The sequence below is a fragment of the Lemur catta genome, chromosome 13 (assembly GCF_020740605.2).
Source record: "Lemur catta isolate mLemCat1 chromosome 13, mLemCat1.pri, whole genome shotgun sequence".
In the NCBI taxonomy this organism is placed as follows: domain Eukaryota; kingdom Metazoa; phylum Chordata; class Mammalia; order Primates; family Lemuridae; genus Lemur; species Lemur catta.
In genome coordinates, this window is record NC_059140.1 from 54,869,348 (window position 1) to 55,013,526 (window position 144,179).

The 144,179-nt window shown below is 33.2% G+C and overlaps 1 protein-coding gene across 1 annotated transcript; it reads right to left on the bottom strand.

The window, feature by feature from the left end:
- Positions 1 to 10,571: 10,571 nt before the first annotated feature.
- On the bottom strand, positions 10,572 to 105,540 carry PCDH17 (protocadherin 17). The gene is made up of 4 exons (XM_045566962.1): positions 102,178 to 105,540; positions 70,325 to 70,383; positions 70,019 to 70,191; positions 10,572 to 15,308 (listed from the first exon to the last, which is right to left on the bottom strand). The coding sequence occupies exons 1-4, from the start codon at positions 104,740 to 104,742 to the stop codon at positions 14,626 to 14,628; spliced, it is 3,480 nt and encodes a 1,159-aa protein (XP_045422918.1). The 5' UTR covers positions 104,743 to 105,540; the 3' UTR covers positions 10,572 to 14,625.
- Between the last annotated feature and the right edge of the window lie 38,639 nt (positions 105,541 to 144,179).

Sequence of the window (144,179 nt, forward strand, 5' to 3'; positions counted from 1 at the left end):
TTTTCAGCCCAGATTAAAAAAAAAACAGTGTGAATCAGATACAGCTGGCTCTGTGAGTTACAGCAAAGCATAAAATTCTCGTAAATCTTATTGTCTGAGTGCTGTACACAAGTCTTCTAGCTACACAAACAAATTTTTAAAAAAATCAACCAATGTATAAGAAACCCTGACCTTTTGTTCACAGAAAAAAAGTCCATTAGTTAAATGATTGATTTTGTGCTTAATTATTTTTTTTTTTTTCGTTTTTGTGTTCCTTTTTAGTGTGTTTTATGCAACTCTTGAGTATTTAGTCACCATTGGATACTAAAAGAGAAAAGAGAGGAAAAGGCAAGGACAAAATTAGAGACTCTTTTTGAATTGTTGGCTTTTATTCCAGCCAATCTTCTTCTGAGTCGGAAATAATGTTGCTTTTTTTGGAGTAAGGGGGAAGAAAGAATTCAGTGTAAATTATATCATTGTTTTATAACATGCTCGCATTAGCCTAAGGGAAACACAAATTGAAACAGAAGACACTTTTGAAGTAATAGTATGAAAAAATCATTTGGGTTGACTTCGTGTGGATCTGGTCTAAACTGTGGGTACCGTGGTCATACATAATGGAGATGAGATTGGGGTGGCCTGACATCTCTTAATTTATTTATTCTACCAGTGTAATGCTAGCCACCTCCTGTTTTTATTATACCAATTTAATGCCAGCCATTTCCTGTTTTCATTAGACCATTGTAATGCTAGCCTCCTACTGTTCTCATTAGTGCAGGACTGTGTAATGGCAGCCACCTCATGTTTTCATTATAACAGAGCTGTATGGTGCCAGCTGCCACTTGTTTAACTTTACTGAGAAGCATTTGACCATGGACTACATACTTCTACCAGCTAGTGGCAAACAGGGTAAAGGCCTCCAGGGTTCTGGTGAAATAGTGGTAAATGCTTAAGTGACTTACTGGCTATTAATGTGTAAGGAATATAGTTGCTTGTAACAGTTGGAAAATTACAATAAACTGAGTAAATCCTTGAACTGGTTCGTTATTGTTATTGTTTTGTTGTGTTTTGTTTTAGAATAATTTGACAAAGACTTGACAAAATTTTGAAATTATTTACAGTAGTTGTGTGTGGATAGATTTATATTATGGAGAAAAGTCCATTTGCAAGAATGAATACTATTTATTGAGAGCTTACTATACGTCGAAGTGGTTCTAAGTTTTTCATGTATTACCTCATTTAATCCTTCCAATGACCTCAGGAGTTAGTTATCATACACAATTTATAGATGAAGAAACTAAAGTACGTATTAGTTACATAACACAGAAACTAGCAAATTTTTTCTATAAGGGGCCGGATAGTACGTACAGCTTTGTGGGACATATAGTTGTGTCCTAGCAGCTCAACTCTTTAGCTGGAAAACAGCCAAAGACAATACATAAATAAATGGCGTGGCTGGCTTCCAATAAATCTTTATTTACAAAAATAGATTAGGGGCTGGATTTGGCCCAAAGGCTGTATTTTGCCCACTCTTGGTACAAGGTCACATAGCTGGAGAGTGGTAGATAAGAGTTATGATTCTAACTGAGGCAGTTAAGCTACAGAGCCTACGACTTTTACTACCATCCTCTACTTCCTCTCTGTAACGTTGTAATTGGAAATACCTTCAATTCCATTCATTTGGAAAACTTTAATTATGCAATGCTAAGTTTTCAAAGAGAAAAATATATGCTTTGCTTAAATATACGCTTGAAGATTTTTTGGTTTAATTCTTAATATTTTTGTAGCTGTGTCCCTAATGTTTTTATTTATGAAGCACCTAAGAATTACCATTCAATAATAAATATAAAATTTATTATTAAACATTCAAGGAGTTTTTGACTAAGAATTAAAAAATAAACTTTGAAATATGTTTTCACCTAGATTTCTTTTCTTTATGCAAAATTTTTATGGAATAATATTTTTTTTAAAAGTCCAACACTTTGTCACTTTCAGATTGCTGTATTATTAACTTTCCCAAATAGGGTATTTGACAGATGTGTATAAGTTTGTTGGAATGATTAAAAGCTGTTGAAAATCGTAACCTGTCATGTTCCCTGGGAAACAAAGTCCCATCCATCTGTTAGGGGACTCTCTAAATGACCGTAATGAGTCACCTTTAAAATGGCAGCTGTGTAACCCTAGAATTTGAACCTTGAAGCAGAAAGAAATGTGTGTGTGTGTGTATATATATATATATTTAAAATGATGCTTATGCTTTAACAAAAAAGGAACATATATCCCCAAATTCCATGCTCTTGATAACAGAAGAAGGTAAGAAAACAATGCTTTGTTATATTAGCTGTGAACTACAGTCTGGCCTCCTGTCTTTCTGAGGCCACTAAAAGTCAGGTAGGCAGGAGTGATGTTAAAGGTCGGTAAGTCATTCTATGTCTGCATGTAACTTCTCACTTATCTTTAATATTTCTCAAAATGAATAATGAATACACCCTCGCAGTGAACTTAGTATGGCTTCGCATCACCTGTGGAAATTACCTTTACTGAACTACAATAGTAAAGGCAGAAAGAGAGAGAGACAGAGAGAGAAGATGGAAACAGAAAGCTGGTACACTCATACGTGAGGGTAGGCATCAGGGTTTGACACGCCCTATCCTGGGTACCAAGTTCAGTGTTGCCAAGTGGGGACGAATGGATGAGATGTTTCTAATACTTATTCTAGTCTTCAATTGTTTCTCTATTCTCTCTTGGTTTTGGTGTTCTATCTAAAATAGGGCAGGTGGAATCATAACATTTGCTGTAAGATAAAATGCAAATTCTATTATGCAAATAAACCATTAGGAAGTAAATTAGCTTGAACAGTAGTGGTCTATCACAATCATAATGCTTTTTAGTATTAGAAGATACACCAAGCTTGCATAGGTGCTACGGAGTTACTGAGTCTCCACTGGAACACTGGAAGAACGCCTCCAAGGCCGAGGCTGTGGTTTCCTCTTCTTCCTTTCCCTGTGAACGCCTCTGCTTTTCAAAGTGTTCCTGGTCTGCTGGTAATGCTAGTATTCACTACAGTGTATAATAACTTTATTTTTAACATACTTAATGCATACTTAGCCAAATCAAATCCAGTCTCTAATGTGGATATTGGCTATGGTAATTACTATTTATATTAATTGGCCTGTCAGTGTGCAGACTTTCAACTTTGCCACTGGAGTTCTTGTCACCCTTTTAGCACATTACCATTATTATTTTTAAAACTAGAGTCATTTCAAGTTCAAATTCATAAAATGTGCACTGGAACCGCCTACCCTGCCTTACAGATGGGTAAAACAGAATATGTGTCAAGAGAAATAAAACTTTTAAGAAACCGTTGGCACTCACCTTCCCCTCACCTCTTTTAGAAAGTCAATCAGACATTTCTGGCATTCCATGTATTACTTTGAAAGAATTAAAATCAGTGTTTGTGCTTGGAAGATCCCTAAGAGACCAACAGAGATCTGTATTCATTACACAGCACCCAGGTATATATGTGGTTACCTAGCTCCTGCTTGAACATAGTCATTTCTTCATCTGCCACCTCTCTACCTTCATCACCTTCCTAGTATTTGGCCTCCACAAACTCCCGATGTCATGGGAGATTTCACATACACACTAAGGACAGGTGACTTCAGCCTGGGGGATAAATTGGTCATGCTGATTGGCGTATAAGGAAAGGGAAGCCTAGATCTTTGAGACAGTCCCAGAGGCAGATTATTTTCTTTTCCTTTACAGCTAGGGAATTCTGTTTTATTTGCCTTCCTTAGGGCATCCGCTTTAGATCTCTTCAATAAAGAAAATTCATCCCAAGAAATACCCTTCCCTTTCATTCCACGGATATTCTTCCAATATGTGTGCTATTGGTACTGAATGGAGCCTGAGATAACGTTTTCAGCTGCAGGAAGACACTAGTCCTGCCAAGCTCCAGAGACGAACACATCCACAAGAAGGTGGAGAGAGGTACTTATTGCTAGGGAATGTAGAAGAATTTCTAGGACTTCTCTCTAAGTTCTGGAAGAAAACATGTCAACCATTTAATATTCAATAACCAAAACCCAGTGTTGTTAACTCCTGTTTTCTTACCTACATCTTTTCTCTCTATAGCAGGATTTCTCAAGCCAGATATTATTTGGCATTTTGACAGGACTAATCTTTGTTGTGGGTGGCTGTCCTGTGCGTTAATAGCATCCCTTGCCTCTGCCCACTACATGCCAGTAGCAACAGTTTCTCTACCCCCACGTCTTAACAACCAAACTTGTCTCTAGACAACCTTTTTGGCATTGAGGACCAGTTTCATGGAAGATAATTTTTCCACAAACCAGGGCAGGGGGAAGGATGGTTTCAGAATGATCCAAGCATTTATTGTGCAGTTAAACCTCTCTGCTAATGATAATCTGTATTTGCAGCTTCCCCAGCACTAGCCTCACTACCTCAGCTGCACCTTAGATCATCAGGCATTAGATTCTCTTCAGGTGTGGGCAACCTAGAATCCTCGCATGCACAGTTAACAGGAGGGCTTGCACTCCTGTGAGAATCTAATGCTGCTGCTGATCTGACAGGAGGCAGGGTTTATGCAGTGACGCCAGTGATGGGGAGCAGCTGTAAATACAGACGAAGCTTCTGCTAGCTCACTCCCTGCTGTGTAGCCGGTTCCTAACAGGCCAAGGCCATGGACTGGTATCAGTCCACAGCCCCGGGGTTGGGGACTGCAGCTCTAGACATTGCCAAATATCCCTGGAAGGAAAACTTACCCCCACTTGGGAACTACTAATCTAAGGTCATTATTCTATATTTTAGTGCCTGAATAATCAATAATTATAAGCCCCTGTATGTATAGAATATTAATATAGGACACCTGTCAGCCTGGGGGGTCTTGGGACAGTGGACACAGACAAACAATTTTAAGAATAAAATTATTCTACCAAACACAATTTACACAGTAGATTTTAGGAGATGCTCAGAGAATCTGGGAATATTAAAAAGCCAATTTTCCAGGGATGAAAATCATTTCTGCCCTTGATCTTCACCTTTCTCTTCTCTTTGCCTCCCAAATCTTCAAACATGATTTCAGATTTCAAAGGAAGAATTATTTCTGGGAAGTTAGAAACATACACATAAATACTCTGCTGATGGCTTGAAGCTGAGAATTGCAAGATTCAGCAAAGTTGGCATTGCTTCTAGATAGTTGGACCTGACCCAAGAACAAGGTGCTATTAGGCAGCATCTTATAAAGAATGGATCACCAGGCAGCAGCAAGCTGTCCTAGTGTTATTTTCCTGAATTCACATTCAGCTTGGCAAGCCGTCTGCAGAGCTCTCCAAGCTAGTGAGCCTAATTCAGGTGTCCTCAAGTCTCTGCTTCCTTAGGACAGACATTCATGCAGCATCTCCTAAACCACACATTTGGAACAATCCCCAACCTGTTCTAACCCACCTTTCCAACCCTGTGTAACTTTCCAATCAGAGAATATCCCGACTTCATTTAAATGTCTTTGTACAAGCTGCCTCTCTTCTCCCTTCTTCCAGAATGCATTTCCTGTACATCTCTGCTGCCAAAATCCTGTCCTACCTTAAATGCTCAATTTAAATGCTGCTGTCTCCAAGAAGCTGTTACTAATTCCCGTCCCCACCTCTCATTTCCTCCACTGAAAATACCTGCTTTCTCTCTTTTTTTTTCTTTTTGCCCATTGCAACTTGCACTTCTCTTGTAGTACCAACCACAATGTGTATTTTGTAAATATCTTACTTCCCCAGTATATTGTAAATTCTATAGAGACTATATTTAGTTAATATCTGTATGTGTCATGGCATCAAAATATACAATACATGCTCCACAAATTAGTGTTGAATTGGGTTGGGATACCAGTCTCAGGAGGGAAAAGTACCAGAAAAGCCACATTTGACCAATTTTCTTTTCTTCTCTGGATTAGGAACAGAGAGTAAATTTTTAGTTGTGCAAAATGAAAGAAATGATGGAGTACATATCATATTTGAATTTTAGAGATGTTTTAGGAAGAAACACAGGCTAAGAAATCATAAGTGCATAATCTCAGAGGTTATCTTCTCTTATCGTCAATCAAAGGCAAACATTTCACACGATGAAATCTTAAGATGAGGATTTTTTAATATGTAGAAATTGGTGATAATAATACAGTAAAATGGGTTACTTTCTATCACTTTTTCAACCTTTCAGTGAAATAGCTGAGCAGTCTCGCATAAAGCTTTTATCTCAGCTCCCTCATCCTAAACTATTTCTCACTTTGTGTGCCTCTTGATAAAATTCATAATACATTTCATCAATTTTAGCACTCCATAGAGTTTATATGTTAAAACTATTGTTAGTTTTCTTATAGGTTTACAAAAGTAGTCTGAATATTTTCCACCTAATGTAATTATGGTGCAAATCATGGCTACCTCCATAATTGATTTATAACATGTAGACATATGGGGGTTATTTTAACAGAGAAATAAATAGATGAGAAAGACAACATAATATTTAGTTATTATTGAGAGAAAGTTATGAAATAAAGATGAAAACAAGAGAATAATCACATGGGGGATAATAGATAAACATTATAGGGTATTTAATTAATACTATGAACAAAGAGCTATAGGCAGAAATTTGATTTTGACAGGGAAAGGATAAAAGTTAAGAAGTCTTATCTCAAAGATTATTAGATTTAAGGCATAGTCTTTAAGCTGCAGTGCTAAGGGAGAATAATATCAAAATATGATTTAATATTGTTAAAGAGGTAACACTCAGATATTTAGCAGATCGATAAAACTAATGAATGAATATCACATCCCATCTATTTTAATTTAGGTTTCCAAAATATATAAGAATTAATTAGTGTTAAAGGGACATTGAAATGTAATACTGGACCTCTTGAGAGTTAGGTAGAATTCTGTGCACTGTAGGGAGAAATATTAAACAATTTTTTAGTAAGTTAAATTCAGGCATAGTCAGACCAACTTCACTTTTGATTAACCACCTTGAAAATGAGTTTGCTAGCAATTGCAATCTCTCTTTTTCATCTGATCATTGAAGAAGCCAATAATATAATATTTATTCAATATGAATGAGGCAAGTCAGAAATTTAAAATGCATTATTTATCCTTTAGCCGTATTACTGTTGCTCAAATTCCTCCTCCTCTTTATTTTTTGATAGTGGCTTTTGAAATCATTAGACACTCATGCCTCTATATGTGTATATTAATCCACATGTGTAGATGCAATATCTAAATATCTTTTTTAATATTACTACAATGTATGTAATCATTTCCAAGAAACCAATTGTTAATCCTGTTATTAATAGTTTAGCATATGCAAAACTTCATGATGTAAAAGAATTCGGTACAGTCTACATGATTGTTTTCAGTTGAAAATATATCAAGCTCACTGAAAAAACTCTAATGTTCTATAATATTTTTTAGAGACCACATCACCAATGTTGTGAAACATTTTCATGGATGGATGAAACACTGAGGGCAATCTTAAGAGAGACACAATTTTTATAACATCTTTTCATTATCTGGTGGTGGGCAAGCCCCATTCTCTGGTTCTCAAATTCTTTAATGCTAAATTATGAACCATTAACATAGAGATGATCTCTAAGGTATATTATGTGACTGTCAATTTAAAAGAGAAATCTTATTAGTGGCATAGTTTAAAAATTGTTTTTAGATGATAAATTAAAAATACTAGAGAGGGGCCGGGTGCAGTGGCTCACGCCTGTAATCCTAGCCCTCTGGGAGGCCGTGCGGGTAGATCACTCGAGGTCAGGAGTTCGAGACCAGCCTGAGCAAGAGCGAGATCCTGTCTCTACTAAAAATAGAAAAAAATTATCTGGACAACTAAAAACATATATAGAAAAAATTAGCCGGGCATGGTGGCGCATGCCTATAGTCCCAGCTACTCGGGAGGCTGAGGCAGGAGGATCGCTTGAGCCCAGGAGTTTGAGGTTGCTATGAGCGAGGCTGATGCCACGGCACTCTAGCCTGGGCAACAAAGTGAGACTTTGTCTCAAAAAAAAAAAAAAAAAAAAAAAATATATATATATATATATATATATATATATATATATACTAATACTAGAGAGGTAACATTATAACTACAGCACAATTGTGGAATTCACAAAGTCTAGAACTATCAGAGGAATTGAACTTTTAGTTCAAGTCTGGCTATAAGGCTTCCTAACTAGTTGTTCTTGAATAAGTCCAATTATTTCTTTGAGCTTCAGAGTTCTTAATTCTGTAATGTCTTGTAAATTTGTGAGAGTTCTCTACGAATTGGAAAGTTCTCTAAAAGCAGAAACTATTAGTATTAATTTAGGTTGTGACATTATTGTGTTAGTTGGCCAAAATGACACTGTAAACCCTTAAGGAAGTAAATACAAGTTTCATAGAAGCAACCCTGGATGTCAATTTTTTAAACAAAATACAATGATAATCTATACAAGGCAAATAAAAAAGCATTCAAAACTTGGTTCTTTTTTTCACAATCTTTGAATAATATTAGGAATAATTTGATCAAGTTATGTAACTTCAGGAAGCTAGATTTTTAAATATGTCATAATCAAAATTTAGTTTATTAGAATGCTATAAATAATTTTTGTGTGTATAAGAAAGAAGAATGGAGCAAATAACAAACTGTTTCTCTCAAAGTAAATGTTTCATTTGTAAGAGGAAAAATAAAGTATCTGTTTTGAACTAACGGGCCAAAAGTCAACCTGTGTGAAAGACAATTTGTAAAAGCTCACTGATATCGTCCCTCCCTTATTTAATTTTTGCATGTAAAGTACTTAATTGTCACTTAAAATAGTTTCGCAAAACTAAGTTAGCTTTTGATACTCTCTGAAATACTTAAGAGGAAGAAGATTAAAATAAGTTGCACCCTCCTTTAAGAATACTGAGTATTTAATGCCTAATGTAGAAGAGATTGTCCAGTATTATTAGTTTCTAAAATGAATAGAAAATATTTCCTTAGTGAACCACGTGCAACCATCTCCAAAAGCAAGTAATAAGGAGTTTGAAAATGATCCATTAACTGATCAATCTATTTCTACATGCCATATTGATGGTATAGTGACCTTTAATAACCAATTCTCTTTGTATTCTACAAAGAACTAAAATATTGTCCAAAAATTGTATATCATGGGTATACCTAGTTAAGAAAACATTATTTGGGGGACTGTAACATTTCATTGACATGGAGCTAGCCTGTAATTAAGGTATGTTCCATTCATGAATTCCTGCTGGCTGCAGTATAGCTAGATAAGGCTCTTCATTTGAATGACTCAGTGCTCCCTCAACTTTGGTTCAGGCAATTCAATTCAAAGTTTGGCCCAGCCTCACATGTGAGAGCAGTGAATGGCATGGTAGGCATATGTTTTTTGCCAATCTTAGAAGTGAAATTATTTTCATTTTGCAAAGATAATAGTGTTCAGGTAGGATGAGGTCAATTCCTATGTTAGTAGATATCAAGGCAAAAACTATAAGCATTCTTAGGGAAAAATACAGTTGGCTTAGCCCTTCTTTATACCCTAACATACTTATAAAGCTCCTGGTACCTAAGTGGTGTTAAATGAAAAAGCCAGAAAATAAATGAAGAAAAGAATAAATATATAAGTTATTTAGTCTATCCAGTAAGTCTAACCTATAAAGATCTTCTTAACTATGGAAAAGCAATGAACTCTTCTTGATAATGCTATGCTTTCAGAAGGAAAGTAAAATTTTAAAAAAATTAAACAGGCAGAATATTATGTTGGTTTGGAATTTAGAGGATGTCACCCACTGTTACCGAGATGGCAGAAATATGAGATGTGTGCATTAACTGAGGAAAAACGCAAGCAACCAAGCCCAAGTTATAAAGAATAATGTGTACTAGAATTATATAATTGTTTCTCCCACCAGATGGTAACCCAGGCACCATTCTTTGTTTAGTGTTTACTCCTGGGGCATAATAGTCCAAAGCAAAAACACACAGTAGGAATTCCATAGGTGCTTGTTGAATGAGTAGAGAGGCTTATTATTTTAAAATGTCATGATAAATATGTGTTTACTTTAAAATACCATTTATAAATATTGTATATATGGTTCAGTACTTTCTGAGGTTTTGGATATCCACTAAGGGTCTTGGAACACATCCCTGAAGGGTAAGGAGGGATTATTGCTTGTGATTTCATCCATCATGTAAGATTCTTAGAAGGCTTATAAACCAACTTTTTGGAAATCCTTTGGGATCTTGTACCAAATTGTCTTTAAACCAACTGTAAATATTAAAAACTATAAGTATCATTAGGGTGTCACCCACTGGTAATTATTTGATTAGCCATTTTTTAAGCTATCTGAAAGATTGTTAATCCACTCCTATTGAGAAACTAATGACATTATTGTTAAGTAAATCTGTTTCAAAATCTTATTTTACTGGCAAACAGATAACTAGCAAAATGAGTTGTGATGCCACAGTTCTTTTTCCAAAATAATTATGATCAGGGTCTCTGTGGAATGCAGTGTGTAACTCATCCCTTCTGTGTTAATGAATTCAAGGGAAGGCAATGCCACTATTAGTAATAGCTTTTTATTCGGAGTCCTCATTTTCCATATAGGTCACATTAAACACAGCCATTAAACAATAGCATTGAGATAAATCCATACAATGTATTCTGTTTTTGTTGCTGTTGTCCTTGTTCACCAATCACTTGGTGCAGCTAAGAACCTTATGGAGTGATGGGGCTGATAAATGGGAATAGCCAACCTGCAAACACTGGGGCCAGGAAAGTCAGACTTTAATCAGGTCTCATTCCATTACGTTTCAAATCAACACTTCTTGATAGCCAAAACTCTTATTTGAATTAATACTCTGATAAATGCTGTCTGTTGTCAAAAGAATATAATTAGATAATAATGAGTGGGCATATATTTTGCCACACTTGTCTGTTTGTTGACCTTAGTAACTTCTACTCCATTAGACAACAAACAGCTTTTAACCTGGTTTTAAAAAAGCATACTGCTCTATTACTACATGACTTTTTTTTAATGGTGTCATATTTTAAATTGAGCAGTGTCTAGATCCTTTAAAGGGAAGTCATGTTTTAGAAGATCTCAGCTAATTTTGGAAAATAAAACAAGTTAATTTCCCAAGCAGGAATTCAATTAATTTATGGAGTAGTGAGCCAATCTTTGTACATTTGCTGCAATAAGAATGTCAGGTTAAGAAATGACATGAAAGCATTCTTTGAAATTGCATGATATGTCTCTTTAATGTTTACTTTGGTATAGGTATAACTAACACTGATTCTCACTACTTTTAACTTTGATGAAAAGATTTTTCACCATTAACATCTGATGAAAAGATTATTTTGTTACTGATTTTTAATTTTTAGTTCATCAGTAAGCAAATTTTACAACTTTGGGTTTCTTACTAAAATTTCCATGAACTGATTTTTTTTTTCCTGTGCTTGATTCTGTTACTTAAGGACCTAAAAGACAATGTGGTATCACATTATTTATTTTGAATGTGTGGGACTTTTTCTAGGGGTTAGTATTGGAAAGATGTGAATTAAGACATTTTTTTCACATTCTAAATTATGCTGAAACCCCTTCAAATCTCACCATTTGATCATGCATCATCCATTAGAGCAAGTTGCTCCCTAAAGGTGCAATTTTGGCATCTCATAGGCTTCCTAGGAAGCCAAGCACCAGAGGTCTGTGATAAAGGCAGTTGCCAGCCAAATGAATAATAGTGAGATTCCCTCAATTCAACTATAAAAGCTTAGAGTCCTGACTGCTGAATTACCACCAACTTGTAAATAAATAATCACTACTAAATACAGATAATGTGTTAAACAGCTAACACTAGTAAATCACTGGTGACAGAGAGCCTAAAGGTAAATCCCTCACACGTTGGCACAACCAATTCTTAAAATCTTATGGTGTTTTAATGTCTTCAGACACATATAATAAATTGAACAGCTGGTTACTTAACGTTAATAATGTTTTAAAAATAAACCTTACTCTCTTTGTTGATTTCATTTACATACTGCTTTAGATTGTACTAAGTGGTTATCTGTCTAGTAAGAGAGAGGCAACGTTTGGTAAGACTAAATGGAAATCAGTTTTTTATCAAATTTCAGCTATCAAGCTAAATCAACCTGTAGTCTCCTGGCGAAAATAACATCATGTAACAGAGACAACACATTTCAGATACATAAATTGTCCAAAATATTAGGCTTCACATGTACAAGATCCCTTCTTTTCTAATTTAAACATTTACGAATAATAAAAACCAAGAGTAGAGCTTTGGAAAGGCTGTTACTAGGAACCAAAATATAGTTCTCAAGAGAATAAGGCTGATGGGAGTTGTCCACTCATCCCTCTCAAAGCAGTTTTGCAAATGAGGTACAGTCTAAAATCTTGACAGCGCTTGATGGAAATATTTTCAGTAGAATTTTTTGAGATTTAAAATTACAAAACTTAATTTAGTTTAATGTTTGCTTTTGTTTTTATTTTTAATATAAGGATTTTATGACATTTATGCTGTTTCTACACTGGCTTGGTGGCCAGAAAAGAAGGCACAGAATTCTCCACCAGTTTGCAAATAATGCATTTTTCTGCTCCAGTGCACAAACAGCCTTTATTTAACTCAGCACCACATTTTCTAAGGTATGGGCACAAAATTGTTTGTCATGAAGCTGTAAAATGCCAAAAATTTTAAATGCTGAAGGAAAATGTCAATCAAAGCATTTTCCCATCTGCTGCTACTTCTGCAAGTGCTAATTTTATTTTTCCCAATTCCTGAAATTTGAGGTTTCTTAGCCTCATATGGAAGTAAATTTGAAACTCGCTAAATGTCACAGGAAAAGGTGTAAGCAAACGAAGGAATAGAAGGTGTGTTGTTCTCAAAGGACGCCAATAAAAAGAGGCAGAGGAGCATTGAGACAAAGGAAAAACATTTTGTTAAGACTCAGACCTCTTGAAAAACACTACACAATGCAAGTAACCAGTGCTGGTACCATACATGCATTAAAGCATTTTTCATGTATTTGAAATATAATGGGAACACACATCTAGACCACTTAAAATACTTTTGAGAACCAACCAATGGTATGATATCTACATAGGCAGAAGCTGTATGTTATTGAAAAAATCATGAAGAAGTTTCAGGTATTGGTACAAATGTAACTCTTGTGATTTAGCATGACTTTAATAAAAGCTTCTACAAGGACTTGCACATAACCATGAGTGACGGATGTATTTTTTTTTTTTTCTTTTTTGACCTTTCAGTTAGCTCCATCAGCTCACTCAAACACATTTTGAACAGATTATGTACTGTAGTACTTGGTAGACTATACATTAAACAAGAGACTTTGCTCTGAGGCACTGCTTCCCACACTCCATGGGGAAAAGGAAGCAGGAAAAAACAAAACTCATAGAGTTCGACAGCTACCGAGGCAACACTTGCCATTTACAATATAAGCCCAAATATTTTTGCAACACAACTATATATTAATTTAATAAAATACACAATATAGCTCTTATACACTCAACAATTTGGCTCATATGCACTGAATCTGCAATAAATCAATAAAAATATGTCATTTGATGTAAACACATTGAATCTTCTTACATTTGCACATTTAAATGGTCATGTGATTTGTATATGTCTAAGACATTTTCACTTTTCCTGAGCTATTTTAGTGTCCACAGATGAATAAAACATATTAATCTTGTTAATTTTTTTTGAATATTACAATTCAATGGTAACTATTTTTCAGAACTTTTCTATGTCAAATTTAAAACATACTCATCATTTATTTATATCGTTTTGGACACTAAAATGCTAAGTAGGCATTTTAAATCTTTAAATTTTCTTCTCCCTTAATGAAGTGAATTAGTCTACGTGTGTGCTGGACAAAATGGACTATATCTTTTTACATTTAACTTTTATACGACATGAGGTGTCTTACAAATGACCAAGGTTTTTTTTTTGTTTGTTTTTTTCATTTTTGTCTTTGACTAATGATATGGAATGTTCTTTGTGTTTATATGTGTGTCAGGTAACTTTATACAGAAATGTTTACCACAAATACGTGTTAATGTTTGGTGTAGCTTGGACTACTGCAAGGTCTTTTCAGGATTTTCAGTAGAAGCCTGTGATGACTGCTAGAAATCCACCACAGATCACAAATTATGACCCTGCTTGGTATGGGGGTTTATAGGTAAACAGTTAAGTCAGCATAAATCACGGAGGACAGTCTTAGAGTGATCAGAAATACTTCAATTCTCACACTGCATACCTTCCTAACAGATTGTCAAAAGGTAACTCGCCTCCTCATTTTCCTTTTTCTTCTCTCCTTTTTCTTCTCCCTTTTTTTCTTTCCTCTTTAAGCATCAATAATTCTGTCCTAATGTAAGTTTGTTCAAAACAAAACCATTGTTATCTCTGAAAAAGAAACAGCAGTGAAAAGAACATACTTGTGGGCACTTCAGATGTTCACTAAAAGCCTTAAAGCAGCATTGGTCTTTCTTCATCCCTGTAAAATGGGTTGTCACCAGGAGGGATCATTTTTAAATCAACAGAAGAGACGAGAAAATGCCAATGCCTTTTTTTTTTTTTTCACTTTCTCACAGCCACAGGGTCGTTTCCCCTGCAGTCCTGCAAAAGCTTATCAATTTCTCTCACAACTTCCTCTGCATCCACGGACTCTCTGCCCAGATCCCTGTTGGGGTGGTCAAGCTGCTCCAGAACAGCTCCCATCTCACTGGAATCCCGGCTGCCTCTGGAATGCACATCCGCGAAGACCCTTGCCATCTGGTCGGACGCCATGAAGGGAGGGTCTCTCGGTTGCTTACTGGGCGACAGATACTGACTGTCAGTGGGCAAGTACTGATTGCTTGCTTCAGCCATGGCTCCTGGTTTTGCTTCACAGCCATCCAGGGAACCTTTTGTTGAGGTGCAAGGCTCGACGCACGCCTTGGTTGGGCTGCTCGATGCTGAGGGGACCTCTTGGAGGAGAGGGCTCAGGGCACGTTTGGCTTTTAAATAAGGTTTAACATTGGCAATGAGGATAGTGTGCTCTCGCTTGTCTTTTCCAAATGTACAAAAAGTCTTTTTCCCAGTAGGATTCACAGTTTCGTAAGTCTCAGTCTCAACATTAGCTTCAACTGTGGGTACAAAGAGATTTGTGCGGTAATCTGCGTTTTCAGCCTGATTGGCTGCAGGGAACTGTGGCATCCAACACCTGTCAGAATGACCAAGCACTCGGCATTCCTCTGTGCAATTAACACACTCTTCTGGTTCTGCAAAACAAAAGAGAAAACAGCAAATCCAATCGTTAGGGTTTTCTTTAAATTTCTACAGAGGCTATGATCAGCTCTCAGTGGGCTTGCTTGACCTCTGGTCTCTTAATTAAAAAGGAAAAGAAAATAATAATTAAAACATTTCAGAATGGTTGCATAAACCTGCTGGTTGAGACAATAGTCTAATTTAAGTCTATTCTCTAGATATTAACGAATTCCCATAGCCTGGGAAGAAGTAAGACATGGCCATGGGAGAATCATTCTCAGTAGACCAGAGCATCACTGTAAACTAAACTCCTGGGGATATCAGTTAGTCTTTGTTCTGTATAACCCAACCTGGAGACAGTGAACTTCAAAAAAGATTATTGGGACTAATTTTTCAAATCCAATAACAGGACAAAAACTGGATTGCAAACTTCCATAACAAGTTCTAAGCTGCTTTTTAAAAAAAATGTCTTATCCCTATTTTGCTTGTAATTGTTATGATGGTGACAGTCATGAAATAAAAGGTTTCCTTTAAAAGCTTACTTTTCCTACCGAGAGTGGCAAATGGAATTTTCTATCAGAATGTATTATGAATAAGGTTGTCAAAAGTGCATATTCCTATTTTATTAGCTATGTGTATGGATCATGTAATCAGTTTTCTTCACTTCAGCTTTTTGTTTTTGGTGTAAGTATGTGAAAATGGCTTTACTCAACAGATATAGTTCAGGATGAATGACAAATCATGATTTCCTATTTTAAATAATAGTGCTTTCTGTGAGAAATTTTACTTTTCTACTTTGCCAATAGACATATAGAGAATCTAAGTAAAGCATTCTTTAATAATCCCTATTTCAACATGAACATGAAAATATAAAAGAAAATTCCTTCATTATGACAATAGCTGCATAATTCCATTGACCTCAATATTTTAAACCATAACTTTGAATTGCATCTTCCGAGTTGTTCTTTTCCTCTTCAAGTGGTTGTTCCCCTCATGCTTAATGATCCTTCGTAAATTAGGAACTTTTACTTTCAGAAGTGGATATTTACAGTTTACCTCTATGTGATGGGAATAGAATTCCCTACACATTTAGGAGCCCCAGGGATTGCCTTTTAATTGATGCTAGATTATCCCTATTTCTAGTGTCATGTGCAAGGAAAAGAAGTCCACATGAAAGATATTCAAAATAAAACGCAGCAAATTTAATGGCATTGATAAATTAGTATAGTTACTTTGTAAAGTCATATATAAAACTGCATTTATATTTACAATATGTAAATAATTCTTTATTAAAAACCCCACAACCTGTTTTATCTTAAAAGTTTTTAGGATAAAATAATTTCCTATGGGACTAAAATTTTTTTAAGGAGGGATCAAAATGGTGTCTTGAGGTGGGGGCTGGGGGGAGGGGATGGGTGTATACCTACTTGATGAGTGCGATGCGCACTGTCTGGGGAATGGACATGCTTGAAGCTCAGACTCAGGGGGATGGGGAGGTATGGGCAATATATATAACCTGAACGTTTGTACTCCCATAATGAGCTGAAATTAAAAAAAAAATTTAAAAAAATGTTGTCTTGATGGAACAAAAATACTGTGGAATTTCATAGCATGTATCATTCACGCTGATGAAAAGTTAAAAAAATATTTAAATATCTTGCTTCTATTTTAATTTTGTCATTTTTTAAAGAAATATTTTCTTATGAGTGAATTCAATAGTCACTGTTAAGTTTATTATGTAATGCGGGGAAGAATGCTGTAAAGTAGTCTCAAACTGAACTATGCACCCACAGACTCAAATACTATCTACAAATTGAAAAATTGGCACAAACATCAGCAGCAGAAGCTAGGTACATTGCATCTTCTAGGAAGTCTTTATTTATGTATTTAAATTAGAGCCAAAATTTAAAAAACAAAAGGAAGTCAGAAAAGTTCATTGTCAGGTTTTTATTTTCTTTACCTACTCTAAATGGGAATCATAAATGTTACCTCTATCCATACCTGTCAGTAAGTGTTAGAAAATATAACATCATTTCACTCAACAAGTTTTATCTTTCAAAAAAGTAGAAAACTTTACAATCTATCTTACTTGGTAACACTCTTGCATCTTTTAGAGCTATGATTTTTTTAAAAAAATTCATTTATAACTCATGCACTCTCTTTGAAATATGCTAACATAGTTTTATATTCTGATATTGACTGGCCTTCCATTTAAGCTATTTGGATAGCCAACATTGAATGAATTCAATATGAATTTGAGAGCGAGAAAGAGACAGAATAATGCAGATGTATGAAAGTGTAAATCGACCTTGAATCTGAAACCACCAACATAAAATGATTGTTTGCACTTCACTGCTCAAAATCTGCAGCATTTTACTTGACTCTTTTATGTCACATCCTGGGGAGCAAATTTTCAGTATTGATTATGATACATTATAAGCAGTTCACCTTGTGATTAGACTGTAATTTTGACAGCAGCAGTTCACAGACAGTGAAGAAAATCGAATGGACACTCTTGTATAAACAGCAGAAACCATGAGCACAAGGGGAACCACCATCGCCAAGGGTCAAGTTAGAATGTATAAGAGAGGGGAATCATTTCTAAAGAAACATAAATAGATGAATAGGTAGGTATCAAAAAGAGCTATAAGTAATATACAACAAATGACTAGCTAGTCACAAAGAATTAGACAAAAACGTTGGTGGGTGGAGGAAGAAAGAAGAGAGGGAAGGAGAAAAGCAAAGTGAAGGGAGGGAGGAAAGAGGGAGGGAGGGAGTAGAGATGAAGAGGGAATGGAATAGGAATGGACAGTGAAGGAAGTCTGCCTCGGAAACAGGGGTTTAAGACAAGAGGAGTTGTACTGGGAGGATTTCTGCCATCTATACCTTCTATTACATATTTTAAAATACCCTCAATAAGCTAAATGTGTATAATAAAGAATAAGAGTGTGGAGTGTTTTCTGAGGCCCCACAGCTGTAAAGGTAGATAATCAAACAGCTCTGTCTGTACCTTAGGGAGAATGGATCCCAGAATAGATATGCTGAATTATAAACTAGAGAAATGAAAAAAGAAGCAAATTACCTAGACAGCCACTATGTGGATAGATTCAATATTTATATGAGAAAACAGGGTTAGAGATCCTGGACAGGAGAAATCAAAACAAAAATAATTGATCCAACATTCATTTTTTTCTTCAGGTCCAATCTGGGATTTCCAAGAGATTATTTACTTTTATTTTCATCCTTTCCCTCAATACAACATGATCACCCTTTCCAAGAAATACGGCATAATCTAAATAGTATGCAAATCAGAGAAACTGAGAGACAAACTTGTTTGTATTGCAGAAATAAAACGATTCTGAAGTCCAACAGATGGAACTCCGGGCAGTTCTGCCTAGAGGGAAAGTTTACAGTGTCTAATCTTTTAAATGTATGATTCCCTGAAGTATCATGTGACAATCAAATAGCGTTAAACACTTGTTTAGTATTAAAAATCATTTTCTATACTTCCATAGCTACATCTATAAATATTACACAAGCTCTCAAAGGGAAGTATCTAATGCAGTAAGCTTAATTAGTTCAATTTTGCATCTTAATTTATGATACTTTTGCAAAACATATAAAGTAACTCAAATGACTACAGTACTTGCAGTTTATGGTGCACATAAACCACACGCGTACACACATGCACACACACATTGCGTATAGACCTTTATTTGTATGTTTGTATTAAAACTGAGCCTTCTCCAGGACACTATCTAAAAATTTATTTTAAAAAAATCTCAAATTCATAACCAAAGCATTCCTGAACATTATTAGCAATTGCCATAAGGAAAATACAGGTGAAACACATGAAAGTTCAGTCTTCATAAATTAAGGGATAATATATATGACAACTTTTATTATTGTTAATAAAATGATGATAGTTTATATAGTTTATATATATATCATATATATTATATAGTTTATATATTGACAAAATTTGTATGTAAATGTAAATATATGTATAAATATTTTGAATAAAGAGCACCAACATAAAGATACCTGAAATCTGTATATTCATATTGCTTGATATATCCGAAATCTCTCTTTTCTCTCCTCTCTCTCTCTCTCTAACCTGGAGTAATCAGTTTAATAACTTAATCTTAAGGATATCAGGCAAGCAATCATTTTGTGCCAAAATATACCTTCAAGGGAATTATGTCATTGTGAAATTATACTAAGTTATATCTATGTGAGGACAAATATATTTAGATAAAACACAAAATTATCTGCTTTTAAATCATTGAGTTTTAGCAGTTTTCCACAAAAGGTCGCCATAATTTAATTTTTATAGTGATATTTTAACTTTGTAATGTCACTTTATCATCAAGACTGCATAGCCACCGGGCGCAGTGGCTCACGCCTGTAATCCTAGCACTCTGGGAGGCCGAGGCGGGAGGATCGTTTGAGCTCAGGAGTTCGAGACCAGCCTGAGCAAGAGCAAGACCCTGTCTTTACTAAAAATAGAAAGAAATTATCTGGACAGCTAAAAATACATATAGAAAAAATTAGCTGGGCATGGTGGCGCATGTCTGTAATCCCAGCTACTAGGGAGGCTGAGGCAGGAGGATCGCTTGAGCCCAGGAGTTTGAGGTTGCTGTGAGCTAGGGTGATCCCACAGCACTCACTCTAGCCCGGGCAACAGAGTGAGACTCCGCCTCAAACAAACAAACAAACAAACAAACAAAAAGACTGCATAGCCATTTCAATGATAGGTGAAAGGTGCCAACAATTGCCATGTATAAGATTAAAATTTGAAACCAAAATGTTATTTAAATCAGCAAGGATTAAAAAAGAGTAAGTGGGCCTCTGTCAAACATAGTTACTTAGGGGAAATGCTTGTGTGTTATGATTTGTAGTGAACACTGAAAAAAACATATCTAAGAACCAGTCAAACATTTCTTACTTAGAATTTACCTCTTTATTCCATTCTGTCTTGCTCTCAATCAGAGATTTATCAAAAAATCAGAATTTTCAACTTATTTTCCCTGTCTTCAAAGCTCTATACAACTAATTTGTGCCCACACAGGGAAATTTTTGAGAACATAAAAGGATTTCATCCCTCCAGTTTCAAACTTACCTGCTACCTTGAGAGGTCACATATTTGTACATCTGAAAACATGCTTAAGTTTCCAGCATGAGGGCTTCATATATGAATGCAATATCGACCTCTGATTTATGTTTTTATAATGACAAAATAAATGTCCATGTCATAGATGTTTGGAAATCACACTCTATAAATCAGGGCATCAGTGAGGAAGTTTTAAATTGCTGTGGCCATGGGAGTAGTATATTTAAGAGAGAGGTATCTATGCTTTATGACTGTCTACAAAATGGTGTTATTTCTGTTTTGTAAACAGATTTAAATCGGAATAGTGCTCTTCCATTACTGTGGTGCTCGGTACTGTTTCTAACAGCTTCTTAAAATTAGAGTTGTTTCCAAGTAGACAACTCTATAAATGGAAGTCCATTTTTTATTTGTTCTCATTATTCTTTTTTATTTCTAATTTACCTTCTTTCACCAACGGAGGCTTTCATAACACAAAATTAGCTGTCTGGAAAAGCAGGGAGCAGGCACCCATCTCTATTTATGTCCTGCACAAGTGTTCTGTAGATTAATTCTACAGAATCTAAGGTAAGCACTCATCACACATTATTTATCTACCGGCAAACCATGACAAGCCAAGACCTTTGACTGGCAGTTGATATGTAGTAGCAGTTTTCTACTGAGAGGTTTTAATGGTGGAATAGCAGCTTGTCTTTACTGTCTTTTTCTTTCTTAAGCATACACACACTATTACACACATGCATGTGTACATGCTTCCCTACGATCCTAACAAATTATACTTTATTCAAATATATTCGAACATATCAGAGAGAAACATCAATACTAAAACAGAAATCACATCAGAATACAGTCCAACAAACCTCTAATAAAATGGATTTTTCTTTCAGTAAGTTGACATAATTTGCAACATCCTGTGAACTGATACTTCTCTAACATAAACAGTTCTTCCTTTTTTTGGCTATTTGGCTATTTGATTATTATTTACCTATTTTCCTTTACCATCCTGTAAAATCCTTACACTTGTTATGATGATAAGGTGAATCATTCCATATAAATGGTACCATAACCATCTATATTCATACATGTTAATTCCACTTATGACTTCTGTGTCCCATTTACTATTGTATTAGTTAAAAATAAACTTTCTGCTTTCATTTCATCTCACTATGAAAGGAGCAAAAATTTCATTTTCAATAATATTTCTTAAGACAGTTCTGGAAAGTTAAATTGTCTCAGAATATTTTTTTTCCTGTGTCAGCATATAAAAAAGTAAACTAATGTTATAATTTTTCATATTTTTTCTACTTATAAGCTTTATTTTAGCACCAGTTTAGTAGGAATGTCTTGTCCCTTGTTCAGGGAAGAACAGAGATGGGTTAAAAAAACATAAATAGGAGAATCAATGACTTTATGTAGCTAAATGATCTTTGTTCTATTGTATTGTATATCCTGTGTTTCTCACTTATGAACACCGATCTATGTTGTTTTACTAATCAAGTAACTAATATACAGATACACAGATGTGGAATGTCCTTTTGGTTCTTTTTTATTAAGAGGAAAATGTGTCTTGTTACAATATGCTCATTTCATGAAGATGCCTGTTTATATGTTGTCAATGATATAACAAAGAAACACTAGACTTCGGACTCCAGGAACTTAAATTTTTTCCTAATAATTGCCCATAAAGAATAGAAATTTTTAAAATATAACTCATATGATAATATGAATTTGTATATAATTCAAATATAACTCATATAATAAAAATACTATGAAAAAATGTATACATTTTTAGGTGGATGGACGGCCAAACCGACTTCCAGATTTTACTTTAGTTGTGAAATGTCATTCTATCTGCTTTTGATAGGCAGAGGGCACATTTTGAAGAGGAAGTTATTATAATACTATCAAATAGTCAAACCGTGGCAGCTTTGAAGTACCAATCCTCTAGCGTGCACCTGCATCACACAATGCTTCTGAATACATTGCTGTGACTGCATTCAGACACCAGAAACCACTGTCCTATATCACATTCAAGTGAATCCAGTCACAGCTGGGTATTTGGAGCTGCTTGGAGCATTTGCACTTACTATTCAATGCACCTGCACACCTTCAGGGATGGTTTTAAGTGTTTGTGACCCTTTGGACATAGTAAAATGTCTCCCAGAGTGGAATTTTCTGGCATAAATATTGACAACACATAGATAGTGTCCTGAGGTAAAGATAACTTAAAGCAAATTGAAATAAAATTTATGCTAAGGAATAAATGCAAAACAGTATAAGGAAATTTGATATGGAAGCACTAGTAACGCAAAACAATGAGGATCTAAACCATGCATTGGAAATTTACAGCACAAATATAATTTGTGTCCCATGGCACACTGCTCTGAGACGAACATGTAAAATTCAGTTGCCGCCTCCCCCAGTCTCATTCTGTAGGCATAGCCATCACCTGGGGCAGCGGCAGATGCTTGGACGCGAAGGCCGGGCTAAATGGCGGCATCTCTTTCCCAACAGGTACCCTGAAGAGAATTGGCTTGGAATTTCAATACTATGTACTACTGGAACAAGGTTTGTATTTTCTTTGAGGAAAGGACTCTGACAGAACCTCTCAAGGAAAAACAATACAACTCAAATGTCCCACCAGAATAAAGACAGCTCAAATTCTGTGGGAGCATTAGATGTGTGTAGTTTAGCAGTTAAAAACATTGTACTCAATAATTTATAAGGTAAAAATGCATTAAACACCTACTTTGTGCCCAAAGATTTCAAGCAGAAGCATCTTGAATAAAATGTTGCAAAACAGGTGTTGTGTCAGGTAGAGATTATTTGTAAAGGAACCTAGGTCTATCCACCTTTTAAAATTCTCAAGTTTGTAAAATGATATCTTCACGAACGAGTTTAAACTTTGATTGGAAACTAGGACGTAGATTTGAAACCAGCATAGGGGAAATAATTCATGATCAATTACATTTTGAACTATGTCATATGAATGTCAGGCATTAGAAATACAGAGAAATGTGTAGGTTGTAATGTTGTGAAAGGCTTTTTGCAATTGGTGCTTGATCTGTGATTCACAGGCTGATCAGGGTTTCAACAGATAGTGGAGAGCAGAGAGAGGGCGCTCCAGGTAAAGGGATCAGAAAGAGAAACAATCCCCACATAGGAATGTGCACTTCACAGGGCAGAAAAACTAGCTTTGTAGGTCAAAGAACTTACACTGCAATGCCAAAAATTGACATAATAATGTAGGGAAAATTGGCTATCATCTGAAAGAAGAATGGAAATGTTCTGAGTAAAAGACCAAATTTAATGCAGCAGGCAATGGAGCACTGATACAGGTATTTGAGCAGTTGATCACATTTCAAAAGATTCTTGAATTATTTGGGTGCTTTATTGGAAAGATAATGGACAACATTTATGAAACTACAGAACTGGGATGAGCTATAGGGTAAATAGTATCTAAATCAGCATTATTTCTGGAAAGAGATATCTAGAGCTTGGGCACCAGCCAGAATGTCTTCAACAAATATAGTAGGACCCAGCATGATCCATTGGCATAGTAATGCCAGCCCCCAATTTGCCTTTCAGCTTGCATCTCATCCCACTCAGGGGTGGGGAACCTGTGGCCCTCCAGATCCCCAAGTGTAGCCCTTCAACAGAATCCAAACTTCACAGAACAAATACCTTTATTCTGTAAAATTTGGATTCAGCCAAAAGACTGCACTCAAGGATGTGTGTTGATTAAACTAGTATTTCATATCACCAGTATAAATCCTGAATTTTATAATTCTGCATTAGAAAAATATTTCTTCTTCCTGCACCTACTTTATCTTTCTTCTCTTTTTCTCTAATTTTCTACTATTATTTTTAACCAACCATAAAATTCCATATGATCACGTATTTGAAATATTAGAGGATCCTTTTAGAAGATCAGAAGAGAAAGAGTCTGGAACAAAAGAGATCCTTTAGGTATTTAGGAGAGAGGTAAAAAATAATTCAACAAAGTAAAGAGAATAACAAAAAATGTTGAATCTCAGCAACCTTTTAAATTTGATACTCCACATCAAGAAGAATGAATAATTAAAGGAAATTTCTGAAAATTTTTTCTCAAATAAGCATTTCTGTTTTGGATGAAGATAATGTTATAATTTCCCATTCAATTATGTATTACAGCATTGTCCCCCAATCTTATTATTTTTTTATTAGTTTGTCTCATTGAAGCCCTAATGTCCCTTGAAAATCAAGGTACTATAGTATACTCTTTGGTGTTCCATTCCTTGAATACACAGGACACACTCAATATATACTTCCAAATTTGAAAAAAAGGCTATAATTGATGTAAAAGAAGATTAAATGTGAAAGTTTCAAATACTATGGATAATCTGCAATAGGAATAACTATATTCCTTGCAAATTACTCATTTCAGTTCCATTTATTTGTGAGCCTGTAATGTTAGCTTTTAGAATCATCACAGGACTCAAATGAAGTTGTGCATAATAGCTCTCTATTGCTATGAGATACACATTGTTTACAGTAACATCAGATATGTCTGTTACATACAATATTTATATAAAAAATCCCCAATTCTTTATTTACTATTGAGGATATCGCTTTAAATTATGATATAAATAAATACTGCCTCACATACATTCCACTCAAACATGGAAGTCAGAATATTTTTCCCTTAAGGAATCTTTTCTTCAAACCAATGACACTGTTATTGAAATCAAAGCCAATATTTAAATAATTTCTCCTTATAATTTTAAATTATGGAAAACAGTGAGTATCCTGAAAACCTACATCTCAGCATCTATAGGTTTCTTTCTTCTCTAGGTTTCTCCTTTTGTCCTTTTCTTTTCTTCTACTGTATTGTTGTGTCAAATGAGCTAGTTTTTCACTTTTGCTTTAAGTCGGCTGTTCTCTGTATCTTACATTCTGACAGCTATCATCAACATTTGCATTAATTAATAAGTCCTTGTCATTTTAGAGCCTTGGAAGGGTTAATGCAGCTTTCAAAAGAACCTGATTTATATGCAGTGAGAAACCTATGCTCTGGCATGCAATAGTTAGCAAAAGCTGTTTGATTTACGGAGAACAAATTTAAAATTCTAGCAACTTAAATAATACTGTGAATTTCAGACCCAACAGTATTTAAGTATGCTACTATTCTTCATTTTTTTAGAGAGGATGTTTTCCTTATGCTTTTATTGCCTCTGTAAGCTAACTCCATCTCTGATAATGACACCATTTTTGATGACATGGATGAATACATCTAAGATTCAAGTCATCCTCCTCGCAAAGTGGTAATTCTTTAAGGAACGTCAATGAAAACATGCCTATTAAGCCAAACTCTTTGTAAAAAGCAAGGAAGATAGTCTTATTAGTGTTATTCTCTGCCTGCTATCTGATTTCTATTGGGATATATATCTATTTACCAGTTTAAATCCCATTGTTCATCTTGTTTCTAGCACTTCTTGTTTTTCAATTGCTAGAAACAAACAATCAGGTGTCATTTGCAGCATTCTCAGAAAATAGAGTTAATTCAGATGCAGCTAATCTTCTCCTACCTATTATTTAGTAATCAATGCCTGCCAGTAGAATGTGGAAGTCCCAGAAGATGGATTTCTTAAGAAAGATTTTAATGTTTTAATGCTTTAATGACATCCTAAGCTCCAAAAGCTGTTTATTAAACTCACAGAACTCTACTCTAGAGATAAATCTAAAGTTTCAATTGTTACCTTAAATTAGATGGAAACATGCAAGTGAACACATGGGTGCCTTGTTCAGGTCAGGAATTTTAAAAGTATTTTTAGAGAAAGAGGTAATACAAAAGATTTTAAAAATTTTAAACAAGTGGTAAATATATATGAAACTATACTTCTCCATAAATGATTCCTGCAAAACTCACTTATATTAGAACAATTCAAAAATAAACCAAAGCCAAATGTCTTCTATGCATATGTGTACAGGCGTGCATCGGTGTGCATACATATTCACAAGCACAAATGATAATAAATATGTACTTTTAATAAAAATGCTTCTTATGAAATCAAATCTGAGAGAACTGTTAAAATTGATAGTGTTCAAAGGTAACCTTATAATAAAGTACAGATTGCGTGAACCTAAACAGTTTGGTCTTGACCTTATTAAAACAAGAACCCCTACCAACAAGCTTCTGAAATCACCACTATTACTACTACTACTATTATAAATAGTCAAAAAATATGTACAAAGAATAGGAAAAGAAAGATAACTAGCATTTCAAATAAAGGCTGTTCTTGGAATTACCTCCCTAAAACTACGCTGTTCTTATAACCTGTAAGTATGCTATAAGTTTATTGGAAGCTGATGTTTTTATCCTGTATCATTGGGTCATCCCAAGAATGAAAATTCAAACAAAATCAATACACTCAATATCCATGTTTTAGAGTAAATACACAGAAATGTCTCTTGTAATGGGTTTTACTGGCACTGACAAGCCATTTTTCTAGTAACAGCTTTGAGATTTTTATAATCATTAAAATACATTGAAGCAATGAAGAAATAAATTGGTAAAAGAGGTCAAGAAACTTACATATTAAAAGATAGGAGATGTGGCCCTCTAGATTGTCCTGCTATGTAATGACACTGAGGATCAAAAAAGCTACTAGAGAACACCTTCTCTGAATAACAGTAAAGATAAAAATGTGTTTTTAAAGAAAATGGTTCCATACATAGGCAGTCAAAAGTCGTCTATAGTAGTCTTTTAAATACTTTATCTTGGAGAATATTTTATGTGATTCAATTGATAATCAACCATAGCTGGAGCAAGGAACAGATGATAAAATTGAAGTGTATTCCCTAAGAGTAACAGTAACAGGGAAACACAAAAAAATATATACACAATTATTTTATTTTCAGGCTATTATCAGAATCTAATCTAAAAAGAAATTCTTATTGATATCATAGGGAGAATTCATTAAGATAATCTCTCTTAATTCAAACATGCTATATTTGAGTTTTTCCCTTTAAAAATATTTATGCTCAAGCTTAGTGAGAAGTGATTCCTTGTTGCTGCCAAAGCTATTTTCAATTAGCTGTTTAACAATTTTCATGGTCATTGCTGAAAAAAGGATGTAATATGAACTATTCAGATTGGTGTTCAAAGCCCTTCATAATCTGGCCCAAATAAATTCTTTGGGCAATTTTATCAATAAAGAAAAAAAAATAAACTTAAATTCTAACAAGTCAAATTTTTGTATTTGCTTTCACAGAAATTTCTCTATAATGTTTAGGAAAATGTTAGCAATATTCTAACTGAACCCTGAAATTCCTTTAATAATTAATAAGTCAATAGGAGAATGTGGACACTTCTATTGGACACATAATTGGGATCACAAAGTCTCTGCTCAAAGGAGAGAGCAACTCGAATTTGAGTAACACTCTAACCTTGAATTTGTAGGAGAATTAATTTTTCAGGTCCAGACGAATTTATTCCCTGACCTAAAATTATCTATCTGGTTTTAAAATGCAAGGTCTACATAGAAATGGAATAAAATTTAACTGTTTGATTTGGTAAATTTCCAGGAAAATATTTATTTTATTTTAATGTTCATTTATTGAATGATAAAAATACTTATGATCACAAAAGAGACTTATTCAGCTATTTCTGGTTAAGGACCATTGCAAAATGGAAAATGATTAGATTAGCAGTCCTTGGCAAATAGAAATTTCCTATCTAAGCTTCTTATTTATTATAGTTGTTTAATAGTAAAAATAAATATATCTGTGCATAATTTTGTATTAAATCCCAACTATAAATGATGATTGTTAGAATAAGCATTTATTCTAAGATATCTAACTCATTGATCTATTTATTATTCATAAAACACAAGACTTGTATCTACACGAACCATCTATTTGGGAGATAATAGTGATTTAAACAAAAATTTAAAAATATAGTTTTTCTGATTACTTTATAACATACACACAAAATGATTATATTATATATGATAATTCTGTCATAATAAAAGAAATACATATATGTAAAAATAGAAGAAGATTACATTCATTAGGCCTCAATACTTGCATTCTAAATTGAAGAGTTTTATTATAGCATATATGTTAATAGAAAATATTTGTAAGCTTAACTATCTTGATACTTTAAGTGAGAAAATGTAAATTTTGAAATGACAAGATAATTTCAGATATGTCACATAAATATCACCAAAAAAAAGCAACTAAAAAGTAATTATGCATATACTTATGCATGCACCCTTTGTATACATGATGAAGAAAATACATTCCTGTACCAGATGGAAATGAATAGAAGGGGCCTTGACTAAGGGCAAAATTGTCTGAGAACCATTTAGTGAATATGAGGCTTAATCTACCTAACAACAGCTTCTGGTTTTCCTGCTAGCTCAGTGTTTCACGTGGATAAATGGCCACGGGTATGCACAGGTGTGTATGTGTGTACATGCACCAGTGAGCATTCACATACATTTGAGCAGAAAATGGATGTCAGATCAAGGCAGAAATATATTTCAGAGCACATGAAATAATGTGTAGAAATTTACTTTCTAAAATCTAAAATGACTTAGGGTATAAATTCTACCCTTGAATTTAATTTTTACAGAATAAAAAATAAAACTCGTCTTCTCACCTAATTAAGATTTAATCAATGTGAAATCATAGCTATTTAAGGGTAACAAGGAAGATTTTATATATATTGTGTGTGCACACACTTGTCTGTTTTCAGATTACTCACTTTATCACCCCAAAATCAGAGACAAGTATAATTTTCCTAACTATTTAATATAACACTATCTGTTTAAGGCCTCTACATATATTTACTGTCCAATTTCCATTCATTTCCATATAAGAAATAAGGCAATCTTTTTCTGACATGAGTAAAGCAACGCAAATAAATATAACAGTCATTCTTAGATTGCTGTAATACACGTTTATTTTTCAAGCACAGTAACAACCTGATATAATCATTTTGTCCAATAGCTTGTGCTTCTCTTATGCAGTGATTAAACTACTCAGAAACCAACCAAATCTCTCAAAAGCATTCAAGTGATTCAGAAACCTGGACTATATACAATCCAGACATAGATCAATATGGTATGGTAAGCTAAAATTTCACCTGAGATAGATATACTCTTTCCTGTTTTTCACTTAATCGTCCAGTTATTGCAAACATTAATGTGTTTTACCAGATTGTCTGAGTCACATCTAGAGCATACCGAAACATTTGAATATATTGGCATAATTTATTGAGTTCAGGGGATTTTTATATTGAGCTTCATCAGTTATTGTAATTTATATGAATTTAGTTCTGCCTTATCCTTAGAGAACTATATGGGGGTAATATGTAAAGATTTTAAAAAGTAATGTATAAAGAAGCCTTTAATATATTTTCACAAAATAAAACTTAGCTGATGTGACGCATAACTGACTATCCAAAAGGAAAGAAGAATTTGGGCAACCAGTTTCTCAGGTGAAACACAGTTCTTCAGATCTTAACAGTGAAACAGCTTGCTCTCTCTACACCCACAACTTAAAGGAAAATAGTCAAGTCCCACTTTCCTGTAACAGCCCAGTTTCCATTCCATCATTTTCTCGTTTAGCATTGCCTACACTATCTCCAAAATGAAATTAGTAAAAGTAGTAGACATTTTTATATGAAATAATTAAGAACTGACCCACTTAAACTCAACAATAATAAATATGAAAACCCCAATATAAATGAATAGATTCTCATTTCATCCCTTAACACAACACAGCTTTTCCTGAAATACTAATAACATCAATGCAGAAATAATAACTTACTATGCTATTTTCCTTTAAAGAAATAAAGTCTACAAGGCCTGCCTGGAAAATGTATAATTTTATGAGTGCTATCATCTAACAAGTCAAATTTGGATCACAGAGAAGAAAGCTAGCAGATGAAGAAATTGCTCACCTGGAGGAAGCAGATCAACAGACTGAAGTCTACTTGTGATGGTGTGTAGGGTGAGGATAGCAAAGGAAAGCAAAGTCGGGAATGCTTGAAAAATAAAATATTTTTAGTTAACAAGTAGAAAAACCAAGTGGGAAAAAGGGCCAATTGAATTATGAATCCTCTCTATTGCTTTCAAGGTTTATATTAAAATTCTTAAGGTTGAGCAATCCCTAAAAGATATGGTCATTAGTATTTCCAGAGACATAAGACATAGTCATACTGGAAGAAAATTACTTTGGGGAGGGGGCTATTTAAGTTTGGATGAGATGAAAACAGTACAATGTAACTATATGAATCTCGAGGTCAATGGGAAAAATGCTCTCATGATGGTGATACATTAATTTAAACAAAATAAATAATTTTTCTGTAATAATGCATAGATGTAAACAAGCAAGCCACCAAAATCAAAGTCCCAAACTATTTATTCTATAATATCCCTAGATACTATGGTTTTAATAAAAATGTTTACTGCTTCTTAATATTAGTTACACAATATATATTATCTGGAACTCAAAACAACAGACTGTTTATAATTTAGCTCCTTATTCAGTCATCTAATTTTTAAGAGTACATTTTAGTAATTATTTTTATATATGTATATATTTCTGTAGTAACTTTTATTTTTTTTTTACCTGACATGAAACATTTATGTAATATAAAATTAAGGAAATGCTGTGGTATATTTTCTTTTTGGTTTGCTTTTTATGAGCCTCTAACTTAGGTATATTATAGACATGTATAATTGATCTACTTCTTAGACTACAAAAAAAGAGCATTTTGTTTTGCAATAATGTTATTGAAATGCACAGTAAACATGAGAAATCAATTGCTGCCTAAATGTCCTGCCAAAAATATGCCTGTTGGTGAGCAAGAGTAACTTTATTTTTAATATAGTCTCATTTTCTGAGTTTCAATTTTTATTCAACATCTGTTGTTTGCCCCTCCCCTGAAATGTAATTATGCAGGATTCCAATGTAAAACAGGTTGAGTAGTTAATAACAGGTAGCTCAAACATTTTTTCTCACTGTTGCCCTGGGAATATTTCTTTCATTTTTTCCCCCTGGCTTTGTGTTTAATTTGTGTATGTTTCTCTCCTATTCTTAAAGTATACTCCCACAACAGATGGAAACACCTGGAAATAAGTCTGCTTCATGCACATGTTTAAATTAGCCTATTGTAATATTTAACACAGTAAAGAGAATACAGAATATACAGAATCTTTGTTTAGGGGAAGAAAAAATAAGCTATAAATTACCTTGTTACTGCCTTCAGCTTAAAATTTTGGACGGACATCAGTTCTTGCCAAAAACATTGAGAGGAAAAGTTTATAGCCTGTCACCTACATTTATTCTCATTTTGTTACCAGACTCCTTTGTCTTTTCTGTATATGACCCAATTCTCTTAAATTTTCAATCCTACCAGCAACTGGACTTTTTTATATCCATTGACCATTTTACTATGTAAAAGGCACTTTACATTCACTTGATAAGAATCCAAACTCATTAGTCAATATCTAATGTATTTTAGACATATTGAAAATGTCTTATATTTTTATATAATATAGTCACATAGAAGTTAGAACTTCTTTAAATGAGAAAAATGTATCTCCTCCAAGTCGGAGAAAAAATAGCGATAGGCTGTGCACTTGATTGGATATTGTGCTCCCCAAATTTATGTCAACACAGAACGTCAGACTATGACCTTATTTGGAAATAGGGTCTTTGCAGATGTAATTACATAAAATGAGATCATACTGGATTAGAGTTGGGCCTAATCCAAACACTAATGTCCTTGTAAGAAGAGAAAACAGAGACACAGAGATAGTTATGCATGGAGAACACCATGGGGCCATAGACACAGAGACTGGAGTCTATGTCTAGTATTGCTGGCAACCATCAAAAGACAAGAAAGGCAAGAAAAAGGGTATTCCCCTATCGCCATCAGAGAGAACGTGACACTGCTGATACCTTGATTTTGGACTTCTAGCCTCCAGAACTCTGAGAAAATAAATTTCTGTTATTTTAAGTCACACAATCTGTAGTACTTCGTTATAGCAATCCTAGAAAACCAGTTTTAATTTTGGTACTGTGAAGTGAGGTGTTACTGTAACAAATTTCTAAAAATGTGGAAGTGGCTTTGGAATTGTGTAAGGGGTAGAAGCTGGAAGAGCTTTGAGGTGCTTGATAGAAACAGTTCTTCTTGAAGATACTATTGGAAGAAATGTGGACATTAAAGGTGATTCTTCTGAGGGCTCAGAAATAAAGAAAGCTGTAGAGAAAGATTTATCATTTTAGAGCATATATATATGGTCATATCATCATGAATAGACTGTGGGTAAAAATCTGAACATTCTGATGAGGACTCAGGTGAAAATGTTATGGGACACTAGAAGAAAGGCAATCCTTATTATAATGTGGCAGAAAATGTGGCCAAATTGTGTTCTACTTACTGGGTAGAAAGTAGAACACATAAAGATGTACTTGGATATTTATCTGAAATTCACAAGTAAAGTGAGATATGTGTGGTGTGGTTTCTCCTTGCTGCTTATAGTAAAATGAGCAAAGGATATTAATTGAGAAAATTAATTAAAAGGAAAAAGACTAATTGAAAGAGACTAAGCAAAAAGGAACCACCAATGTATTTGGAAAATTCTCAGCCACCAATCCAGAGAGCCTGCTCTGGAAACAGAGCCAAGGGTGTGGCTAAACAACCATTTGCTAAAGAGATTAAGAGTGTGACTTATGGATCCAATTCATCATCTCAACAAAAGTCATGGTTAGAGATGGAGTTATCTAGGAAGGATCTGTAGAGAAGAACTATGTTGACTAATGGTGTGGATTCTCTTGACACCGAAGACCAACAAGGGTTTTGAGGATTTTATACTAGCAGAAGAACTGCCAACTTGGACTGAAAGGGACAGAAATGTGACAAAATGGAGGAAGAGCCATCAGAGCAAGCATGATCATGCTAAAGCCTTGATTTTGGATTTCTTATCAACTGTGAGAAAATAAATTTCTGTTGTTTTAAGCCACCCAGTTAGCAGTATTTTGTTACAGTAGCCCTAGGAAACTAACACAAGGTGTTGAAAAAGAAACTTCAAAATACAAAATATCTAGATCGAACAAAAATAAAAATGCTGTTGAAAATGTCAGTGGGGCAAATTAAAAAGTAGAGTCTGGAAAGGTGAAACAAGATTAAAATGGCAAAATTAAAATGTCTTTTATAGTATGATTCATAAATAAACAATTGGCAAAAGAAATAAATACATATGCCAGTAAAACTGATGCTCCTGACTATAAGACTCAACTGAAATCACCCAAGAAATACATATGTAATTGCTCCAAATCAAACCAAATACTTTGCAGTAAAATATTTCCATAATATGCTTGCAAATATTGCTCATTTTTCTTATTTTCTAAGACTGCTGAGGCTTCTCTTTTCAGTTTGTACTCTGGTTTGATTTTTATGTATGGTATATCACATTTTTGGTACTATATTCAGGGGCAAATTTCCATAAAATTTCTGTATAGGATAGTGGATTATTAAACAAAATGTGTACCAGAACAAGTGAGAAAAACGTGCATATATGTGCATAGGTATTTGAATTAACAATCAAAAGAGTCTCATGTAAGGAGAATATATAACTTTATATTTGTGAATATAGATTTACCCATATGCATATTCTCAGTCATAAACTGAATATAGTATAGACAGATGATGCCAATAGATGATAGTATTATCTCAAAGCATATATGAATAACTTTCCTACATTTTGGAAAATGAAAACTTAAACATTAAAAATATTTCATATTTATACATTTATTGAGAGGCATTTGATTACGTATTTCATTTAGATGGAAAAAACAAGGTAGAAATATATTTCCCTTAAGAAACATGATGCTAAATTTCACCAAAATATAATACATATTAGCAATAGTTATATGCATTATTGTGAAAGACATTTATTAAATTAATTTAGTACACATATACTGTATTTCTTTTGGGTTTTACATCTAAATATTAAATAAAATATCTATATATTAAGTTATATTTTTTCTCTAAGACATTCTACTTCATGAAATAAAATAAATGTAGTGGGAAGGGAGAAGACTAAATATCAAATAGCTTTAAAAACAAATTGAGTCAAATCCCACAACTGATCTGCTGTGGACTGATTTTAAAAACTCTACATTATTTTATTTATATATGTATCACAAACACACACACATACACACACACACACAAAGTATTCACAAGTCCTTAACAAGTACAGAGCCTAAGAATCAATCCATCCATGTTATATAATATACCTCAAAGTGATAAAACCTAATGGTGTATAAAATCTGACAACAGTATCTTACACACAAATGGAAGAAAATATCTCTTATTGTTTTTTGATATTGTTCACAGTAGAATGTTTCCGCAATGTTATTTCAGTTTCTTTAAATGAAAAATCAATGCATGTTTTATTGTAGCATAGCAAATTACCCCCTGTCACTTTGTTTCAAATAATGACTTCCAATTACTGTTCCCACATCTTAGGTTTCAGTGGTTTTTTGGATAGAGATTTCAGTCACCAAGCTAGGCTTTACAATAGGGAATAGCTATTAAATTAAAATTATTCCTAATATTAATCTATCAATCATTATGATGACCCAGAAATATAATGCAAAATTAGATTTTAAAAAAACAGTTTATATTGTCAGAACTACAATCAAAGGGAAACATGCTCGATAGATTTTTGGTTTTCTAAAAAATTTCTGCTATCTACTAGACTGCCTCAGCAAGCAAATTTTGTTATCTGTAATGCCTACCAAAAAGTCATGAAGACATAATAAGCCATGTAATCATCATTATCCTTGACAATGGCTACAAAGAAGAGAGAAATCATTTAAACCATTTCACTTTGATGTCAAAACAAAATGGCACACTGACAGGTACAGGCTGGGTTGTGATTAAATTTCAGAGACTACAAACCTATATAGCTGAATTCTCATTCATTTTAGTCTTGAAATCAGAAGACAGGTATCTAAGAGTATAAAAATACCCAACCAAGTCAGAAATAAATCTGATCTGAAAATTTCTCTGTAACTTTCTCTAACTCAACAATAATAGCAATGACAGTAAAAAGAAAAGGATAAGTCAAAATCGCTATTATGACAAAAAGCAAACATCACTCGTGGGTTATGCAATCAAAAATACTGAGCTTACATGTTTTTCCGCAAGTACAAATGAGTTACTTTCTAAAAGTTTATTCATTATTCTGACTTCTGAAATTCAAATTGAAATTTTACTACATTAGGGTCACAGTTAAATAGAACCTTAGTTTAGTTTAAAAAATGCTGAATTTATAGGGTGGCTGAACTATAGTACTAAGTACAGTTCTAAGAATACCAGTTCTAAGCATTAGAAATTCACTCGCTTAGTGATATTGACATGTATAGTACTCAATTATTAGCTATATTCAGCACACTGTGCAATCGATCTCAAAAAAAAAAAAAAGAAAAGAAAAAAGAAAAAGGAATACTAGCTCAGGCTACTGAATTTGAAGTTCTAGCAATTAATTTGAAGCCTTTGAAGAGAAGAATAAAACATAATAGAAAGTGCAGGAGGAAAAGAGCTAGTTCCCCAATTCCCAGATGTAGATGTGATTTTATGAAAATGCATGAAATAAGAGTTTGTTTTACTACAGTTTCCTTTGTTATCCCTTCTTTATCTTTCCTTCACTTACCACTTTCTCTCAACCCTAAATTTATTAGACTTTATTTATTATTCCAAGTAAGAAATATCACTTTGGCTTATTTACTGCCCCATAGAAGTTCCCTGTGGCCCCCAAATTGCTTACAGACTTTTCCTACTTCCAGAAAAATATTTTTAATGCCAAGCAGTTCATACTTGGTATATGCTGGACTCAAAGGAAGCTGATTAAATTATATCCAAAGTCCTGTGACTTAAAAAATCTGTAACCCTCTCGAATTTTAGAGAAAAAGAAGGTAGGTACCCTTTGTGCACTTTTTAACTCACTTGTTGACAAAAAGAGAATATGTCTTTTTAAAAAAAGAAGAAGCATTTTCAAAAACCAGGAAATTCTCTCACTTGTAAAAACAATCTGGTGGTATAAAAATGAAAACAAGGCAGAATACACCTGCACATGTGCACATGCAAACACACCCCAAATCCCCTCCCCATACACACTCTCTTATACTGTTGCAGAGAGAGAGGCAGAAAGGCCAGAGTACATGGGAGCCTGCCAACATCCCTAACTGTGCCTGCTTCTAATAACTATTTTCTTCTTCCCACTTTTTGAACTCACCATCAGCAGCAAGAGTTCAGAATGCAGCAAAAACAACAAGAGCAGAGAAGTGCTCTTCTCCTGTGGGTCCATGTGGATCATTTATAAGACAGTCTACGTGGGTCATTTATAGGTCAGAGAATGCCTGTCTTGCCACATGCGGCTGTGTATTATACCACTGAGCTCTTCAGTACTTGGAAAGCACAAGGGAGGCAATGAGAGAGTATATTATCCCTTGACTCTAACTACCTGCTCTGTTTGAGCGGCTGAAAATTTCAACCTAGAGATCTGGATTATTACAAATATAAATAATATTTGGCAGTTAGAACATTTGGGAAGAGCAGGGGTTGAATTTGGCAAACACTCACAGCTACATCTGATGTTTCACTACATGTGTTCTACATCAAATCTCTTACGTTTTATATTCTTTCACTTCCTCTTCTGTAAAATGGGGATACATTCATAGGGTTGTGGGGATGAAGTAAATACATGCCTGCAGAGCACTCAGACGTGTCCATAAAAAGCACTCAGTGAATGCTACTGTTAGGTTATAATGTTAGAGCAGGATTGGCAAGTCAAAGAAAGTATGATATAATTTGGGCACAAACTCCATTTGAACGTGGAGCTTTTTGCAAGTAGCATCTATTTCAAAACTATGTTTTAGGATCACAGAGCAAAACATATAGTTATTATTGTTGGTAGTATTTTTAATACATTTAATATAAAGATTTCCACTCAAAATTTAAGTATATAATGAGCAGTATACATAATCTTTTGGGGGTAGTGTTAATTTGCAATTGAAGTGAGAAGGTCATAAATATACTATTTTTTACCTTTATGTCGTTTTCATATGAATGGAATCAGAATTTCAGAGCCATCGATCATCAGAGCCATCTTCTCTAAAAGAGGACTGTGTTCACAATACACAAACCCAAAAATAAACATGGCACATTTTCCTGATGAATAAAATTACTAGATGGAAAATAATTTAAAATACTACTACTCTATTAAAACAAATATTAAAATTATAAAACAGAAAGCAAAATCATGGTTGTTTTAAATTTAAAACATGAGAATCGAATACCTCTGGCAGTTGTTGGAAGGCCTAGAATTATGCTTTGCCTTTAAGGATCCTTTAGTTGAAAATCTGAGAAATACCAGAAAGGTAAAGGGATTTGACTGGGGCCACACACAAATTAGAAGCAGAGAGGAGTTTAGAATGAATGACTGACGTCTACCATATGGGTTCTTTTTCCACCACCCTCCATTTCTACAATTTATGTATCAAAAAACAGGGAGGGAGGAAGACATAAAGCAACACCATGACAAGGTAGTTTGATAAACTGAAAGGTGATACTAAATTTTGTCTGTCTTTGATTTTTTTTAGTAAACTAAATTTCATTTTAAAAAGTTCTTTACAAGATCTTAATACTGGAAGAAAATAATAAGGGAGGTTTATTTTTAGTCCAACTTTCCAGTCATTATTTATATATTATTTATTGGCACTCAAGGATGATAACACAAAAATATTAAATTACATCATTATTTAAAATTAATCATTAATTAAGCAAATTGATTAGCTAAATATTAATTTTAATATTAAAATATTAAAATATATATTATTGTTGTTATTTTCTGTTTTTTGAGATGGGGTCATTACATCACCCAAGCTGGTCTAGAACTCCTGTGCCTCTCCAATAGCCAGGATTACAAGCATGCACCACCACATCCAGTGTAAAGCACATCTTATTTGCCTCTCAACTGAACATTGTTGAACCCTATTTCAGAATTGCTTGTTCTGAATTGTTGTACTGTAGTCTAGTTCAGGTTTCCACGTGAATGCATGACTGCTCAACTATAGAATGACAGTCATTTTAATAGATTTAGTTTATATTTTTGCAAAGACATTTATTTGGACAATATCAACATAACTCCAAATAAAAGAAAGAAAATATTCAGCCCCACAATTTGACTCCTTTAATCCCTTTAAACAAACATATCCTCTAAGCTTCTTCCCTTGAAGCTATTGTTCTTATGTATACACAATCTTTGTGTAGTTTAAATCTCAAAGGAGATGTAATTATGTGTGATATTAATAGTTTACATTTCAGGCATGAGAGAAATTTTAGGTATCATGCAGTAAAATATCTTTATTTCTTAGATAAGAAAATCAAGTCCAGAACAGTTAGTGGCAAAATAAAAATTATTCTCCTGATGCCAAGTCTAATCTTTTTCTACATTTTATATATCTATATATTTTTACTTTTTATGTTGCTTTGTTGTGGTCACCCATAACAGATTGACCACAGAATGCATTGTCCAAACCATGACAATTTTGAAAGTGATAGGCGCTACTATTAATAATTACTCCTGAACAACAGGTATAAACACAGATTTTTCTGAGTAAACCTTGACATAAGATAACCCTACTCATAAAGCAAAGAAAGATCAAGTTTAGTATCTTTTGTTTTATTCTCAAAAAGTCATTTTAAGAAGTGAAACAAATAAAATCTTCATTTGAGTTCAATAATATTATCATTTTTATTCCTGGAAAATAATATAAATTTTTAGTCTTTTAAAATTGAAAAACAATTGTATATTTTTTGGCTGACTAAATAGCAGTTTCCATCTATGTACATACAAAAATATGGTAGAAAATCTTTACCATTTTTGTGAGAAACAATAGGTACCACCATGAACAAAAATAGGGAAATAATACGGAAAACCATATAAAATATTAAGCCAATCAAAAATCTTTAAACCAGATTAAGAATTATAAAAAGCAGTAATATAAAAGTAGAAATATAAAAAGCAATAAAAACACATCTTGTAAAAAAATCTAATAGATAAATTAGCTATAATAGTAAAGAACATTATGTAAAAATAAAAGAATAAAAAGACAGAGATGCAGATGAAAATGCAAGTATGCAAAGAGATTGTGCAAATTAATCATACAAAACAGAAGGGAGAATTGTAATGTGAGAATTTGATGAAGCGATTCTGTTGGCACTCACTTGGGTAATCAAAGAATGACTGATCAATAATTAAAATTATAAAGATATCTGAGAGAATAGTTTCTTAAGAATCCAGGAAATTAAAAGAAAATTTCACCTTTTTTTTTTAATTTGGGGAAGAAAAAACAGAGATGTAAATTATGTCACATACACATAAAGTGTAAAGACACAAATCTATGAAACAGGACTAACTGCAAACTTTATAATATCTCTTTTGACAAAATAGCAATGCCTACAAGGGAATGCATACACATTACAATAATACAAGCTGAAACCACTCACATGTATCATGGCTAGTAATTATCTAGGACACTAAAAGATCCTGGCAAAAGTTAATCTAATAAATCTGCCATTATCTCTAATACTTCAAATCAGTGCCTTGAGCTAAACAGTTGTCAAAATTGAGCTCTATTTACATATAACTGAATCAGAGTGGGGGAAAAAAAAAGATGTCAAGGCTCTTCTAATTCCTTTCTTATTTCTTTTCAATCTTTGACATGGAATAATTAGCTGGCACTTTATTCTGATCTTCTACAAGGTGCCAAAGATCACTTTCTTTCTTTTTTTCCATTAATATGCTACATAATGTGAAGGTGACTGCTCATTTGAGCTGTTTAGCTGTGAAAGCCTGTCTTTGGCAGTGTTGAAGGCCATAGATAGTATCCCCTCAGATCATTATATTAATGTCTATATGAGCTGAATGAATGAACTTCAGAGTGAGAGACAACATGTTGGAATATTTTTTGAGTGGGTCACATTATTCAATGATTGCTATGTAACAGGTAAATTCATTTCATTGTATATATTGCCCAAAATTAGTAATGGGAATAGTGAAAAACACAACATGTTATTTGTTGTTTTTCAGTAACATGAGCAGGAATAACAAGGAAAGTTTTTTCCCATGAATATCTTCCAGAAATGGAATCAATTCATTGAATTCAGAAATTTTAGAAGTCCATGACACCACAAAATACAGCAGATCAAAGTAAAAATCTTATTTCGTGAAATGTCTGTATGCAATGTTACACAGACATTCCACTGTTTTATCAGGGCTATGAATGTTCACTGTCATTGAATTCAGATGCTCCACTACTGTGACGTGATTGTCTATGGAAGCAACTGAAGAATATTAGGGATACAAAAATACATTTTAATCCAAAGTAAAATTACGATCATTTAATTTCATACAATGAAGATAATTTAAATTTATTTAATGTAAAGTACCCCTGGACTAGGAGTTTTGGCAAGAAATAGGAACATATGGTTGATCTTTATGTTTTACTTATAACTACTACCTTGTGTTTTGTTTCCGACCCCCTTTTCCAATTTTCTTTCTATTCTAAAAAAATCAGTTTTGTTTCAAGCTGTAAGATGAGCATGTTAAATATATAAACTGTGTTTTATGTCATCATTCATATAGAAATAAATGATCATTTTAATTTTAAACATATCCTGGAATATTTGATTTTTGATTCTATATACAGAGTATAAAAAGATAGTCATTTTTATCAGGCAGTATTTTCTGATAATGGTGGCTCACAGTTAACTTTTGGTGGAAAAGTGTTATTATAAGCCTAAATAATAGATAACATGGTAACATAGCTATTCACGCTGGGTCTAACAGCTTCTTAACATCATTCAGCCTATTTGGCAAGATCATTGCCTTTTTTCCATGTGAGTTGTATATATTAGATATTAAACATATTAACACAATCTAAAAGGATAATGTTTTAAAAACCCTAATATTTCTTCAGGGAAAAAAGAAAGTCATCTTGGATTTCTAACAGAGAACACACATAAAAAATTTTGCTAAATCACTGGTCTGCGACATGGCTAATCTGCCTAAAAACTATTTATTTAATGAATAAATAAGAACTACTCTGTATAGTCATGAAATATTAGCAAGAATAGAAAACCAGTCTGAATCCATGGGGTTTCATTTAATGAAAGAGAGGGGCACCTGAAAACTTAAGCAGGTGCTCAACTGTATAGAAGATTGCCCCATAAAAGATGGACTCCTTACCTTAATGAAAGCAAATGATCACACTTGATGCAAATATTTCCTAATGATTTCTTTAAGTCCACTCAAAAATAAAAAAAAAAAAACCTAAGAATTATTTAAAACAAACCAAGTGGGCAATTATCAGTTTGTTGAGACTATCAATCAACTGTGGATGTGGAAGGAATTTAAATAGATGAAAGCACTGCCAATCTTTATATTCTATTTCTTCCTTCTACTAACACAGACAAAAATTTTAGCAATTTCACTGCCATTTAAAAACAAGGCTTTTCCTCATTGTGAATTTCAATTTATAACTCTTTTCTGATTTCTATTGTTAATACTCAAAATGTGTAAAATCTTGTATCTCTCCTAAGAAAATCACTAACTTCCTTTATCTAGTGTAAATGATAAAAATAAATTTTAATCTCATTATTAATGCTTTCAAATATGTAATATAGTTCACTGGATACTGTTTAAGATATGCTTCAAAGATTTAATTCTAAGGCATTTAAAAACAGTCCAGTTATTTTCTTCAATTTTTTTGTTTGTAAAATGTATGTAACTGTATTTTCCTTTGTTTAAATAATCTATTTGAAGTAAGATTGAAATTTTGTCATTGTTGTATTTCATTATGTTTCTCTACTCTTTTAATATGGTTTTCTTAAAATATTAGGGATAAAGTACAAGTAATTTTCATGAAATTGTAAATCCACTTTTTTGAACTTTTATAGAATAAGAATTTGCCTGTCTTATAGTAAAGATTTAAATAATTTTATACCAGCTGCAGTTTTGCTCTGTATTCTAGAATCAAGAATAGTATTTTCATCAAATATTGTCTGTTGAAAGTTAAAAGTAACTGGTTTTAAAACCAAGGTAGTAGTTATAAATAAAACATAAAGATCAACCATTTATTCCTATTTCTTGCCAACAACTGTTACAATAATATCAGTTGTATAGAGTTATAGAGTTTACACATTGTATTCACATGTATTAATATACTGGAAATTCACCTCTAAAGAAGAGGGAGCAGTTGCTATTAGTTCTGGATTTCAAATGAGGATCCTGAATCCAAAGAGTTAAAGGGACTCCTAAATCAGCGACTGACAAAACTAAACCACAACCCAGGTTTTCTGCTTCCTTGTGTACTTCTACATGAACCAACAAGATACTGTTTAAAGCAGAGACTTTAAATTACAAGAATTCTTGCTGAGCCACAATTTCTTTTTTAGTTACCCGAGAATAACATCAAAATTACAATGATTTTTATCTGTGAGGACAGAAGTGACATACATAAAGAGTTGGATAAAAAGGACAGACATAGTAAATGGTAGATATGCAGTCCAATACATTGGTCCATAACACTTAAATTTGGCCCAATTTTTCATTCCAAAATTAATGTTTTTTTTTCAGAAAATCTTAGTTTTTTAGGGGAAAATGATAATTGCCAGAATATAAGCTAAAAATTAGTTGATTTGCATTTAAATAGTTGGAGCAAATACATTTATTTCCCCTGAAGCAATAATTTACCTTTAGAAACCAATCCTTTTTCTCCTTCCCTCTCTCTTCCCCTCTCTTCTTTTCCTTTCCTCCATTCCTTCCTTTTCTCTCTCTTTCTTTCTCTCATTTTATGTGCAATCTCAAATTTACCTTGTGTGTCTACATGAAAACATCGATTTGGCAGCATCTCAAAAGCAAGGAGTTAAGCTAGAATTGCTAAATGAGAGACAAGAATTTACAAACAGACTAAACATGATCATGTCCCTCCTTTCTGACAATTACTTAATTGTTGAAAAATGTAAATTATCAATATACTTTAATCTATTGTTTTATACTAGATACTCTAAAATAGAGAGAAGGTAATTCAATCTTCCCTTTTTCTTTATACGCTGACTTTAAATTATTTAGAAAAGAAAAACATAATTGATTTCATTTCTTTCAAGCAGTGGGAAACTTTTCTAAAAATTCTATTTGATTGGATAATTGTGATTTTCACTTACTGGAACAAAAGTGTGTCCTATTTAGCAGGTACTCTGAACAGCAATCAAGTGGTTAATAAAATACAAAACACTAAAGTCTATATAGCACAAAAGGCCAATATCTTTCTACTCCTCATCAGGGAATTACAGAAACATCCTGACCCAGCTCTTTGGACACACAGGAGTTGCTATCCCGATTCAGATCCTTGATTAATATACTCTAGAATGATACATCTGGCAATGGCCTACATAGGATCTCTCTGAGGACTGGGGGAAAAATAGACTATTAAAATGGAACAATTACACTACCATATAGTATAACAAGTTTTTCTTTTTGGATTTGCAGCAAAATTTTTTTAAAAATGGTTAAAATTTTTAAAATAATCAAATGCTGACCTTAAGAGAAGGGACTTCACTTTAGGAAAGTGGGAAGAAAAAAAAAAAAAAAAACAGAAAAAAATTACCATTTTATCACTTTTTTTTAGAAAATAAAACTAGTGTGTCAAGTGTGTTTATTGAACAATAAATGAATTTTCACAGAATATGTTTTGAAAGTTAAATTTTCTTTTTAATTTCTGAATTAAGTAATGTTTTCTAAAACTTTCTAGACATGTATTTTTCACAGGAGGAACTCCTGTATACAAGAATGCACAGAGATAGGAGTGGAAGAAAGGAAAAAAGATAGTCCTTCATTCTCATCAAAATATTTCCATATTCATTGCTCATTGGATTCTAATGATTGCTCTCTAAAGTAAGTAGGGAAAGTATTGCTGACATAATTTTAAAAGCAAGAAGGTAGCTAATATAACGTAGCAATTATATTGTGCTCCAGAATTATTGTGGAGAGAACCTATCTCAATCAGGCATTTTTATTAATAACAACAAGCACTGTTAAGTGAGAAAATGTAGCATAAGACTCATACAGTTGGACTGATTTACCTATTTCTAGCTTTCACATCTTGACAACTGAGTCAATACTCAACTTTTGCACATTAAGGTAGGATTGATTTCATTTTGCATCTAACTTGATCTAGATAGAGATATAAAATTTGGCAAGTAAATATCCAAGACTTGTTGCCTATACCTTTCTTGTATGCCATTCTTTATGTAGTTTGCCTAAAAAAAGAAAAACTGCTTCACTGAATGATGCAGTATGGTCTCTAAGATTTATGTATCTGCAATTTATAAGTTGGAAGTATTCTTGCAACTTATGACTTTAATCTGTCTTTGAAGACATAACTTGAATTGTTATATAGAAAAAATGAAACTTTAAACACTTAATAGTTTGCGAAACTTAAGAAAATCAGGGGTTTATAAAATTGTGGGGTTTTTTTAAACAATACATACACTTCAAGAGATAGCAAGAGATTATAAATGCGAAAAAATAACATAAAAGTCCATATAATTAGGAAAATAAGTATTTGACTGGAGTAAAATGCTATGTAATAATTTAATACCTATTATAAAAGATATTTCTGTGTAATTGAGTGTTAAAAAACAGCACAATCACCATTGTTGAATTATTGTGTCCCTCTCATCATACTATTAATATTTGAAATAATAAGATACAAATGATTTTAAGCAATTTGATTTCATTTATCATTGCCAAATGAAATATATAGGATTCACATCCACTGTGACCTATCTGCAATTCTCCTAATATGTTGAAACCTTAAAATATAAAATATGAAAGAGTGATGTAAAATTTTTAAAATGGATCTGAATCTCAATATTTAAGTATTATTTTAGTGAAGATATTGTGTGTCCTAACTCTTTCATATACCTATGAATGTAAGTGAACATATCAAGTTTCTTTTTAAAACAAAAAAGAAAACTTTTTTCTTTAAATACTATTTAAATTCACAATGAGTTATCATATTGACTTATTATTTTTTATTATTATTTCAGCATATTGTGGGGGTACAAAAGTTTAGGTTATGTATATTGCCCTTGCCCCCTCACCCCCCTGAGTCAGAGCTTCAAATGTGTCCATCCCCTAGACAGTGCACATCGCACTCACAATGAGTTATCATACTGAAATGGAAAAAAAATGTTGGTTTTCATTCAGGTGTTCACCTTTATTTCTTCCATGAACACTAGCTTTATTGGTATTTGAAAATCATGGAAATAAATGAAAGAAGAAGTATTGGCAATAGGCACATCCCTTGAGATTAGTAGTCATGAACTGTAACTGCCAGTCCAGGCTGTGTCATGGATTTCTTTTTGATTATGGGAAAGCATAGAAATTCCAGTGTCTCTATTTCTTCAATTGAAGAAATTTTTTAGCCTCTTTCAAGTATATCTGTGTATTTATGAGAGATATGGACATAAAATAATTTGATTACAAGATAATTTCAAATAAAAATTCAAAGATTTTACTATATAGCTCACCTGACTGCTGAATATATGCATATAATATATAAAATGTACAATTTGGTTTTTATTAATACTTGAAATGGTAATTTTCAAAATGAGATTTACTTTTTTATGCTGAGAAGGAAAACTAACCAGTTTTATCTCCTCTGTGAATGGGAAGGCTTGAAAAGGAGACTAAAAATGAAAAGAGTGTGGAGGAAAGAAAAGTAATACTTAATCTAAAATAAGTGAATGTTAAATTACAAGTTAATTTGTATTCTTTCCTTCTGTTCTAGATTCTATTACTTCACCTGATATTGCTTCTTTTCATATTGCCACTTTTAGAGATGTGTTCCAATGAAAGGATATGAAATACACATAGCATTTAAAAATCCCCAGATGTAGCTCTTATATATTGAATAAAACATTTAAATTACTATAAAAGTAGCTGAATTAGTTTATGGCACATCTTAACTCATTTTAATACAAAGGCTTTAAAAGTCTTATTTCAATGTGAATAAGATCACTAAATGTCAGCCTAGTTAACCTCAAACATATTACAATATTAAAATAAGCAAAAATTTAAAATAAATTAATACAGATATAATTACCTGTTGATAAACCAAGAGAGTAGTAAGTTAAAATAACATTCAGTTGATGTATGAAAATAAAAACTGCCAGAATGCTTCCTGGGCTTCGCTAAGAAATTGAGAATCTCTCATTTATTTATCTATAAAATTGCAGATAATTTAATAATGAGCATAGAACTGTTATTCAAGGCATGAAAATGCTAAATATCAATGTCTGGATACCAGAAAATAGAGGATGAAAAGCAATAGTAAGAGAATATGTTATCAGCCTGCACCATGAAACATTATCGAGTTGAAATTATCTTCCTGAATTTTATAAGCCTTTTAACTTCCTGTTCTCGCTGGCATTTATTAAAACATAAGTCACCTTAAATTGTTTTACTTGTATTAAAATTTAATAAGCTCTAGTATACTTTCAAAATAGTAACATATAATCTGATATGCATTCAAATATAGGTTTGCTTTCAATTAAAAAATAAAGTACCTTTATCAGTTGGCATAACAATATGTTTATTAATTAGGCAAAGGCAAAATATGTAGGGACAATGTAGTTTCATATTGGTAGCAAGTAAAATTATTCCAGACAGTCTGATTTATCTATGAATTAAAATTTAAGTAATTTTCTTTCTCATGGATTCCCTTTCAACTTACCTATTTCTACTTCTAAATACACAAGGGAGATATGTAAAGCTATTTGTAAAGCTTTTAAACTTTTAAATGATGAGTACACATACTACATCTATGAGTAATAAAAATAGCTTACATTCTTTTTAAAAAACACCACATGTACTCACTATTACATTGGAACTAACCGATCAGCACTCATGTGCGCAGATGGAAATAAAACTCAATGGAAATCATGCAGGTGGGAGGAGGGAGCAGGGGATGAGTGAAATCATAACTAACAGGTACAATGTACACTATCTGGGTGATGGGCACACTTACAACTTTGACTCAGGCAATACAAAAACAATCCATTTTACCAAAACATTTGTACCCCTATTATATTCTGAAATAAAAAAATATAAATAAGATGTAAATGTTAAAAGTTTTAGCATTCAAAAATAATCACAAGAGAGAAAAATAGAATAATAGTTTACTTCTCATTTTTTATGTCTCCATACTTATAGTTTGATTTTACTGCATAATCACTTTTTATCCCATTATCTAAAAAAAAAAAAAAAAACTCTTCATATTAGGCTAACCTTAAGTTCAGATTTGCCCTGAAAAATCTGTCCCAGTGAAAGAATTAAGTATCTGTCTCACCTTCAAAAATTAGCCGTTTTGAATAATAAATTACATGATCACCCTACCTAATACTCTCACTAACCGATATAAAAATAGTCATGAATTAATGAGTGAATGAAGTTCATTTTAAATGAACAAAAAGTTGGCTTTATTATCACTCTCTATTTTTCCCACTTACTAATAGAATTTTGGCTGAAATAGTTAAATATTTGTCTATAATTACTTCATATTTAACTTTGGGAAACATTTTTAACTAATGATTTGGTAAATAGTCACCAAAGAATTATTAATTTATTATACTTCCAATGAGCAAGAGTAAAAGAAAAACAAATATATAGAGAGCAGAAATTTTGTGTGAGGATGTAATTTTTAAGTTAAATACATGTAACTTAAATGTCTTCAAAATGATTCAGCCAAAATGTTGATACTGCATTTATAAACCACGAGGGATACCATTTTCAAAGGTTATCCAGTTATATTGTCAAATGAAGGGCATAAAATATAGCTAATTAGAGTAATGCAATTAGTGAACATGCTGTGGTTAGATTATTGTGAAAATTATACCTGGCACAATGTAAAGACTCCGTGATTTACATCACACATAAATGATACTATAAAGGACTTGCATTTATGGATTATGTATTGTATCATTTTTTCTACCCTTGAAAATTTTCAGTTTTATTCAGAAGTCATATTCTCTGACAATAGATACACATTAAATATATTATTACACCTACTAAAATTTAATGATTTTGCTCATTTTCACCTTCCCCTTTAGTTTCAGTTGCATAATTTGATAAAACAAGGTATATTCATTTGTGACTATTACGCTTATAATTTTAGGTTTTCTAAACTGCTCTGTCTAAAAACTGAACACCCTTACACATCATTAAATAATCTCTTTATGTTCTAATTAGATAAAGAACGTTTGAACACAATCTCCTGCACTCTTTATTACATTAAAATTATATTACAGTTACTCTTAAAACTAATTCGTGAAAACACTTTTGCCCAAATAATGCCAACAATATAATAAAAACTCAGCATGAATATAGTTAGGATGCTGCTCTAAAAATTAAAATAATTATTTTTCATCCATGATTTCTGAAATCTAATTAAATATGAAATATGAAAATCTAATTATATTTCCTTTCTAAGAATATTTCCTTTTTGGAAACTGGCCTGGTTTTGTATGTAAAAATTTTGAGCACTCTATAGCCTATTAATTTTATTGTAATTTCTTAGTTTTCATCAAGAACCTTTAAAAATATTCATATTCTTTGAAACAGTAATTTTGCTCCTAGTATCCTTTCTTAAGAAAATAATTAGAGATATTATTGTAAGAGATATTTTTAACAATATCTCTGCAAGTGTAATTAGAATAACCCATTATTTATAAAAGTAATTATAAAATGTGTGTATATATATTATTTTTTCCCAAACTAGAGGCATACTTTAATAAAGAATTGTTCAACTACAGTTTTGAATACTGAATTGAAAAAGACTAATGATTTTTAAAAAATTTAGGGATCAGGGATTTGCTCAAAATATAATATTAATTGTTAAGAGAAAGGCACAAATTATATATTTGGAATAAATCCAATTGCATTATGCATATATATATAAATACATTCAAAGACACATATTGAGAGAATATGCAAATATATTTACAAATGTGTGGGCAAATTTGATTATAATTCCCATGAAAATTTGGTATATTACCATAAAAGAAACTCATCAAGATGATTCTTTTTAAAAACAGATTACAAACATCATCAGTAAGATAGTTAACCAGGAATTGCGTCCTTCCCATTTTTTAATAGTGTCTGATACAATCTATCTTCCACCTTCTCCCTTCCCTATCTCTAAGCTCCTCTGACATCCGACTTGTCCCCTCTGCCCCAATCATGCTGGACTTCATGCTTTTGATTCAATATGCCAGACAAGTGAGAAATACACTGGTCATTCTCTCTGTTTGGAATTCTCATCTCCCTGAAGCTACTGCTTATACTTCCTCATTATCTTCATGGCTGTCATCCCTTACTACCTTCATGTGTTGACTAGAATGACATTCTCCATAAGGACTCTCATTTACCCTTTCCACAATGTATCTGACTTGTTGCAGATCCTCAGTAAAAAAAAATTGTTAAATGAATGAACTTTATTGTTCAGAAATATTTTTAATTATTAACACATCATCATCATCTTTTCATCAGCAACAGCAGGTTTACTAAAAATTTGGGAAAGCACAAGTGAATTTGCTCTCTAATGAATTCTTTGTTATTAACAGTATCCATGTGGAATTAATCATGGCCTTTTCTATATCAAGAAAATGGTGGAATCCAATTACAGTTTGCCAGTGCTACAATGGTGGCATTTGAGTAGAGGCTGGTACAATAGCAAAACTTTTCCATTTTCATATATCTGTATATATGCTGCATTAAGAGGTGGTAAGACAAATTATATATAATCTAGTTTGGTCCTCTCATTTATGATAAGGCATTTAAGACATAGCCAAGTTAAGGCAGGTCTTAGCCAAAGATATAGATCTGCAGGGATATTACTCCTGAGTTAATACTGGAACTGAATCTAATTCCTGATCCAGCATTCATTATAATGATGTGGAATGTTTCAAGGCTTGTGCTGTGCCTTTGATGATATATTAAAGTACTTTGATACAATATATAGCATTTCTGCAAATACTCATGCAACCCTAATTGACACTTTAATGTGGACATTTGAAACACACACATAAACACAAAACAAAACAAAATTTAAATTAAAGAGAAAAATCATTCTTAATGAAAATAGCCACTAACCTTGCTTTTTTTCTGATAATAAAAATTTGAATTGCATTAGTATGTGTTGATTAGTACCAAAAGGGAAATTTTGATATACTTGATACATACAAACACAATTTTCCCCAAAGTTTTTTTTTTTTTTTTCTTTTTTGAAGACAGGGTCTTGCTATGTTGCCTAGGATGGAGTGCAGTGGTACCGTCATAGCTCACTGTAACCTCTAACTCCTGAGCTCAAGGGATCCTCCTGCCTCAGCCTCTAGAGTAGCTGGGACACCTGCCACCACATCCGGCTACCAAAGATTCTTTAAACGTCTTAACTACCTAAACTATTCAAAGAGAAGCCCATGCATGACCTCTAAAGACTTGAGAAAATAAGGTGGAGGTGGAGAAATGATTAGATTAAGCTTTTTCCCTGGAGGAAAAATTTCCAAAGATGTTTTTATTTCGTTGCACTGTAAGTGACATAAATTAACAGTCTCTATCTACACAGTTTATCTTGACTAAATACTCTCACAGGATTCCAGCCATCCTGAAAATGTTTGCACCTGACAGCCATGGGGGCTAATCTGTCATGTGTGATGACTTAGCTCCACTGAGGGATCTTCCTCCACAGCTTCAGCCTTGGACAAGAATGATAGTGTGAAAGGAGAGGACACTTCATCACAGGAGAGTTTGTGATATTCATCCTCTTGTATGGACAAAAATTTCATTATTCTTTTCAGGTACTCATGGTTAAATTGGGGGTCTGATAAATACCTCTTTTGTCTATTTTAATCATAATATTATAAATTATACTTTACTGAAAGGCATCATATAGTTCAATGATGAATGTAAGTCCTCCTTTTAAAAAAAAATTCCTTCATAGCTACACTCTAGATAACACAATTTTAGATTTTTTTAAAATTCAGAGCTGGCTTCTTTAATAAGAATGGTCCTGAAGAGTCAAGTCAGGTTTACAAAATGTAAATTTAAATATAATTGGGATTGTGTTTAATTTAATAGCCAGTTCTAATTTGAACACTTCAAATCACCTACAAAAATATCCTGGAGCCTCCATTGACATCAGGAGGATTGTTCCACACATTTGGGAATAGGTTTTAGCACTTTCACTCTCAAGTCATTACTGGTGTTTTGTGGGTTACTTTCAAATTCGATAATTCCAACCATTTACTATTCTTTTAAACTTTCAGAAGTAATTTATTTTGCACCTGTGAAATAAGGAACATAAAGTTGTTTTCAATAATGAAAAGTAGAAATGTAAATGAGAATAAAATAGTAAACTACCTAAAATTTCATTTTATCAAATGAAGTTGAAATTGCAACAAATTGCCATTTTTAGACTTGTATGATAGCCATTATTTACTATCCCAAATACATATTAGAGATTACTGATTAAATGAAAGCCTGGCAGCTGGAAAATTTTCTGTTTTACTCCTAACCCTTAGTTTATGCATTAAAAGGATGTGGCTCACTATGTGCTTATGAGAAAAAGTTAATATTTCAAATAAAAACAAAATTATCATAACAAAACAATTTGTGAAATAGACTACAATGACATTCTTGGCTCAAAAACTTCAAGCATTCCTTCTTCACTGTTCAAGAGGTTTTAAATTTTTTAATCATAGAATATTCTTGGAGGAAATGATTAGACTTATTTAACCTTGGGAATTAAAATATATTTTCTTTTACCCTGTCTACTTTTATACCATCAGCAACTGTAGCTAGTTCTGAACTTTATGGTATTTTCCCACTCCAAATCCAGTTCATTATATTATAAATATAAATCTCTTTTGTAAATTACCCAGACTTTGTTTCTCCTGTAGACTTCATCTAATTGCCAATTGTTATTCATTTGCAAGCTATCAAATCTTTATCTTTCCATTCACACTAATTACATAAATTCTGGTCCTTATTACTTTATATAGGGATTAGATTCAGATTGGCCTCTTTAATATCAATTTTCCCTCCTACAAATGGCCTGTGGAGTCACTGAAAAAGTTTTCTTAAATGACTGTATTAATTGTGTTATGCTCCTTCTCGCATATTTTCTGTTGAAAATATTTTGTTAAAAATGCCCAAATTCTCAGGTTAACAGCCGAGGTTCTAACAATTTGGTCTTAACGTTTTTCTGCTAAAGTTAGTAATGTCTTAAGTAAACTTTTGATTTTAGAATAGTTTTAGAGGTACAGAAAAATTGAGAAGCTACTACAGAAAGTCCCAGCTACCTCACACCTAGTTTGTCACACATATGAACGAATATTGATTCATTATTATTAACTAAAGTGCATACTTTATTCAGATTTCCTTAGTTATTAGCTTATGTCCTTTTTGTGTTCATGAATCCCATCCAGGATCTCATTCCTCAATTTTTCAGTCTATACGAAAGGGATAAACATTCCATCCTACAACCACACACACCTACAGACAAGATAAATTTTCACCGCACCCAATTTTTGTAGTAAACTCTCAAGCATTCATTGGTCGTCACATCATAGATCTAAAGTGTTTTTTATGCTGGTGGGTCACTAGCACAATATCAAACCAGATATTTTTCCAAAAGCTTTGTATAACGTAAACATCTGCTGGGGTAAAGTAAGCTATAGGAATCAGATTTGCTTTGTGCATAATTTCATCCCTTAGTACCTTATACAGTGCCTGGTACAAATAATTGTTGAATCACTTAGTATAAACTATATTTGAGAAAATAGAAAAGAACATATATCACTTTGAAGAATCAGTAATGCTTTATACATCAGCATAATTAATACTAGATTTTTACTTCATCCAATATTTTTAATAGATATTGTATATTAAGAGAATAAATGTAATTGTAAGGGGATGCTTATTGTATTAAGGGACAAAATTAATTTTTGTTTTCCTTAAATAAATTAGAAGCAATTATAGATAATATACTAATTACTACTCATCATATCTATTAATCTTTCAAGATTTTAATAAGGACTTATTTGGCAACACACTATTGACTGTAAGGATTTGTAGGGCAGCACACTATTGACTCAACTTGAATTTCAGTGAGATGTGGAATCAAAGCAAACAAAAATCTGACTTCTTTTTAAAATAGTTCATAATGCAGATGAATACTCCCCCAAGGTAGAATTAATGACTATGCTGTTTTATCAAAGTGAATTTGAGTAGTTTGACATTATTGAACTAATCTCAGAGAAAAACTAGTTACATCTGAAGAAACTGACAGCATATCACTCAACATTAAATGGTACTAACAAATGTACCAAGAGTGTTCAAAGTGATATGTAAATAATAAATATAATGAAATGAATGTACATATTTATATTCACGCCTTAGTTCTAAAACCATTTAAGCAAAATACTTATCCTCTATTCATAAAAGCATAATGCTCATAACATAAAACCAATAACTTGCCCTATGGCTTTTAAAAAGTTGTTTTTTTCCCACTCTTTTAAACATTCAAACTTTTTAAAATGATGGTTAATGAAATATTGTCATTGAACACAGAAATAATTAGGTTGATAAGTCTTGAATACTTGTGTGCTAATAGGTCTATGTGAAAATGCTTTATTATCTATTTTTTCTTTTTTTAATTTTTAATTATTATGGGTTTATACATTTTGGAATTTCAAGGACAAGTCCCTAGCAACCTGGTATAATTTCCAGGCACAATTGCAGTACATTTGAGAAGTCGTGATATTCTAGTGGATGTAGGCTAAGTGTAATTTAAAATCTTTTAAAAACCTTTTGCCATTTCAGCTTTGAATATAAATATATGTGTAGACATAAAATCATGTATATTTCCATATATATGTGTGTATGTGGTTATAAAGCAGAAAATATATTTAGTAATCAAACATAGAAAGTCAAAGTTACATCTCAAAAGAACAAATCTAGAAGGACATTTATTTCCTAACCTCTGGGGTTCTATGTAGCCTAGTTTTTAAAAATCTCAATGTATTACAGAAGGAAAGAGTGAGTAGAAATGTAATGCTGTTTTCCTCAGTAAAAATGCCAGGAAGAAACCTGGAAAACTCTGGGCTCTGGAGAGTTGTTCCTTTAACCTTTATTATTTGAAGTGTTAATATATGTTCTCCTTAAAGTTTAAACTCAAGGGGATCTCACATCATACTCTAAAGAGGGACACTTATCCCCTCTTTAGAAACTATTCAGTAAGTGAGTACATTCCTGCTATTTCTTTTCTTAATGATGTCTTATTATTGCTTTTAGTAAACCTTTTATTTCTACCACTATTTTCACCACATCTCAATTGCTCTAGACGGACTTACTTAAATTGATGGTTTTTAAAATCAGTACACTTATATGGCTATTGTCAAAAACTCATGGAAATTCTTAATACTGAAAAATATGACAATCCTTTCTGATTCCTACTAAGATGTTAAGGTCCATGGGTCATACCCATGACTCCTTCCTATCTTAACCACCACCTACACTGGTTAGCACTTCGTTGTTTCTCACATGGGCTATTACTACTGTGAAATAATGAAAAGACTCATAAAACTGAATTAGATACCTTAAACTAAAATTTTGTCCCAGACACATAAAAGCTTAGTGACCTTAGATTGCTTATTTCCTCTATTCAAAATGGAAAAGGCAATGCCTATCTTATGAAACTATTGAAAACTGTGTATGTTAAGTGGGATAATTTAGATAAATAATTTATACATAGTTTAGTTCTTTTTTTTATAATTTGTACATAATTTAGTTCTTTGAAAAGTCCTTAAATATAGTATCTGCTTTTGACGGCAACAGAAATGCCCTAAAGCTTAAAAATCAATTATCATGTCACTTACCAGATCAAGATCCTTTAACATTTACCCAATGTCTTCAAGTTCTCTAAAATCTTCTTAACCCACTGTTTTAATCCTTGATACATTCTGATTTTTTCTTTTAAACTAAGCATTGAGAATACAATGGAGAGTAACGGAAGTATCTCCTTCCCCCATGGAGTGTGCAGACTACTGGGGGAGACAAATTGGTGTAAAAAAAGTCTCAGCAGTAGACGTCTCTTTATTAAGAAAGAAAAGAAATTGAAAGACTTCCAGAATGGCATAGAGTGAGCTAGCAGGTTTGACACAAAGGGTTTGTAGGCCAAGGTTAAAAGTTCAGACTTTTTCCCCAAGTGTTGTATGTTTTAATTGGAGGAGTGAAATGACCTAATTTACATCTCAAGGAGATCACCTTTGTGGAAATTGTTGGTGATTAAATAATGGGGCAACAATGGAAACAGGTGACCTGAGAAGGTACTGTGAGAAAGAGAGGTAGCCTAGGTGGAAAGATACAGTGGAGGTAAGTGAACTAAAGACAGTTTAAGTCAAATTGGGTGGTGGTAAGAATAGGACTTAATGACAGACGTTACCATGAGAAAGAAAAAGGACAAAAGAGAAGTTTCTTTGTTTCTCACTGGAGTGACTACGTAAATCCTAGGACTATAAGAAGGAAGCTGGCTGGAGAGTGTTTGGGAGTGAAGTGCAGATATAGTGTTGGCAGGTTTGAGATACAGAAAAAATCAGTTAAATGGAATTTAACTAAGGGGTGTTTTTGCTCCATTTTATAATAGCTGTGCAAAAATTTGGATCAAGTAGCTAGAGAAATGTGACATGTCTTTAGAATACAGATGGACTAAAATGTCTTGGACATTACAGATTCTCAATAAAGTAGTATTAAATTTGTATATATAACAGATATTATGAATAGTCTGCAGTAATTCTAAACATAACACTAATTCTAGAACATAGTAAATATAGCATTTAAAAATGAAAATTATTTCATTTATTGTTCAAAATTAGCAGAAGTACCATGTTGGCAAACTTAAGAGCCACTGAATGGGGTGATGGGATATATATTTAGAATTGTCTCATTATATCTTATTTTCCCCAGTGATTATATACTAATAAGTTAAGCCTCACACATGAAGGTGATATTTTAGGAGTATATGGAAATTAAATTATTTTCCAAGTGGTGTTAATGTGTTAACATGAAGCTTTGTGTGCAGTCTGTCCATTTTCAATAAGACTGGCCAAGGCTAACTGCAAAATCTGTAGCAATAAAATAGAAATTATGCTGGGTAAAGGCAAGTTGTCTACATAAACACCAAGCAAAAAGAAAATAAAACAAACCACACCAAGATATGAGTCTCAGTAGTAGATGTTAAACAAAGCAAGCCAAAATAATAATAAATAATCATAATTAAACAAATGACTATCAGTGGTGCTTAATTACCCTTCATAAATCTATACATTTAAGTATACAGAATCAAGTTCAACTCTACTTTCAAAAGTAACATACCCTAGTTCCAACTTAGAAATACTAGTATACCTGCTCTGCAAACTCTCCTTTGCACATTATTATTGAAGACTGTAAATAAGCAAAAAGGACAAGGTGGAAAGACTGCAGACAAGGCATAAGACAGACAATTGCTGCCCTGCTAAGGGCATAAATGTGAGCAAGTTACTTCAGTTCTCTGATGCCTGGGTTTTTTTTCTCTATTATAGATGGTAACAGTCATATCATCAGGTTGATGTCACATTTGTTAAAAAATACTTGGTGCACTGCTTGACACATAGTAGATGTTCAATAATTTTTTTTCTTTCAGTTACCTATTACTACTAGCCAATCTTTGTTAAAACACAGTGTGTTATATATTTATACTATTTTAAGGGTTTCATTAAGAATTATATTTAAGGTAGGGGTGCTAACTCTGCTGTCAAAAAATGAAAAGGAAAGATCAACTTTGATTATCATCAATAAACAGAAATAAATGATATTTTGGATTGTGTAATCTTTCTTCTGAGTTATGTTTATTGCTCAGAATAATTTCAACAACAACAAAAATACTCTTGGCACAGCAATTAAATTATATGACATTATGATATCCAAATTTAGAAAGCATTAAACACACCAATGCCCTTTTGAAACTTGATGAATCATCAGTTCAGCCATTGAGCTCTTTTCATTTCTAACCTCCTCTGGTCTATCATTAGTTGATCACTCTAAAACAAAAATCAGATTAGGTGACCACATTCAAAATAAAGTGTTTAACTGCCTATAAAATCATATTTAAAGTCCTTAGTATGGCATTCAAAGTCTTTCATAATCTGACTCCAACCAATCCCTTTAGTCCAATTTATTTCCACTATAAACCTACATTCCATATTCTAATAAAAATATTTCTACTTCTTTTCCATTCCTAGATTATGTTATGACATGCCACATCTCTAATTCTCTGATGATGCTATTATCTCACTTTTGTACACTCAATTTACTTTTTGTCTGATAGTCCTAGTCCACTTTCAAGACCCTATTAAATTTCAGCTAGTTTGTGAGGTCATTCTCTACTAATTTCTCTAGCAGAATTAATTTTATTTATCCATATTTTATATTTACTTAATGGAATTACAGCTAGGACAGAGAATTGATATTCTTAAAGACTAAACACCTTGAAAGTAAAGGCAAGGGTGTCATATACATGAGTGCTGAAGTAATATTTACTGAATTAATTTATCCGTGTCTTAATTAATGGTAATGAGATTTGCCCCTGAACAAGAGTCACAACATAATCCCATGAGTAAAATAAAAGTTCTCAGGTTTATATTTACTTAAGATTAAATCTATTGTATATTGTTTCTAACAGAGTAATGTTTGCATATATGACAAAGTTATTCTGCATTCATTAATATTTTCTCAGGTTTTCTTGACATCTGTCCTTAAATTAAATATTGTTAGCTTGTAGGGGTAAAAAGTCAGATGTCTATATAAAGAATACTATGTAATGAACCAAATAATTCAAATTAGTAAGGAAATGACTCAGGGCAAAATCAAAATGAAACAATTTCATCTTCCAATACGAATTTTCAAAACCTCATGAAAATAAAATCCAGGGCAGACAAATCAATTTCTATGAAATATATATTTTGTTTCAAAAATAAACTCGGTATCAGAGGTGGGGGATGCATTAGTTATTGGTCTGCAAATCTTAAAACTGCTATCCAAAATGATACTATGGTGTGACTAAACATTTAAATATGCCTAGATTACTTTTTAGCTTTCAAAAGTAAATATTTATCATATTAAAACTATCACAGTAGTAATAGACTATTTTACTTACTATGAAATAAGACCCCAACTGCACAATTCTATTATGATATCATAGGATACTGTGCTAAAAATTTCTCTTGGGTGTAGACAGTATTTTTTAATTATACTACTACTTATCATCATCAGTTAACTTATTGTCAAGAATTTAAGAAAAGAAAAGCCCTAATATGCAAATTAAGTACGAGTCTACATATTCCTTATCCATAATTTTGAAATTAAAAAAGCATATCCTACTTAGTGTGAATGTTCAGATTTTTCACTACAAAATGTTAATGTGTTTGATTATGGGTACTGCCACAGAATCCAGTAGGAATGCTGCATAATATATGTATATGCACCAAATCTAATTTCTAAGATCTGAAAAATTCTTAATTCTGAGAAGAATCTGGTTGTAAGAACTATAGGCCTATATATCATAACATCAGCTTTCAAAAATTCATGACAGCTATGAGATTGAAAAGTAAAGAGAAATTAATTTTAATATGTTAACACATTTTGTTTGTATATTACATGTTCCTTCCTATTTCTTGTTTTTTACCAATTATAAATATGAAATAATGACTATATCTGTTTTTGACAGATATGCCACTCATGATAGAATATCTTGGTAATTTCCTAAGCTACTCTGGCTTTTTAAATATCTGAGTGTCATTTATAAGAGATTAATGAACTTTGCCCTTAACTTTATAGAGATTGGAGCCACCTCTTATGAGCTTCCAATAATTATTTTCCCTTTTCCTCTACATCTCTGTTTATCTTTTTGAATTTATTTCTCATTTCCTTTCTCTACAGAGGAAGAGTTTGTCTTTTCTTTAAAGCTACTACCCCCATTATGCTCCAATGAATATACTCTCTCTAAACCTATCCTTCAATATCTCCTTTTAATTGGATCATTTGCCTCAGTATATTGATACTCAGTGTTCTTGAACAATAAAAGCATTTCTATCCATAACACCATTCTTGCCCCCCAACCCCCGTCTCTTTTTCTTCTCCATTACTTGGCAGTCTTGAAACAGCAGGGAACTTTGTCTTCAATTCCTGACTGTATTTCCATGGTATATACTTTTTTCAGAAATGTGTTTATCATGCACAACATGACATTTTGAAGATATTTATCTGGTAAAATAGTTCAATTTAGCAAATTAAAGAATATATTACCTAATATAGCAATTATTTTTGTAGGGAGAACACTTGACATCCACTCTGCATTTTTCAAGAAAACAATATATCATCTTCAACTATAGTCATCATGCTGTAAAGAAGATCTGTTGAACTTATTCTCCTATCTATGAGTATATATCCTTTGACTAACACTATTCTACTCTCTATTTGTATCAGATCAACTTTTTTAGATTCCATATGAGTGAGCTCATGCAGCATTTGTCTTTCTGTGGCATGGTATATCCTTCTGAAATCTGTTTTCCTTTTTCACCATAACTTCTCTCATGGAAATCAAGAGTGATCTGTCAGCTGTCAGACTGTATAAGTGTTTCATGAGCCTCATCTTCTTAGATTTCTCTAAAGAATGAACATTTCTTCTTGCCTATCTTTAGCTACTGTGATGATATAGCTTCCTATCTTCTCCCCTCCCTTAGTGACGGTTCCGTTCTTGTTTTTACTAAAATCTCCTCTTCTCCTTTCTGTCCATTTTCCTCTGGACACATAAAACAGTTCATTAGCCCTCAAATATTATATGTACTTTTCATATTCCATGATTGTGCATATGCTGTTTAAGTTTCTTCTATTTCTCAAAGTAAAAATCCTGTTCATCCCTTAAATCCTAGCTCAAATTTAATCTCTTGTATGAAATATTCATTGAACAATTACCAATATTCTATACCTCCTCTTTAAAAGTCTCATACGTTTCTGTTTATACCTAAAAAACAGCACATTATTTTCTATATTTTACTATAGTTCTAGTATACACTTGATTCCATTACTAGACTATAAATTTCTTGACAAAGTTTGCTAGGGAATTGCATCCTTATTGGGATATTTGCTCCATGTGATCAGGAATATTTGTTTTACTTCCTACTCAATCCTCAACACTTGGAACATTGCCTGGTACATACCAGAAACCCAGTAAATATTTATTGAACAAACATTCAACATCACAACTAAGATAGTCTCATATGCATAATAGACACTAAATAAAAAGTTAAAAATTCAAAACATTGTTCCAAGTAAATGTTTCTTATTTCACATAGTGAGTTTGAGAAGTTATACCTTTACGTCAGTGATGCCAAATCACATATTTGAGACTGTCCTCACAACTAGTTTGTGAACCATAAAATAGAACCAGCTCAGTATCATTTTGTTTTAAACAAAAACAGTGTTATCTAGCGGGTATATTGATTTAATTTGGCTATCAATTAAATTTGTCTGGAAATGAAATCTAAAAACTGTGGGCTTCAGTCAAATAACTCCTCCAGAGGTCTCCAGGTTTTGAATTCCCACAGAGTGAACTGCATACTTTTCCTGGCAGACTGAACTATTATTGAACTCTTCCCACTTTCTAAATGTTGTATACTTACAGGATTCTGTCCTGGACCCTATTCTCTTCTTTCCCAATAATTTTTCTCATCAGTTTACTTGGATTTAAGTATGATTCTATGCCAATGACTTCCAAATTTATGTCTCCTGACCTGTCTAATTGCCAAACTGTAATTGCCAGCTGCCTCTTCTGATACTTCATATGAGTCCTTGAGACATTTCCAATTAACATGTCTAAATCTAAACTCTTCTTTATACTGCCCAAATGTTGTCACTGCAGGGACTTCACCCTGTCTTCACCACTGTAGTAAATTGAACCATTGTCTACTCAATTACACAAGTCACAATCCTAGGATTCAATAACACATCAAGTTGTATACTACCTCACTGTTTTTGAAGGTTTTCTAAAGTAATCTAGATAACCAAATTTGTTTTTTTGTTTTTTTCCTAACATCTCTGAAAACAGTTTCAAATGTTCCACAGTATTGAGTCAATTCCCGTGTATGTATAAGTATTGTTCATCTGGAAAAAATCAATACATAGATATCTAAACAACAAAAACTTAATTAAAGCATTAAATAATTCAAATGATATCCCATTTATTTGGGCATCAAATCATTTTTTTTATTCTAGAACTCCTTATCTCCAAATCAATTTCAAATAAAATACTAAGAAATCCATTATAATTATAAAATTAGTGGCATATACCTAAACAAGTTTTTAATCTTTCACTTTGTTCATTCCTGCTACCCCTTTACTATTCTGGGCCTCATTTTCTCTTGCTTGGACTATTTCCCAAGCTTCCTAATTGTATCCCTGTCTCCCTAGGCATTGCCAAAAAAAAAATCGTCTCTTTAAAATGAAAATCTGCACTGTTACCTCCTGTGCACCCTCAATGGCTCTCTATCAGGCTTCACATCACTGGGCTTCTAGCCACCTCCCCAGTCTCATATCTGCTATTCCTAGTCTCACACATCGCTACTTATCTGCACCCAACAGCAACTTGACATACATTGCTCCACTTCGTCTGTGCTTCTAAGAGTTTCCTGTCATTCTCCCTTCTCCAACTTCACTCTGCCAAGTGAGCAGAAGGGTATGCTCAGATGTTTCATACTCCAGGAATTTTCTTTGATCCCCTAAATCTGAGCTGGTTTTCATTGTCATAACTCCATTAATCTTACAGACATATGTCTCACTGCACTGACCTCATAGTTTATTTGTCAAATCCTTTTACCACAGTGTGAGCTACTGGAGGACCCCGTCTATGCCTTAGCTCATCTTTGTACTCTTTGGCACAATTGGTTATTAAAAAAAAAAAAAAGAATGAGTGAGTGAATAAATAAATGAATGCAAAGCTCTCTTGCAAACCACCATTGCTTAGTACAATAAAAAAAGTATCAAAAACCAAGAGTTAGGAAAAGTGTAGCTATTGTGCACATATTGAAGAAATACATACAACCTAGTGCTTGGTGATAAAAAAAAAAAGTAATGTCAATGACTACATCTGGAATGATACATTTTATTTATCTTTTGGAGCTTTTATTCAGTATGTGGCAAAGAATCAAGAATCAAGCTCTCAAACATAATTACTTACATTTTCAGATTATCTTGAGATAAGGAAAGAAATGTAGCACTGTCACAGATCTGATGTGCCTGTTTGGAGACTTTGAGGTCTCTGTTGTAAGTTACAGGAATGGCATTATAGGATGAAAAGAGCTCTAGACTGGAAAACTATAAAACTGGAACGAGTATTTCCTCTGCCACTAACTTGAAGAAAACAGAATCTGTCTATTCTCCTACCTAGAAAATGGAGGAGTTATAATTTAAGGTTTCTTCCTATCCTAATGTTTTGTAATATGGTTTTCAAAAGAACAGAGGACCTCTAATATTGGAACATGCTGTTAAAGTGAAGTAATAGAAAATTTCTGGGGGAAGTTTAGACCTATTAAATTAACAAAATTATTTTCTTACAGTTCTTAATTAACTGATGAGCTGATAACTATTCTGAATTTTCTTAGTTTATGGGCATGCTCCTAGTTTCAGAAAAGTGTACTTAATATTAATACAGGATTTTATTTATAAAAAGTAAAAAATACTGTCATTATAAGAAACTGAAAAAAGTAAAAATCCATTGGTTTGTTGGGATATTTGAGAGAGAGAATAATTCTAAGGCAGAAGAATCCCTTTTGTGACTTTGGGAAAGACTCCCAACATTCACTAATTGAAATGTTTTAGCAAAAGTCATTGCTGTGCTTACTAAAACAAGACATTCTCAAAATTTCATTGAGTCTATAGTAAATCATGCAACATTTGTCAGGAGGCTTTAAAAGGAGCAAAAAATGTGAAGGTGATAAAATCTCTATTTTCATGATAACAGCTGCTGGAATCTAGAAACAGATGCTTGCACATGTGAAAAAGAGATGTCATCGAAACTTTTAAAGGTAGGTGAACTATTGGACAGTTGCAAAGTTTAAGATGCAAAAATAAAGTGAAGCTGCTCACAATTTGGGGAATACTTTATCCAGAAAATGTAAAGCCAGATGAATTCTAAATGTCATAAAAGACAGCACAGGAGGGTGGGCATATTGACAATGAAGTGCTATTAGATAAATGCATTCTAGTAAAAACTTACAGGGCTTGAAAATAATAGGAAGTCCTGGCAAATACTGCAGTTTCTTAAATGCCAGCTGTGTAAATTATAAAGCAACAGTGCCTTTAAAAATTTGTAAATGATTTTTACTGGCATTAAATATTCAGCAGTCCCTTCTTTTTCCCCATATACGACAGTAATTTTCCACATCTTTCCTAAGACAAATTTACTATTAAAAAGTTTACAGCAGCATTTATTTTAAAAATTATCCTCAGTGATTGACAGATGGCTGCTAAGAGGACGGACACAGTCATCACCTTTGTGTTCTTGCTTATATGGAAGTGGTTTTGCTGTTGCCTGTCATGGGAAAGTTTGGGAAAAGAGACTGCTTGGTTGGAAGAGTTCGAACTGCAGTAACCACAACACAGAAGAGAACACAGAGAAGCTTGAGAATATAAAAGTACTGTACTGTACTGCTACTTTCCTATTCAGGGTTGGTTCTGGGGGAAATTGTAAAGTAGGTCAAGTTTGTGTTCAGCACCTTAATCCTCTGGCTCAGTAACCTCCTCTCCAAATCTGCGTGTGTGGTTCTATACTCACCCCGGAGGGCAAGAGCCTTAACTTCTATTCTCCCATTTCCCTACTATAGCTTTCTTAAATACTTCCTTCACGGTAAAATATAGGTCGTGGAAATCTTCTTAAACTGTTTCCTTTTGAGACATAATTTAAAAAATGATGAAATTGCTGTCATTACACAGAGAATTAGGAAGGGAAATTTGAGGGTGTGAGATTCCGAGATTCCACCAAACTTTGAAATTACATAACAGAACTGCAGTCACTTACAGCAGCCTAAGCCTGTTTTGATGATGAGGCTCACAAGCAAAATTCAAATATTGACTTAAAGAAACAAACAAACAATCCATTAGCTTCAGTTTCTGTAGTTTTCCAGAGTATTCTTTAGGAGGAAGGAAGACAATCCTTAATAATGTAATTTAGTTTTAAAACTGGAATTCACTAAAGCAAACCCAGGTAATGTGGTATTTTTATTATTCTCAATTTTCTGTGGATTTTAAGAATTAGATTTAATCAGGGATTCCATTGTGAAATTTTTTATCTCAGAATGTAACTTAATAAGTGAGATTTTCTAACAGTAGAAAGAGGACAGGGGAGTCATAGAATTGAATAGAAAAATAGAAATTACAAGGCAATTAAATAAAATGGAAAATGAGAAAGAATTTGAATGGAGCAACTCCTAGGAAGCCGAAAAGTCCTTGAATCCAGTCACAGGGGAAGGGATTGACAGTTGGCCACCCAATAGTGGTGTTATATATGGTGATATTTCCACTGCCACCCTGGCACAGATTGTCAACAGAATTACAATGTACAGTTCTATTCTACTAGCTTCAGGCTTCAAGAACTTGGTTTGAGTCAATTATGAAGATATCAGAAGACTGATTGTCCTTGGACAATTGAGAATTGTCACTTGGTTATCAATAAGGAGTTCAGAGAAATTGCTGGTGAGCATTTATGAAGACCGCACATATTTATTATTTAAGAATCAATGGAGACTACTGAATTTTAAGGAATGCTTTTTAAATCTTTTTATGAAATAAAAGTTATTGCTAACAATCAAAATAACTTATAGGGCTTCTAATGGATAGAAAATTCAAAGGTACATTACTTCTTTAAAGAAGATAACGTGTGAATAATGCTCTGAGACATAAGAAGTTAGCTTCAAAAACTCTTCAAAGAGTTTTTATTCTTTATAAAATTGTATGTGTCTCTTCTTTACAGAAATAACATTACATGCATTTTTATTAGTTTTTAATATAAATCAGTTTTACTTATTCCAAAATAAGAACAAATGTACTATACTCGATTTTCAATGTATTTTGTCATTTTTTGATAAACAATGGCTTATTAGGTAGAAGCATGTATTTACCCGTCTTGTTAAGTAATGTGCTATTATGATATCATGCAACTTCCAAACACTTGCATTGTTTTATCTATCTATCTACCACCTACCTACCTATAATATTTGGTAAGCGACTATAGAGAGAATCTAACTAACAGAGAAGCAGGGCACAAAAAATGCAAATGGAAAGAAACTAAGTACATTCTTTGAATTTTTTTCATCCTACTAAAAGAAACTAAAATAACCTCTTTCTACTAGAGGATTTGTTAACATAAAATCCTTAAATCTATCTTCAGCTGTAGCAAAGTACATCACACTTTCAATTGCATGCTGAATTCTTTCAACTATCTTTACTAAAGTAATGGGCAATATATTACCAGTGCTGTGTATTTAGGGTGTTTAAACTGCTGGTAGCGAAAATACACAATATTAGGAACAGAAAAAAATGGAAAAAGTTTAACAGCACAAAAGAGGAAAAACAAAGTAATATTTGTGCTAATAAAATAAAATCTCAAAAGTCCCAAGTCATTTCCAAAGGAAAACCATTCTTAGCAAAGAAAGTATCATTGAAAATATGAAGATTATTTTTGAATGGATTTTCATTTTTAAATTAAAGAAATATTGCAATTTAAAAATAAAATATTTTAATATAAGATCATTTAAATAGGAAAACAATCTGACTAAATTTTTACAAAAATGTAAAGTATAATCTGCTACAGATTTTTAATTGAATTCTGTGTCAGGCACTGCTACACATTTTTAGTAAGAGAAAAAGATTTATACACAAGTTTCCTTTCACTTAGCTCTTAGTTTCTTTCTCCTAAGAGGAAATTTACTTTGTTTTTTGGAATATTTTTAAAGGTATTAAATTAGGGTTTAATATTTGAAATCTACAAGGGAATTATTTGGATCTGCTTGTCGTCATCTGTCATTTATAAAGAGAGTTCTTCTTTATATGGTGCATTGACTAAACTGTGGCATTTCCTCTTATGATGTTTTTCAAATAAATTAAACAGAATATATTGACCAAGATAATAGCTGCTTACTTCTTCAACATTTAAAAATTATTTCTGAGGAAAGTGCTCATTATGTGACTAATATAAAGCACTGTTTAAAAAAGTAGGATTTGAAGGTTTTTTTTTTTTCACTTCTAATACTGTCTTCACTACTTATAAATGAGGAACATTAAAAAAAGTCACTTAATACCATTAAATGTGAGACAAACAGTACTTACCTATCCTATAAATGAAACAAAAATTAAATAGAATAATATGTTTTAAGTATTGAGCAAATTACAAGCAGTCATTCAGTCAATGCATGTGAGCTATTTTGATCTTCTCCTCCATGGTTTTCACACATTAACTCAGGTGTTAACTTACTTTTCGATGTTTATTTCATATGTTATCATAGAAATGAAGCAAAATGGTTATTTGAGGAAATTCTCCCATTTGGAGACAAAGTTGTATATAAAAGACAAAAGTTTTGGCATGTCTACCTAGGATTAAACTCCAATCTGCTATGCAGGTTAATAAATTTCAAATTATTTCAGTTTTCTTATATGTAAGATAAAAATAAAGTCTTTTTAGCTGTTTCAGTTTAAATAAGCTAATGTTGGAATAAAGTTTTCACTGTTTACAGTCAGTGGTAAGAACTCAATAAATTCTAGTCCCCTCCCCCAAATCTAGGTAGGTAAACAGATAGATATAAACATAGATACATAGATGCTTAGAAAACAGAAAGACAAACAGAATAATTAATATAGATGATGGAGAATGATGGATAGAGAAACAAATAACAGAGACAGATGAAAGCTGAGAGAGAAAGCATGAGATAGAAACAGAGACAGAGGTGGCTATGGCCATACCACCCTGAACATGCCCACTCCTGTCTGATCTTGGCTGCTAAGCAGGGTCGGGCCTCGTTAGTACTTGGATGGGAGAAATAGAGACAGAGAGATCTCCCATTTCTACTAGTTACACGTGGTTATTTGAATACAGGCTCCAAGTCAAATTTATTTTTGATATTCCTGAAGAATCTAACTTCTCCTTACATATTCAAAGCACTTAATAGATATTTATTAAATGAATGAAGTAAATCAATAGATATATCAATAAATGAAATACCATTTCAGCTAACTTTAAAGGTCATGCTTTAAAGTGGAAGACAGTCTTTCTTACCTACATAATTTATAAACTACCTAAGTGTACCTTCTAGAGTCTCAATAATTTTTCCATATTTGCTAATAGGTATGTGTGGAAATTGCCTACTTTATAGGAGATATTTCTATTGGCATTCTTACTCCTAGACTAGCAATTATTTTATGTGTAATATTAATTAAAGTACATACCAACTTTGGCATTCTTTTAAGAATAACCATCTTCCTAAGACATTACTTTTATATATCTAAATTGAAAAAAATAGCTTTTCAGTATAAGTTGCATTTTGATACAATAAATGGGACCCCTTCCTTTCTCTATAGGAGAAAATACATCAAACAGACTCCAATCAAATACATTGCTCAGTTAGTGGATGAAAAGAAATTAAAGAGTTAATATGAACAGCAGGTTGTTTTTGTTTATTTGTTCGTTTTGTTTGTTTTTTTGCATTAACAAAGTTTCTCCTAAAAATATGAAAAATTCTTTACTTACTCTAAGCAGCTTTGTAAGTAGTAGCCAATGAATTATCTATCAAGCACTTTATGTATTATACACACAGATGTGTCTATCTCATGCTAGGTATTTACATGTCAAGACGCAAAAACCCCATTATTTAAAATATGTCTCAAAGACACATATATGTTATAATATCACAGAGCCACAACCCATTATGACCAATCAAGTCACTTCAAAGTAAACATCCAAATTTGCAGGAAATATGAATATTGGATAAGCATTTAAATTGCTTCTGTTAAAAATGATTTTAAAAACAATACTGCACTGTCACACAAAAAGTTGCTGTGGTAAAAGATCAGGAAAAAAGTCATCAATTTAGCACTTACTACTTAGAAAACAAGGCTTTTTGTGAAGTATTTTTTAAAATAAATTCAGCATAATTATATTCATTGCAGAAATATTAATATATATTTTATATTGAATATCCATATTTATGTTGTATATATGTAAATAAGTATGTATAAAGATATATATATTTCATATATGGGTGTTGTAAGTTTGTATTAAGATTTTAACATGACAAGAAAAATTAATAACACTATATCTGCTGATGCATGTATGATAGGCCAACCTGTACAACAGGCAAAAATTTACTTTATATAAATCATCAATGAAAAAAGGACTTATAAGCTACATTCACATAGTTTAAATATAGTTTCTCAGTCAAAAACAACTGAAATAATAAATATAAAATATATTTAAATGCTATCAATATTTCAAAGACTAATATATCAACTAATCTAACCGATGCATCTGTAATCCTAAAATCTGATGTATATAACAGTTCTTTTCATATTTTACAATAGAACATAAAACATCTATTCCTTGTCTAAGTCTTACATATAAGAGTAGCTTAATTTTGTTTTCATGGATCATTAGCAAATATTTCATTGTATTTGAAACAATAAAAACATCTAAATTAATAAAAATCCACATAAAATGAATAAATTGGAGATAGAATTTTAGAAAAAAATATATATTTATTAAGACATATTTCTTTGTTATCTCTATCAGTAAATAAGTTTGTGTTTGATATTCATGAGGACTTAGATGTAAATCAAAAGAAAGAACAAAATCTATTATTTGACTCCCTTGGAAAACTAATCTGAAACTAAAATCCAACTGAAAATAAACCAACACTGCAAAGAGCTATAAAATTCCGAACAAGTTTTCATTTAAGGTGAAAAGTGTTGAATTTACTAATTTAGTACTGTAAATTAGCATAATACAATGTAATATACCTATCTAGCTAACATAAGCCATACTTTCCTTGTTAGTAAAACTCAAAATAGGAAAAGTTAGGAAATGTCCACAAAATAAGAACAATCAAGTGACTTTGGTCAAGTTCTTATTTTAAGAAGATTAAAGACTGATACCCACGGCTTTCCTTTTTTGGTTGTGACTGTGATATTGAATATTTACTTTTTGTCTGGGGCAATCTCAGGATTTGCTGTTTCTTTGATATATTATCAATGGTCCATTCCACCGTGATAAACTGCAACTCTAGTACTAATAGGTTTATAATGATTGCTTAAGCTTTACACTTTGTAAGCATTGGAAGACTTCACTCACCTTGTTCAAGTGGTTGGCTTTTAGTTGAAGTAGTTTTCATCTTGAGTGCCTCCCTAACAGACATGTCACAGCAGGAGCCTTTGTTAGTGTCTTGGTCACTGTCAGCCTGATCACTGTCCCCGTGCCCACTGTCTCTCAGGCTGGCTCTTTCTGGGTCCTTAAACGTGGAGCTACTGAAATACATATAAAGAAAAAGAAGAGAAAGTGTTGTCTCTACTAGTCTGAATCTGAAGTGTAGTCTCTTGCAAAGCAATTTTGACATGAATGCAAATGGGGAAGCTGAGAAAGTTATTTAATAGGCCTTACCTTTGAACAAACTGCTGCCTGCTGCCCATGTAATTGGGCTCTGCGGGAAAATTGTCTGTCTGTGAAAGAGAAGGAAAAAAATACGTATAGTTGTACACTGGACAAATCTCCTGCAGAGCAACAAGATTTCCTAGTGGAAAAATGATTAATAATTCAAAAATTCCCTTAATCTTCAGATTTGTACATTTTAATTAAATTGGAAATTGCTGACATGTAATTATGTACTCAGAACAATTAAATGATTCCGGTCCACAAATTACCTGTTAAAGTAAACAATGAGCCTGTCATAACTGGCATTCTCTTTTAGTGCCACGATGGATAACACTGTCTGTGTTGTTTCATTACTTAGATATTAAGATTGAATATTTGTGGGAGGAGTGGGAAAATGACCTAATTTCTCCATATTAAAAGTGTGAATTATTTAATAATACTCATTTTTAAACATAATTACATCATCTGCTGGGATTATATGCCCTTCTTGATGTAATATCATTTAAAGTCATCCACTCCTCAATTAAGAGATACAGAGCCTTTCCTTCAAATGTTATCAGTAACAGATACAAGCATATCACATATGGTTGAACTCATTTCTATAATTCATCTTCAGCTTCATCCCAACTATGGAAATTATATTCAAACAATCCAATGGAAATGAGTATTGCTTTCTAGTTATTAAAAACAAAGTAAAATACAAATAAGAAAAAAATGTTACTTAAAACATTGAGAGTAAAGACATTGAGAAACCAGGCTTGTTTTTGTGGTTGTTTTTACTGCTTCCAAACTGACCTGGAGGTCTGCCAAAAAAGAACTGAATTCTCCTTGTATCATGGAACAGAGTCTTTTGGGAGAAAGAGACTGGATCTTTCATAGATTTCCCTATACTGTACATTCATACACATTACTTCTTCTTGCAGCTGACTCAGTGACAAAGCTTCTCCTGTTTTCTGCATCACTTCATATCACGCCATTATACTCTGAAGCAGCTATGGGTTTGTACAAGATCATCCAGCATACAAGTATCAGTGACACAGGGAGCATGCAAGTCATGAAGCAGAGGGCCCAAGGTAAGGCTTAATGTAGTGCAATATGTGCTTTCTTTATAAATAAGGCTAATTTAAAATAAGAGTGCTCTTTTTCTTCCCATATCATAATTTAAAGTATTTGGCTTTGTGAACAATTACTAGGGGGAAAAAAAAGACATGCTAAGATAATAGCTGAAAGTATTATGTAAATTTCATTGTCAAGTTTGGGTGCAGGAAAACCCCCCACAGTTTTTGTAATGTATAATTTTTCTTTTGTCCAAATGACCTTTATCAAACTACATGCAAATATGAAGAATGAACAAAGTGAATTCATTGCTCACTCCTCACCATCTTTAACTAATTGTTAATAGCAGACATTTTCCATTAATATGTTTTACTAGTTTCTAGATTCAGTGGAGTATTTTAATTTTTATTTCCACAATGACAACCTATCAATTTTCAAGCATAACTTCCAGTAAAATTAATAGTGGTAACCATTACCAGTAGCCAAATTGTTTGCCAAAGAATTTCACAGATTTTTAAAACTATTATAGTTGTTTAGAAACTTCACATTTTAACTTAACAAGATCTAGTTCTGCCTTTGAATTGGTCAAAAACATGTATCCAAGACATTCTTGCTGTGGGTTAGAAGCTAAGCATGAATGAGTGTCTTAGAACACTTCAGGAAAACAGAATCCCAGGTATCAAGAAGAGAGTAAAACATAATGTGATATTGGATACTCTAGTGAGAAAGTATAAACACTATTATAAGTAAATTATATAACTTGTGATTTTATGGTTTTAATAGGTGGAGCCACATAGGATGTAGATTCCTATTCACTTATACACAAGCAGATAGAATGAAGAAACTTTTCTTCTCCTGTCTTAATACAGACAGTATCTAAAAATGTTAGCATATTATTGAAGTTCTAAGCAGTTGCAATTAAAAAAGAGACTTAAACTACAAAATAAAACCATTTGCTTATTGAATGAAGAGCTGTTAAAGAGTTTATATGTATATACACACAAATGTATATACTTTACATAGATGTAAGATTATATATATGTACACATACATGTGTGTATGTGTGCACACCTGCACATGTATTTATGTATCAGAGTGTTTGGGGAACACTGGGCAGTGGTATTGCCACCACGTCTTGTTTTGATGAAAACAGAAACAAGAGGAAAGGAAAAGATAAAGGAGTTTGGGAGGGAAAGAAAGAGAAGAAAAATAAAAGCAGAGGGAAAAGCAAGAGAAAAATACAGAGAAAGAGAGAAGGTGGGAGAGAGAAGCCAAAACATACGAAAGAAGAGGAAACAGAGTGGAGGCAGGTAAAAAGAAATGTAGAAAAAGAAAGGAGTTGGTTTATAATTATAGAATTTCACAATGTATAATTTTACAAGTTTGCAAATGCATTAGCAGAACATCAGAAGTTTACTAATAATGTCTGCACTCATCCATTAAAGTAGATAGGAATTTGAGAGATTGTGTGTCTATAATTACCATAATGAAATAGTCATTTGGCCTTTAACTAACATATAACTAATTCACTATTATAAAAAAACATACTATATTTTTAATATAGAAAGTAACATTTTCATTATCTAGGCTCTAGGGTGTCTAAAAACTCATTTAAAATAATCTGAATATGAAATAACAATATTTACATAGAAAAATGAAAGAAAAAAAAAGCCATATGTACCACAGCATCATGTAATTTAGTAGAAGAGCTTTCATATTTTTTATAACACTATACTCCGAAATTGAGTTATACCTTATAAATCTATACTTCTTAAATTTTAAATCTTGGAAGAAAGTAAAATTTGAGGTTAGACACTTGTAACCTTTTAGATTTCAACACAGTAATTAATATGAATATTTATAATTCTTGCAAACCTTATCATCTTTCATACAAACTAATCACTGTAATGTTTTCTCCTCAAACTCAATTTGAACACAGTAACTTTTAACTGTTATTTCAAAAAACATATAATTTGTCTAGCATTAAAAAAATCATATGTACTTTGGAGGATTGGTGGGTAGTTACATAAATGCTTTCAAGTAGACATTTAAAAAACTTAGGGTGTGATGGTCTATTGAATCTATTCAAAAGTCAGTAATAAATGAAACAAAAGTCTTTTTTTTGGTGATTTTTGCTCATAACAAAACAGGTCTAAACTAACATAAAACTGAATGTAACTTCCTATTTTTGTCATTTTGCTGTTTTGTTATTTTGTTTGTTAAAGATAATAAAAATTTAGATATTCTTTCCGTGGAAAATAAACAAGCAACCAAGCAAGCACTTAAAGTGAATAAAGTCTGCAGGATATGAATAGTTGTTTTGACTATTTGCCTTTATTTATTTCTCTACTAGTATTCACCAAATTGTAGTACATTTTTAAATGATAATCAAAATCAACATTTTCATCAGCAGTATTTAATAATAAATTATTCCTAAGATATGCCATATTCTACAGCTTGCTCATCCTACTAGAACTCTGAAACACAAACCATTATTTAAAAAAAACAAGTGTCTCCGAGAAAGGTCAAAAGAAAGCACCATGTACACTATTTGGGTGATAGGTACACCAAAACCACTATGCAATATATACATGTAAGGGAATTCAACTTATATCCCTAAATCTATTAAAAATTTTTAAAAGGGTGGTGGGGGGAAGCATGGTTCAGTAAAACTGAACCATGTTGGCTGAATTTGGGAAAGCTCTTTATTTGTGGCAGTAGATTAATTTAATATGACCACTTACTTCCTGTTAAGAATTTCATTTGAAGGTGGATAGTAAAAGTAGTGAAAAGAGATTTTTTTTTTACTATTAAAATATTAAAAATAAAATTTTAAAAGTATATCAAGTATTTCACAAAATTCAATGTCTATTAATGATAACAAGTCTTGGCAAACTAGGAACAGAAGGAAATTTCCTCAACTTTATAAAGCACATCTACAAAGAAATGTAGAGCCAGCATCATACTTAATGGTGAAAAAGAGAAAGCTTTCCCCTCAGGCAAAGAGAGGTCCACTCTCACCACTTCTGTTCATCATCGTACTAAAAGCCCTAACAAGTTAAATAAGGTAAGAAAAATAAATACAGGGCATAACAATTGGAAAGGAAGAAAAAATGTTCACAGATAATATTATTGTATTTACAGACAATATTATTGTTTAGGCAGAAAATAGCAAACAGCCAAAACAAACCAAACTCCTTTGAACTAATAAATGAATTAAGCAAGGTTGCTACATTTAATGTCATCACACAAAAATCAATTATATTTCTATATTCCAGAATAGTTTCTATTAGAAACCAAAATTTCAAAAGCAATACATTTAAAAAAGCTCCCTACAAATCAAATACTTAGTAAATAAATATTTTAAAAATGTATAGGATCTGTATGCTGAACATTATAAAAACATTGAAATAAATGAAAAAGGCTTCTATAATGGAGAAGTATATCATGTTTATGGATTAGAAGACTCAACAGGTAAAGATGTCAATGCTCCTCAATTGATATATGTAACATAATTCCATGCAAATTCCCCAGCATGATTTTCTGTAAATATATACAAGATGATTCTCAAACATATATGGAGAAACAAATGAACTATAACAGCTAAAATAAGTTTGATAAAGAAGAATCAAGTAGAAGGAATTACACTCATCTACTACAAGACTTACTATTGAAGCCACACTAATCAAGACTGCAGTATTGCCAAATGAATGAACACATAGATCAATGAAATGGCAGAGACTGTTCAGATGTAGATCCACACAAATATGGCCATTGATTTTTGACAGAGTTGCAAAGACAATTCAATAGATAATTCCATAGACATGAACTTCGAACTACACTTCACACTTTACACACAAAAACTCAAACATGGATCAGAGATCTAAATGTAAAGCATGAAATTATAAAATTTTAATATAAAACCTAGCAGAAAATCTTTGTGACCTAGTGTTAGATGGTTCCCAGACATGATACCAAAGCATGATTCACAGAAGAAAAAAACTGGATTTTATAAAAATTATAAATGTAGGTTTTGCAAAAGACAGTGTTGAGAGGATTTAAAAACAAGCTACAGCCTTTGAAAACATATGTCACATTGTATGCAGAGTATATAAAAATTTTCAAAACTAAACACTAAGAAAAAAAAGATTTGACACTTCACCATATAGAATATATTGATGGCACGTAAGTACATGAAGAGACATTCACTGTAATCAGCAATTAGGGAAATGCAAATTACAATTACAATGGAATGTCACTATGTACCCGTTAGATTATATAAAATTTTTAAAATTAACAATATTAAGTGCTGACAAGGATGTATAGCACCTAGAATTCTTATATACTTAGGTGAGAATGAAAAATGATACAGCTACTCTGGAAAACAATTTGGTAGTTTCTTATAAAGTCAAAGATAAATGTGTCATGTGATCCATCAATCCTACTTCCAGTGATTCACTCTAAAAAAATGAAAACTATACTCAAACAAAAATTCCTGTGTTTCCCCAAACTTGGAACCAGCCCAGATATCTTTCACTAGGTTAATACACATATGTACAATGAAACTCTATCTAGCAATGAAAAAATGAACAATTGATGCAACGACTTGGATGAATCTCCAAAGCATTATTTTGAGTGAAAAGAGCTAGTCTCAAAAAATTTCATACTGTATAATTATATTTATAAGACTACTCAAAAAAACAAAACTATTATGCCAGAAAACAGATCAGTGGTTGACAGGGGTTAAAGGTGAAGGAAAAGTGTAACAGTGATAACATAAGGAAACTTTTTAGGTTGATAGAACTGTTGAGTATCTTGCTTGTTTCATGAAACTATACATGTATAAACATTCATAAAACTATATGCCTCAAAAAAGTTTGACCTTATTGTATGCTAATTTAAAAATAAATATTGATACCAAAATATATTTACATTATCATCTGTGTCACATATATGCTGAGGAGTCTTCTGTCTCATAAAAAATCATTATAAAAAGTTATTCTATTAAATGTTCCTCAATAAAGTGTGTTTCTGAACTTGTCTTTTAAAACGACACTGAGCCAACTTTTAAAACCTATGTAGAAAGCCCATATTCATTTGGACAGAATACAAATGGACTGGGATATAAAGATCTATTTAACCACAACAACAAACCCAAGCAGCAGCTCTATAAGACAGTCACCTTAAATATGAATTATTTAGTTTAACTTTTCCTTCATATTTTCTTTTTTTTTGTAGAGAAAAATTTTTTTATTTCAAAAAATTTAGGGAGTACAAGTGTTTTTTGTTACAGGGATGAATTGTATCATGCTGAAGTTAGGGCTTTCAGTGTACCACCACCAGAATAGTGTACATTGTACCCCATAATTAGGTTTGTATCCCTCACCCCCCTCCTTCACAATTGCAAAGACATGGAACCAACCTAATTGCCCATCAACTTTTATTTCTTTCAAAGATTCTTTTCTTGTGTGCAGCTCCCATTTACTCAGCCATAAAATAAAACTTTTAAATAAAAATTTTAGCCTACATTCATTGCAAAGGAGCAGCTTCTCCTTTTAACACAGGAAACACCCATAACTAGATCATGGAGAACTGGGATCCATATTCAGAAATGGTGAATTTTTTACTTTTGAAAATACCTTGTAAAATTGATTCTACCTTTTGAAGTAAGTTAATAGAATACTTTACAAAGACTCAAAAGACACGTAATACAAAATGATTGGCATCTGAGCTGTACCAAAGTGTATGCAAAATATTGTCAAAATACTTTTATAATTTTGGCAGTAAAATTGGGATAATACTATATAAAATATGGGATTGTATGTTTTATGTGAGATAAAGTATGGAAATTTCTTAGTTATATAATACAATTCTCATTAAAACTTTTTAATTTTTAAAATTTTGTAGTGATCATGAAAGAATGATAACTGGACAAATATACAATAAATTTTAAAACAACATACTTGGATTTTTATAAAATGAGACACCTGTGGGATGGAATAAATAAAGACTTCTTAATTTTGAGCCTTATTTCTAATGAATTTCTAAGGGAAAAAAAACAGAATACTAATCTTCAAATGTATCCCTGCAAAGGAAGAGAGAAGAATAATGAATAATGTGAGCATTAAGAAACTGGATTCTATGGTCAATTTTTCACCATCATACATATCATTTAAGTAAATGTTGCTAGAAATCAATCTGTGATTAATTTAATCACACTCAGATAATTAAATATATAAACAACTTTGGTGCTAATTAGCTGTATTATCTTATACTACCCAGTATAGAGTCATGGGACAGTCAGGAAATTTCCTATGAAGGAAACAATTTTGATACACCAAACAGCTCTGGCATTTCCAGAATGACGGGAGTAGGGACACATGAGTCAGTGGATTACAATGTTAGCATTCTTGATGTCCTGCTTGCCTTTCTCTATTTCTTTACCAAACAGGAGACCTTTGGAACAGAGTCCACTATTCAGCCCAGTGACAAATTTATTTCACAGACATATACATGTAGCTCAGAACATAGGCAATATCAAAAAATCCAGCATTCAACAATGTCAAATTCACCATATCTGAGATCCTCTCAGGAATTACAAGGCATGTAACAAACCAGGAAAATATAAACCCCACCTGGGAGAAAAATCAATAACAATAGACCTAGGAATGAGAGAAATGGTGGAATTAACTGATAAAGACCTCTAAAAATCTATTAGAAATATTTAAAATGTGCTCAGGAATGTAAAAACAGGACCCTAAGAATGTCTCCTTAAATTTTGTTCCCTAAGTACCCGCCTTGCCTTGCATTAATTTTGACCGGAAGGATAGAAATAGAAGATATAAAAAAAGATTCAAATGGAACTTCAAAAATAAAAACCATAGTATTTTCAACTAAAAATACACTGGATGGGACTGGCAATAGATTACACACTAAGGAAGAAAAGATGCAGCATTTTGCATCAGGTTCTAGAAGCATTTGCTTCAATTATTGTATATAATATTAAATTTATTCTTTGTATTTATCTGTAAAAGCTTTATTTGTGTCAACATCATTTTTTATAAATTTATAATATACTACAGAGTAAAGAGTTTATGACAAATATAAAAAGGATTTCTCATTGGTTGCACTATAAACGTGAAGGTTTCAATTCTAGATGTATCAATCTAGAATAAGACATATTTAAAAAATGTATAAGTATGTCTTTGACTCTTCCAAGTCATTAAGAGAGCAGCTTATCTCTTACAAACTATTACAATTTGGGGTTGGATGTGTAGTGAACAACACAGTGTTTTACCTACAAGTAAATGGTTCTTGTTTTGGTGTTAAATCACATAATTATAAATTCAGTTAAATTTAGATGTTCAGTGTTTTCCTAATCCGGGGGCACAAGGAAATGGAATTCTGAACAATCTTTTTGAATTAGAGACACAAGATTTATTGCCTACATTGATGTCACTAGGTTGAAAACAAAGGAAAACAAGTTGAACTTTTCCCTTAATTCAAAGGCACTGCTTTTCACATTGATAACAAGCATTCCGTTTGCAGTAGACTCAACACAAGGGAGTGTTAAGAGGTGAATAATTCACTTTAAGCCTTTTCATGCCGACATTGCTTCTGATAGTTTTGCTTTCAACAGAATATATGGTGTGGTTCTTTTTACATTGCTGAAGTAGGCAACAGCATTTTAAGCCACCACTTATAAAGTTATCTGACAGCACCTATGGCTTTGGAATTTTTAAAGTGCATGAAGTATGGCAATAACTGTATTTATCAGTGGTTTTCAAAATAATACATTTTATACAAGTATAGTGTAGTCGACATTTGTGTTTTGGTACTAAAGGCATAATAAAAACATGGGATATTCTTACCCATGTGAGCAAAAACCAGCATTCCTTTAAATTATTAATAAAAATGGGAGGACCAGAACAAACACATCTTATAAGCAAAAATTTTAAGTGTGCCACTTAATGAGGATGACTGATTTTTTTTTAAAGTGATCTGGCTGTATATTAAAATCTCTTGCAAATGTTAACTCCTTTAAATGACATTGATAATTTTAATAATAACTTATGTGCCAGAATTTAATTATGTAATTTATGAATCTTGAAGAAAATCATCCTTGACAAGAACAAAGAAAATTGAAATAATCAAAAGGTAAAATGAGTGCTATTTATTATCTATTAAAGCACATAAAAACACAGAATGCTACACATTCCGCTTATATATTTCCTGAATCTTGAATCCCAGGGCCAGCCAAGGTGCCACTGAATGCTAGACGTCCTTTTTCCTTGACAATGGCATAGTATTAGTTCATGTCTTAGGAAAGAAATCAAAACATACTTAAGGATTGCTAACTCCAACATGTTTAATTCACTGGTTCTCTTCATTGTGGTCAGCCTTCTCATCGCACCCCAACCAACACCTAGTCTTCCCTTTTATTCCAGTGGTGGTGGTGGAGCAAGTTTGGAGTTCTTTTTTTTTTTTTTTTCTTCACTTTTTTGCTATCACTCAGCCAGACTTTTTATCTCCGGAGACTTTCCTTGGTATTCTTCCTCCTGTGCTCTTTTTCCATCTCTGTTAAGAATATTGAAGGATTTTCACACTGGAAGGAATAACTAAAACTGGATTCTCTGCAATTCGGCCTCCAGGACTAAGAATTCAAATGTTATATGTGGCCAGTGAAAATTCATTACAATCCTGGCAAATACATTCCTCTAATATTCTCAACATATGAATAGAAAGAGAAAGAGGAAATGGAGGGAGATAACCTGGTGATATTATTTTATTTATTATCTTTACAAATGCTGAGTCTTCTGATAAATACATTTCCTTAAAATCATATTTTGTTAAATTTGAAGAACTTGCTAATAAGCAAAAATAAATTTTTACAAATTGAATTATTTAGGTTCAAACCCATTCTTTGTCTAATTTATTTAGCTATTATGGAAAGCTTTGAAACTATGCTGCATTGAATCTAAATGTATGTTTAAATGTCATTGTGTAAATTCTGCACCGGGATATTTGGAATATGCTATCTTATATTAGGATCTACAAGACAGTATAACTGTATTAATGTTTGTTATTCATTCTTCTCAATTGCTCTAGGAGACACAGTGGAGTTATTGTCCAATTTTTTTTTTAAACAGAGAAACTGCAGCTAAGTGACTTTCATAGGTTTGTCCATCATACAACCAACTCATTACAGAACAATGACACTTCCCAGAGCCTGCCAGCACCAGTCAGTTGCTGTGCTGTCTCTCTGAGATAATGGAGAAAAATAATGAACCATCTCAATATTTTTGGAAATCAGTTGATAAGAAATTAATGTAACTTGCCTTGAAAATACTTCTTAAAATTATTTTTACATACTAAGCAAAAATAAAACTACTATCATCCCTAATAACAAGATGATTCTTTGAAAGAATCTGCACTTCTACCTTTCTATACTTTTATGTTAAATTATTTTAATACACTGAACCTTATATATAACTCTAACAACTAGATTTTCCCTTTGACCAATAACATAAAAAGGTAATCATAGACCATTTATTATTAAACATTCTAATGCATGCAGTATGCTTAACCATACGATTACTTACCATCATTATACTCATATAAATTGTCAAAATAGGCACTTCTGAATACCCACCTTTTAAAGTGCAAAAGAAATTTAAGACAATACATTTATTCAATGGTTTGTAAAATTCCCAAGCAAAAAATAATAACTAATTTAAAAGATGATCCAAATGTATCATAGACTAGAAGTCTGTTATATATTTCATCAATTTATTTTTCACAATACACTAAAATTTAAAACTTTATGAATGCAATGATTTGGGTAAACATAATTTACTAGTCTTCAGACTCAAAATATTACAACATCAATTAGAATATAAAATAGGTTATTATTTAGATAACTGGTTACATTTCACAAATGAATCAACAAGTTTAGCTTCCTATCCAGTTTTATAACAGTTTTTCAAGCCATTACCTTTATAGGTCCATTCTAATTCCTAATAGGAAAAACACAACAAAACAGGAAATTCAAAGTGAAATGGACACATTTCTAATTTTCTCCTTTAACTCTTGATAGGGATAGAGAATTTCTAAATCTTTATAATTACAAACAACAAATCAGTCGACCAGCTAATCAACCAATAACCTTTACAATAATTACTGAATAGTTTGGGTAAATTTTAAAGTCCTCAATCTTTTGTATAGGTTTCTACTAACCCCTTCCCAGAAAAATGATATAAAATTTTAGATTTCTTAAAAAAAATGACCCATTGTATTTGCAGTTCTGGTTTTAAAACAAAATAGTAATTTGAAAAACTAATTATGGAAATTTAGGAGATAATACACAATAATAAAAGATTTATCCTCAGAAATGACTACTACAAAGGAAAAACTATTCCCAAATTTGGGGAAAAATTAATTATTAATCAAATTTATGAGTGCTATATCACTAGAATATTTATCATTTTCTCTCTGAAATACAAGAATAAGTATCACGTTTAAAATGTATGATTCAATGGAAATAGTCTATTTTAGGTGGGCATTTATACCTGAAATTAAAATAAAGCAAAGTGTTTTTACTAGCATTAACATATTTTTAATTAAATATTAGCACTAAATGAAATGAAATATCTCTGCTCTTTACCAGACTGTCACTTAATATCTAATTCAAGCATCTCCAGTTCTTTCTTTGCTTGGAGACTTTACTTCTAAAGATTTTCTCTTTTAGTGAAAGGAGCAATCTTATTTAATAACAATCACTTCGTGACACAATAGGCCTGCATTCTTCTATATCTAGTTTTAAAATAACAATCATTTTGATTTTGTTACAAACTGTTTATAATGTACATGATGCAATTGTTTTACACATGCACACACAGAACACACACAAAAAAAACCTTTAAGAAATATTGTTAACAGTTACTAGGGCCTTACAGCAATGATTGTCTCATTGCTTGTTATCTATTTGCAAAAATAAAGTTTTATTAAAACACAGCCATGTCTATTTATTTATTTACACGTTGTCTATAGCTGTCTTCATGCTTTAGTGACAGAGTGGAGTATTTGTGGCATTTGTGACAAAGACCATTTGGCCCACAGACGCTAAAATATTTACTATCTCGCCCTTAACAGAAAAAGCTATTGACATTAGGCTTAGAAAAATGAAGTCTCGGTTTTTAACCATATACGTAAAATTTTTACTCTGCTCACTCCCATAGATAAAATATTAATGAATAATTTTTACATATGTACCATGCTTAATTTGGTCATACTTCAGAAAAATAAAAACCAAATCATTTTTCTTTCTCTGTGGGATATAGACTTTCCTCACAGGATGTACATTGGAAAGCACCTGGCTGCAAAGTGTTCATTTTTTTAAGTAAATTTCAGTGTTAGGTGATTTGTAGCATGTTTATATCTAATTCCAAACTACTTAAAACTGTGGAAGCAGTACCACCATGGGAACACCTGAAAACAAAATGCGCTTTGACACATGAAGTTTCTGGAAGCATATTACAAATTCCTCTACAGTGTACTTAAGATAAGAGTTTTAAATACGCATTCTTTCCAAGGGACATCGCTCTTCAGCACTTGGTTACAAAGAACTCACTCTTATACCTAGAACTTGCTCCTTTATATCCTATGCTTCCTTACCTATTTTACAGGGTGATCTAGCCACTGTATTGCAACATCTCCAAACATATTATTTCCTTTCAACCTCACCTCTGTGGGTCCATTATAATTATTTCTTTTTTATGGATGGGGAAACTGAGGTCTGTGGAATTTATGAAAGGCAAGCTGGAGGTTCGAATATGAGTAAGTAATATGAACAAGTTTCTTTTGAGTCAAATTTTGTACCCTTTCAAATACTATATAGTATTCATCTATCTTTTGTGTGTATTGTGCTTTCTATGCCATTCTACTTATCATTGTCACATCTATTTTACAGATTTATTATTCTAATAATGCTCCTTACAGTTTCTAATACCAGATCACACACACTGAAATGGCTTTTTTCTACAACTGTTCAGCACTGAATTAAACACAAATAAAAAAATTATGTCTACAGGACTATTTTAATTCAAATCAAAGAATCAAAGCCAGTTCTATGATTAAATCTAAGAATCTATTTAATTAAATAAATTTAATAAATTAAATCTCAGATTAGATCTTTGAGAATCCTCAGCTTCTCTGTAGTATCCTAAATTCAGAAATATCTCTATCACAAGCTAGAAAACCTCTTGCAACTACTGCTGGTCTCCCATTAGAAAGATTCTATGGCGATGTGTTGTACATAGATCACAGAATAGTTTTTAATGTTTAATATGTATAAATCTTAAAAAATTCTCTTCCAAAATGATCTTCAGTCTAGGAACTAAGTTGCAGTACTTCATAGCAGCAACTATTCATGCTATGTAATGTTTGCACACTCTATGGATACCTCAATATGATGAATACATGTCAATCATGAGATTCCAAGTGGTGTAGAAGCAAGAACCCTAAACTCTGAGTCAGATGACATTATTTCTCTGTTCCTAGCTGGCTGTAAACATGTGGGTATCTCTGTACTTCAATTTTCTTATAAGAAAAGAAGTATAAATGAAATCAGATGCAATCAGATGCATCTAAATTTCTAATATTCATTATCTTACAATAATTCTTTTGTAGATGCTTCTCTTAAGTTTCTATATGAGGTGAGTTTTTCTTCCAACATAGTTTCCCTGCATAAAAAGCACAATTTATAAGGAAAACTTAATAACATCTTTCATTTCAGCATTCACTTTGTTAGTTTAAGAAGTTTAAAATATCTGGAAACGAATTTTTGCAAGATAATCTACCAAAAGTTGGTCACTTTTTAAAATTGTCTATTTATAACTAAAACAAAAGTGACCAATCCTAGTTTAGAGAGTACAAAATGGCAATTTCTAATATAATTAATTAGAATTCTAATAAAATTATTTTTTTATAATCATAAGTATTCTGGAATAAAATTCTATTCTTATACAATTGCTAAAATTTAGGCCAGCTGAAATAGTGTTTCTACAGAGAATATGTCTGCGTATCATTACCCTAAAGTTTACTGCACCAGAAAGATTTATGTTATTTTCTCTTAACAGCAATAATAATTATATGTGTTAGTACTTATTCAATACTTAGTGTTGATCATATTCTTTATATGAATAATCACATTTCATCTTTAATTCTTCTAACAGCCCTATGATAGCAAATATTATACTTTATAAAAAAACAGAAAAAGAATAAAAAATACGTTAAGCAACTTGGCATGGACTGAATAGGTAATTTCATTTTTGTTAAACAGGTAATCTTGGGAATAGAATCTTAATATAGAAAAATCTATCAGAGAGTAACTGATTAAACAAATTTTAATATATCCATTGATTGGCCCAGAATTCCACTATTAAGATAATATGAAAATATTTATTGACATGGAAAGATGTCCATGATGTATTGTAATTTTAAGTAAAATGCAATTTAGTACATATAATTTTTGTAAAAATCTAGCTGTGTGTGTGTGTCTGTGCCCATGTGCATGTGTGCATGCATGAAGAAGTAGAAAGATATATAGGTTCACAAACCCTTTGCAAAGCCGTTGCACCCAGACATGTTTTGTAAGCCTAAACTCTTTCATATTTTAGAATGACACTTTGATGTACATGACATGTATTATCCATCCCAGCAGGGACTGGTACAATACCTCAATAGTAAGCATATTAGTATCTCTGCATGAAAACTGTTGGTGTTCACACTAGGTAGAATAAATAAAGATTGTAAATTATCTTAAATTGGGTCAGACCCGAGTCCTTTGGATTTTGTAACTGAAGAGAAAGAATTGTAGATTTATGCAACGAAAGGTTAGCAATAGCTATCTCTGAGTAGTAAACTGTAGGCAATTTAACTTTATAAATGTACCTTTCTCTATTTTCAGTCCACAATTATGTAAATGAGTTCTTACTATATACCAGACACTTTTTTAGGTATTGGGTTTCTTTTTGTAGAATTTTTACAATAAGTAAGAATTCCTCTGAAAATTAGGCAAAAATTATAGTCATTGTTTTGGAAAAAAATGAAAAACTCAGAATCACATAACATATTGGAAAACAACTTGAGATTATTTTAATATAAAAATACATTTTTGCATATCAGAGTTTTGTAGTAGTTGTTTTTCCCAAGAGTAGAGTCTCTTGTTTGTAGAGAAACTATTGACTTGCTAAAAATCAAACAGGAGAGGAGTAAGGGCCCTGCAGTCAAATGTAGGCGATTCATCCCTGGGGGCTGACTACAGATTCCCAGTTCAATGACAGAGTAGTTGAAATCCAAAAGGCACTAGACTAGCAGTGCCTGAATCTCAGCTATGCAGGTCTGGAGGCACACAGTCTCAGTGGAGTAGCTTCATCTCTGGAATATCTGTCATTGAACAAAAAATTCAAGGGTTCCAATATCTCAAATATTTACATCTCAACTGTGCTTTAAGAATTCTTCTTTGCAGTTTACTTAATTCTATGTTTTCTTTATAATTTTGTCACTTTGTTATCGATGCATTCAATACAGTTTTGTAAAAATATAAGACACAAAGTACATAATTTTCATCAAAAGAAATTAAAAAGCAAGAGCTGTTCTCTTCTGTGATAGCATGCTTTCTCCTTCCTTCTTTTCAAAACAGGGAACAAGTTGTCATATACAGCTTGAAAAATAGGTTCTCACCCCCCTACGAAGATGCATAAGCTTATTCAAATAGAGTCAGGTAGTTTATAAAAGCTATACACTTAATATAAAAAAGATAAAGTATGAAACTCTTCCCCTAGTCTAATTTGATTTAAGGATCTTGATATCCTTTTTCTCGGGAGGACAGAATATCACACATATAAAATGGTGCACCCAGTAGCATAGTGCATAAATAGCTCAAGCTGAAAGCATAACAATAAGCTCTTCTTCTATTATTGCAGAACCAATAAATAAGCATAATGAAAATTATGACACATTATTACATTACTTGGTATTGCCTCTATTCATTTAAAAAAAACAGATGAGTGCATTTAAAATAATTTCACGTCAAATGACAGTAAGCTTTGCAATTGAGATGATGCTGAAAGGAATATTTGTAAAGAGCAGATGCATGGTCTTATGTGGCTTATATCAAGATTATGATAGAAGTACAAGGGATCTAAGCAATAACTACTTCACACTAGAATTGTAGTAGCCTAGGACCCAAAACATTTACATTATTCAGTTGTGCTATGTGTTCTCTGATATTACAGAGTCAATAAAAAACAAATTAAAAAGCTTTGGAAAAAGCTTCCCTGTCAATTTGCTTTTGAATGGATTCTCCTTTTTCAGTTTTCCCTGTTGATTTAATATACTAGATTATATTAACAACACTGGCTTGTAAATAAGGAATGTCTGAATCCTATTAATGGAGATATGCTGCCAAAATAATCAGCTTCACACTTAACACATTTCCAAGTATTTGGAAAAGCTGTGAAATGGGATTATAAGGTTAAGCTTTGTACATCTGGCTTATCACTATATAAATATTTCAGAAATTTGATCTCATAGATGAGGAAACACCTGTCTAATCATGACTCTTTTCCAAAGTACATGAACTTCAGTGAGCAGAGCAGTACACAAATGCTGGCAAGAAATTGTGATCAATTTACATAATGTACTTCTTATGTTAGACACATAATTTTATCATACATCACCCTTCTAAGTTAAGACATAAGAAACATCCTATAAAAGATATGTGGTGTCATACTTATGTTGGCAAGAAAATGTTGGGGGGTGCCTCCCAAGATTTTCAAACTCAAAGTACCCAGCCAGGTATGGTGGCTCATGCCTGTAATCCCAGCACGCTGAGAGGCTGAGGTGGGAGGATTGCTTGAACTCAGGAGCTAGATACCAGCCTAAGCAAGAGTGAGACCCTGTCTCTCTAAAGATAGAAAAATCAGCCAGGTGTGGTGGGGTGGTGCACCTGTAGTCCCAGATACTGGGGAGGTTGAGGCAGGAGGATTGATCACTTGAGCCCTGGATTTTGAGGGTGCAGTAAGCTACGACACCATTGCTCTACCGAGGGTGACAGAGTGAGATTCTGTCTAAAAAACAAAACAAAAACAAACAAACAAAAAAAACCCTCAAAGTAACCACCTGAAATAACTTCAATAGTTGCATTCATTTTTTCTTATGTCATGGTATGCAATTTTAACAACGTTGAATGTTGTTAAGTATAAGTCTAGTGTAAAATGGATACAGAGAACAATTAATGAGAGGTAGGAGTCTGTCCATAAAATAACAGTAAAAACTTGAACAATCCCTCTAGTTAATGGAAACCTTAAAAGAAGTTAAACATCAGTTGCTTTTGATCAGATCCAGGATTAAATACCTATGTTGACTCTTTGTCAAATATACATTGGCCCATTAAGCCCACTTTTATTTTTTCCAAATTTTGTTTCAAAAAAGCAATTGGGTTAAAAAGAATGCACTGACTATAGCTCTTATCAAATTACCTTCAAATGGGCAAGTTGAAAACACAGATTTTTGAAACTGTGGTCCAAAATGGCAGCCAAAGGTCAATGAATCAAATTTCCAATTATATTCCTGGGAGCTGATGGGTGCAATGAAACCTGATGATTGAATTTTAAATGCTTTCATGCACCTTTTATCTGTTTCCCAACATGTTGATTCTCCCTTAGTGCTCTAACAAGATAATAGGTTTATTACAACTAACCAACTAAAATGATATCTCCACTTTCTAATTATTTATATTACCTGGGGATATCCGACCAGTGCTCCTTTCCTTCTCTCACCCCTAGAGCCTTTCCATCACCATCCCACACTTGCAACCAACAAAACCCAAACATAATATCATTAAATAACAGATGTTTCCTTGAAGATTTGATTTCTCTCGTTAAATAATGAGTATTTAACACAAATATCAAGTTTAAGTTCACTGAGACTCAATGGGAAATTTCAAATAAAAATAATTTTAAGGAGTTTGTTGACTAAATTTAACTATAAAGTTCCTTTCTTTTTATGATGAACTGATACATTAGCCTACTCTGGCCTACATAGTCGTAACACAGAAAGAAGGTTTACCAAGAGGTTAAAAAACTAACATTCTATTTTTCTGGAGTAGGAAATGGAAGATTTTATCTCCACTATATCTTGCCCGAAGAACAAAAAGAGGGAATCATGTGGAAAAGTTTATTTTATTGCTTTTATACAAAAGAATGCCAACATTTTGCCTCTAAAATATATACTCAAGTCTACATTAAAAGAAAGTGAAGAAGCTTTTTGGCTTTTTATTTTAACTAATAAACAAAATTTTTTTGTCTATTAAATGCATTCTAAAAATGCCAACATACAACAAAAAACAAATTAGCATGCTCTCACTTATATGTGGAGCTAAAAAATCTGATCACAGGAGGTAGAGAGTGGAAAGATAGAGAAGAGAGACTGGGAAGGGTGATAGCGGATAATGGAGAGGACAAAGAGAAGTGAGTTAAAGGGTACAAACATATAGTTAGATAAAAGAAATAAATTCAATGTTTGATAGCAGAGTAGGGTAACTATGGTTTAAAAAAATGTATTGTACTGGGGAGATGGACACTATAAATACCCTGATTTGACCACTACACATTATTTACATGTAACAAAATTTCACATGTATCCCTTAAGTTTGTACAAATAAAACAATAAAGAAACATGCTTACCTTTAGCTTTTAAACCTGTATATGTAAACCCCATATAATAAATACCAGTGTTGAGTCATGTTGTCATAACATGTTCTCAACTCTTGCGTCTAACATTCTTTCTTTGTTAAACACTTCCATTCACTGAATGAAAGCAACACACGATTTATTTTTAAGAAAGCATGCTTTCATTTACCTATTAAGCACGCATATATAAAACCCTCATAATACAAACTAATGCAGACAGAAATGTTTTAATAACACATTCTCAACTGTTGATTTCAACTTTCTATGTTAAACACTTCCATTCATTGAAAGAAAGCAGCACATATTGCATCTTTAAAGAAGCATGTTTACATTTACCTTTTAAAACTGTATATGTAAACTCATCATAAGAAACCTAAATGCTAAAAGAAACATGTAGTAATAACATGTCTCAACTCTTTATTTCAACCTTATTTCTATGTTTAACACTTCCACTCACTGAAATAAAAAAAGCACATATTGCATCTTTAAAGAAGCATGCCTACATTACCTTTTAAACCTGTATGTGTAAACCCATCATCATAAGTACAAATGCTGAAAGAAACATATGTAATAACATTTTCTTAACTCTTGCTTTCAAAAAAATAAAATAAAAAATAAAAATCCCACAGACAATTCTATTTATTCCAAACCATTCCTATATATCTCCACTATGAAAAATGAGCTATATATGAATCCCAGGTCCAAATATTCACATAGTAAAATATTAATCTGGTGATAAACACTACCATGCCTGATCAACATACATATCTGAATTAAACACACACACACACACACACACACACACACACAAGGTATAAATATACAAGGTACCTATGCAGCCTCGTAAAAAGTATATTTTCCACTGGTATGTCACAGAAAAGAGACCAGATGGCAAGAATAAAAATGGTAGAATTAGAACAGGTCAGTATAATACGTAAATAATAATTTATTTCCTTGTCTTTCACTCAATATTATATACTTTGAATGATACTTTTTAAATGTTTTAACAATGTTTCAAAGTTTTTAAGCAAATTATAGATGTTTCAGGTTGAAGTAATGACTAACAAATGCTTGCAAACCAATATATTTGCAAAACATTCAGATTTTTGCCCACATTATTTGGAAGTCACATTTCCAGTAGCTGTCTAGGCTGAACTCTTTAAAGGACAGCATATATGATAGTTTAAGAAAAAATTTACACATTGAGAGAAACAAGTAAAATGCAGACAGATTATGGAATATTACAGGCCCAGTTCCTGGTTGATAGTGTCTGAGAGAATACCTGTTACTAGTATATAGGCCTCTGTGGTTCTTTCTATGACATCCTTAATCTTGATATCCCCTTCATTGGGATTGAGTAGCACTGGTTACTGATGTACCCTTTTCCAAAAATGTCAAATATTTCAAGGTGAATTTACAGACGGATTGGAATAGTAATGTTTAGACAGATGTGTATAGTTTAATCTTTTAAAAAGACTCTCTCTTATCTATGAATGTTGAAAATGAACCCTAAACATTTGAAAATTATATTTCTGTGGTCCTTTCTATTATTTTTTCCTTCACTCTGTATCTCAGCTACTCTGAAAAATGGGGATAATTGAACTTTTAATACAGCTTTAAAATTCATTCTGCTTAAAACCCTCACTCTATCAAGCCTCCTTATTGTTTGATATGGACTTTGCAATTAAACCTTAAAATTCAGGTAATTAGTAAGTCCCAAAATAAGTTAGAATTGGTAAATTATTTCAATTAATAGCTTTTGAAATGATTTATTTATTCACTGAATTAATAATTATAGATTAAACAACTCTGAACATTGTGAATGCATTTCAAATAACAATATTGAAATGGACAACGTACTATTTATGTGAATGTTCAGTTTATGTTTCTTTATTATGTGCATAAAAATTTCATTATCACCTACTCAAGATAGATTCTGAAATGTGGAGAAAAATTTTGTAAGTTAGTTTATTATTATTACATATACCTGACAATTGCCAACAGTGATTTTTTTCATTCTGATTATCACATGGAAGATAGTAGATGCTAAAGTGAGTAAATTTTGAAATTAAATATAACAAATAAAAATAAATGCAATCCTAACAAAAACTGTTTAGGGTTTAATATAATCTCATTTCATTAAAACAATTATATAGAACGTATTTACAATTTATGGTGTATCTCCACAAATGTAAGTATCTTAAAAATTAACTAAAATATAGAAGATAGACAAAATGATTATTATATTAAATTCTTAACAACTTACTAGGGTTGAATGATTCTTGAAGTCTTAACAAACAGACATAAGAATTGGATCATTTCAATACCGTACACAACATATCAAGATAGAAAGACATGCTATAATCAACATTATTTGCTCTCATTGTACTGTATATATATGCATGTGTGTATATATTTTATATATATTATATATGTTTATGTATATACTATAAACAGATACCATGAGAGCTTGAGGTGCATAATTGTGAACTTTGATCACCCGTTTTTCTAAACTTGTAATATTATCAATAGAATTATATAGAAATTTTCATTGTGGTAATTATAATACAGAGGTGGTAACTATAAATATTTCAAAGTGTAAAAATATGCCACATTCAAATAAGTTATTAACCAGCAGACCAATATTTTAGCATATTTGTATTAATGTCGTAGACTTTTATCTTAGTCATCTCTAGGTTTGAATCTAAACTGAAGCCTATATATGACGGGTAATTATTGGAAATTAATTAACTATAGAAGTCTCAATTTCTTCACAAAGAATTCATATTTTTTAAAGTGCCTGCTATGTATCAGAAACTATGCTAATTTCCCGCAACTATAGTTGACAGACAAAATGGACCATGGATGTGGCCGTCTTCAATTATTTTCCTACCTAGACTTCTTTGAGACAAAGTAACTTTATGTTACTAATAAAGAGTTAAAACATTGATCCAGGGGGTTAACACTGTTCAGACTTAATATCATTCATTATTTTGCATGTAGATCAATTAGATCTTCATTAAGAACAGAATACACACAACAATAACAACAAAAAGAAATGAATGAAAATTAGTAAGGAGTTAAATCACCTGTTAGCCATCAGTCTTAATCTTTTTATTACTCTTTAAAATCCTTAGGCATCATGTAGCTTTGGGATCAAACATAGACTAAAAATATTTCCATAGCTTCTGCCAGATTAGATATTATTTTACCACACTTTTCTTTTTACCTGCTAGTCTAAGCCCTGCTTTCTCTATATTGCCAAATAGTCTTGCTGTCTTTTACTTCAAACTTAACCAGGCAACAGAGGAGAGTGATGAAAATATCCACACTTTCGCAGAGATGTTACATGCCAACTTTTCACCTACGGCAAAATTTGATGGCTGATTTGTGGATCTTTATTTCTAGAGTTTTACTATGGAAACACAGACATAACCTTTAACCAGAGCAAACAGAGTCACTCTAATAAGCAGGCAACACCAAACCTAAAAATGCACGAGGAACAGAAAGATCCTGGCAGGAATTAATCTGCCATTTTCACACATCTGCCCAAGGGAGGTATTGTAATTGCAAAAATTTACTCTAAGACTGCTGAGACTCTTAGTAATTATGTTTCTTTTTTTTAATAGAAATAGCCACAGGTGGTAACAAATTGGGTTTTGAGATGGGGAACTGGGCATGTATTCTAACCCAAATTACTATGTAATTGTCTTGATTATAAAAAATCATGGAAAGTCTATTGCTCAAAATCAGAAGGAAAAAAAGTATCCTTAAATGTATTCTTTGTCTTTTTTATCTCCACTTGGGGATATTGCTTCATTTGTCGGTACTGGCACGTTTGATGTCAGGGCCACACTATAGATGGAATAAGCTTTTGCCAGTGACCCTTAGAAATTCCTGTGTGGGGGAATTGTTTAATAGGATAGTTTTCTTATTTCCATCATTATTATCTAGGGATTAATAGTAGCTTCACTCAGAAGGTCAGGATCAGGAAACTTAGCTAATAATTATGACTCCTGCATCTGCCAACACTGAAAGTGAAAGGTTATAGACTTTTTCTTCAAGCTATGCTTTGATATTGAAATGTTTACCGTTTTTCATATATATATATGCTCTCAATACTCCTGTATCTTGCTCTACACTTAGGTACGTGCAGCAGCATCAAAATATTTTCATGTTTTCTGAAATTATAAATACATTTCATGCCTACTGTGCCAATTAACAGTCAATGCATATCTACAAATGTTCTTTTTAATCAAGAATTTCTGATTTAATCAACCAAGATGACAATACAAGATAAGGCATTGGCTTAAAACAAAAAGAAAGAAAAAATTTATTAATGTAGCACAAGGTCATGCAAAGCTTCAAATAATAATAAAAGTGAAGCAAACAATCAAGTGTCTTGCCTTGACACTATGTGAAGGTAAGTTTGTATGTAATTCTTAACTTTGCCATAATGAAAATGATAATAAAGATAGATAATTGACTTATATTTTTGTATGACCAATAAATGCTCTTATTCACATCTTAATGTAATAAATTTATTTGAGATATACTATTTTAAAATAGATACAAAACTGAAAAAACAAAATAGAAAGCAAGAATTCCATGTCTGAGAAGACATTATAATAGAATTAACCAATATTTAGATCATATTCTGGTTTGTTTTTGTTTCTGTTTTGATGACAGAACTATGGAAATCAAAGTAAATTATTTTAACATTGTTTAGAAAGTTAGTATGACTAATAGCTTATATAAAGATGTATCATTAAGCACTTAGGTTTGAGGTGGTAAATATCTTCTATTGAAACTAATCCCGTCCTTTTCCAAAATACTGAAATGATAACATTTTATTCTTACTAAATTTTGTTAAGAATTTAAGCATATTATTTCTCAAATATTCTAATTTCTTGCTTTTATTTTATTTACTGAAATGAGGACATCAGTAAAAACCACACAATGCCACTTTGCACATGTGGTTAGTTCTCATGATAATCAAAGGTGAATTGCTTTATAAATTCAGTTCTGCATATGCAATTGCTCTGCTACTGTGAAAGAATAGCAAAAATATATCAAGTATTCAGTCATAAAATTACCTCAGTATACTCATAAAATATGTAGCATGAAAAATAAAATGAAAAGCTTTTAGAAGAGGTATTTATAATGGGGACTGTGATTTAACAAATAATGTTGTATATTAAGGTGAAAACTAGTTTTAGGCTTTCGAAACTGATGGAAATGTTTGTTCTGCAAATACAAATTTAAGAATTTACCTAAGACATTAATAGTCTAAAATTGAATTATACAACAGAAAAGATATTTGACCCCCTCAACCATTTCTGCCTATAATAAAATACCTGTTGCATTTTCATTTTATAAAAGCAAACTGTTGGAATTTAGGGTATAACTTAATACTTTCATGTATATATTTCAATTTGAGTTTTATTGAATTGGGGAACATGAAAATTCTATGTATAAGTATAATCAAATCATTGCTTAGCAATATTTATTAAGAATTCAGGGAGAAATATTATAAAGAAGCATATCAATTTATGATTCGTGCCTAAATTACATTTTTTAAAGTTATCACCAAAAAAAGCTGAAGAAAATATAACTAAAGAACCGTAAGTCATTGGAAAGAAAATACTTATTAAAAACATTGGATGTTAAATCTGTTATTTTAAAGCATATATGCTATCAAAATCTTTAGAATCTTTCAGTATATAGAATCATTACCTATATTGTATACTAATATAATTTACAAACATGTAACCAATGTTTCTTATAACAGTATATATCTACACAATAATTATGAATGTATAGCTTTGAAACTTGAAATTGATTTTTAATGCTCTAGCTTTCAAACTCTACAAAGGCTGCTTTTAGCTGATAAAGAGAGTAAACAAGAAATTGCCCTTTAAGTGGTTCCTTTAATGTGTTCCACTAATTAAAAATCAATCAAAAACATTACAAGTTTAAAAAATATTAAATATTGTTCAGACAGGGTACATTTCAGTGCCAAACAGATGCTTACAAGATTATATTTATCTTTAACTTGCTCATTTTTCATAGAACATAAATATGATTCATGACTATTTTAGTAAATAGAAACGAAGAAAATAAGATAATACAAGTCTTCAAATATTTCAAAATGACTGAAATAAATTTATTTCTAATACCATTAAATTATTTTAATATATTCCATTCCTCTAATCAGACCAAAGTCTATTTATGTAGATTAGTTACATCTAAGAGTGTCATTTATCCAACCTGTATTTATCCTTTGATCACAAAGCTTGTTAACTTAAATGGTCTTTTATTGTTATGATTCGTTTTCCCATAATTATGCTGTTTAACTGTCTTATTTTTTTTGAATAAATATATGCAAACGTGCCAATCATATTCAGCACAGTTATGCTAGATGCTCAATGAACTGTAAGAACCATTTCACTACAATAAAACTGCCTGGAATAGATCCAGGGCAAGGCCTACAAATACCAGTAATCAGAATGTCACTAGGACCAGAACAGGCAAATAGAAGTGTGTCACATGTATATCAATAGATTCTCTCAAACACTGTCTGAAACCAATTTTATAGTCTATCACTGGAAGAATGTGGTGCATACAAGTGAAAGATGCCACCCACACAGCCACAATTTTGCATCTGGATTTTTTTACTGGTCTTTTTTTGCTTTACCTTAAAAATATTGACCATAATATTTTCTTCAGTAGCAAGGAAGCAGGAGCATCTTTCTGCTTAGTCACATCAGGGATGTTGATGTCATTAAGGACTTCTTTATTATAGATAATTTATTTCAGAAGACCAAAGGATAGCAATATATCACTGTCAAACCTACTGGTGAAAGCTTATGACTAACTGTAAAATACTGTATGCCATTGAAGGAAATTCTTGTCAAAGTCTCCTTTACTAAAACAGGTTGACAATAGATTAGTGTAGGTCTGATGAACTTGAAAAGTAGGTGGGTGGCAGAAGTCACACTATCTTCAAAATGATAACCAAAATGAACTTTGTGCTATTCTCTAACAAATATACATTGTTTGAAGGAATTTAACAAAAAAAAATCCCTTCCCTAATGGCTTTACTAAAATATGACTTTACGATAACGCCCTCTGGGATTTATTAAACAGAACTATCACTGAAGGGAATACCTTCTAGAGCAATGACTAATATCATAATTAGCGGGTGCATTTGTAAGAATTTACTCACTATTGGAGTGTATTGCAAGACTCCTCCACCATTAGGGAGTTAAGTTTTACTTCCTTACTGGCATGAGCCCAGTTATGGTGGCTTCTCCTTTCTCCTGCTGTTGTTTCATCATCAAGCTCAGAGTATATATATATATATATATACATATATATATATATATATATATATATATATATTCTCACAATGCTTCCCACTCTCCTAACAGCCTCCAGAAAGAATTAGAAATTTGGATTAGATTTTTTTTTCTTTTAATCTTCATAGGCTCCAACCTATTTCTCACTGAAGGCCAGTTGTTCTTTAACTCCTTTTCTCTAGAGTGACTGGCCATGTCTCAAGAAATTTCAAACTGTTTGAAACTTTAAAACAGTAAACTCATCAAGTTTTAACTTATTTTCAAAGAAAAATAAAAGTCTGAGTCATTCCTTAAAAGGAGGAATATTGCTTTTGAACTAAAATGTATAAAAATGGGCTAATATTTGTACTTGAGCAAGTATTTACATCCATTATACTGAAAATATAAAGACATATTTATACACATACTTAATTTTGTCAAAAACTTTTATTTTTCATATTTTAATAAATATAGGCATAGCCAACTGCAATACATGCATGTAAGCCTTTATACATCTTTAAAAAATATAAAATATTCTGCTTAATTTATGTCTTTTATTTTATAGACATATTTCTATTGTATTATATTACATAAGCAGCACTGACAGTAAAAAATATGAAAACTGAAACCTGAGAATAGTACTGAAACATGATAAAGTATAAATGTTATATCATTAAATAGTATTAAATAATTATCTGAAGATTTTTGAAGATTTTTCCTTTTAAAATAGGTATATTTCTTAGTTCTTTAATAGAGATAATATCTGAGATTGTTTTAAGAATAATTTATTTTAATCTAACATATAAAAGGTATATCTATGCGCTTTAAAAAAGTGTATAATACATATGTAGCATCAAAGTCTGTAAAATTTGTGTGTGTGTGTGTGTGTGTGTGTGTGTTTTCCATGGCTTAAACGATATAGTCAAAGGTGGTAATGTTAACTTAGAAAATGTAAATTTTTTCTTCACCAAAAAGTATTCAAGTAGTTGAGATAAGAATTTTAGGGCATAGTTTTTCTATGATCTGATATCTTTTCCTGATCACACACAGCCTTAAATAACATGAAGATGCCAGGACTAAAATTCCAAAATCCTTGGCATACATTTATATATGATAATATTTATTGAAATTATAGAACTCATACAACTCAAGTAACATTTAAAATTATCTTACTCCTACAGTTTTAAAAGCCTTAAGGACTATCATCTCAATGTAAGTATGATGAAATATTAGCCGGCATTTTAGAAATTCTATTGAAAACTAAAAGCTAATGGATAAAGAAAGTGTTACCTTATGAAGAGTTATCAACTAATATTAAAAATAATATTCTGTGGTTTCTAGCTCATATAGTCAAAAATTACACTTTTTTATTTTAATTATTGTGAAATAGAGAAAGGCACAAAGATTTATGTTGGAGCTGAAATTTTCATACATGCACAGAAAACTAAGAATAAAAGTAACAATATAACAAAAATAATAATAATGTTGAGATTTGGGGGATCTAAACCCTTCTCTAAGGAAACTCCAAACACCTAACGGCTGATTATATTTTAAATTAAGTTTATTTACTTTATTTGTACTACTTTTAGTGCATGATAAAACAGAAAAAAAGTAATGATTGTGTACTCATGTTAATCTGAAGTAGAAATTACTCTTTCTATCTTTTCAAAATCTTTAAGAAAAAAGACAAGTAGACAAAACACTCCTAGAGGCATGCAATAAAAAAGAGACATTCTTTTTTTACTCAGCCAACCCTAACTCCTATAAATAGAGATGTATATACAGTTTATGGAAACTAAGGCATATAATAATCAAACAATGCTATCTTAGAATAAAAATCACAGCAAAATATCTCCAAAATTATAAATGATGAAAGACATTCTAAACATACTTTGTGTTTGTTACTGAAATCATTAATATGCTACAGTATGAAGTTTTGAAGATCAAGATCTTGGGAACTCATCTGAATGAGTCTCTGTAGTCAGAAGCATCTTGTACTAAAACAAAGTGGGAATAAAGGCAGACAGGTGATAATGTTGCTATTAAAGACAGACTTTTCTTTTATCGCTTGATTTGGAAATACTGAGTTTGCTGTTTACACTATGATAATTTAGTCCTCTACATTTCAATCTCATTTTTATATATTTGGATTGGCTCTAGGCCTTTACCATATGCTTAATTCCCTGTTATTAAAAAGTCCATGCACATCTATCAGAAGGATTTTATCTTCCCAGCATGAAGATTCTAAAGTCGGCTCTAACCTGAATCATTTGAAATTGATCTACAAAACACTGAGTAAGAATGTATTCCTTTTCAAGATTTATTTCAGTAGATCTTATTCTGCTGGCTCAATATATTTTATTCTATGAGAGCACATTAAAGTGACTTGTCGTAGTGCTACAAAAAAAAAATATGTAAACACATTTCACTAGTGCATTGAAACAAAACTGGAAACTCTCTTATCAGTGAAAAGTCTCCAGTCTCCTCTCCTCTTCTCAAGGAGGCCTGTTGAAAACACCTGTTGAGAAGTCACCCTGATACTTAACAACTAATTCTTGAGAAGCCATCATTGGCAGTTATTATTGAAAATTAGTAATGATCTCTGCTTGACTTTAGATTTCATATTAGTACATGAAATAATTCACATGGAAATTTCTCCTATGAAAAATGCCTTTATAAATTTATATAACAATCTATTTTCCTTACCTACCACAAACTCTATGTTCCTATTCTTCAAAATTAGTTTTATAACTATAAAGTAACTATTTAATTATAATTATGATGTATTATGATACATACTATTATGAATACTTTAGTCATTAATCTATTATTAAAAGAGACTGACTTTGTCTGAAAAACTTGAAAAAAACCTGAAATAAAATCTCTTCTCACAAACCATTATTTCTACACCAGCTTATGTATCCATATACAGTAAAAATACTCCTGTGCCCCAAAAGAACCTGCAAACATCAATGTTAACATTTTAGACCTTGTGAAGCATACAAAATACCTTGATACTTAAATCTTAACTTTAGCTGTAATGTGAACCTTATAAATCATGACATTCCTAAATTTCATATTACCACACTGTATCAGTGTATCTCAACACAATTATAAATTTCTTTTCATTCTCTTAATACAAATACACTGTGCACCTTCTAAACAGCACACATATGGTGGAAAATAAAGATGAACCAGATCTCGTGGCAGTTAGTACAAGTGCACTCTGTGGATTAAAATTCTACCTTTAGAAACACATGTGAGATTAAAAGTGTGTTTCTTTAGCAGGCTGTTTTACATATATACACTAATAAAAGCACTTGAAACAAAATTATGGGATACCTAAATGCTTTAATTCATGCATGTCACTTTAGCACAACGTGTTTGCAGTACACTAGTTAAAAAAAGTCATTGTAGTTAATTTACTCTGTTCTCCATAATCAGTAATGAGATAAACCTGTTACATTTTAAAGATATTAACATATTAAGAACTTACAAAGCATCCCTTAGACGATTGCAAAATGTCAATAGAAAAAAAAAGCCTATTTTAACAGTTTATGTTGAGGATATTTCTAGGATAGAAGCAATACAGGAAATTGAATTACTTTGAAAAAAATTTCAAGGACTTAAAATTAAAGCTCCTTTTGTGTCTTTATATTATAGGTTAAAATTCTAGAAGAAAGGCAATGGTGAGGAAATTTGTCCTTTGTTTTCCGCTTAAATTGTGTTTGTGTGTGTGCGTTTGCTTTGGCTTAAGTTTTACTGCTAATGGGAAGAATCATCATCATCCTCCACCTTCTCCTTAAGCAATGACCAGCTTCAAGGACAGCATGGTGTAAATATAGCACAGGGATCACTGTCCCTCAAAACCTTCTAAATATGTTAATTCAATACAGTTCCTCACTAGTCTGCCCAAGGAATCAGGTTAGCTGAAAATTCTACAGCACCAACTTCATTTTTACTGGAAATTAAATGAAAATACAATTCATAGCACTTGAAGGGGAAGATTAAGCATTAACCCTCTGCGAAATATTTATAATTGTCAATGGTAAAAATATAAGAAAGTTATATAACATATGTATTTATAAAATGACTACAGCAGATCTATAAATATATATTTTAGCATATATTCCTTTAAAGATATACCAATTATCATTAATGCCACTTTTACAAACTCACAGAAAGACTTTCATAGAAACCACACCTTTTTAAATTGGAAACTTCTTTTTCAGTTTTATATAGACCTCAAAAAAATCATGATTATTGATGTTCAGTAAACACTATAAAAAGTGGGATTAAATATTACAATTGATACTTTAGTATTCAGTAGCATCAATTATGAGTTTGTTTTATAAGGACATTATGCCATTATAGGAAAATATGTTTTGCTAAGTATTAGTATTCGGTACACTTGTTATGTTAGAAAGGATAATATGAAATTTTACTATTCCATTTTAACAATAAAAACATTACTGAGTCAAGTGTCATTAAAAAGTTATTTGCTTTTCAAGCATAAAATTATAAACAAATTATTTTCATTTGCACTAAACTAATCTTCCTCCTGAAGTGTCACTTTTAGTTAAGCTCAATTTTGAATTTCACATACTGCTCAACCAAAGTAATTTGTAGCAACACATATTGATAATAAGCAAGAATTAAGTTTTTGCAACACAACTCAATAGTGGTTAAAAGAAACTAGACAGTGACTAGACACAGTACGGTTACCTGCTATTGTTAGAATCTGTATACAGGCTGGGTTAGTTTTGTCATGTCATCAATAACTTTGAATCATACTAACATATGTTAAATATAGCTATAGAGAATATACACAGTATGCAAACTAAATGCACCCTGGAATTCTTTTTGGCACATCAGGTGCCTTCAGTGCAACTTTGCCTCCTGTTTTAAATACCACAAAATGAGCTTGTGACCCTCTGGTATACTCTTTTCATTCCTCAGTGACTCCAAGAAATAGATTGGGATAATCATGGGACAAATACAAACAAATACAAACTTTTCATAAGTGGTCATTAGCCAGAGTCTACATTTACTCAAACTTTTGAAAGTGCTTCAGAGTATTACATTTCAAAATCTTCACCTCCACTAATGCATTATGCTGCAGTTTCAGCTGAAGAATAAATGAGACTTATGTCCTTTAAAATACTTTTTAAATATAAAACTGACTTTTTGAGACGTGAAAACTTAGTTCAAATTGATTCAAGCTCTGGAATTCTTACTGGTTGCTACTTTGTACTTCAATAAGTTAACTTCTTCATATGTGGGCATACATTTCTTTCATTTTGGGTATCAATTTTTTTAAATGGAATTAAAATCTTTTTAAGAGAATTAGCTAAAACAATCTTTTTTTCCTACTCTGGGAATCCTTTGTTATGGAAAGAAATCTAAAGCAACAAATAAAAATTAAATAAAATAAACTATGAATACTGAATACTGCTAACATTTTTAAACCTGTAAAAATAAACTTTAAAATGCAACAGAAGTAGGACATTTACATCTTGTAGATTTTAGACTATTTGAGGGTTATGTGTAGAGTATGATGTACACACAGTGTCAAAAGTCTAAACCATTTTCATTTAATTTTTTTCCCCTTTCACTGATGCTGGCAGTGTGGCTTGTCCTTGTACCAGCGGTTTCAGGACAGCTCCAAAACCAGCAATAAAGTGAAGTCCCAGTTATGCTAAAAGTCTCCTACCTGAATTATGGACATCCGAGTGGCGGGGGTCTCGCTTGCATTAGTCCCTTGTCCGGTGAAGCTGGTGTGGCAGCCCGCGTGCCCCTGAGGGACAGTCAGGTTGTTGGAGGCTGGTTTGAGATACATCACCTCCGACCGGGGCGAGCTGAGGGGCAGGCGGGTCTGGTAGTCGAAGTACATAGGGGAGGTGGCCAGGGAGGGGCTGCTCACCACGTTCATGACGTTCATGGCATTCCTCTCCTCGACCTCGCTCTGCACCAGCATGATATCATTTTTGTTGATCTTCTTCTTCTTGCCTTTGCCCCCTCCTAGCTGTGGGTGGCTGTACTCGGCGATGCGGCAGTTGTAAGTGCGGATCTCCTTGTTCTCGCGCTTGCACTTGACGGCGATGGTGATCATGGCCGCTAGGAGGATGATAGAGATAGTGCTCAGGGTCACAATGAGCGGCAGCGACATGTCCCAGTGGTGCTGCTCGCCATTCACCCGGGGTACCCCCTCGGGCAGGGAGCCGCTCACCGAGCGGATGATGAGCTTGGCCACTGCGGACAGGGTGGGCTTGCCGTGGTCGGTCACCTTTACCACCAGCTCCACTACCGGCGTCACGTCCTCCCAGAAGGGATGCAGCGTGCGGATCTCGCCGCTGGATGGATCAATCTCAAACAGGTGGTCGTCGTTGCCGTCCACGATCTCGTAGGTGAGGCGCCCGCTCTCGCCAAAGTCGCTGTCGAGCGCGCGCACGGTGCTTACCAGGTAGCCCAGGCCGGCATTACGGGGCACCTGCAGCTCAGCGGTGTCGTTCTGCAGTGTAGGAAGCACGATCACCGGCGCGTTGTCATTCACGTCCAGCACTGTCACCCTCACAGTGGCGTTGCTCTCCAAGTGCGCGGGCGCCCCCGAGTCCTTAGCAAGCACCTTGAACTCAAAAGCCTTGGTCTGCTCGTAGTTAAAGGAGCGCAAGGCGTATATGGCCCCATTAGTGGGGTTCACAGACACATAGGTGTAGATGGACACGTCGCCGATGTGAGAGGGCAGAATGGAATAGGATACAGTACCATTTTGGCCCAGATCGGGGTCTTGGGCGAGCACTGAACCCAGGTACTCTCCTGGGATGTTGTTCTCATGCACCTGAAGCACGTAGAGCCCTTTGGTGAACCGAGGCGGGTTGTCATTCTCGTCCAGAATCTTGACCGCAAACGACTTGGTGGAGTTGAGCGGAGGGGAGCCCCCGTCCCGCGCCACGATTGTCACATTGTATTCGTCCTGTGTCTCGCGGTCCAGCGGGCGGTCAGTCACCACCGTGTAGAAGTTGTCATAGTTCTCCTCAAGCTTGAAAGGGACGGAACCCCCGGGCCCTCCCAGGCCCCCGCCGCCGCCGGTCCCTCCTCCCCCCAGGACCCGACACTGCAGCTGCCCGTTCTTGCCCGAGTCTCGGTCAGTGACCCGCACCAGGGCGATGACTGTGCCGGGAGGGGCGGCCTCGCTCAGCGCCCCCTGGCGCACGGAGACGAAACCAATGGACGGCGCGTTGTCGTTGCGGTCGATGAGTTTGACAGTGACCTTGCAGTGGGCTGGGATAGGGTTAGGCCCCAGGTCTCGGGCCTGCACGTCAATCTCCAGCATCCCATTTTCCTCATAGTCCAGGTTGCCTTTAACACGGATTAGGCCGGTCTTGGGGTCAATGGAGAAGAGCTCCCGCACGCGGTCGGGCACGTAGCTGCTGAAGGAGTAGAGCACTTCACCGTTGGGACCCTCGTCAGCGTCAGTGGCGTTCAGATCAATGACCACGGTGCCCAGGGGGGCGTTCTCGGGCAGTTCTACCAGGTAGGAGGGTGCCTCGAAGACCGGGCTGTTGTCGTTAGAGTCAATCACCTTCACGTTGATCTGCACAGTGGCAGAGCGTGGCGGCTCACCGCCATCCAGGGCAGTCAGTACAAGCGTGTGGTGGTTCTGTTGCTCGCGGTCCAGTGGCTTCTGTATGACTAGTTCTGGGAACTTCGTGCCGTCTCCGCGGGACTTGACATCCAGCGCAAAGAGACCATGGTCGTCGCGCGTGAGCAGATAGGTGCGGAGCCCGTTCTCTCCGGCGTCTGGGTCATGTGCGCTGGTGAGGGGGAAGCGGGTGCCAGGGGCCGCATTTTCCGAGATGTCCATTTCGATCTGGTCGGAGGGGAAGGAGGGCGCATTGTCGTTGATGTCCTGGATCTCTACCTTGATCATGCAGATCTCCTTGTCGTTGGCGAACACCTCGAGGGATAGCTGGCACTTGGCGTTGTGGCGGCACAAGGATTCGCGGTCAATGCGCTGCTTGGTGTAGAGGAGCCCGCTGTCTGCGTCCACGTCCAGCAGGTGCGGCGCCGAATTCTCCAGCACCCGGTAGCTACCCGACTTGCTGCGCCCGCCGCCGCCCCGCTCAGCAGGCGGAAGCCCTGGCTGCAGTCGAGCATCCTTGCCAATGTTACCGATCACCGTGCCGGCCCCTTGCTCCTCCGGCACGGAGTAGTTGAGGTTTTTGAGAGTCAGGGCAGGGGCCCATAGAAGAAAGCAGCAACAGATGGAAAGGTACATCCCAGACCGGTGGGGCGGAGGCAGGAGCAGCCGGACTGGAGGGGCGAGCGAGTGAGTGCGCGCCAGCCTGGGGCCCCGGCGCAGCGTGCGCGCAAGATGCAAGCCACAAGTCTGTGGGTCCTTCCTTCCCTCCGCACTCGGGCTGCAGCACCAGGCAGTCTCTCTTTATTCCGCTCAAGTTCCCCGAACCTGTTGATCTACAGCATCCGCACTGGGCGACAAGATGAGGTGCAGCGGAGCTGCAGGGGCTCGGAGCAAGGCGGCGGCTCCCTGCGGCTGGGGGCGAGCCCGCGGTTTTGTCTCTCTCGCCTGGACTTGAGGAGGCTCAAACTTGAGTGATGAGACTGGCGATAAGAAGGAAATCACGTCTGGGAGGGATGATAATGAGCTAAAGAATCGGTAGGTTTTCCTCACTCCCGCTAGGGTGCTGCAAATCCACTCCTGCCCGGAGCCTCCGGAATACTCTTCACATCGAGTGGGGGAGGGTGCGGGGAGGTGTGTCTCCAGGCAGATCCGAAAGTGAAATCCTTACTTGCTACTCTTCTTCCGTGATGAAATCGATGGGGATGAAGAGCAATGAACAGAGTCACAGATATATTTTGAAGCTTCTTCGGCACACCGTGAAATGTCTGCTTGCCGCGCGGGCTAGTCCGTTTTCAGGCAGTGTTTTGCTGCATTTAGAGATCTAATCTCGCATTGCTGGCTGAGGCAGAGGCGGCGGCGGACTGCATCTACCAGCCAAGCGTATTTTTTTTTCTCTCTCTCTCTCTCCTTTCCGAGCAGCCAAAGGGAGGGAGGAAATGCAGCGTAAAGAACTAGTGTCCCGATTTGTAGTTTCCTCTCCCCACCAGGCTCCTCCCTCTCTTCCTCGGAAAAGGCTCTCCCCCGAAATCAAGAAAGCCACAGCCTGATCAGCATTTGCTGTGTGAGTCTGTTGGGAGGGGAAAAATACATAGATATATCTTCGCCTCTATTCGTAGAACACACTGCGATTTCTCTACGCCAAACCAGTAGCCACCGCTACCATCCCATCCTCTCCCCGTGAGCAAGGACTTCTCTCCATGCAGTTTAATTCCAGTTTGCTTTTCTTCCCAGGCGAAAGGAAATCAACAGGCAACTCATGGTTGGACGTGCAGATTTGAAGGGGGAGGAGGAGGCGGAATAAAAAGGAACGGGGAGCCACCCCACAGTCTTCGCACACACACTCTCCCTGTCTCTCGCTCGAAGGGAAACAGTCTCTGCATTCACAGGGCTGGGCTGTCAAGTGCCTCTCTTTTCTTTCTATTCATCATCTCCTTCCAGTAGCCCTGCCTCCCAGTCCTCTTCATCTGGAAAGGAAAACCTTGGCGAGAAATAAAAGTGGTGAATATTTGAAGCAAATAAAGTGCGGGTTTTTTTCCCCCCTTCAATTTTTTTTTATAGTAGGAGGAGTGGGCTGGATGAAAGAAACATATCAAGGTTTGGCCTGATGCATTCTGCAGTCTCGCTCTCACTCAGTCTCTCTGGGCGACTCGGGGAGGGCAGGGGGTGAGGAGATGTGGCCGCCGCGGTTCAGCCGGGGGCGTCCACCCCGGGGATACCTCCGAGCGGATGTTAGGCACAGGTCTGTCTACACGTTATTTCGGGTTCTCGAGACGCCTCGACATACGGGAATGACACATCCAGAAATGCAGGTGTTCCGATCTGCGGGATGAGTCAGAAGCAGCGGAACGAATCGTATTCACTCTCGCCTCACGGTCCTCCCTTCTCAGATATTAGTTGCGGCTTCTTCCTAACGCTTTCTCTGACTCACTCTATAGAAAGGAAAACCAGATTCATGTTTTGGGGAAAAGGATAAAAAGCGAGAGAAAGGGAGGGAAGGAAGAAGGTGAAGCTGAATCCAGCAGCACTTTTACTCTACCTCTTTCTGCCGGAGTCCGAGGCTCTGGAAAACAAGGCGTCTGCTTTGCTAGGTGTATTTATTTATTTTTTGAAAACCTTTCCTCTTGGTGAGGTGTGAGGCACTCCAAAATCTCTCAGAGTCCTGGAAAAATAATAAAAATCAGATTTCCAGTAATTGTTCCCAGCCTCACATCACAGTTCAAGATTTTCCTCTCAATGTTCTCTATTCACAAAGTCCAGCATCGGTGTGTGTAGTTAATTGTGCAGTCTGTTGTGGAGTTTTTTTTTTTTTTTAATTCCTCCTTTTCTGTCACGGGTGGTCTCTTTCAATCTGGTTCCTGTCAGGATCACCCCACAGTCTGAGGAAGATGTGCGGAATTCAAAGCAAATAAATCCATCTCCGCCAGCAAAGCCGCGAGGAAATGAAAGGTGAAAATTCAATTCAACAGTTGGAGTAGCGTCTCCCCAGCCGCCCTCCACCGCTGCCGCATCCGCCGGGCTCGAAATCCCTGCTCTCTCCCCAGCGTCTCTTGCTGACTGACTCTATTCACCTCACGCCGCCGCTTAAACATTGATACTGATTCCCTGCCAGCCAATCCGAGCGAGGAGCAAGGCCCTGCCTCCTCGGCCCGCGCCCAATAGGAGGCGGAGAAGAGGCTGGCGGGGGCGGGGCCAGGAGTCCCAGCTCTTCGTAGTCATTGATTAGATCAGTTAGATGAGAGACCAGCCGGGCTCGCCGAGTCCAGCGCTCCGCCGAGGCAGCGGCGCCCAGGGCCTTGCCGCCGGGTCTCCTGGGTCTTTAACTACCGGGAGTAGCTCTTCCACTGTGTTCCTATGGAAAAGAGAATTTTTTAAAAAAGTTTGACAGTGAATTTATTTTTTTTGGTCCTATATACACAGGAACGGGAATCGCAGCGTACTTGCAGAATAAGGTAGCTGCGGTCTTCCTAATGTTTTTCTGCACACACACACACACACACACACACACACACAGGCGCACACGCACACACCGTCACGGTGCACACGCCCACGCCAAGGGAAGCGCAGATCTGACTCCGCCTGGACCCGTCTGAATGAGGTGCGGGGGGACGGGGGCGTGAGTGAGTGTGTGTGTGTGTGTGTGTGTGTGTGTGAACGCGTTTCTACAGACCGTGACATGTGTATTCGGTGAGTGTGTGTGAATTCGAGGGCGCTTGTGAGCCCGTTTCTGCCCGCGCTGTTACAAACACGCCGCGAGCAACAGCAATCAATATGTAACTTTCTTCATCCTCAGAGAAAAATCAGCTGTCCCCAGGCACCCATGCAAGGAAAGTCACTTAATTATGAAAGTGTTTCAGAAGAAAAGCAGACGTCCATTGAAAGGCCGTATCTCCTCAGAGGAAAAGAGGCTCTCCTTTAAGAAGAAAGGCTCGCTGTCAATACAGGCTTTGTAGCTTGTTAAAACTCAAATCTGGCTAAATAATACTTAACGTTCTACCCTTTTCTGTCATCCTCCTCCACCAAAACAGCCCAGGTGCAAGGTAAAGCGGACACCCACCCAGCCACCCCCCCCACACACACACCCACAATAGTTTTGGTGTTTTGTTCGCCTCCATTCTTGATGTTAAAGTTTCACACGACAATTTGAATTTTGTCTCCTTAAGACCAAATAACCATTTATAACCACATTTGCCAAAGCTCCGTTGCATAGAAACTGAACAGTAAAAAATGGAGGCAGATCAGGAGGAGATCTAAGATTCCTGTTTTGTAAGCAATACCACACACACACACACACACACAACCCACACTCCTGATTCATCCACTTCTCCAATTTCTGTTACTAATCTCAGAGATTCTTTCTTCCTAAACTATAATCACAAACATCTGCAACTGGAGACCGGTTTGCTCGTGATCCAGCCGTTCTGGGAAAGAGTTAAGAACAAAAAAGAAAATTGAAATATTGAAATAGAAAAGGTGAGTGTTTTGATTGCTAGAGTATTGATTGCAATTCATAAATACTGAAGTTAAGTTGCCATTTATAAATTGTGAATGACTAACGTACAAGTCTGTAACATGAATCATTCAGTATTCAAAGAAAATCAAATCCAGACCAATTACAAGAAAGTTCTGAAAATTGTTGTTGGGATAATTGCTTAAAGATTCAGGTAAAGGAGCTATTCATTTCTTGGAGGATTCAATAAGATAACCTATAGCTTGAATTTGCAGTCTGATCTGTATCCAAAATTCATCACTCCCTTAAGAGACTCTAACAGTTTAAAAATTCAAAGACAAGCTCTTTTCAGCCAGACCTTCAAATCCTAAAGTGTCTTTGTATTTTCTAAATAGGTAGTTTGTCATGCATATACTATTGCTAAACAGGGAAGCTAGAGCTTTGTGGAAGCCTGGGTTGTTTTGCTGAGTGGATGCTTAACCAGGCTGCCTTGGAAAACCCCAGCCTTATATCTCTTTAATACCTCTGTCCCAACACATGTACCTCAAAAGCTGAGGCTTTGAGGTTTTAAAAGCAGCAGCTAACTTAAATAAAGAGTACTGATTACACAGTCATTTATTAATCATTACTTTTCAGATACGACAAATCTGGCTTTTTTGCATTACACACTATTTCAAGGAAAGTCATAAAATATCCTTAAGGTTTTACCATAAGGCAGAAACAAGAGAATGAAAAAAAGTCCAAGGGAAAGGTACTATGGTTTATTGGTTAGCTTTATTTATATGTGCTGTTATACAATTGAGAGACGATTAGAAAGAAAAGACCCAGTGATATGAAAATGCATCCTCATAGACATAAATTTGCTTACCACCCCTCCAGAGTAATTATGTCACACCGCCCCCTAGTGTATAGAAAAAGAACTACCACGTTTTGGCAAATATCACAGGGTGTCTGCAAAGAGCAGAAAAGTACGTCAGTTATCTTATTTGTATTTTATTTAACCTGTAGTATTAAATTCTGTTCTCCAAGACTGACACATACCTAAAATAACTAATGTTAATTTTATGTCTCATTTTATTTTTAACTAAAATGGAATCAACTGATATCTCATTTCCAATAGTTTGGCTTCCCTTTAACCAGACATGATAATCACTCTTAATTTTTAACCATTTCATAAGATCTATCTTTTTTCCCCAAACAGGGTTTTTGGCTTACAATGAAGTTATTCAGGAATATCTTTTTCGCTATGCTTAAAATATTAAACTTAATTTAAAAATAGAGATGATACAAATATGGTTAAACAGTTAAAAAATCTTATTGGTTTTTATATCGCACAGGGCTATGGATATATAACATCAAGTTAAAGAATCTAGAAGAACTTAGTGTTGTGCATAACTAAGGATACATGAAATCTCACATTTTTCAAGAAAAGGCTGATTGATAATCATTATTTATAATTACAAATGATAGTCTCAACCTTGAACTAAAATTATATCTTTTTGATACACATAGTTGAACATATAAAGATCTTGTGAGATTATTTGAAATATATGTATTCACAGTCATTGAGAGAAAGTATTTGGAAAGAGATATAAATATAACATCTAATTAATAAAATATGCTAGTCTAGGTGTGTTTTAAAGGTAAATTGATTATTATGTTGGAATAGCTTCAAAGAAAGAAGTATTAAAGTCTATATTTATAGACTGATAAAGAATGATTAATACTGCTATATTACCCCAGTAATTGAATTAATAGCACTATTATTAAGGAATAATCTTAAAGATGCTATTTTATGGAATTTTATATAATTTAAGTTGTTGAATTTTGCCTCAGAGAGACTCTTTGAAATACATATTTACTAATTGTAGTTGTAATTTTGAGTTTATACATGTAGTCATAATGCCAGCAGTTCAGCATTCTTTAGCAACTTGTCCTGCTTGCTGTGTTCTTGAGTTTAATAAAACACAGTTCTTAAGAGACATTTTTGATGCTAAGGTTTTCAACACATTGTTTGTTTATATGAATAAAAAATGCTCTCTCCACTGTTTCCTTCTCTATCATTTTTGCCATTCATTCCCTACTTGATTTCATATATTTTTATTCATTAACAGAGAACTTTCAAAATAAATGTAACAGCTAAATTGTTTTAAATGTAAAAAGTACTAAAGATTTCCATATCACATTTAAATTCTGAAGTGAATAATAGTATTTTATTAATAGTCAATTCCCCTAGTTGCCATTGTCTTTTAGAGAAATTTGTGGCTCACCTCTAATACACAGCCATTGACCATTTATTGACTTTTAATCAAAGCTTTACCTTTTAATGAATGAGAAATCCATACTACTAACAGGACAATTGCTAAAACACATCTTTTCCCTTAATGATAAATATGAATTGTCATAAAAGCAATGAGACTTAATCAGAATTTTTAAAATTCAGGGAAAATGCTGTCATTTAAAAAATGTTTGAGAGCTCAATCTCTCCTATGTAACAACAAAATAAAAAAAGTGTAAAATATTTGTATAAGGGAATAGTATTTTAAATTGAATATTAAACTTTTCTAATTTTATTAAAATTGTGACATATTTATATTAGAAAAATATTTGGCAGAAAATAGTATATTTTAATTTTCTTCTATACTATGGGTATGTCATGATATGTAATGCTATGACAACATATCCATATATATGTGCCCTCTTCCCTAGTATAGGAAGTGTGTTATCAATGAACTTTCAAAATAAAATTACAGGATTAACCCTACAAAGTCATGCAAGTTATATCTGCAAGGAATTAATTTATAATTCACACAATAAATAAACTGAGTTCACAATTGATAGCTATGTATTTTACATACATTTCTAAGTTGGTAAGACAGAGGAAATATTCATAAATTAGTAACCAGCGATCAACTCTTGAACAGTGACATATATTTCAGGACATATATTCTCAAGTATTAGACAAATTTAAAATCTAATTTAAGATTTTTATATTTAAGTTTTTCAATTGAATGTTATTTAGGGTATTTTGTGTGATTTAAAAAAGTGTGTGTATGTGTATAGATAAGCTAGACTAGATCATAGACAGAAAGGAATTGTCAGACCAAAAAGTATATGTTAGACTATCTCTGATGTCTTAGTACATATTAAGAAGAGGAGTTAGATTATATTATGCAAAATATAACTCTGAGAAAAATTATCTGGAGCTTCAGAAATTTCAAATGCCATATTTATATCCTTGTCTGACTTGTCAGCCAGGAATAAAAGGGTTCAATTCATTAATCAACCTCAACGCTCCTGCCCCATGAGAAGTTACATGCTAGCTCCCCCTTGTGGTCACTTTGACAATAAAGAGAGACATTCGGGCATTTGGGAAATTGCTTCATAGGAAAATTAGGTTTGTTTAATCTGTATATTACTTCTTAAAACAAATGAAAAGCTTACGAATGAAATCGTTAATTTATAGATGTGGCTGCTGGATCGTTCATATAAAGTGGCTGAAGCTGGAAACAAAGATAATAAAATTATTTCATGCATGGTGCAGCAATCCCATTATTTCTTATAGTAAAGCAAGTTAGGACAAATCTAAAGCCGGGAGACCAGCCCTTGGAGGGAACCCGGGAAATTTGATTCAGTAGGTGGCACTCTTTCCTCAGAGTCAGTTTTGCAATGGTGACCTGAAATGATGTTTCAAAAAGCTGTGTCACAGGAGGTCCAGCCTTTCAGGTGAAGCAAAACCCAAAAGCTTATAATAACTTATGGTTATAACAAGCCACATGTTTCTTTTCATTATTCTGAGGTATTTAAACAGCCTGTTATACAGCTATTGCACAGAGATCTATGAGAAGAATATAGGAGAAGTACGCTGAGCTCTTAAGAAAGCAAATAAGTATTTTATTAATACAAATCCTCTGCATTTTAATTATCATCATAATCATTAACCCTCCCAAGTTTCAGCAACAAGGTCTTACTTGGATAATTATGTTCTGCTTATGTAAATGCCACTTTTCAGTGAGCCAGGCATATTATTTCCTCTTATCTTTTAAAAATTCGGAGCAGTTCAATTGAAAACCAAGCGCTGTTAAACAGCTATTGTCTGTCACCCTCGAAATAGCACACTTTTGTTTCAGGTGAAGCATCTTTGTTTAGTTTTCCCCAAAAAATATACATAAACAAGTACACTCCCAATAAAATAACGTATGTTCTTACTTGAGTGACGTTTTTGAACCATGTTAAATGTTAAATACAAGGAATCACTGGCATAAAACACTTAAAAATTGTCATGGCTGAATTGATATTTGGAGATTCTGAAACCTAATCTCTAAACTCAGATTCTTGAAGAGTATCCATAGTTTTCCGAGTCAATGTCACCTGTTTCTAGAAAAGATGAGAGAAGAATATTTAGAAAAAAAAGATCATAGTCATTTACAAATTGACAATACTAAAATAGAAATAGAATGATTTACAATGTTTAATTAAACACTGAAAGAATTAAGTTCAAATTTGGTAGTAAATGAGTGAGACATCTTTATTTCTCACCAAAAGTGGTTAGTGTAGTATAAACTGAGTATGTGAAGACCATAAACATAGTGTTATACAAAATGAATTTAGATGTGTGAGTACTTATTTAAAAGTTGGCCAACTCCAGAAAAAAAACAGATTAAATTCAGAAACATATTGGCTGTAGTAATTATATGAGTTAGAGTGATCCATTTTCCCTTCTCTAATTGATGTGATCACGGTACAGGAATCAGAGAAAGGCATAAAAAAGGATAAATTTAAAATTGATTGCACTCCTCAGCCATTTATACAAATATAAATTAACGATATTCTAAAAGTATATCAATAAGGAACAGTAGTAATTAAACTCTTTTGTTACAAAGATCCATTAGAAAATATGCTGAATGCTACAGAACCAAACCCCTTTCCAATAAATTTGATGGTGAGCTATAAATTCAGTTTGTACAAATATTTTAATGAACACAGGAATTGTATAAACTTGATTAGCATACACATTGTGTACAAACATTAAAGTAACTTTGTTTTGGAAAATTATCAAAAAGCAGCTTTGTTCTGCTGATATTAAAATTTTAAGAGAGGTGAGATGCATTTGTGTAATGCACTGCACTATATGAGCATATTTTAATACTTGAAAAATCTATTTTTTTGAAAAATAGCTTCCTGTACTTAAAACCAGAAATTTCATTTGCAATGGGGAGCTTTATAGATTATAACAACTGTGATTCAAGTGAATCTCACAACAGGCAAAAAATAAAAGATAGCCCAGGGTGCGGTCTTTTCATTTTGCTTTCAGGTTTAGCAGCAAAAAGTCCATTGAGATATAGAGATCTTTCTTACTCTGACTGGTGAAAGATGGATGGTATAATTCTGTCTAGTTAGAGGTAAAGGGCACTGCTGATGTGAACAGGCAAGAGCAGCAAGTGAAGGGCATAAAAATGGTGATGATTTAAAAGTTTATTTTATGGCTCAGCCATGTCAACAAATATAAATTAACAATATTCTAAAATTGGTAACTAGAGTCTTGAGTCATGGACCCTTCCAAGAATCTGCTGCATGCATTTGAATTCCAAATACATTTCCAATATATTTGCATATAAAAACATACATTTAAAATATTACATTCTTTTAAGGAGGCATTCATGAAGAAGCAACCTATGGAATTCCTTATCTATGAACTCCAGATTAGGAGTGTAAGCACATCTGGTAGCATTGTACATCACCTCAAGTGAGTTAAAGTTAAGAATGAAGATATTAACAAAAAGGAAACCTAAATACTTGGTTTTAAATACATGCATAATGAAAAGAAAATAAAAAAGCTATTTAAGATTAAGCACAGCTAAAACCTTTTTCTAGTTTTAAAGTGAATTGATGACATGTATAATTGTCACTTATTCTTCCCTTGCTTCACATCTTGCTAAATTGTCATTGAAATTATCATTAGGAAAATACAGAAAATTGTGCATCATGTGGAAAGAGCAACAGGACATGTTTGAATAGCTAAGAGTGATTCATAGATACAGGTGAGATGGGACTAGATTGAAGGAAACTTCTCAAATCTTAACTCCCCAGAGTCACTTCCCTGGGAAAAATGTAAATTCCCTGGAATAAATGTAAATATCATGTACATAGAGAAAAAAAGTAAAAAGAGTAGGCTGTGGAAAGGGTTGGTTCTGTATTTTATCAGTAGCTATAGGAAGTGTACCATAAGTCTGAGCCCTCACTTTCATCTCAATTTGATCAATACCTACAGTTTCTCAGGGAACATGTCTTAATCTTCAATAATCTTTCTCTGAATATGAACAGGGTAAGTATATAATTCTGAAATGTAGGTACTATAAATTAGAGTTTCAGGACCACATTGAGGAATCAAAGCACATAATCTCTTGTAAAGTGGAATTAATGCAGAAACAGAATTTCTTTGTAAAAATTCTTCTTCATGTTCTCAAAAAGATTTTTGGAGATGGAGAATCCATGTAACTTGAATAGGTGGCCATGAAAGAAAAGTAATATAAAATTTAAAAAATGATGACTGTGAAATGCAAAAACTACAGTAGGTGCAGTCAATAGCAGAAAGAATATTGCAGAAAACTTAGGAATATACATGAAAAAATTCAAGTATTTTTTTTAGAACTCAGAGCAAAGGGATGGGTGAAGAAATAAATAAAATTAGAGAAAAGTAAATACAGTTACAGTTGCAAAATATCCATTACCAGAATATAATAATAAAAGGCAGAAGTTCTAAAAGAAGAAAAAATCAAATAGGGAAAATCAGGAAAATCTAAAATCCTAAAAATATGAGGAAGAAGGGTTTTTTTGGCAGGAGAAAAAGGCCTGAGTTTGTAAATTAGACCAGCTTATTGACTATCAGTCAAAATGTAAAAACCAAAACAGACATAGTCTCTTGAGTTTTGAATTTCAATGATGATGAAAAAAATACTAAATTTTAACTCCAAGTTATAGTCCCCAGGATTGCTTTGGGTGAGCAAGAATGTGCTGTATTTGTTCAACTCCCAAACCCACCAATCAACACAAGAGGGGGCTTCTACCATTTCCAGTAAAAGTGACATTTTCAGGCAGCAATGCTAACGGGAAGAAAAGCCAGACAGCATAGAAACTCAATTGCTTGACTTATAAGCAAACCATTATGGCTAAACCATGGAAGAAATCAAAGTTCTACAGTACCCCAGAAGCTCTTTGGCATTTGGACTCAATTTAAACCTTTTTATAGATAATGTATGTTTCTCCCCTCATGAATTCATGATTTGTATGAAACTCATTTTATAGCCCAATTGGTGGTGCTTTAGCCAGTAAGACCTTAACCACACATTTAAGTCCTTCTGCATTCATGCTTCTTGCCACTCATGCAAGAGATTGATAGGCAATCGCCACAGTTCTACATGCTGCTTCTCCCTATTTTGTATATTATCTCTTTCTGTAGGATTTGCTGAGTACTGTACAGTTTTCCTGATTTTATAGAAATAATTCTTTTTGTTTTTACTAACTCCCTTTGATGCCTTTCTCTTCTATGAAATTGACTCCTCTTTTAAATTTCTCATTCTAATAAACACTACATATTTAATACCTGTGTAGAACTTTTAGCTCCTACAAATGAAGAAAAAAATGAAATTACCTCTCAAGAAAAAGTAACAATAAAACCTCAACAGAAGTGATAGTAAAGAACAATCTACAAAAATAGAAATAGAATTAATTTATTCATTGACTTAGCAAATGAGGTGTAGATTTTAGGACCTGAAATTATAATAGTGAACAAGGCAGACAAGGAAGTTCCTTCATCTGAGACCCAAGGTTGTTGCCTGAATTTAGTGTGTGACTTCAGGAGTGAGGTCCTTCTTTCCTTGCTGGCTGTCAGCCAGATTTTCTCAGCGGACTGCATTCCTTATCATGTTGCCCCTCCGTCTCCAAACTAGGAAAGCCTGTTTCTTCTCAAACTTTAAATCAATCTGACTTCTGCCTCTGCTGCATCTTCTTGGCCTCCAGCAGAAGAAAATTCTCTGCTTTTAAGGGATCATGTTATTAGATTGGGTACACTCAGATAACTCAGAACATTCTTCTTAAAGTCTGTAACCCTAGTTAAATCTGCAAAGTCTCTTTTTCCATAGAGTATAACATATTAGCAGATTCTAGGGATTAGGATTTGGTCATTTTGGAGGGACACATTCTTCCTAATGACAAAATAATTGGATCAATAAATTATACAACAGATATATAACATTCTATTGAAATATTAATATAAAATTAATGAAATGGAAATGGTTAAAATTTACACTAATGACAGAATAAAAGCAGAGTATATAATTATAATTAGAACTTTCTTAAAACTTGTGTATACACATTATTTGTAGATAGAAAAACAGGTGGGGAAATAAACATCAAGCGTTTATAAGGATATACTATAAGTATTTATGTCTGAGTGGCACGGTGGTGAGTGACTTAATATCTTCTATTTTATAAATTTTATATTTTGAACACATTATTTTTAATTATAGATTATATAATTATTTATATTATATATTACATAATTATATATTATTTATGATTATATAAATAATCAAATATGTACAATTATATAATAACATTATATTATATTATATAAATCATATATATATTTGATTATATAAATAATCAAATAGTACAATTTCTCCTCACCAATATCTTTAATTTCTATTACTTCACCACCTCTCATATAAGCAATATTAATTTCCAAGTCTTCTTCTCTCCAGGTAAGTGTTCTTTTTCACAGAAATCTCTCAGTTTTCCAAAACCCTAGAGTTCCACAACAAACAATTGATTGCTTATACTACTCTGTCTTGTTTCCCACTGTTACAATTGTAGTAAATAATTTGTCCCCCGGTAGAATAAGAGCAGCCTTGGTGTAGGTGCCTGACTAACATTCTTTTTTATTTTAGTACATGGCTGGGAAACCAGTTAATGGGAGAGGAATTAATTTATAGGTAAATGAAATAAGAGCCCATTGGTTTGGTATGCTGCAACTTAACGTTTCAAAGGAAAAAAGATTTTTTATTACTTCCAGCTTTTATTTCTGTGACTTAACTTCAGATTAGGCATACTAAATTGTTTTATTTCAATACCGTTGTATAAGTATGGTCCAATACCTAATAAGTTTCTTTGGTGAATCAATTAGATAGTGTCACATTGATAAAACATGATTTTTCTCATAAAAATGTGGATTAACATATGGAAACAGTTGTTTTCACATCTGTTTAATCAAATTCATTTATCATTTATGCTGATGGACTTTAAGATATCTATGACACAAGAACTAGACAATTGGTTTACACTAATTGGTTTATGTGATCTTAGTAAACATTTTCAATCAAAAAATAATAAATTCATTTAATAATGGATTCCTAAATAAAATCATAGTACATAATAAAGTATCTGGGATGATTTTCAGTCTTAATTATACCTAAATTTTTCTAACAGTTGGGGTGGAGTAAGGTGGGCTGCTCATTAATGATGTTGAACTATTATGGAAATACTTTGGCTTTTATCTGGTCCAGTAGGCAAGTTAGCTAACTTCACAGAGACTAAATTTTCTCATCTCAGAAGAACTAATAAGACATCTGATGTTTCTCCTTTCTCCATTTGTGGGAACCAGATGATATTTGGGAAAGATTTTGCTAACTCTATAAACCAATTATCACTATTATTATAGTATTAGTAGACATTTGTAGCTAAATTAGGACAGAAAAACTATAATGAGCAATTAACAATTATAAATGTGTTTTCATAAAAGAGATTGTTATTGTATTTATTTAAAGTATGTTTAGAAATGTACCTTCTGGATTGATATTTTATTTGATTAATCTATTAAATATTTTACATATTTAAAATTAACTTGCTTTTGATTTATATATCTGTCTGTAAATAACTAATTAGGTCATATTTTTACCTTTGTTTACTTTTTCATTCGTTTGCTCTTTAATGTGTGGCAGCATAAACACTGCTATAAAGAGCACAGATAAGCTTTCAAAATGTTACATGGCATTTTACCCAAACATCTGTCAAGTGAAAGGTTAGAATTTTCACTTCTAAAAGGAAAATATATACCAATTAGCATCAATATTCTGTTATCTATTGCATGATTTGGCAGAGGAAATTGACATGTTTGTTTATTATATAGAGGACATTTCTACATGGGACTTTGTCTGCTGAATATCTACAAGTTAATTCAAAAGGTAACTTCACATTATTTTGATAGCTATTTGATATATATACAGTTAGCTTCAGCATGTGATTTGATTATATACTAACTAGACATATTGCCAAAAATTATCAGTTAAATTAATTAATAATAATCTTGCATATTTCAAAATGCTAGACACTGCTTTTCTTAACTTGTAAAGAAAATTTGCTATTAGCAGTCATATATTGAATAAAATACTTTAAAGTTATAATATTTTTAGATATCACTAAAATTGTTATAAATATCTAATGTCAAAAAATTGCTGAATAATAAAATTTCTAAATTCTTTAAAATTTAGGAGAGGTTTTAATTAATTTGAAAACTTTTAAATTTATGTCTTTGATACAAAATAATATGAATATAAAGTTTTTAAAAGGTGGTTCAGTCATAGTTTTTATAAAAGCAGCAATATCCTACCAAATACATAAATGGGTCACAATAATAACATTTTATATAATTTATTTTTCTTCCAGTAATAACATATCAAGTGCATCTTTCCATATGAGAACATTATGCTTTTGAGTGGATATGTAGAATTTCCTTGGTTAGCTATATTATCCTGTAGACAACTAATTCTCTTTTAATAGGTATATAGATTGATTCTGATTTTTTTTTTTTTCTATTAGACATAGGTCTTGCTCTTTCACCCAGGCTGGAGTGCAGTGGTGCGATTATAGCTCACTTCAACCTCTTGGGCTCAAGTGATCCTTCCACCTCAGCCTCCTTAGTTGCTAGGACTACAGGCACACACTACAGTGCTTGCATAACATTTTTTTCTTAATTTTTTGTAGAGATGGGGTCATGCTGTGTTGCCTGGTCTGGTCTTGAACTCTTGCCCTCAAGCGATCCTCCTGCCTCTGCCTCTCAAAGTGCTGGGCTTATAGGTATGAATCACTGCACCTGGTCTGATGCTGATGCTTTATTTTAGAGTGTTGAAATTGACATAATAACATATTTTGTATATTTAAGGAAGTATTTCTCACATAAAATTAATTTGCAAGAAATTAATTATGTCAAAAGAAATGCACATTTAATAACAAATTGATATGTTTTACTAAAAAGTTGGAGGGACTATATTCTTCAAAAGTGTAAATGTCATATAAGACAAAGAAAGACTAGAGAAATAGTTCAGATTAGAGGAGACTAAAGAAGCACGACAATTAACTGTAACATTAATACTTGATCCTAAATAAGATTCGTTACTGAAGTTAAAAATACTATAAAGGACAATATTGGATACAGTGACCAAATTGGAATACACATAGTTGGCTGGACAAAAAAAGTATCTGTTGTATTTAAGGAAAACACTGTATTTTCAATCTTTGGTTTGTTGAATCCACAAATGTGGAACTAGTGGATATAGAGGACTGGTTGTACTATCCCATTTTAAATAAGGGACATAAGTATCCCCAGATTTTGGTATCTGAGGAGGTTCTTGGAACTAATTCCCCCAACCCCCATACTGAGGGAAGACTGTATCAATGTTACATGTTGATGCCAATAACTATACTGGGGTTATTTAAGGCAATATTCTTATTTTAAGAAAATATGCTTTAAAATATCTAGGAGTGAATAGCCATGATATATAAAACTTACTTTCAAATCACTTAGAAAAAATACAGGTACGTACACCAATGATATATATATGCATATATGCTTATATAGACACACATGTTTATACATTCATAGCATATAGAGAAGAGAAAGAGAATTAGAAAGCAAGTATGACAAAATACTTACAAAAACTAAATCTAGTAGAGGATTTACAAGCGTTCTTTGTATTACTCTTATTGTTGTAACTTTTCTGTAAGTTTGAAATTTCTAAGTAAAAAGTTATGGAAACTCAACAGGTATTTCCAAACTGCTCTTCGTAAAAGCAAAGCCACTTCTTTCTATTCCTCTTTTCCTTTCTTTTTCTTTTCTTTTAACAGTATTTACTGCATTCCAACCTCTCTCCCTTCCACTCTCCTTCACTTCCTTCTATTGTCAAAAATCCATTAGGAAAATTCAAGTGAAGTTGGCAGCCCTGGACTAGGAAGATTCAAGTCAGCTTAGGGCCCCATGTAAGGGTGTAGAAGCCTAACAGCATTGGGAGGCTGGTTACATACAAGAGGATTGAGATGCTGGGAAGCGTATTTTTCACTCCATGAAGGGAAGGATAAATATGGAAGTGGGTGGATATGGTGTGAAGCTATAGTTTTGCAGTGGAATTAGAAGTACTGGTATGTACTCATAGTTATCAACATATAGATATAGATATCAACACAAATACAGAAATAAATAAGGCTGTGTGTGTGTGTGTGTGTGTGTGTGTGTGTGTGAAGTATATATTTTTGCTCTAACTCACCCTAACATTTAAATTTTCCCCTGCCTTTTCTTTTAGGGAAGTTCAGTTCAAACTCTCTTCCTTATTACAATAGTCTTGAATAATGTCTTCATTCGGGTGGAAATTTTCTTTTACACATCTCATCATAGAAATTGTCTCCAGAATTAGATAATTTATTACATTATTGTGTATAAAAAGATTATAGTAGTCTTAAATTTTCAAGGAAGATAGTCATCAAAATTCAATAAGAATTTATATTTATATTTTCATTTTAGGTAGATGGTTGTCAATTTTGACATCACATGTTTAAAACTTGACAGGATTAATTTTGGAATCATTTAATGACATGTCTTTTAACTTGCTTTATTGTTTCAATTATCCTTATGAAGTTAATTCCATTTTTTACTGACGTGCCAGTTCCACAAATTTTAGCAAACTACTTTACTCATATAAGGCATACATATAAATGACTTGATGGTACAGTTTAAGACGTGTTATGTTAATTAATCAAGTACTTAATTCTATTTTAAAAGGAAAACTCAAAAAGCATTTTTATTTCTTTAGTCATTAGCTGGATCTCAGAATTAAAAATAGTTTATGAGAAGCAAATTGTCATAAGCAAAAGCACTTGCTGTTAAAAAGTTTTAGTTACATTTTGTATGGTTTTAATCAATATAATAAAATAGTATTTACATATTCTTCTGTTATAGAGATTTCATGAAATAAATATACTAAATAAATTTTCTATTTAAAGCATAGATGGTGAATGATTTGGTTGGTACTTTAAGTGAAATGATATACATGAAATGGCACACATAGGGCCATAGCAGACACTGATTGAATGCCTTTGATCTCTCTCTAGCTTTCATTAAATCCCTCTTTTATTCTTTTCTTTGGACCTAATAGAAATGGTTAAAATAATACAGGTCAGTTGAGAACGGCACATAGACTGGGATAAAGTTGGTTGGATATGGACAGAAATAATACCAACATGTGTTGAACTATAAAAATAAAACACTCGCTGTGTAAAAGACCAATTTGTTAACTAATAGTATTAAAACTTAAATGAGGGATATATTATCAGACTGCATATAGTTTAGATCTTTACCATCAAAATAAAGAAAACAATACAGTCTGTACCTTCAGAAATATGCCAACAAACTTCTGTTTTTATGTCCATTTAGGATTGTACCTATGTTTTAATGACCTAAATATAATAAAATTTATGTATACCAATTTAGGAATCCTATAATTAAAGCTAACACTATGACTACAAAATTTTAAAGTGCAATGGAAGGCAATATATAGAAGAAAACTAAATTAATCAGTCACAGATTTCAATATGCAATAAAAACAATATGCATTAGAACATGTGAGTTAAAAAATATATGAATTTTAACAATCACATATATTTTGAAATATTTCTGTTTATAAGCACAAAGTATACAATAGTGAGTTGATCCAATATTGGATTTTTCTCACAACTTTTCTGTTTATTTTACAAGGATAAGTTTACTATTTAATTTCAACTTCAAGAAATATTGTTGGTCCAAAATATCCTTACTAACATATTTGGAATTCATAACTGAATTTTTGTGTTTGTGTTTCTCTATTTTTAGTTTATATAATATTTAATGAAATACAAGGCTTCCAATTATAGTGGCAACAAGAGAAAAACAACTAATATAAAAAATATGACTTAAGAATGATTTTCAACTTTCAGGTACACCATAGTCATTTAATATAAATTTCAGGTGTCATTTTAGAGAGACAATAGACTATGTACCCAATTACGTTCCTTTTTCAGAAAACAGTTTGCAGTCAGAAAAATGTGTGATGAGGTTTAATCAAAGATTAGAACTTTTTAATTAAATAGGGCCTTTTGTGAGTAGTCATTTGACATTAATTACTGTTTTAGTTGGATTCCTTTTGATTTGTAAAGGGCCCTGAGCATTGCAAAAATTATATTACATCACAGAAATTGTTGATAATTAAAACAAAAGCTTGTCTTCATCAACCCATCACACACCTTAAAAAGGAACATCATTTTAAATGTTAAATGGCTTCTTTAGATAAGCAGACTAGAGGATTTTAAAGAAAAAATAACAGATGGCATGTCATGCCAGTTGGTTGGATGGGCAGTTTGAAAGTTGTTAATTGTAATGATTTATAAGCTGTTTTGAAATGTTCAGTCACACTTTTAGGGGCTAACTAATTACAAGACGTATATGTGCAGTTCTGAAGGCTCAACACCCCTATGGGAATCATAAACCTAACTCACACTGCTACTATGGATAGAGGTCATCAATCAAACTTAATGCTGAAACAGAAACTGACCTAAAAGTTTAAATAATATTTTTATTTGTGGACTCCTGGGGAATTAAATAAATGTTGAAACTCTTTGTAAGAGTCCTAAATCTAGATAGAACACCCATAGTATAAACTACCATTCATCTCTCTGTGATGTGGAGTATATAATGCAAGAATTATTAATATTTAAACTAAAATGGTTGAATAAATTAAAAGGATTCAAATGAAAAGGATTTAAACATCAGTGAACTAATCCGCCTCAAAGTAACCTGAGGAAAAAAGTAAGAACCTATAGAGATAAAGGTAATTTAAAATTAAAAATGTGATGTGTTTATGTAAGACTACGGTGATTTGATCTGTACAGACATGGACACTGAGATGTTTTTCCAGTTAAGACAAAAGGATCACATATTTTCCAGTCCTGGCTGCCTCATAATAGAGGGCATTCAATTTTAGCACAATTTGCCTTAGGTTAGGGTTATAGTCTGCGGACAGAGTTGAACTAATTGGCTTGCAAACGGATGTCACCCATGCCCTTGGCTTCATTAGCAGCATGCACTAACCAACAAAGTATAATAGACATGGTAGTAATAAAACAGAACTTTAAAAATACATGGTTGTATGAACAAAGGATATGCAGTACTGTGAATAGAACATGTTATGATTAACTTTGCCTTTATTACATCATGTGCAAAAGCTAGTTAGCTGAAATGTGTTCAGTGTAATTGTACTGAACTATCTCAAAGAAAATAATCTCTCACAATAGTAAAAACTACTTACATTATATCAATAACTCTGGAAACTTTAATCTCTATTGAAATAAGATTTTAAATATAAATTTATAAGGGGAGATAACATATGTTGTCTGTAGATGCATAGTATATGCGTTAGACTTTTATTGGCAGTCATTTCAAGTTTATATTTTATGTTATATTCATGTCCAATGGAGACTTTATATGAAAACATCTGAGAGAAGAAATTAATTGCTCATTATGATAAATAGCTTGAGGGTGTTAAGGATTTTATTGATCTCACTCCTTTCTTCTGCAGCTCTGGGATTAAACAAACTAGAACCACAACAAGGATACTACATGCCAAGTTTTCCAAGATAACAACTAGAAAAATTGACTATGCCATAGTGATATGTCCAAAACATCACCAAAACAGACCTTACATCTAGCAAGTTGCAGAAATAGAGGAGTACACAATTAAAACACTACAGGGAAATTTACAAGTGATAATAATTGTCATTTATTTGTGCCTGTTTACCAATTTACGTGTATCATGTCATTTTATCCTCCCCACAGTACTGTGAAATATGATTATACACATTTTAGAGATGAGAAAATCCAAAGAGGTTTAAAAACTTTCCAAGATGATACAGTTATTGTCAATATTTAAATCAAGGTCATAGTTGGAAAACAATTTTAAGATTAAAAAATAAGATTAGAAAAAACATTAGCCTTAAAATGCTCTATTTGATATTTTAATAAGTAGATTCCATTTCTCTTAAATGTTGAGGTATTACACGAGATATGCAAGACTGGTTAGAAAAATACTAGGCAAAAAGAAGAAACATGAAGTTAAAACAGATGCTGACGTTGGAAATGTGTTTGTACATTGAAATCTGATAAGTACAGCCCAGGGATTCCTTTCCTGAGTATTTAATCTGTGTATTTAATCATAGTCTGTTCAGCCCAACCTTCACTTTGGTGATTTCACCCATGGTGCTCCACTTTGGCTTTTAGTCTGGTATTTAAGTCAAGGATGTACTCTCAATCTCTCTTGCTTTTTCCTACTTACAGAAACATAAATGCATCTGGAAAAGTTAAGCTTCCAGTCCTTCTTTTTTACCCTTTACAAAAGAATTCCCCAACTTCATTTAGTTAAATATAAACCTTTATGTAAAAAAAATTCTGTCTTTGAGTTTCCATGTCTATCCTGCTGCCTGATCCCTCTTCCTCCAGGTCTCTCAAGCTCCTTTGTAATCACTCATGCAAGTTCCCCTTTGTTTAAACAAAACCAAAGCTTCTCATTAATATTCTTTAAGATAACATCTCCTTGTCTCTCCTTCCATAACTATGTTTTGGAATTGTGTGCTCTTTCTCTCTGCAAGGAACACAGTTTGTGGGCTTCCCCATGGGCCTCTGCCCTGTAGATTAAGAAATTAGTAGACAAAAAGAGCAAACTCTCAACAAAAATGTATATGAAATGTACCAATTCTCTGACTCCTGTTGTCTATAGATAATCTATAGTTTAATATTTAGTCCTGGGGTGAGGATCTTTTTCATTCCTTTTCTAAGTAAAGGGAATAATTCCAGATCACTCCATGATAGCAACATCTTTGGCATGTCATTAATCAGAACAAGGTTAAAACCTAAGTAAAACATCCTTATCTTGGTGTCAAACTTTACTACTACTAATTTATCCCCTTTGTCTAATTGAACCAGGGGAACACTGATGACCTTACACTTTTTCTTACTTTGTTCACCAGAAAATGAAGAAAAGCTAAAAGTTAGAAATAATAATTTTTAAAAACCTGATTTCATACTCTTGAGAGGACATTGATGTTTTAAGTTTACAATTGAAACAAATTCTATTTTTCTGTGTAGACATGGAAGTCTCAGATCTAATCCAAAAATGTGATTTAACACATCAAACATGAAGGAGTTAAAGTTATTATTCACAGGTTTCACTACATTTAAAAGAACAAAGGTGCTAAATATTTTTATTCAATGTTTTTTAAACTCAGAAATAGATCTCATTAAGGACAATTAAGCCTAAAATAAATAATTATCATGAGATGCTTGCTTACAATAGAAATAATTCTACTATTTTTCCCCTTAGAAAGTATACTTGGGAACACTGTGAAATTAAAACTGCATTTGGTATTCTTTGCATTGCTTATTTTCCTGTAGAAAGCCTATCAGTTAAAATGATGAATTTTAACCTTTTCCATTTCTCTCAGAGAATATTTAATTCATATTCTTCAGGCTTTTTGAAACTGGTTCCTCATACTGATGAAGAAATTATTGTTTTTATAATATTTACTAAGGCCCAGTTACTGAACCTTCTTCAAGGACATTTCATTTGCTTTTAATGTGTAAATCTCTGAGAATTAATTTGGGGAGAAAAAAACAGGGAAAAAGCATTAAAGTATGCAGCTAATTGTGTAGTTTAATGAATTTGAATTAAGTCATAATATATTATATTAAATACAATGCATGTGGTGAATAGGAAATAAAAAGGTCATGATATCTAAGAATAGTAAGATCAAGAACTGGAATACTAATAGATCAAAAATGTCCTGTATAAAATATTCTTTTGTTCTGAGTCCCAATTTTGTTCCTTTCAAACTGTTCTCAAAGATGCTCAATAAATTCAGCAATATGATTTTTTAGTTTTTGTGACTCCAAAAAAGTAACAGATTATGTTATACATTAAAATATGCTACTTCCAAAAATAATTAGTTAAATCATAATGTTCTGAACATTAATTATCTGAAAATGTGCACAATAAGCTATAATTTAAGAAGAAAGATTTCTTGACTCTTTTTACAATGACAGACATGGAAACATATTGCTCAGAATATGTTGACTCGTCTAATGGAAAGTACCATTGCCTAGAGGATTGTCCCAAAATAGTTACCTAAAATGGAATGTGTAGAACCATGGTAGCTGGAGGTGGTCCACATGACTTTTTCTAGTTGCTTCAAACCTAAAAAGGTTTTTACTCAGAAATAAGGAGAAAAACATTACCTTCAAAATCTTTGCACCATGATCTTTCTATTGTATGATTTGATAATTTCTAATGTATATTTTAGTCAGATGAAACCAAACTATTCTACATATAATTAAATTAAATTAAATTTGGCCCAAAACTTCCTCTGCACTTTGAATTCCTACATAGCAAACTGCAACCTAACTAACTTGAGTATATTCTTGTAACAAATATCTGAGTCTCAGCCAATCATATTAGCTGAACTAGGCTGACGACTGATTAGGTCATGTCCATATAAGGCAAATGCCAAGCTGTAACCAATCAAACAATGTTAATTGCTGGCTATAAATGCTGCCTGCCCATATTGCTGGGTGGAGCTCTTTGAACCTCTACTGATTCATCAGTAGATTTTTGCTCAAAAAAACTACTAAATTTAACTTGTCTAAAGTTTTTCTTTTAACAATGCAGTATGTTTTTTTCTTCCAAATCACTCCCATAACCTTGCTATGGTAATAACAGACTAATTGTTGTTTTTTTATATAATCCATAAATACAGTTTACCAATGTAAATTTTAAACTCTAAAAGTGAGTTTATAAGTATTAAATATTTCAACTTATTGCACTGTGATAATGCCTCTTCCCAATTTCCTTTGCTGATTTTTCTTTTCGGTGTAATGGTATGAACATGAACTTTGGAGATACCATCTCAGTCAAACTTGGGGTCTGCCACTTATTAGCTCGGTGATCTTAGAGAAGTTACTTAACTTCTCTGTGGTTTAGATTCCTCATCTGTAAAAGGTGTATATTAATGTTAATAATACTATAAAAGGTAATTTGCATTACCCACTTTATGAAAGGATTTTATGAAATCTCACACAGGAGATGTAGTTTGGCTGAAATCAAATAATTGGTGGAAAATAATATTTTTTGCTCAGTTACTGGTAAGTGACAAAGCCAGCATTTAAAATCAGAATAGAAGATTTTTTTCTCATTGGTGAAATATGTTTATTAACTATATAAATGAGTATAAATTTCTAATGGAATTCTTTCCCTAATGTAACATAAACATTAATTTAGCAAGGGACATTTATATTAATTTATATTCAAAAAGCATATAATTTCATTTCCAGAATATTTGTCTCATACCTTTCAGAGCAAGCCATTCAAGTCAAGACTAATTTGGAAATTCAGTGATCTTCAGGAAGTGAGTAGTGGGTAAATGCAATAGTTAGCTATAACAGGTAAAGCTTTTCCCTCCACTCACTACATTTTGCCAATGTCCTTTCTGGATTTGACTGCAGGCAAGGAACAAATACAGGGGCTTCTTGGAACTTCTTTGGTGTGGTCAAGTTTTTTGGTCCTGTAGAAGTAATAGAGCCTCACAATTTGAACATCTTGATGATCCCTTACCTTTGACAGTACTATACCAGGGATAGGGATAACAGTAGCGTTCTAAGTCTCTTCTCTTAATTACTAGACAAGGTTCTCTCTCAAGAATAGTGATAGAATGGAGAGGCAAAGATGCTGCCATTCAATTATGTCCCTCGTTCCCTCTACCCAGCAGATACTCATAAAAGGTTCTGGAAAGTAGTTGGTAAATAGTTTTTACTCCTGCATTTATATATTTTATTTAAGTATTGTTATTTTTTGGAGAATTTGCAAGTAAATAAATAGCTTTATCATATTATTACCTAGCATTGAAGCCTTACCTGAATATTATGTATTTATTTAATTACTTCAGGGATGTAGATCTTGCATTTAGTGCTGGCATCATGAAAGAGGGTTTTCCATATAGGAAGAAAACCTAGAGAATTTTTATCATAGTACTGAAGAAGGAATACACACACACACACACACACACACACACACACACACACACATGCACCTGGTCCATATTCTACAGCTTTTGCTTCTCTTGTGGTAACAGAGGAAGAGAATTTCGCTTCTCTAGAAGTAACAATGATAAAGAATCAGATGGTGAAATAAAGTAGTGATCACATAACACACACTGCACTTCCATGTATTTCTGACTCTGTACTATTTGGCAATCCTTAAACATGTCTTATATTTTCAAATATTTCCCTTTAAATTGGAATGCCTCAGGCTCCTCAGCTCTACGTGCTGAAATTACATTAATCCTTTTATATTAATATCCCTTAAAGTCATCTTCTAACATCCCTTTAAGGCCCACTTCAAAAGTCTACATCTCTGTAAATCTTAACCTGATTCCTTACAATTGAATGGGATTTTTCCTTTCTCGGACTGCCATGACAATTTATTTATAATTTCTTACAAGACATATTTTATTTTGTTATCATTTTTGTTTAATTGTTGTTTCACCATTCTCAAATTATAAAGACCTAGAGGACAAAGATAGTTTTTCTATCTCTATGTACCCTGTAGTATCTAGCACAATATTTTGCAAATAGCATCCTCTCGATAAAAATTGAATTAAATTGCTTTGCCCTTTTTTGTGAGTGTTTTTAACAGTATTATGTTCCCTCTGTCAGAGTACTTATTTGAACATCTAAGAATTCAGGAATACGGTTTTTCAATTATCTTAGCTCACAATAAGTACAAGAGAAGAGCTATGCAATTACGGCCTGTCAACTGGCCTCAGCTAGTCCAGATACCAGGTATGAGCATCACTTATTATAGCTGGGTCAACAATGGACTCATTAGGAAGTGTTTAATAGTTGTGCATAACATTTGAGCCTATAAATTAAGAAAGATAAAAGTATGCCAATATTATTTATAAATCATCATAAATGAATGACATCAAATAAAGATACATATATTCTAGATACATAAAAAATAAATGGTGGAGTCATAGATTCAAATCATCTTCTAAAATCATGGCTTATATAACTTCTATTTTGCAAACAATATGTCCTGGTATATTACTTTATTGTTCTAAAACTATTGGTTAATTTTATGGGACTTCATTTAAGCTTCTTAAAATATGACATGGTAATAATTAGCATAATTTGTGTGAATAACAAATAACAATGATGATACTGCAGTTCTTTTAATGAAATACTTCGTTATTTAAACTGTCTAACCATTATGCATGACAGTTACCCTATCAACAGAGGAGTTAATTCAATGCACATGGAAGAACAGTTTAAATATTAAACAATCAATCAATCATTCCCTCATCCTAGTTAATGAAAAAGACTATTACTTCAGTTTTTTCCTTTCTGCTGGCTGAGAGGATGAACATAATCAAATTGGTATTTTCTAGAAAATGAAGCAAATTAACATTTATACTCCATATTCATATATGTTTGCATAGGTTACACTTACTTAGAAATAATATTAAATAGATTGATGAAGATTCAAGCTTATAAAATTGTTTTAGCTTTTAGTAAGTCTTTGATAATTACTCTAATTGTTAATATGAGCAAAGCATTTAGTTTAAATCATTTGCATATATTTTATTAACATGATGGGTCTTTTCCAGGACTAATAGAGGTGAGTTACTGATTTTTACTAATATTACATATGTCAGGGAAATTTTACTGTGTTTCACACCATGCAAGAACAATTTTTGTTCCACATGTCTATGGACTTACACTATGGAAAAAGACTGAATTATATATAAAACAATTTCATTCAAATAAGGTAGGTTATAAAATTAGAATGACTTAACAAAGATCCTTACTGGACTTTTGCAGATATGTAAGTAGAAACTACTATACGTAAGGTCCATATGTACTCTAATCAGGGGAAAGATCTAAAAAGATTTTAGCAGAAAGAGATAGTGCACAGTTGTGTCCCAAGGCCTCCTGAAAATGTCTAAGAAATGAGCACACAAAAAGGCCAAACCCAGTTTATTGTTAAATAATAATTTTTAAAAAAGCTATCAAAACTGCTGTATACTTTTGTTTGTTTTTTAGCATGTTATATTTGCATCTTTTAATTTTCTTTAAATATAGAAGCTCCTTATTATCTAAGGATAATCAATTTTAGGAAAAATTCACTCAAAGTAAATCCACTTAAAGCAAAGAGTAATATTTTATATAGAGGGGACACAATATGGTACATTTGGGAGTTTAGCTTAAAAAAATAAATCTTGTTAAGATCCTTGGTAAATTTTTTCTTCATGTATGGTTAACTGTTTTAATACTGTCATTTTTATATTAGCTTTGCATTTGATTCCAGCAATTGCAGTCTTGAATATCACTTCCATTGCTTTCAAGAAACTCTTCATATATCTTAAAAATTTCAATTTTGATTGTTGAAAATATGCATTATGTTTATATTGGATTTGAGGTTGTTTGCAGTATAGGATTGGGAAAGAGAAAATAGCTGAGAAAATTGTGATATGTAGACCAAAGAACAGCTAATATTAAACAGGAAGAAGTATTTGTGGTCAATTATATGTGATGCTTTTGTTATGACAATTTTGGCTTGTATGTGCAGCCTCATATGAACTCCACTGATGAAGACTCTAAGAACAAGGGCCCCTGTGTATATATTCCATCAATTCAATAGAATAAAAAACATTTAAAAATATTGCTGGACATTTTTTTTTTAGTTTTATTTTGTGAATTTCTTCCCTTTTCTATATCATAAACTCTATTTTCTAGACCTCCTAAAAAATCAATGATCTCAAATAATTACTAGTTAAATGGCCAATAATGGCTGAATTTTTAAATTTTTTTTTCCTTACAATCCTTTTTTTATAAAGCTATTTTAAATTAAACAAATGATTTTTTCAGTGAAAGAATTTAAAGATGGTACAATGAACATTATTTGTGTGTCAGACACACTTATACCTGTGACTCAAGCATTATAAAAGCAATCCATGTAACAAAAAACATTTGTACTCTCTTAATATTTTGAAATAAATTTTAGAAAGTAATTGTAAATAAAATAGTGTATTAGCTATGAAAAAGAATTTAGAGATGAACTGTTAGTTGCTTAATTTAAATGGATTATTTTATTATAAAAGTTCACTTTATACAATTTTTATATATTGCTTACATATACACATATTCTTTATTGCACATTTAATTTATACCAGCACCACTGGCAAGGAGAGGCAAACTAAAATGTATCTTTTTGGAAAGAATCCCCAATATTTCCTCACCTTAAGCTTTTTTTAATAGAGTAAGACCTGAGGGATTGTTGCTTTCTTTGTAAAAGGCTGCTATCCATGGTAAGACTTTCTCATTCTAACCCACCAAAGGTGGACCAAAAGAAAATATGGAGAAAAGACTGATGAGTTCCATTATGGCAACAACACAAGAAAAGTTTCCTGAGTGGAAAAAAAAAAGTATGTCTTTATATTGAAAGTTTCCTTGGAATGAAAGAAGCAGAAGAATGTTGAAGATACACTCTTAAATATAACCAGGTCAAAGCTCAGAACACTAAGAAGGCCAAAAGTTTCTAAAAGTATCCAGAAACAAAGCCAGATCACCTACAATACAACCAAAGTAAGAATAACTCATCCGCTTTTGCATCAGCAGAAGTTGCATCTTGGGGCAAAATAAAATCTTTTTTTGTATGTGAAAACATGAAATGTACTGATATGTTTAGCAATGCACACATACAATATTTATGTTTTTGTTTTTTATGTATCATAAAAAAGTTCAAAAAATATATCAAGCTTTGACATTCCCAGTAAAATGAGTGTAAAAGCATCTGTGTTCAAACATGTCCTGTCAAATGGGGAGGAAAGTATGTAACTCCTGGCAGAGATAAGTCTTTTAACCCTTCAGTAATAAGAAGACTTTAATTTAGGAATATCTTTTAAAAAACATTGAATGGCATTTAACAATAACTACAATATCAAAATTTTGTATTATGGGCAATAAATGTCAATCTTTATGGAAACAATGAGCACTGTATTTAGAATGAAAAACTGACACAAGATTCAAGAAATAGTCTAAATTCTGTATGGTCCAGAAGAGGTAAAATAAATTACATAAAAATTAAAAGACTAATTTGAGACATTCTTTGTAGTACCATCACTGTTTAAGCACTTGGTCCCAATCCCATTTCATTTCTTTGGGACTGTAGACCATAAAAATCATGTAGTCTCTAAGTTTGGAAAGGAGAGCTTTATTTCTTTAAAAGGGTTACAACCTGAAGAAATCAGGTAATCCTAACCTGGAAAATTGGGGCAGGACCTATATGTTGAACAGGTTGGCTAAACATAAATGTTCAACAGTTTCCAGAAAGAGCTATGAATATTCACAAGGGTGGGGTTCATGCATGAATACTAAGGAAACATGTTATGTTATATATATCCCATGTTCACTTTGGGGTAGGAACTAAACATTAAAACGCATTACAATTAGGCTCTATACTTCAAAAGGTAAAGCAGAGAACACAAAAGTGCTTTGTGCACAACCTCAGCAATCTAGCCAGAACCAGGTTCTGGTCAATTGTCACTTACCAGGAAGGGATCCACATTGTGAAACTGGTTAACCGTTAAGTTCAAACAGCAAAAAGGGAGGGGAGTCCAGTGTGTCCAAGTCCAGTGATTGGTTGATGTTAGTAAAGGAATGAGTCTTTTGTTCCTTGTTTTTTTCAGGGCTGGTTTCTGTTCAACAATTAGGAAAGAATTTGGTAAAAGTTAGCAAGGAAGGGGATGTACTGACGCACAACCAACCTCCATCTCCTCTTGGCCAGGAAACCTAGTTTTAAAAATTAGTATATTTGAAAATAACTAAAAGAGTAGAGTTGGAATGTTCTTAATACAAAGAATGATAAATGCTTGAGGTGATAGATCCCCCTATTACCCTGATTGGGTTAAAATACATTGTATGCCTGTATCAAAACATCATATATACCCTATAAATATATACAACAATTATATACCCATAATAATTAAAAATTAAAAAATTCAAAATATTATTATGGGGTCTTCTTGTCCAAGGAGGTCTAGTTAGTCATTTGGATTTTATTTTCACTTCACAGGACTGATCACACCATCTGGATCTGTGATAAGTCATGCAAACACAATGTTGCAAATTCTACTTATGTGTTTTATAATTTTAGACTCAACCTATAAAACATTAATAACTTAGCTATAGCTGCAGAGTTAAATGCAGTATTTATAGACAATATAAACATAAGAAATCATTTCATGTTCTGTACTAGCACAATTTTCTACTATCATTTCAATTAAAGCAGGTGTTACTTTAATTGAAAGAGTTATATATCTTGTAAATGTTCATATTAGTCTCAGGAATTTTACTTATTTTATATATATAGACACAATATTACATAATAAATATATCTATTATCTTTGCTACATATTCTGTATATGACATAATTTTAAAAAATTTTTCAACATGTTGATATAGAAGAGTTTTCAGAAGCAGGGACTGGGAAGAAATAAATTGATAGGCAATTTAACTATGGTGCATTTTCATTCAGTTGTAATTGCTTTCTCTATAAATGAGAAATTTTCGCTTATTGTGTTCCTGTTTCTTCCCATTTCTTCTCTTCACCCAATCTTCATACCCTAAATTAGGCTAAAATGAAGAAATGAAAGTCAAGTATAAGAAAAGGTTGGTAGAAAATACTGTTGGTTTGTTTATTTTGTTTATTATTAATATATTCACAGCTTTTCTTTAAGTAAATCATCTTAATTGCCTGTAATGCTCCAAATTCAATGGTGATACATTCAAGTTCAGGCAGTTCTGATTCTATTTCAGTTATCAGCCAATAATCAGTGTATTTTGAAAAATATATATTCTAGTTGAGTAGAAATGGTTAACGTTATTAAAATGAGACGTATTGTTTCAAGAAATTCAAAAGGGGTTAGGTGATAGAAGTAAAAATAAATCTAATCACTGTTATTGTTACCTAACATTGCACCAAGTTCAACGCCAATTTACTACAAAATAATTTGAATTCGTGTCATCTTTTGGTTGCATTTTATTTTTGGTTCTGTTTGTAAATATGCAGTCTCCTAACTACCAAAAAACAGATGCTCTTTGGGTTTTATGACTGTAAAACACTAGGACATAAGTAGGATTCTGTCAGGTAAAATAACTATAGGAATGAACAACAGAATCCATACCTTTTTAGCAGCTACATATTGCCACATTAAGTATTCCAAAGCATCCTCCCTTCACTCAATAAAAATTGCAGTTGAGTTTAACATACCAAAACCCTTTGACTGCCAGAGGCATTAGAATTGCTCTACTGAAAATACTTTCAGAATCCTCAGGGGATCTCACATGGGGTGAGCTCCCTGGTGGTTGATTAATACTTTGTCTCCTACTTTGTTTATACTAGCCATTCCACATGTAAAAATGCAGAATCAGCAAACAGGTTTTGCTTTGGATTGGTACACCCACTCTATCTACCCAGTGGAGTATAACAACAGAGCTTCTTAAATTATTCGCAACAATATACCATGGGTAGATTCCATTCGTAAATAAATGAGATTAACATTGTTATTCAGTCCATAGCCACTTACCAGTTTTTGCTGTTGTTGCTTTTTCTCTTATTTTGGGGGGAGGGAGGGAGGGAGGGTATCCTCTAGCTTTTGCGAGAACCACTAACTAGAGGATAAACTGCACTAGCAGCCATATAACTGTTTATACTAATAACTATAAATCCCCTGTTGTGGTTTAAACATGAATTGTAACTGCAACATTGCTATAACACAGCTTTCAACTATATCATGCTTCAGAAATGGAATTTAATAAGTATGATTCTAAAGTGGGATATGTGTGTACATGTATGTGTGGTATTTTATGTTTTGATATAATATGATATAGAGAGAATATTTTGTAGGCATCTTAATATTTTCTCAGCTAAGAAAATCAAGTTAAAGATCATGAATATAGTGTGCTTTCAAGAAGAAAAATTAGGCTGATTTTAGACAAGGGGTTTCACATATATTGCAGTGTAATAAATTCCTTATTAAGTATGAGAACCCTATATGAAAAGTAAAAGTTTGCTTAGGTTTGTTTTTTTTACTTAATTTTAATTCATTTATTCTGAGGAAAGAAAGGCTTGTGCACAGTTTGGAAAGGCTTTGAAGCATTTGCTAAAGAGGTGAAATTTCTGTAATATCATTATTTTTGCTCTAATAGCACCCTCCTTTTTTGCGAGACTTGATTCTCTTGACTTTCTGGCTGCAAAATAGAGATTGTGGTTCTCTTAAGAGGAAATTCATGCATTTCCATATTAGCTGATTAGTTGAATGGGTCTTACAAATACTGTATGTGGACTATTTCTTAAATCAAACTAGAGGACAAAGGGGATAATTAGTAAAGGTTTGAAAAGAATTTGTTTACTCCTCCCAGAAAAACTCTCTATAAAATCCAATGCTCTCCCCTTTTCTCTTGTGGACGCCTTGTTTGGACTCCACCCATCTGCACCCAGATGATCAAAATAAACAGCATTTTGCTACACATGAGTCTTCGTCTGTCTCCCTCTCAGCTGGGACCTAACATTTGGTGCTGAAACCCAGGAGGGCACACCAGGTGGACATGACTCTAGGATTCTAGCAGGCAAGGCTTGCAACTCAGCAAACGGTAGGGAGTGGCAGCTTGTCCTGGGTTTACTCTCAAATCCTGACTCCCTCTGAGTCCCTGGGTCATCAGTAAGGTTTCCACGGATCTTTCCTGAGCCATGCAGGGGCCTCTCTCTAACTTGTCTCTAATCCTGGAGTGTAGGCAGAGCATTCTAGCTCGGCTGAGGTAAGGTAATTGTCCACCTGGACCCTCTTGAACCAAGCTGAGAGGCAGACACTCCACCAGGAGTAGCATTTTCCTTGGTGATCTCCAAAATCTACACCCTGAGATATCCTGTTCCTGGTGAGTAGGGAGCTCACAAGCTCGTTTCCTGATCCCTCTTGTTCTCGTTTCTCGTTTACTCGTCTCGACTTGAAAAGTCCTACCAGTAAGCTAGAGGACCCTCGGGCCCTGGGGTCTCCATTGGACACAGGGACACCTGTTCCAACTTGTCACTCATGCTCGTCACTTGCTCGGGACGCCCGTGCCATTCCCTTATTCTAGGGATGCCTAGAGTTGAGTAGAATCGGCCCTGTGTGACCCCTACTTTTTCCAGGAACACGGGAAACTCTCAGTCTACTCCTCCTGAAACTACCCCTTTGCAGAGCCTCTTCCTATGTCTCACTACAATTTCTGTCACCGCAATGGCAAATGGTCCGAGATTCCCTATGTCCCAGCCTTTTCCAACTCCACTCTCGGCCCTCACTCTACAAGAGCTGTGATCTGGCTCAAATCTTCCTACTACATACCTGCCTGCTGTCCTCTTCCCTGCCCCCCAACTACCTGCTCTCATTCTGCTCAAGTCCCCAGGGGCTGGGGCGGAGGGCACCATGCGGGTTCCTGTCCCTTTTTTAAATTCAATCTTATGATCTGACCTGGCATGACCTCTACATTATTCTTTCCTCTATTCTATCCCCTGAGAAGAAGGAGAGGAGAGGATTTTATAGGAGGTTTGGATGGAAGTTTGAGGAGGGTGAATTCTTTAAGCCTAACAGTCATAAGAGTGGTGTTCTAATTCAAAATGACGGTGTCCTTATTAGGAGAGGAAGGATGTGCGCACACAAGGAAATGTAATATGAAGACAGGCTAAAGAGAGAGACCACACCAGAAACCCACCCTGCTGGGACCCTCATCTTGGACTTCCAGCCTCCAGAACTGTGAGAATATAAATTTCTGGTGTTTTTAAGGCAGGCATCCCCGTCCCACTGCGTTGGCCACCACCTGTTCAGGCGACCCTCCTCTGATGGTTCTTCACCCTGGGGACACCACATCCCACCCCCACGGTTGGACCCTCCCCTGGCTTCAGAGACCCCGTGAAAATTCCCCCCACCCGTGACCACCTGGCAGATGGTGGGGGTCGTTCTACCCTCAGTTCTCTGAGTCTGAAACAGCATGGGATGTCATGGGACACAGTCCAAGGAAACTAAGTTTTAGTTAGAAAAAGAGAGAATTACAGGGGTGAGGGAGAACATTTATGTTACTACAGGGGCCTCACTATGGTAAGGAAGTTTTCCTGTCAGGGTATCTCCTCAACCGCTTTACCACCTCCTCTGTCTGAGGACAAACCACTCTCCATAGAGAGCAGCCAGCCCATTGACTGAGGGTGAGGGGAGCCCCATAAGACCTGGGCTGGCACGTAGCAGGATTGGATTCCCAAAATGCCGTTTCCTGAGTGTTGTCACAAAAGGGACAGGAACTCCAGAGTTTGCACCATATTCACACTACTCACCACATCTCACCAGACTAGGGAAAGGAGCCGGTCAGCCTCCACAAGTGGAGAAAGACGTTGAGGACTCTCAGGTGGTTTCCTTTTATCGGCCTGGTCTAGGGGAGGGCTTATGGGATGTTACCAGATGATTGATATAAGTGATTGACAGGTGTCCTTATAATAAAGTTGCAGCTTCACAGGTGTGTATGCCTCCAAAACCTCAAGTTTCTGCTCTTTGTGGTTGTTACCTGTGTTTTCCTGCAGTCCCTTCTCTGCTTCTCTGTCCCTAGGAACTGCCCTCCTGGTCTGTATATGCCACCTGCGGATTTGGTCCCTTCCTAACAGTCCTGGGCATGGAGACTTTTAGAGTCTTCTCTCCTGCAACAGGAGTTATAATACTTTTCTCTGGTTAATGTAGATTCCAGGGAGGGGGGTCTAAGACAATTGCATTACTTCTGGAGAACTTCCCTTAATCAGATAAGAGGACTTCAGGAAAAACCCCACCTTGTGCTTTGGGAAAAAGAGAGGATCAGAAGGGTGGAGGAAGGTTAGAGAGACCTTGAGGCTGCTTCTTTAGTTCAAAGTCATCATACTTTGGGGTATCCATATTTTAGCCCCCCAAAATACAATAGAGTGATATCAACATTGCCATTTTCTTACTTCTGTTACTTGACATTTCAATAAAAAATTTTAATGAGGGAGAGTAAAAAGCCAAAACAGATTATGAAATAGAGACTTTATTATAATTTATTCTTATCCAATCACATTCTGTTCTTTAATAGCTATACTAATGTTTAAAATTTAATTTCTTATTTTCATATGCATCAATGCTATTTTCTTTATTGAATAATATATATCTTTATAATATTGCAATGCAAGATTTATCTTTTCTCAAATTCTCGTGATTAAACACATTTCTATTTTATTTTTACAGAAAATTTTTAAAATAATTAAAAAATCATTTTGGTGAAAAGTAAAGTTTTAGTTGGTGCCAGACCAATGGACAACAGGTATATGAAAAAATGCTCAACATCACTAATCATCACAGAAATGTAAATCAAAGTCAACAATATTTGCTCACCCCAATTAAAATGACTGTTATTCAAGAGACAAAAAAAAAGAAACAAAAACAAATGCTAGTGAGGATTCAGAGAAAGGGGAACTCTTATTCACTGCTTGTGGGAATTAGTACAGCCATATGGAAAATATTATGGACATTCCTCAAAAAATTAAAAATAGAACAATCATATGATTCAGCAATACCACTACTGGGTACATCCAAAGGACATGAAATCATTATATCAAAGAGATATCTGCACTGTAATGTTTATTGCAGCATTATTCACAATAACCATGATAATGAACCAAATTAAGTATCCATCAACAGACGAATAGATAAAGAAAATGTGGTATATATACACGGTGGAATACTATTCAGCCATAAAAAGAATGAAATCCTCTCATTGGCAGGAACATGGATGGAACTGGAGAACATTATGTTAAGTGAAATAAGCCAGGCACAGAAAGACAAATACCACATAATGTCACTCATTTGCAGAATCTGAAAAAGTTTATTTCACAGAAGCAGAGAGTGAAATAGTGGTTACCAGAGGCTGGATAGGGTAGGGTAAGGGAAAGAATGGGAAGAGGTTGGTCAATGGATACAAAATTATAGTTGGATAAAAAGAGAAAGTCCTGATGTTTTATTGCGCAGTAGGGTGACAATAGTTAACAATATTGTATTGTATATTTCAAAATGACTAGAAGATTTTGAATGTTTTCCCACAAAGAAATGATAAATATTTGAGGTAATGCATAAGCTAAATACCCCGATTTGATCATTAAACAATATTTATATGTATGGAAACATCATACTGTACTCCATAAGTATGTACAATTATTATATATCAATTAAAAATAAAATAAAACTTAAAAAAATAAATTGGTAGGTCCTCTTTTTACATTTTTGTTCTCAATACTCTATTTTTCATGAAATGTATAGGAACATTAAGAACAGCCAAGTAAAGAAAACAACAATAAAGCCAGTCTGAGAAATGTATCGCTATTATAATACTATAAAGCAATTACCAATTTAAGTATAGTTTTGTTGTGAATAAGTTGAGTTTTTGATAAGGAAGCCATTGTTTTACAAAATTATTTTTTTGTTTTCTGTTTTTCTCCCTAAATGTAGTTATTTAGTGTTTATCTGCCAACATTGTACCCAGTATGGGAGATTTAAAGATAAAATGATAGCCTAGAGAGATGCACTAAATAGAGTTGTAAACATTGATAGAGTAATAGACACCCAGATCACGATAGTTTCCTTAGAAACATGTGGACTTGCTAATATGCTTTAATGAGCTATTGAGTTTTAGCACTACAAAGCACTAGGAGTTTCAAATCTTCCTTATGGCTGTGTCATATAAATCTACCACTGATCTTTTTATAAACCCTGCTTAATGTTTAATTACTAGATTTGGGTCATCAACAAGCAAAATATTAAATTCTACTCTGATGACAACTCACTGCAAAGTAATTCTACTACTACTAATGCTGTCACTACTTAGTACCTTACTGACATACCTGAGTAATAATAATGGTTAACATTTATTCAGCACTATTTGGTTTACATGCTATAACTCATTTAATTCTCAGCTCTATGAGGTATATAAAAGTTTTAACTCTGTTTTATGAACATGAGCTTGCCTGAAGACCTATTGCCATTAAATAACAGAACAGGGACTTGACCCAGAACTCTGCTACAGATATCCTTTCCACAAATAGTAATAGGTTCTAGATTATAACGTGGAGTGCCTATAACATGCGTTTTGTAAAACGGTCTAGTTCATTTAGAAGTTTGCATTGGCATGCTAAATGTTGACTATGCAAAGATGAATAAAATGTAAACTCTACCCACAAAAACACTATATTCTAATTGAAGAGATAAGACATACAAGTAAGTTTGTTATAAATAATATAATGGCTGCCCTAAGGATATACTGGACAAGTCTACCTGGGTGATGAAAAATAGTAAATAGCAAATACTATTTTAAAAATAGAAAGAAAAACTGATGAACTGAATCTTAAAATATTTGTAAATGACACTTGCAGCAACGCATCTATATAAAGTCAGACATTCATGAACAAATCAGAATGCAAGTCATTATATTTTAAAGCCCCAAATGCAGAAACAGTAGTGTTTCATACTGAGTCAAAGTTTCTAATATTAGCAATGATTGGACAAAGCAGAATAGGGACTAGACAGACAGAAAGACAGGGATACAGAACAGATATTATACATCAGACCATACAAATGTTAAGAGTCAGTCAAAACAAACAGAGTAAAAAAAGAACACAGGTACTAACATTACCAAAAAGAGCTTGGCTAACTTTGTTCATTCTTGGGTCTAACAGCTCTGCTAGACATTTAGTGTATGGTTGAGAGAACAAGTATAATACTTGTTGTTTGTTCCTTTTTCACGTTTTTAAAATTATATGTTAATACATTTAAAATTATATATTTAAAATTTTTTTCTTGTGTGCAATAACTTATATGTGTGAACATTTGTTAGATTACTCTTTTGTTGGACATATAAAAGACCAAATCAAAGTATTTGGCCATAAGCAATTGGGGATTTGCTTAATACAAGTCACAAATTTACACAGACCAGTGGATGCCACAAATAGCTGCATGAATTCAAATCAAGAACTTTGGTATGTATCAATATATAGAATGTGTGTTAAGAAATTTTATAGCTCTACCCATTTCATCTTCATAGCATCACTGCATCATATTTCAATCAAAAAAACTTTATTTGTGTGCCACAAATTATGTTTAAATTTATGAATGACGTAAAAGATCCAAGGAAGAGAACTTTGTCCTGTTTGTTAGGGAACTTTGTCCCTTTTGTTTGTCTTACAATGACAATTATAACTGACATAAAAAAAGTGTATTTATATCTTCCAGCCATGTAAGCTTAAAATCGGAAAAAATTTTAACAGCAACCAAGCAACGGAAGGCTACTCCTACCTTGCTGCTGATCTTGCACTTCCCCTACTGGGCTTGTAATTCCCCTACTTCACTCAAGAATAAGTAGGTACATAACTCTTTTCTCCAACAATGATATAGAAACTGGGTAACACAAAATAAAAATTACAATAGCTTCCAAAGATAAGGACTTACTATGGGGAAAAAAGATTACAAAGAAGAGAATTTTTTCTTACTTAAAAAAATCAAGAAAACATGAAACATGTTTGGGGGGGTGGGGAGAAAAAAATGTAGAAACATTAGTAAAACAATACATTAAAGTATTAATTGTCTAGCTGAGAAGAAAAACAAAAGAAAACAGATCCATAACTATAGAAACAAAATACAGTATTAGAATTAAAGTTAGCATGAATGGTGAAGATGACTAAACCAGTGTTGTGTAGGAAAAATGTAAGACATAATTTTGCTGGAGAAGAGAAAAGAATAGAGAGAATTGGGCATAAACAACACTTAAAGACATAATGGAAAAATGAAGACTTTTCGGCATTAAGATGTTTTTATAAGTCAAGATTTAACTGTGTGTTAAAGCTGATTAACTGAAAATAAATCATCATTCTGTAGGTTGTCTATTTGCTCTCATGACAGTTTCCTTGGCTGAGCAAAAACTTTTTAATTTGATCAGGTCCCAATTATTTATTTTTGTTGTTGCTTGATTGCCTTTGGGGTCATCTTCATAAATTCATTCCCTAGGCTGATGCCTCTAAGAGTTCTTCCAACATTTTCTTTTAGAATTCTTATTGTTTCATGCCTTACATGTTGGGGAAGTGGGAGCGGGGAGGAGGGGATGGGTATATTCACACCTAATGGGTGCAGTGGTGTGCAATGTTTGGGGGATGGACATGCATGTAGGTCTGACTAGGGCAGGGAACAAAGGCAATATATATAACCTAAACATTTGTACTCCTGTAATATTCTGAAATAAAAGAAATAGAATTAAAAAAAGAAAATAAATCATCAGGTAAAAATATATCCAAGTAAGAATATTTGTACACACATTAAGTCTTACATAATAATGGACCAAACTAAGAGCTTTGAAGTGTAAAATATAACTGAACAAATGAATACTAGGCAACTTGCTCTTTTTGAAGGGGCTGTGGTGGCAGAGGAGTAGTAAAGGGATGTTTAAGCATGAATGAAAGTATGCCACAACATGCTTTTATAACAAAATACTCTAAGACTCAACTTAACTAATGAAAATTAGAGCCAGAATTAAGCATTCATAGAAGAGAAATTATGGCATAAAACAAACTATGTTAAATGAAAATAGGAAAAAGGAAATGGCAGAGATATAAGTAAAAATTTAGTAAATTAAAAAATAGCAGAATTAAAAAATAAATAGAATTATAAAAATAATATAATTATTAAAACTTTTAAAATCCTAGCCAATTTGAGGAAAAGAAAAAAGTAAATGTATAAATTTAAAACCAAAATTTTATAGAATTACAGTTGGACTACTTACTATATATGTCAGAAAGTTTGAAAAATCAGAAGAAAATGGAAGATTTTTAGCAAAATATAAAAATCCATAGGTTTTATAGAAGAAGTGAGAATAAAACTAGATATATATCTTTGGAAACAATAGAGAAACTTGTCTAAGAATTATTTCAAATAGAAAATACCAAGATCAGAATTTTTAAGGTAAATTCTTAAAAATTTGTCAAGAATGGCTATTTTTAAAAAACTGTTCCAGTGATAAAAAATTTCTGAATCATTTCATGAAACTAGGAAACTCCTGCAACTAAAATTTGATAAAAGTATCACAAAAAGAATCTCATGT

Bases quoted from the DNA above. Each gene is read 5' to 3' on its own strand.
- PCDH17 (XM_045566962.1), bottom strand. From the start codon at position 104,742: ATGTACCTTTCCATCTGTTGCTGCTTTCTTCTATGGGCCCCTGCCCTG. The intron at 70,384-102,177 runs GTAGGAGACTTT...TCTCTTTCACAG, and splicing joins CTCGGATGTCCATAATTCAG to ACAGACAATTTTCCCGCAGA. The intron at 15,309-70,018 runs GTGAGTGAAGTC...TTTGTTTTGCAG, and splicing joins AAGCCAACCACTTGAACAAG to AACCAGAAGAGTGTGTTAAT.